At 40.1% G+C, this 144,179-nt stretch overlaps 1 protein-coding gene across 2 annotated transcripts; it reads left to right on the top strand.

The window, feature by feature from the left end:
- Positions 1-62,243: 62,243 nt before the first annotated feature.
- Positions 62,244-138,152, top strand: LOC126456896 (AN1-type zinc finger protein 4-like). 2 transcript variants are annotated; one of them, XM_050092734.1, is made up of 5 exons: positions 62,244-62,859; positions 109,725-109,926; positions 118,310-118,459; positions 126,055-126,175; positions 135,897-138,152. In XM_050092734.1, exons 1-5 carry the CDS (start codon positions 62,697-62,699, stop codon positions 137,445-137,447), a joined length of 2,187 nt encoding a protein of 728 aa, XP_049948691.1. In that variant the 5' UTR covers positions 62,244-62,696; the 3' UTR covers positions 137,448-138,152. The 2 variants fall into 2 exon arrangements, with proteins under 2 accessions (XP_049948691.1, XP_049948690.1); XM_050092733.1 differs by having other exon boundaries at positions 135,894-138,152.
- Positions 138,153-144,179: the final 6,027 nt, after the last annotated feature.

Genomic DNA, 144,179 nt, shown 5'->3' with positions numbered 1-144,179 from the left:
TAAGGCAGTAATTCAGTGAGTGACCTCGAGCTGTAAAAGATATGCCTACCTTCTTGTGTTTTCCCTTCTGTAGAGGAAGATGAAATGGGTCCATTTTTTGGAGGTAGAAGTTCATTTCATGCGGATCTTCTTAGGATGTAATATCAAAGTGAAGTGTCTTCCATAAAATCGATGTGGGCACAAACTCGAAAGCAGTCGACAAGTAAAGAACTTTGGAGACGCCACATTGTATTACGTGTTTCGTTATTTTCGTATTACAACTTGCGTGTTATGGCAGTGTGCTGTTTCAATGCAATTACACATTGAAGATTTATCACAGACACGTCGCTCATAATCTTAAAACCCTTCAGGACATCGTAAGATGAAACATAGTATCCGACATTGTATGTGTTTTTTTGTGTACTGAACAGAGGCATGGAGTTACAAAGAAGAAGGAAGTAAGGCCGCGTCTTGATACATTCTTTTTTTTCACCTTCACTACTGTAAAAGATTCTGGGACTTCCTTACTAATTTAATAAAAGTATGCTCTGCAATACTCTACATTGTATCCACATAAAAGCCCGTTATCTCAGGAGTAAGTCTGTTCGACTTTGTAAGTTCAGTCTGATTAAAAAACGAGAAATTAAAGTGCCGTAAGTGAAACGAGTAGTAATGACATTTGTATTCTTGGCTATCACAAATATTTGGGCGTTTATTTCCTAATATGTCGTGATTTCTGAGGGTGTGATTGAGCAGTAACCTATGAGCACAGCTTAAATTGCTGTGAGTGAACAAGCAGCAATGACAATTATATTCTTGCATGTCACAAATGATATCAAGAGAAGCAGCTATTTTCACCCTAGTTTCGGTACGACACGCGACAACGAAACTCGATGACTGTCGGCAAATGTGAGACGTCATTCTGACTTCACTTCACAGGAAGATGCAGGTGAAACAAACTTCCCTTTTTGGAGAAAGAGTTCGATGCCGCCATTAGAAAGAAGGGTACAAAAATGGTCTACAGTCGCCATTGCAGTAATTTACAGAATTAAGTGGAGCAAACTAATAATATTTAAGACTGATTATGCACTACTGGTCATTAAAATTGCTACACGAAGAAGAAATGTAGATGATAAACGGATATTCATTGGATAAAATATTATACTAGAACTGACATGTGATTACATTTTCACGCAGTTGGGTTGCACAGATCCTGAGAAATCAGTACCCAGAACAACCACCTCTGGCCGTAATAACGGCCTTTATACCCCTGGGCATTGAGTCAAACAGAGTTTGGATGGCGTGTACAGGTACAGCTGCCCATGCAGCTTCAACACGATACCACAGTTCACCAAAAGTAGTGACTGGCATATTGTGACGAGCCAATTGCTCGGCCACCATTGACCAGACGTTTTCAGTTGGGGAGAGATCTGGAGAAACTGCTGGCCAGGGCAACAGTCGAACATTTTCTGTATCCAGAAAGGCCAGTACAGGACCTGCAACATGCGGTCGTGCGTTATCCTGCTGAAATGTAGGGTTTTGCAGGGATCGGATGAAGGGTAGAGCCACGGGTCGTAACACATCTGAACTGTAACGTCCACTGTTCAAAGTGCCGTCAATGTGAACAAGAGGTGACCGAGACGTGTAACCAATGGCACCCCATACCATCACGCCGGGTGATACGCCAGTATGGAGATGACGAATACACGCATCCAATGTGCGTTCGTCGCGATGTCGCCAAACACAGATGCGACCATCATGATGCTGTAAACAGAACCTGGATTCATCCGAAAAAATGATGTTTTGCCATTCGTGCATCCAGGTTGAGTACACCATCGCAGGCGCTCCTGTCTGTGATGCAGCGTCAAGGGGAACCGCAGACATGGTCTCCGAGCTGATAGTCCACGCTGCTGCAAACGTCGTCGAACTGTTCGTGCAGATGGTTGTTGTCTTGCAAACGTCCCCATCTGTTGACTCAGGGATCGAGACGTGGTTGCACGATCCGTTACAGCCATGCGGATAAGATGCCTGTCATCTCGACTGCTAGTGATACGAGGCCGTTGGGATCCAGCACGGCGTTAAGTATTACCCTCCTGAACCCACCGATTCCATATTCTGCTAACAGTCAGTGGATCTCGACCAACGCGAGTAGCAGTGTCGCGATACGATAAACCGCAATCGCGATAGGCTACAGTCCGACTTTTATCAAAGTCGGTAACGTGATGGTATGCATTTCTCCTCCTTACACGAGGCATCACAACAACGTTTCACCAAGCAAAGCCGGTCAACTGCTGTTTGTGTATGAGAAATCGGTTGGAAACTTTCCTCATGTCAGCACGTTGTAGGTGTCGCCACTGGCGCCAACCTTGTGTGAATGTTCTGAGAAGGTAATCATTTGCATATCACAGCATCTTCTTCCTGTCGGTTAAATTTCGCGTCTGTAGCACGTCATCTTCGTGGTGTAGTAATTTTAATGGCCAGTTGTGTATTAACGACAAGATATCGATAACCCACATACTTTTGTTCGAGTCTTGGAAAAAGAATAAATTCAAAAGGTATTTGAAACAATTTAATACTATTTTTTCACACACAGTATTAAGATCATTTAAAGTTGTTTTTCCAGATCTTGTCTCCTCTCCATAATCCTGATAATTAATATCTGTCTCTATATTTCCTTAAACATATTTCTTACTAGTGAGATTTATATTTGTCAAAGCCTTAAAAACATCAACGAACCTCTCTTCAAAGACACAGGTGCCGCCGTAACACCCAGCTCAATATGTTTTGTTTATAGGCATTAGTGTTACTTCGGATGTACTCATGGAGTAAAATGTTTATATCTTTCCACCATAGCGTGTTGTAGCTAAAGCATTTGTAGTTCTTCTCAATTGTTTCAAAGAAAGGAGGTATTTCCTGATTACGCTCTTCGGCGTCTTTAAGGATAATATTTCAACTGTGGTTTGCACAATGGACGAAACAGATACGAGCTGCTAACTTCATGATTTTTTTATTGTAGACCATTATATAGCTACTGATAAAGGAAGCTCTGTCATAATGTAGACGCGAAATTTGATCAGATCTAGTTCATTTCGTTTTGTAGATGCAATTGTTTGACATGGGTAAAATATCTCTGAGTACAGGTAAGAAAACAAAGACGAAAAGGGAACAGGTCATCAAATTCTTCACCTACATTTGAGCTTACAGTATCGAATAAATTTGACGTGTTATCATTAGTAGAAGGAAAACAATCTCATCCAATTATAGGTCACAGTAGTGCTACAGGCCTCTAGTAAAGAAACTCAGCGCAGGTGGGTACCAACAGAGAGTAGAAGGGAAAAAGTCTTGCTGCTACGTAGTAGCCATGGGAGGGATATAGTCCGGATGATACAGGACATATTAAGAACAGGGTACCAGGTTACAAATACTTTGAAGCCAAGTGTTAGTCTTGGCCAAGTGAATGAAGGAATAGGGAATTTATGCAAAGACTATGGCAAAGAGAATCAGGTTTTTGTAGTAGATGGAGAGGGAAACAGCTGTCTAACGACAGGGATTTTGGCATTAGGGATGACGTGGATAAAACAGGAGTAGCGACTACACACACAAATGTGAGTTTCGTGGAAGTCCTACAACGCTATGACCAGCCTGGGTCAACACTGCTGTGTCGCCTGAACACAGTTGAGCAGGCTGCTGCTGAAATGAAATCTCGTATGGGCGCAACAACAGAAAATTTACAGCGGGCCACCATCACTCAAAGCAAGATCTCTGTGGTTACTGGTGTCAGGGAGATTCCTTTTTTAAGCTAGCATTAGCGTTTAGGGAACCAAGTCAAAATAACAGAAGAACCTCACAAAATGCTTAAGAATGCATTGAAAGGTATGGTTAGCTTATTTTATTAAAATATTAGCGGATTGAGTAATAAGGTAGAAGTGCTTGTTGTGTGTTTGGAAAATTTAGAGAGCTCAGAAAAGATAGAATTACTGTGCCTATCGGAGCACAACAGGGTTAGGTAAGTTACATGTAACAGATTACGCTCTAGCAGCTTACTTGTACAGAACTATTGGAAAATGAGGTGTTGTTACATATATTCAGACAGAACACAAGTTCAAGAACATTGAAACAGTTACACTTTCTAGTTGTCAGAAAATAGACGTGTGTGTTTGTGAATTATTACTGAAAAATATCTCACTTTTAATTGTGACTGTATATAGACCCACAGTGCGAAATTTTGAGCTATTTACGAGAAATCTGGATTCCTTCCTATGCTATCTGTCAGACAGCAGCTAGCAGTTAATGGTCTGTGGTAACTTCGATGCAAAATTCTTAAAAGATTCTGATAGCAAAAAATCTGGAAATCGTATATGGATCCTACAGTTTGATCTCGGTAATTAACTTTCCAACATGAGTGAATAAAGACAGTAGGACCTTAAGTGTCAAGGTTTTCTTTGTTGAAGATCAAGCAGGAGAATAACTGTTTACACAGTGACAAATGCTGGCTCTGAACATGATGCACAGTTAGGATAGATAAATTAGTGCCTTACAGTGAGGGTACTGCCCAGTGGAAATCAGTTAGAATAATTAACGACTCCAGAATAAATGTTTTAAAAATAATTTACAAGAGATAATCTGGGATAAAATTTATAATGAAAAAATGCTAACATAAAATTTAATACATTCCATCACAAATTCATATCATTACTTGAAGATAGATTTCCAAATAAGCTAATTAGAAAGGACATTAAACAGCCATGTAAAAAAACCACGAATCACTAGAAGGATTAAAGTATCTTGTGAAAGAAAAACTTACATGTATCTGTTTGCAACAGCAACAGGGATCCTGCAGCAGTTGAACACTGCAAAACTACTCAAAGCTACTAAGAAAAATTATTAAAAGCAAGGGACAAGTACATAATGTTAGAAGTCAGTAATTCAGACAGCAGACTTAAGGCTATATGGACAGTAGTGAAATCAGAGACAGGTCAGCCAGCAACAAAACAGGATGACACCACAATTGAACTGAATGAAAGGGCTATAAATGATGTCACAGGTAGCAAATATATTTAATAATCATTTCTTAAATATTATAGAAAGTATAGGAAAAACAGTTCAAGAGAAAAATCACAGCAGTATGTTGAGAAAGCAACTCTCATTAAATTCAGTCCATGAATATATCAGTAATTTCTCCATCTGAAATTACGAAAATTATACATTCTCTCAAAACTAAAAACCTTCGATTTTTGATGGCGTTTCCAACAGATTACTAAAGATTTGTTCCCATATAATAAGCCTGGTCTTATCTGAAATATGTAATAGATCATTAACACAAAGCAACTTTTCAGAGACACTGAAATGTGCCATTGTCAAACCCCTATTTCAAAAAGGTCATAGGAGATATATAAATAATTACTGACTTGTTTCACTGCTGACATCATTTTCCAAAATTTTTGAGAAGGTGATATATTCTAATATAGTATCAACCTGAGTAATAACAATATCCTCATCAACTCACAGTTGGGATTTCAGAAGAATTGCTCTAACGCCATGTACATGTTCACACACCAAATGTTTGAAGCATGAAATAATAAAATACAGTTGGTTGATATTTTCTGCGACCTGTCTAAGGCATTTGACTGTGTGAATCACTGTATTCTTCTAGATAAATTGAAGTTTTACAGGATTATTGGTATAGCCAACAAATTGATAATGTCCTATACAACCAGAATAATTCAGAAACTTGTGGTTTATAATTGGAACAATGAGCAGGAAGTCCAGGAACATTATTCCGATGCAAGAAATCACAAATGGGGTTCCTCTGGGCTCATCCTTAGTTAAACTGTTTTTCCTCATATCTGTAAATGGTATTCCTTCTAACATACAACAAGCAGAATTAGTTCTTTTTGTAGATGACACTAGTGTTGTGATCAATTCAACCAACATACAGAAGTAGAAGAAATGGTAAACAATCTCATTAAGTATCATTGACTGGCTTTCTCTGAGTGGTCTCGCCTTCAGTTTTAAAAAGACGCAACATATTCAGTTCTGCACATCCAGGGGTATCCATGATAAGTGTTACACATGTTGAGGAAATAATAAAGAGGGTGGAAACTTCAAAATTCTTAGGTGCTCACATTGATGAGAATTTAAACTGCAAAAAGCACATTTTGGAACTCCTAAAGGAACTTAGTTCAGCCATATTCCATTTAGAATCATTGCAAATCTTTACAAGAGACAAATCAGTAAGTTGACATATCTTTTATATTTTCATTCAGTAATGTCATATGGAATAAAGTTCTGGTGAAACCAGTCTTTATCGCTCAAAAACGTGTTGTAAGATAATATGTGATGTTCACCCCCAATAATCTTGTAGGCATGTGTTTAAGGAGTTGGATATACTGACTACTGCTTCAAGTGTATTTATTCCTTCATGAAGTTTGCTGTAAATAAGTCACATCAGTGCAAAAGGAATAATAATGCACCTAATTACAATACCAAAAGGAAAAATGACATTCATTACTCCACATTGAAGTTGTCTTTAGCACAAAAAGGGGTGCACAGTGCTGCAACAACATTTCTAATCACTGAGCCAGCGATATAAATTGTTTTACAGACAGCAGAGTATAATTAGAAAACAAACTGAAAAAGTTTCTCCTAGACAACTCCTTCTGTTCAGCATCTGAATATTAACAAATCACGTAAATGTTCAACATGTAGCCATATTTAAAAATTAATTTGTGATGTGAATGTAAAATGATTCATGGAACACGAAACTAACTAAAGAGATGAATTACAACTTTTCATGATGATCTTATGACAAAAGACTGTCTTCATTAAAAATAAAGTATCTGTAACATAAACGTGCACAAATCGTCACAGATTGGTAATATATTATACTCGTTTGACCTTGAAACGGTTTGTGCAGACCTATGTCACATTTTGGTAGCATTAAATGACTACCACATAAGTATGGAAATGTGATATTGAGAGCAGATGAATAAAGAAACCCAGCTAACAGATTATTCAATGTCCCACATAAATTAGTCAAGTTGTGTATCACAAGAAACTAAAAACTATGTAAGTATAAGCAGAAAACTGCAAGTCTTATCAAGGGTGTAAAGTCACAGGTTCTTAATTTTTTAAGCTATAGATCTGGGGGTACTAATTCCAGGATGAGACAAGACTTAACACGGTAAAGTTAAGATTTCCTTCAGTTTTCGATCTGTCAGCTTGCAGTTTGGTAATGGAAGAGATGAAAAACAGACAGTATCTAGGTTTCCAGTGAAATTGAAAGCTATAGGAAAAGCAGTTATGCTTTATAAACGAGCATGTAAACACTTAGCTAGCAAACTAATCATTGCTGTAGTGACTAATAATGCAAATAATTCACAAGTAAATTCAGCATGATAATTCTGTGCACCTCCAGGACGTAAATCGAGATCATTTAGTTGCCAAAAGTGCTATGTCAGGATCATACACTCTATCACATAGCAACCAATCGTATACTGGCATCAAGCAGGTGAACTGTATAACAGAACCACAGCAGACGACAATGCGGAAGTTTAGTCACCCCCCCCCCTCCCACAGGCGAGGAGCCAGCAGTGTGATCACCACCAGAGGTCGCTGACGCCACGAACCTACTTGCCTCCATGGGGTCACAAATACACCGAACCCTGTCCTGGTGCCTGCATGGTATTTAGGCTGACAGTCGGGCTGTGCCAGATCAGTGCAGGCCTTAGAGTTCTCTGCACCAGGAGCCGATCACAGTAATGGTTCATTAATCAGAATTCTCTCTAAGGAATCATCAGAATCTTAAACACCATACTCGAGCGACCTACCTTCACCATGCGGAGTACCATCACCCAGCATCACAAAGACCTGGTCTCTGCACCAGGGATTTGTGTGGTCTTTGTTATTGGTCATTGTAGTGCTGTGTGTTATTAACTTGTCATTTAAGGGAATTTAGAAAGTAACTCTGACATTTTTTTGCTGCCTTTTGCCCAACAGTCAGTTACTGTGTAACTTAAGTATTGAGTGAGCTTACCTACCCACTGCTCCTTCAGTGTATTTCTTTCTTTATTAATAATCTTGTTTGGCACTGTTTACATGGGCTGTGTTCTCACTGCGACTCAAGTGATGTAGTACATATCAACTGGTGATGAAGTGTTTGTTTGTGTTGAACTTAGATTTCATGTACGTGCTATCTCCCAGCTAGATGGTGTTTCTTTTCTTGGAACTCCTATTTTTTGAGTGAAATGACATTTACTTTCTGTTCCACCATGGCTGAACGACCAGCCACCTAGCTGATGGACGTTGCTTCCCGAATTTTACTGCTTCTCCAGACTAAGCAACAGACTCAAAATCTGCTGCTAGAGAAAATGCCTCCCATCAACATGACACAGTTGGAACTTTCCAACCCCTTGTCACAGATCGCTACACTGGTGAAAGAATTCCAAATGGTCTCACCACCACTCCAGCCATTCAATAAAAAGATTGAGCCATGGATAAACTATGTAGCATGGCTCAAACGGCTTTTCCTGTCATATGGTGTCGCAAGTGACATACAGCAGTGTGCATTGTTTTTGACCTATGTGGGCCTGGAAGTGTACCGTTTTCTCTAGCAGCTCAACCCCAAGGCCAATCTGTATGCCCTCCAGTACGAACATATGAAGTCTTGCTTACTAAACTATTTTGACTCACAGTTGCACACTGTAGCGGCCTGTCATAAGTTTTTCACCTGCCGTAAGCTCAGTGGACGATCGTACAAGGATTTTAACCCACAGTGCAGACAATCATATGCTACGTCTTTAGTTCTGGATATGATCCTATACATTCCCATGATTATTTCCTTAAGCTTAAGGACACTTCAATAGAAATGGGTCTTTGCATTAATAGGGCTTCTGAATTATCTATTAGTTCTGTATAGACCTAGACTGAGCCCCTCATGATTACAAGATAGCGAAGCATGGAGTACGATGGTGAAGGCCAGTTGGCATTATCTGCACTAAAGAAATAGTATTAGCAATACATACATTTAATCGATTCACATTGGAATCACTTTCTCTGTGGCCACTGCAAGGGCAGTGGTAACAGGACATAGTCTAGTAGCTGCTGACCAATACACCTCAGCCGATTCTCGAGGTTCTTGTCTCTATTGCAGCTGCTCACACACCACCTCGGTGTCATACAGGGTAGTGGATGGCAGACGTAGCTCATACAGTGACATCAACCATCAGACCATGGATTGCTTTTTATCAGAACGCTCTCATAGACATCCAAGAATGAACTCCAGCAGTGACACACAGAGTGTAGATGGTAGTGCAGAATTATGGCACGATCTCTCCACCAGAGGTAGGCTGTGGGCTCCAGTATCTCCTCACAGATGCAAGTCAGGGGCAACAGCATTGCTCAAGCTTGGCCTCCGCACCGACTGGTGCAAAAATAGTGCAGGCAGGTGACGTCCCCAACAGCTGCACACCTGCATCAGCGTCAACAGTACAACTATCACCACGCCAAATGCTCGGCCTTTGGGAAAACAGGCCACAAGACAGAAGTGTGCCAACCTCCTCTCAATTTAATGTGGATTACGCTCGCCTGGACCATTCGAATTCAGGATCAGATAAGGCATCTGTTGTTTTTTCTCCTAACGTACTACACATGCAGGCCAGTCTTCCAATATCTGATAGACTTCTCACACTGACAGCAGCTGTCAAGACAGTGTCAGGGATTTTCGACATCGATATAGGCTCTTCAACAAACATTTTCTGCTGGGAAACATATCGCCGACTGGTCTCTCCTCCATGTTCTCCAAACACCTTAAGAGTTACTGAAATGACATTATCAGGATCCATGACCAATATTGCGCACAAGTTCAATACCAGGCAGCCTCATTTGCAGCTCACTGACACATGGTTAATTCGATGGGGCCAACAAGCATTCTGGGGTTAGACCTTGACAACGCCCTGGGGTTGGAAGTCCATGATTCCACTAACGGTGTTCAATCCTTCGTGGCGAGTTCCCAACTTGGGGACCTTTTTTCCAAACATGAATCAGTTTTTTCAAGTCCCTCAACTGGTATCACAGGATCTGAGGCACACATTACACTCCTCTATCGGCTACATCCTGTTTCTTTTAAGTGTGCAAGGCTTCTTTTACACTCAGGGATAAGCTCCAGACTAAGGTCTAACCCCTACAATATGAGAGCATCTTGACCCCAATATCTAACCGTCAGTGGGCCACCTCCATTGTCATAATTGTAAAACCAAATGGTTGGCTAAGTATTTGTGGAGACTTAAAAACCACTATTAACAACCAATCCACTCTGGATACCTGCCTGATATCTAAAGTAAAAGACATCAGGGCAAAAATTGATTTACACAATGCGTATTTCCAACACCTGCTCGATGGGGAGTCCAGAAACATCTTAGTCATCAACACTCCATTTGAACTTTTCTGGTCCAACTGTATCGCCTTTTGTATAGCCAGTGCACTGTCTATCTTTCAGTGCTACTTAGAGCATCTCATGCAAGAGGTCCCAATGACAGCCAGTTACTAGACAACATTATTGTCACTGGTAAAATTGCTCAGGAACTAGCCAACAACTTAGGCTCATTATTTCAACTGCTTCAGCTGTCCAATCGCCAGTACAACAAGTACAAATACTATTTTTTTGTACCACAATGCCGAATATTTGGGAGACATGTTCAGTGCATCAGGTATCCGACACACTCCCTACAACATACAAGCTGTCTAGAAGCTCCTGGTCCCCAGTGACACTTCATTCCTCTTACTGCAGCCTTCACTGAACCACTTCACGAGCTAATGCAGAAAAATGTGTAGTGGAATAGGTATCCTGCCTGAACAAGGTTTTCCGGGATCTCAAACAAGCTCATGTTTGTCCAACCTGTCTCACATTATATGACCTGTCCAAGCCTTTGATTGTGGCAGTAAATGGACCAAACTAAGGCATGAGAGCGGACTTTTGCCGTGAAGTCTATGAGGTAGAACGCCACAATGCATTTGATTGAAAGAAACCAATAGAAGTACAATGCTACTATAGCAAAATACCGACAGAAACCCTGGCTTTATCCTCTCCCTGAAGGAGTTCCAAAATAACGTGTGTGGCAGACAATTTACTTTATTGAAGGACCATAAACGTCTTTAGTCACTGTTCAAGACCAGCTCGAATATTCCCACTGGCATGGCACATCTCCAGTGATGGACATTGTTTCTGTCACGGTACAACTATGATACACAGTAGAGGTCCACAGCACAACACGCTAATTCTGACATCCTCTCATGACTACCTCTTGGTCAAGACGTGGACTTCGACTCAGCACCTGAAGTCTGTTTTCATGCAGATACTGAAGCTGAAGAAGTCGTGGCAAATTTCCCTTTAGAGTCGATATTCATCGCCAGCCAGACTTTAGAAGACCTATTCATTTGACAAGTCATCCATTTAGTGAACTATAATTGGTCAGCAGATCGCAAACAATTGGCTAATCCAGAAGTATAAGTATATTGGTATTATCAAAACGAACTGTCAAGTCTCAACAGTTTTCAATTACGATTGATGTAACTGCATGGCAATTCCATAAGCTGTCAGACGACTTATTCTGCACATCCTCCAGAAAGGTTATTGGGGAACAGTACCAACAAAAAGACTGTCTTACCGAAATGTGTATTGGAGGTGTATAGACAACGATATAACTAAAATGGTTGCTGCACGTAGCACCTGTCAGACAAAAGAGACTGCTCCAGTGTGACGGTATTTTCCCTGGAAAGATGCTTCATCAACGAGATCTCATCACCATTTTGGATTCTCTTAGTTAATTTTCATTGATACAGGCAGGGATTTCCCATTATTATTCCACATGTCCTCTACATTCCCGACAAAAACAATCCAACCACTGGCCCGAATTTTTTCTGTCAAATGGCTCCCAGAAACCATTGTGACATATAATGGGCTCCAGTTCACAGCTGCCACATTTGATGCTTTCTGTTTTAGAAAATGGCATCGCCTGGATGCACACAGCAACTTTCCATCCAGCATCCAATGAACTGGCGGAGAGGTTTGTCTTATGCATCTGTGAGGTCAGGCAGTCGTCGAAGTGTAGCTTCAAAACAGCTCCAGATGTTGCAAGCCCTACAACCGAGCGTCTTCTATAGCTTTTTTTCCAGAGTGGGACAGCCCAGCACTCAGTACCATCAACAATAACCTGCAAGCTCCTCCACATCAGGCTGCATGGTCTTTGAACGCCTGTGACGTCAGCCATCCTCCACCCCACTTGCCCACACCCATGGAAGTCGACAGCAGCCCTCCAGGTTCTCTGGTTCCAAGGGTGTATCATACCACTTTATGAAAAATTATCACGTAAGGAAAAACTAAGTGTCATAGAGAATGTACCTGCCCCATGAGTGAGAAGACAGCTTAAATTTCTCTAGGATTAACCTGATTTTATGACAAATCAGTTGTTGAATAGTGAGATGTTACTCAATCTTTATAACACATACCGTGTTTCTGGTCTAGCAAATGTGAACTAGTGTTTGACAGAATCAAACAGGCACCTCTAACATTGAACTTACTGCACCATCCTGATACATCAACAGATTTCTGTTTACCCACTGAAGCCTCATGCATTGGTTTAGGCGCTTGTCTCTTTCAAATCAAAGAGTTGAGGGCAAACCTATCATATGCAACATCGGTTTCACCAGTTTGACATTATCCAACTACAATAGGCCGTATATCACTGTAGAAGCATTGGCAGTCGTACAAACATTCAAAAAGTTTCAATTTTCCTCTCTGACATATACACAAAAGTCTGCTGTGACTACCAAGCATTAAACATTATACTAATTTCTAAGCTATTACATGCAAGTTTGGCCAGACGGTCTTTATTCCTGCAGGGACATGCCAAACCAAAGACTAATACAGTGCCAGTTGCGCTTTTGTAACTTTTGCAAACTTATCACATGTGGCAGAAATCACAGAATGACCTGCAGATTTTCGGGTCCTCTTTATAAAGACACCACTCCTAGAAAGTACCACTTATACAGGACCCCTCGGGTGTGACGCCACTCGTTCAATCTGTCGCAAGGCTCATTTGAAGATATCGTGTTAACAGTTATGATAGGAAAAACAATAGCTGCACGAGCAGGTGCAGAAGTCAACATTCTATGCGATGTATGTATTACACTTCACCAAATGGGTGTCATCGACATTCAAGAAATGTTCAAAACAAACCATTAATTTGCACCATGAACACCGGATGAAAAATGGCACGCCACTCTGATCTCAACGGTTCGCGCCAGTAAGATCAAAGGTGATCTCCTTGTGAGTTACAAACCATGCAGGATGTTCATCCAGATATCCACTCTTAAAGGATGCATATAGAATCATGTTGGTGTAGAGTTCGTGAGGGATACGTTGGCCAGTGTGCAGTGACCAGTTTTCGTCCAAAATGCTGAGCGAGTTCATTCGTTTGTTCGGATGGGGAAGGCAACAGGAATTGCCCACTTTCGGTTGGTTGCCTACGAGGTGCGACAACAGAATCGAGGCGCATGCTCTGCAATCTTTCGCAGACGATTTTGCGGAAACTGCTTGGTAAAAAATTCATTTTTGCATTACTATATAGATTTACATCTCAGCTTCATGATGATGTGCTTTTCATTTCGTTAATGGTCATAGTTACTGACATTTGCATTTCAGTAAGACACTAAGTGATATTCGAAAAAGTTTGCAATAAAAAATAGGGGTCTTTATGATCTTGTGTTTGGTGCATATTACATAATATGTTGCTGCGTATGAAATTTACATAAAATATTGAATTTTTCTTTAAACTTAGGTGAAAGTTTCTATCTCTCACCAATCTCAGGAAAACTGATATTTATAGAGCACTCATCGTGTGTACCAGCGATAAAGCCCGAATGAAATATCCACAACATTCCTCACATTTCATAAACAGCTTCAGATATCGGAATGAGGTTTTGGCAAATGGTAAGAGGCAAAGATGAGAATAGTTTGTCATTTGGTTATTATGCACAACAGCATATTTTAATGTGGCAACATGTAGGTTTTACTCAAAATTCTCCACTCATGACGCATCTCTGAAAGTCACAAATGGTTAACAAGCCAGGTGAAAATAAATCAGTGCTTTTGTGGTATTTTGAACAGAATTCTTTTTAGATATTAACCAAAGTAGAGGTGACAGTGGATCTTTTCGAATAGTCACCATGCAAGTGTGGGCGTGGAGGGGCTCCATTTAATATTTACAATAAATGTGAACATAGGCTTCTGTTTAGTTGGCACTTTTCCTCTATACTCGCCATTTCCCTTACAGTACGTTGACCAAAACCCCACCACTAATACTCTCCTGACACGTATCCCGCCGACTGTGCATCTACTGGCCAAGTTATTCTGTGTGCATTCTAATGGGCTGATGAGAACTGATGGAATGTGATGGCATACAATCAAATACAAACGTCTACTGTACAGTTTATCCTGAAACTGGATATCTTTCAAGGCATAACTGCAGATAGTGTGAAACTATGCTTTATAGGATGGAAAAAACAAACAAAAAGAGGGTGACTTTACGTTGTGGTTCCAGGTGATATGAACTGCAATGTCACACATTTGCCAGGAGGGATAGTTTGCTCTAAAGGAGTATGATTTTTAAATGCAGACTCAAAATCAATAAAAACCAAGCTTTTTGACCGTCTACTGACGAAAAGCAGTACACATATCATAGTCATAGTTCTCTTACTCCCATTTTCCCATTCTTACGTTCTGTGACGTAAACATTCCCTACTGCCCTTGCTAGATCATGCACACAACGAAGAATTGTTTAGGCCAAAGCGCCTCCAAGTTCTCGCAGCAGAAAATATAACTTCCAGCCAATGTACCATCCAAGTTAACAGTTGGCATAATTGTGTACAAATGTGTTGAGACATAGATATTAGTTGACCTTGACAAGTCCCTCCTGGTAACTTTAATTTAGAGCGTTCCTGTCATATGCGTTTCCTCTTCAAATCCCGATTGGTTGGAGTTGAAAACAAATTCCTTATAGATTGATGAAATACGTTTGTTTATGTCACGTACAAATTTTTGGGGTCGATTCCGCAGTTTGCTGCTGGCCATCAAGCTGACGCTTTGTTTGAAATTCCTTTATCTTACGTTTTTCAATTCTGTATCGCTGTTTGAAGTTATGCAACCATCCACTACTTCCCTTGAAATCACTGTAATTTTTGCCATGTGCAGTTTCATGTACGTACTTTAGTAAGTCACTATCAAACACATCCTGTAAATTATATGCTACTGTATAATTCACATCCCCACGTACGTGCAGTAACAGGCCTGTGACATCAATCCACACAATCTGTAAAGGTTTAGGGAACAGAATTCGATACAGTTCAATGCGACAGCTTCTATTTGGTGTTTTGCATTCTGACAAGTAGTATAAGATTTTAACACTGGTTACATATTTCTTTTATATTGGGGAATTAGCAGTATTGATTAATCTTATGACCACATTTTAAAACTCCGAAGTGGCCCCAGGTGTGGTGGATATATCACATTAAATTCGTTTCATAATTAGTTGACACACAAACAAACAGTGATTTGAAATGGGTTACGCCTGTAGGACAAAACACTTCTGTGAATCTGATACTGCTATGCTAGTTTGGGTGAAGAGCTGGTTGACATTGGTCCATATGAGATCAGTATCCTTCCATGAATCCATGTGTATGCATATATCTAACAAGGAACTGATTGAGTATGAGGTCGCAAAAGGCCAATGATATTCATAGCATTCAATGCCCCACGTATTGTCTGCCATGCAGCCCCAATATTGGCTGCTAATGGCAGCAGGGTGTAGGACTGGGGTATCAAGTGGTGAGCACAACATGAGGCTATGGAGCGCAGTTCCTTGTCGACAAGTAACTCACAACATTGCTACAGGGCTAGTGGTGTTAATAGAAACCAGAGCAATGGCAATCACAAACAGAGCAAACACTGGGCACTATATCTACAACAACAATTGTCAAAGATAGCATTTCGTCAGTAAGGAACCCAAGGAATTTTATAGAGTGAGAAAGAAGTGGCGAATGAAATACTAACATTCCACGAAGGCGAGACAGTGGAATGTGTGATGTCATATACATACAACTGCGTGGACAATGTACATGAGGTGTACAGTGATATTAAAACAGATGTTGAGCCATGTAGTCGCGACCCTTGTCAGACAGGGAATAAATCCCGTCTCCAATGAAACGTACTTAAGGAGTATCATTGTTCAAGGTCCAAGGAGAGGGTATTAAATATAATAGTGTACAAGGAAGATACTCTGCAGCATAGTAAAACAAATCATGAACAGATTTCGAAGAAGTCTGCAGCAATAAGACAGTGAGAGGCATAAGAAAAACTACACATATTCAAGGGAGGACAATGTGCACTTGTTGCAAAAAGTGGTGTTTGCACATTTATACCAAGATTTGGTTAACATAAGTCCATATTGTCTGAAAATGCAACCAATTTCACCAGCAGACACTGGTGAACCTTCTTTGAGAGCCCAAAATATTAAACACATTCTTGTGTCATGGTTCCATCTTGTGGCTAATCCTTTTGCTTCTTACAGATTCAAAGTATTTAACACACACTTGTATTGTGGTTGCTCCCTGAGACTAATCCTGCTGTGAGGGTCTTCAGAGAGTTCAGTAGGGTTATTTGACCTTATTGTCTGCGTAAACAAACAGACTGGATTAAATTACTGACACCATTTGAAGAAATGGTAAATAACAGGCCCCATACTCTGATGATCTACACTTCCAATGAGTTAATGTTGAAGAAATTGAAACAGAATGAGTGGATGGATCTAGTTCATTGGATCCCAAGAGATGATATTACGTGAGGTAATAAAATGAGACAAGCACTTATAACATTAACAGATAGAGGTAACCAGAGAAGGAAAAGGCTCTCTGGTGTACAAAAGTTGGAAGTTGAAGGAAAGGTGCTTCTGTGAAGTCACCCTAAATCAGCTTTCCTTTCAAAGAAAAATAAAAAGTGGTAGTTCATATGCTAAAGACCTTCTGAAATCAACAGAGTTCTGCATTCAGGAACCTATTTGGCGCTGCATTCAAAAACAAAAACTCTATGATTATACCCTCACAAGGTTATAAAAATATATTTTCAATGAAACTGTGTATACATGTTTAGATCATAAGGATTCTTATGTTCTACTATGGTATGTGTTGCATGAACTAAGTATTACTTTTTTCTTCCAGCAAAAGCTGTTATGTAAGGACATGTGCAAAGATTAATTTTAATGAAAATTTTTGACAGTATAACTTCTGTGTATCTGATGCTTTGAAATATGCTGACTAAAGCATCAGGTATAATTGAAGGTCAAAGACGTATTGTAAAATGATTCTGATGGACTGTGATGGTTAACAGTGACTGTGTGATTGTATTTTGCCAAAAGATGTTTCATATGTGTACCTGTTGACAAATATTCATGTCAAGAAACATTTTGCACTGTTCTGAGAGAATGAAATAAATGTATGGATTTCTGTTATGTGTACTTATGTATATATAGTTACATGACATTACTATATGTATTAGCATATTGATTAGATTTTCTCTTCGCATTTCTAGTTGGTCCCCTCCCCCAAACCATCCAACCAATATTTCTAGTGTTTGTGTTCTGAGACCTACTGATAATGGACTGTTTAGTTATGAGCTTTGAAGACACTAGTTTGGGCGAAATCTATCTCGAATGTAGGATGTATTTTCCCATATTAGAGTTCTTATTTGATTTTTTTTCTTCTTCCGTGTTATTAAGCCTTGCTTCTACTTCGAGTGAATGCAAGGAGGGATAACAGTTACGGAGGTAGGCAGTGGTATCACTTCTACCTTATTCTACATGTACTATGTGTGACTTGTGTCCCTGAGCATGTCATGTAAAGTTGTGAACTAGGATTGAACCTTGGAGCAGAGGTACAAGGTACTCCAACAGACATAAGTAATGTATATTGTAGACATGTGCTTTTATTCATTGCACAGTCAATATTAATGTCATTAGAGATCTGAGCCTGGGTGGTAGTCTTAATACTCAATAAGAACAACACTATTGTGCTACAAACAATTTATGTGAAAATAAGGCGTATATGTGAAAGTTTATTCCAGTGAAAAACAATACTTCAGCAAATGTAAATGATACTGAAGAAAACAGTTGCATCTGCTGAGATCTGTGCTTTGCCCCTTACCTTTTGCCAACTGGAACCTCCCTGCCTGTGTGACGTCCTGAACATTACATGAATACACAAAACAAATACTCCATGACCCACGTGCCAACAATGTTCACTTGTCGCTAGGCCGACTGGACACAAGGCCACTCTGGCCAGAGTAACAACAATCCAAACTCTGTGTGGAGAGATTTTAACGCTCGCAGTGCCAAGGGAGAGTGAGTGTTTTGTGCCCATCTTGTGAAAATATCGTAATCTAGTCTGGTAGTTTAAATTTTAAAATTCTGAGAAAATATTTGTTGTTTTTAACGATTTCTTGTATCAGATTCTGCAAGTTTTAAATTTTCCTATAAAACTTCACCCAAAAACTTAAATGTTAGGAGTGGATGTGACTTTTTGCAACAAGTATCATATTCACATTTTCAGGTTCAGGACTTACACAGTGTAAACATAACGGAAAATGCGCTGGTGTTGCTAAGATTGTGCTGGAAGATATTTTCAGGTTCTGAACCCTAGTTCTACATCACTACAAAGTATATGTTAATAAAAGTTTTTTTAGTTGTTTTTCCATTGGTGGGCACAATGCACCCCCCTCTTAGTATTACACATTATGGAAAATGTGTTGGTATTACTAGGGTTAATGCCCTGCTGTGTGGGAGGAACCAACTGCTCATTCAAAACGAATTATGTATGTAATGTATAACTCAACTCTACAACGATGATAAAGGATTGCACATGTGATATATATGGACAGCTAAGAAGGATTACCAATGGTAAAACGATGTCACAAGTTAGTAAATGAAAGACTGTGACCTGCCTATTTGCCTAGATGATATAAGAAATTGATATTTGTGATAAGGACTAAGGGACCAAACTGATGAAGTCATCAGTCCCTAGACTTACACACTAATTAAACTAACTTAAGCTAAGGACAACACACTCGCCCAAGCCCGAGGGAGAACTCGAACCTCTGACAGGGGGTGATATAAGAGAAAGACATATATTCTGCTGAATAGTGTGTAAAGGTCTATGTACCCGGGCCCTACTGAACTTTAATTTCAGTTATATATTTAATCTGTTACAATAGTATCTCTGCTTATGTGTGCTAACAATCTTCATCTTTCATATATCTTTGTGTGTTATTCATCTGTATTTATAAGTATTTCATGTAGGGTACCCTATGATGTGCAGACTGGTAGTTGGTGAAGAGTTGTTACTAGTCCACCTTGAGGATCCTCTTTGCTGACCCTTGTGCACACATTTCTCTGCCTACATATCACTACACACCACTTGCAATCAACCACAACCTATAACAGCTATGCTGTGATCTACGACATATGTACTACAGTCTACAACTTCTGTACTACAATCGTCTATGTTATTCTACTACATGTGTGTCACAGTATCATGCAATTTGCATTAACCACTGTTCCCTTGAGTCAATAACCATGCATTATCTGAAGTCATATTATCTTCACCTCAAGAAATAATAACGACTGTAGCAGGTATAAGGACTATTTAAACCAAGAAGCTAAGGAAAGACAATAACAGTTGTACGTATGTATATATGCAGAGGGATCCAGAGGCACTCTTTGCACTCTTTGGTAGTTAACATCTTTGGAACAAACGACATATCGTTCAATTTTGCGTGGTAGCATAGTCCAGTGTTTCCTCAACAGATCTTGGAGCGCGTTTTGTAGCAGATGACAGTGCAGCAATGAATGAAGTAGATTGTCGTTTGAGCAATGCAAGGCTATATTAAAGTGATACTGGAAGCACGAAAACATGATGGAGGTAAATGACAATGGCATAATGTGTACAGAACTCAGCCACCAATAGGTACAGCAATTTATCGTATGCGGGATAAATTAGAAGCAGACGGTACTGTCTAGGATGTGCGTAAGGAAAGGTCCAGCTGACCAAAAACATCAAGAAATCCAGCTTCCAGCGCAGTTATGTTGCAACATCTTACTAGGTCATGTCAAAAATCTATGATGCAGGGTGTAAGTGAAAGCAGGGTAAGCTAATCAAGTGTACAACGAATTCTGAAGGCTGCAAATTGGAAAGTGTACATTCTAAGGTCGCGGCATGCTGTGAACGAGAACGACCCAAATCTAAGGATGGAGTAGTGTGAGTGATTCGAAGGTACGCTTTGCAAGGATGAACGGCTTGCAGGGATGGTTATTTGATCTGAAGAGACGCAATTCAGCTGAACGGTACTACAAATCGGCGCAACTGCGTATTCTGAGCTGCTGAAAACCCTCACTTTCATGCAGACAAACATGTTAATCCACCAGGTGTTAATATGTGGTGTGGTCTGTCATCGTGTGGTTTGAGTTACCTGTTCTTTGAAGGTATCATAATGGTGATGTGTATGTTCATATGCTGCAAACATCAATTGTTATCTGCCATCGGAGAGGTGTCTGTTAATGAAAGATTTTACCTAGAGCAATATGGTGCTCCACCTCAGATACACATGAGGCGTCAGAGACTACTTGGGCTGGCCGCTTTGGCCGAGCGGTTCTAGGTGCTTCAGTCCAGAACCGCGCTGCTGCTGCAGTCGCAGGCTCGAATGCTGCTTCGGGCATGGATATGTGTGATGCCCATAGGTTAGTTAGATTTCGGCAGTTCTAAGTCTAGGGGACTGATGACCTCAGATGTTAAGTCCATAGTAATTAGAGCCATTTGAACCATTTTTCAATTACTTGGACGAAAATGTACCTGGATGATGGATAAGTCGAAAAAAGCTGTTGAGTACCCACCATGGTCTCCAGACCTTACACCTCTTAACTTCTAACTATGGAGGACCTTGAAAATGAGAAACTACCGAGGCATCCTGTGCAGCTATCATACCAGCAATATGCCAGCCTTAGTTTGGTAAACAGTACAATGGCATCGAAGTTGTTTGGGTGCTAATGGGCGTCACTTTGAGCACATAAAATAACATTCTGCCCGTGCAAGAATTGTAATGGTGTATCATTTTGTCTCATTAATGTTGACTATCAAAGAGTGTCTACTTTTTCTGGATCTCTCTGTGATCAAAAGTATCCGGACACCATCGAAAACATGCGTTTTTTTATATTAGGTGCATTGTACTGCCACCTACTCCCAGATACTCCATATCAGCAACCTCATTAGTCATTAGACATCGTGAGAGAGCACAATGGGGCACTCTGTGGAACTCACAGAATTCGAACATGGTCAGGTGATTGGGTGTCACTTATGTCATACGCCTCTACGCGAGATTTTCACACTCCTAAACATCCCTAGGTCCATTGTTTCCGATGTTACTGAAGTGGAAACGTGAAGGGACATACACAGTACACAGGCGTACAGGCCGACCTCATCTGTTGACTGACAGAGACCACCGACAGTTGAAGAGGGTCGTAATATGTAATAGGAGACATCTACCCAGTCCATCACACAGCAATACCAAACTGCATCAGGATCCACTGCAAGCACTATGACAGTTAAGTGTGAGGCGAGGAAACATGGATTTCATAGTCGAGCAGCTGCTCATAAGCCACACATCACACCAGTAAATGCCAAACGACGCCTCACATGGTGTAAGGAGCATTAACACTGTACGATTGTACAGTGGAAAAACGTTGTGTGGTGTGAGGAATCCCGATACACAATGTGGTTATCTGATGGCAGTGTGTGGGTAGGCCAAATGCCCGGTCAATGTCATCTGCCAGTGGGTGTACAGCCAACAGTAAAATTTGGAGGCGATGGTGTTATAGTGTTGTGTTTTTCATGGAAGGGGCTTGCATCCCTTGTTATGTTGTGAGTCACTATTACAGCACAGGCCTACATTGATGTTTTAAGCACCTTTTTGCTTCCCACTGTTGAAGAGCAATTTGGGATGGTGACTGCATCTTTCAACAGGATCGAGCATTTGTTCATAATGCATGGCCTGTGGCGGAGTGATTACACTACAATAGCATTCCTGTAATCGACTGGCCTGCACAGAGTCCTGACCTGAACCCTATAGAACACCTTTAGGATGTTTTGGAACGCCAACTTCGTGTCAGGCCTCACTGATCGACATTAATACCTCTCCTCGGTACAGCACTCCATGAAGAATGGGCTGACATTCCCCAAGGAACCTTCCAGCACCCGATGGAACGTATGCCTGAGACAGTGGGAGCTAAGGGTGGGCCAACACCATATTGAATTCCAGCATTGCCAATGGAGGGCACCACGAACTTGTAAGTCATTTTCAACCAGGTGTCCATATTCAGGGTGGTTCATTGATCGTGACCGGGCCAAATATCTCACGAAATAAGTGTCAAACAGAAAAACTACAAAGGCGGAACTTGTCTAGCTCGAAGGGGGAAGCCAGATGGCGCTATGGATGGCCGGCTAGATGGCGCTGCCGTAGGTCAAACGGATATCAACTGCGTTTCTTTTTAAAATACTAACCCCCAATTTTATTACATATTCGTGTAGTACGTAAAGAAATATGAACGTTTTAGTTGGACCACTTTTTTTGCTTTGTCACAAACATATGGCTCACAATTTTAGATGAACAGTTGGTAACAGAATGAGATTTTCACTCTGCAGCGGAGTGTGCACTGATATGAAACTTCCTGGCAGATTAAAACCGTGTGCCCGACCGAGACTCGAACTCAGGACCTTTGCTTTTCGCGGGCAAGTGCTCTACCATCTGAGCTACCGAAGCACGACTCACGCCCGGTACTCACAGCATGTAAAGCTGTGTGTACCGGGCGTGAGTCGTGCTGGGGGAAGGTCAGATGGTAGAGCACTTGCCCGCGAAAGGCAATTGCTGTGAGAACCGGTCGTGAGTCGTGCTTCGGTAGCTCAGATGGTAGAGCACTTGCCCGTGAAAGGCAAAGGTCCTGAGTGCGAGTTTCGGTCGGGCACACAGTTTTAATCTGCCACGAAGTTTCATATCAGCGCACACTCCGCTGCAGAGTGAAAATCTCATTCTGGAAACACCCCCCAGGCTGTGGCTAACCCATGTCTCCGCATATCCTTTCTTTCAGGAGTGCAAGTTCTGCATGGTTCGCAGGAGAGCTTCTGTAAAGTTTGGAAGGTAGGAGTCGAGATGCTGGCAGAAGTAAAGCTGTGAGTACCGGGTGTGAGTCGTGCTTCCGTAGCTCAAATGGTAGAGCACTTGCCCGTGAAAGACAAAGGTCCCGAGTTCGAGTCTCGGTCGGGCACACAGTTTTAATCTGCCAGGAAGTTTCAGTTGGTAACAGGTAGATTTTTTAAATTAAAATACAGAACGTAGGTACATTTGAACATTTTATTTCGGTTGTTCCAATGTGATACTTGTGAACTTATCATTTCTGAGAACGCATGCTGTTACAGCGTGATTACCTGTAAACACCACATTAATGCAATAAATGCTCAAAATGATGTCCGTCAACCTCAGTGCATTTGACAATACGTGTAACGACATTCCTCTCAACAGCGAGTAGTTCGCCTTCCGTAATGTTTGCATATGCATTGACAATGCACTGACGCATGTTGTCAGGCGATGTCGGTGGATCACGATAGCAAATATCCTTCAACTTACCCCACAGAAAGAAATCCGGGGGCGTCAGATCCGGTGAACGTGTGGGCCATGGTATGGTGCTTCGACGACCAGTCCACCTGTCATGAAGTATGCTATTCAATACCGCTTCAACCGCACGCGAGCTATGTGCCGGACATCCATCATGTTGGAAGTACATCGCCATTCTGTCATGCAGTGAAACATCTTGTAGTAACATCGATAGAACATTACGTAGGAAATCAGCATACATTGCACCATTTAGATTGCCATCGATAAAATGGGGGCCAATTATCCTTCCTCCCATAATGCCGCACCATACATTAACCAGCCAAGGTCACTGATGTTCTACTTCTCGAGCCATCGTAGATTTTCTGTTGCCCAATAGTGCATATTATTCCGGTTTACGTTACCGCTGTTGGTAACTGACGCTTCGTCGCTAAATAGAACGCGTGCAAAAAATCTGTCGTCGTCCCATAATTTCTCTTGTGCCCAGTGGCAGAACTGTACGTGACGTTTAAAGTCATCGCCATGCAATACCTGGTGCATAGAAATATGGCACGGGTGCAATCAATGTTGATGTAGCATTCTTAACACCGACGTTTTTGAGATTCCCGATTCTCGTGCAGTTTGCCTGCTACTGATGTGCGGATTAGCGACAGCAGCTAAATCACTTACTTGGGCATCATCATTTGTTGCAGGTCGTGGTTGACGTTTCACATGTGGCTGAACATTTCCTGTTTCCTTAAATAACGTAACTATCCGGTGAACGGTCGGGACACTTGGATGATGTCGTACAGGATACCGAGCAGCATACATAGCACACGCCCGTTGGGCATTTTGATCACAATAGCCATACATCAACACGATATCGACCTTTTCCGCAATTGGTAAACGGTCCATTTTAACACAGGTAATGTGTCAGGAAGCAAATACCGTCCGCACTGGCGGAATGTTACGTGATACCACGTGCTTATACATTTGTGACTATTACAGCGGCCTCTATCACAAAGCGAAAAAAGTGGCCCAACTAAAACATTCATATTCCTTTGCGTACTACACAAATATGTAATAAAATGGGGTTTCCTATTTAAAAAACGCATTTTATATCCGTTTGACCTATGGCAGCGCCATCTAACGGGCCAACCGTAGCGGCATCTGGTTTTCCCCTTCAAGCTAGATGAGTTTCGTTCTTTGTAGTTTTTTCGTTTGATGCTTATTTCGTGAGATATTTGGCCCAGTCACTATCAATGGACCACCCTGTATACATATATCACCTTCTTACAGATTGAAGTCATTTTTGCAAACCATTTGAGCATTACAGTCATTCTCTATAAGGTACTACCCTAAAAGCTATAACCAAATCGTAAGTTGAGCTCACAGTACAAATTTAAAGAAAAATAAATCTGCCCTAATTGTGTACTACACAATTGATGACCTCATCCTTGGTTTTTATTCTTGCATTTTTCTATTAGACATTGACCAAATTGTGAGATACAAACTACACTCCTGGAAATTGAAATAAGAACACCGTGAATTTATTGTCCCAGGAAGGGGAAACTTTATTGACACATTCCTAGGGTCAGATACATCACATGATCACACTGACAGAACCACAGGCACATAGACACGGGCAACAGAGCATGCACAATGTCGGCACTAGTACAGTGTATATCCACCTTTCGCAGCAATGCAGACTGCTATTCTCCCATGGAGACGATCGTAGAGATGCTGGATGTAGTCCTGTGGAACGGCTTGCCATGCCATTTCCACCTGGCGCCTCAGTTGGACCAGCGTTCGTGCTGGACGTGCAGACCGCGTGAGACGACGCTTCATCCAGTCCCAAACATGCTCAATGGGGGACAGATCCGGAGATCTTGCTGGCCAGGGTAGTTGACTTACACCTTCTAGAGCACGTTGGGTGGCACGGGATACATACGGACGTGCATTGTCCTGTTGGAACAGCAAGTTCCCTTGCCGGTCTAGGAATGGCAGAACGATGGGTTCAATGACGGTTTGGATGTACCGTGCGCTATTCAGTGTCCCCTCGACGATCACCAGTGGTGTACGGCCAGTGTAGGAGATCGCTCCCCACACCATGATGCCGGGTGTTGGCCCTGTGTGCCTCGGTCGTATGCAGTCCTGATTGTGGCGCTCACCTGCACGGCGCCAAACACGCATTCGACCATCATTGGCACCAAGGCAGAAGCGACTCTCATCGCTGAAGACGACACGTCTCCATTCGTCCCTCCATTCACGCCTGTCGCGACACCACTGGAGGGCTGCACGATGTTGGGGCGTGAGCGGAAGACGGCCTAACGGTGTGCGGGACCGTAGCCCAGCTTCATGGAGACGGTTGCGAATGGTCCTCGCCGATACCCCAGGAGCAACAGTGTCCCTAATTTGCTGGGAAGTGGCGGTGCGGTCCCCTACGGCACTGCGTAGGATCCTATGGTCTTGGCGTGCATCCGCGCGTCGCTGCGGTCCAGTCCCAGGTCGACGGGCACGTGCACCTTCCGCCCACCACTGGCTACAACATCGATGTACTGTGGAGACCTCACGCCCCACGTGTTGACCAATTCGGCGGTACGTCCACCCGGCCTCCCGCATGCCCACTATATGCCCTCGCTCAAAGTCCGTCAACTGCACATACGGTTCACGTCCACGCTGTCGCGGCATGCTACCAGTGTTAAAGACTGCGATGGAGCTCCGTATGCCACGGCAAACTGGCTGACACTGACGGCGGCGGTGCACAAATGCTGCGCAGCTAGCGCCATTCGACGGCCAACACCGCGGTTCCTGGTGTGTCCGCTGTGCCGTGCGTGTGATCATTGCTTGTACAGCCCTCTCGCAGTGTCTGGAGCAAGTATGGTGGGTCTGACACACCGGTGTCAATGTGTTCCTTTTTCCATTTCCAGGAGTGTATAAACAATAATCCATGGCTCAATTTAAATGTTCCAACCTCTGCCAGTTACAGTGCATAATGAACTTTCTTTAAGCATAAAACTGTATGTGGTAATATAAAACAAACTGAATACTGTATCTCACTTACTACAAACTGCCAAGCAAAATTTCTTCTCTACAGTCATATACATACATATCGAAACAATTACTTGAAATTCTATACTTGTGTAATCTAAAATAACTTGTACACTTCATACTGATGGTGAATTGACAAATTTAGTAATCTGAACCTGTATGTTCTACATATGTGAGACTATGTGTTATATAACAGCAGCAATACCTATAAAGAAAAAGAACTGCATGAATCTTAGAATGGTGAAAGCCATAGTTACTTCTAATTTATATTTTCCCCATTCAGAGGCTGTGTAGGAGATTTCCAAAAATTTTCTGATGATGTATGTAAGTATGAAAAATCATCATCTTGCCTATATTTCTCCTACTTTTTATCAGTGACAATATATAACTACACCTATATTGTATAAAATATTTATATTACGACTTCGTAATATAAGTGCCAAATGTGCTACATTCTGCTCCATTTCCTTTTTGTTATTCTGAGTTAATTGGAATTCATGTAAGTCTTTGCCATGCAAATCCTTGCCACTTGTAATTCTAATGAAATGTACTGCACTGGTTGTGTTTCAGTTAATTATCTGTTAGTTGCTATTGTTTGTAGGAATAATTAGTCACATCTCATGATGAAAAGCTACTAGAGGGTGTTTTTCAGAACTGTAACCTTTATTTTCTGATGGCTGAATGATCAAGTGATATTGCAGCTCTGTTATTAAATGTGTTGTTATTCAGGTCGACCCTGCTTTGTTTGGTGATGTTGTCCACGCATTTGGTCAATAACAAAATTCGAAGTACTTGTGTAAATAAATTTTGTCCATACTAAGGGTCTCAGATAGTAAATGCATGCAATATCTATAATGACATGGACGTTGTGGAAAGCTGTAAGTAGAGTATGTATTTAGCCAGTACTTTCGCAAGTACACCTAGTATTAGACCATAATATAACAAAGTGTTCAGTCTCCTCTATGTTCAATGAAGAGCACTGAACTGAAGTACACTGTAGACCTCTGCTTGTAGGAAGTTCTTCGTTGCAAAAACCTGAAATGTGGATCACACTCCACTCCTTATGACCATCATATATCACATAATTCATTGTTTTGAATAGAATAGTTCAATTCAGGAACATTCCAACTGTTCATACTTCAACATTTCCTGTCTTAAATCTCATATTGCAATTTTAACTTGATCTTTGATAACATGTCACTAAAATCATACTAGTACGAAATTTTCAAGTTCTGTGGCACTATTCTCTGCAATTTATATCTAAAAGCATAATTCATCTTACATGCATAGAATGAAATGTTTGACCAATGTCCAATCATTCCATTTTTTCATTTGTCAAGACACGTCCGATGCTTCATTTCTGTCTGTACAAAACATAAAATGATTATTTTTATGAGTATTTACGCAATTACAATCATTTCCTCTACCTTGGCAGTATGTGTTAACATATGGTGGTCATACTCCACAACAGCCATGAAATATAGTTGTGATAGAGAGTAGGCCATTTCTCACGATAATTAAAAAAAGCATTGTCCATGATAGTTCAGAGTGTAATAGGTGAGTCATTCCTAATGATAATATATTAACAAACATTAGTAAGTGGGCCATTCCTCACGATAATTGAAAGAAACATTATGCATGGTAATTCTGAGTATAGTAAGTGAGCCATTCCTCCATACTTAACAAACATATGTAAGTGAGCCATTCCTCCTGATATTTAACAGACATTATACATGGTACTACAGAGTGTAGTAAGTGAGTCATTTCTCATGATAATATATTAACAGAGCATATTTGCATATAAGTAAGTGTTCATAACTTTGAATGCTGGTATATAGCAAAAGAAAAAAAATTTACATACAACAAACTTAGACATTGATAAATATAGAGAGTAGGGAAGTGAGCCATTCCCCACAGTAATTAAAAAAACATTATGCATGGTAATACTGAGTATAGTAAGTGAGCCATCCTTCACGATAAATGACAAACATTATGCATGGTAGTACAGAGAGTAGTAGGTGAGTCATTCCTCATGATAATATATTAGCAGAGCATATTTGTATATAAGTAAGTGTTCACAACTTGGAGTGCTGGTATATAGCAAAGTAAATACATAAATAAATGTTTACCATTTGGGTGACAACATACAACAAAATCAGATATAAATAAATAATATAGTATGACAGAGCATAGTTACATCTAATAACTCGTTAGCTTGATTCCTGGTTCCTCCTATAAAATAGGCTTTAGTCAGTTAATAGCCTGACAAAGTAAATGAGAAGAGTCTCAGCGATAAGGACATATGCATGTGGACAGAGGCAAGAATAGCTTGGTACTCTAATGAGAAGTAAGAACGTAAATAGAAGATTCACAGTGTTGAAGTTGAAGAAGAAAAGATAACAGATCCCTAAGACAGGAAACCCCCCTAACCCTCTACCCAGGACGCCCACTGTTCCAGTACTTCACTGTGGCGCTGGAGGGGGAAAAGTGTTAGGCATTGCCTGCAGAATGGACTTGCCACAGCTTCACCTTCCCAGTCCCCAAAAATTAACCCCAACACTCCCTACTGACTGATAAATGAAGGGTGAACAATTAGCATTCTGGAGGGTGGAGTAAATGACATATATAATGCTGTACATCTACGTCTACATCTACATTGATACTCCACAAGCCACCCAACGGTGTGTGGTGGAGGGCACTTTACGTGCCACTGTCATTACCTCCGTTTCCTGTTCCAGTCGCGTATGGTTCGCGGGAAGAACAACTGTCTGAAAGCCTCCGTGCGCGCTCTAATCTCTCTAATTTTACATTCGTGATCTCCTCGGGAGGTATAAGTAGGGGGAAGCAATATATTCGATACCTCATCCAGAAACGCACCCTCTCGAAACCTGGCGAGCAAGCTACACCGCGATGCAGAGCGCCTCTCTTGCAGAGTCTGCCACTTGAGTTTATTAAACATCTCCGTAACGCTATCACGGTTACCAAATAACCCTGTGACGAAACGCGCCGCTCTTCTTTGGATCTTCTCTATCTCCTCCGTCAGACCGATCTGGTACGGATCCCACACTGATGAGCAATACTCAAGTATAGGTCGAACGAGTGTTTTGTAAGCCACCTCCTTTGTTGATGGACTACATTTTCTAAGCACTCTCCCAATGAATCTCAACCTGGTACCCGCCTTACCAACAATTAATTTTATATGATCATTCCACTTCAAATCGTTCCGCACGCATACTCCCAGATATTTTACAGAAGTAACTGCTACCAGTGTTTGTTCCGCTATCATATAATCATACAATAAAGGATCCTTCTTTCTATGTATTCGCAATACATTACATTTGTCTATGTTAAGGGTCAGTTGCCACTCCCTGCACCAAGTGCCTATCCGCTGCAGATCTTCCTGCATTTCGCTACAATTTTCTAATGCTGCAACTTCTGTGTATACTACAGCATCATCCGCGAAAAGCCGCATGGAACTTCCGACACTATCTACTAAGTCATTTATATATATTGTGAAAAGCAATGGTCCCATAACACTCCCCTGTGGCACGCCAGAGGTTACTTTAACGTCTGTAGACGTCTCTCCATTGATAACAACATGCTGTGTTCTGTTTGCTAAAAACTCTTCAATCCAGCCACACAGCTGGTCTGATATTCCGTAGGCTCTTACTTTGTTTATCAGGCGACAGTGCGGAACTGTATCGAACGCCTTCCGGAAGTCAAGAAAAATAGCATCTACCTGGGAGCCTGTATCTAATATTTTCTGGGTCTCATGAACAAATAAGGCGAGTTGGGTCTCACACGATCGCTGTTTCCGGAATCCATGTTGATTCCTACATAGTAGATTCTGGGTTTCCAGAAATGACATGATACACGAGCAAAAAACATGTTCTAAAATTCGACAAGAGATCGACGTAAGAGATATAGGTCTATAGTTTTGCGCATCTGCTCGACGACCCTTCTTGAAGACTGGGACTATCTGTGCTCTTTTCCAATCATTTGGAACTCTCCGTTCCTCTAGAGACTTGCGGTACACGGCTGTTAGAAGGGGGGCAAGTTCTTTCGCGTACTCTGTGTAGAATCGAATTGGTATCCCATCAGGTCCAGTGGACTTTCCTCTATTGAGTGATTCCAGTTGCTTTTCTATTCCTTGGACACTTATTTCGATGTCAGCCATTTTTTCGTTTGTGCGAGGATTTAGAGAAGGAACTGCAGTGCTTGGCTAACACAAGTAACAAATGCTAGATCCAACCAGCTGATTACAAGCAGTCCCACTACTATCTGGGTTTGATCAAACATAATCAATTCCATATACATGAATTATTGAAACCTGTGATATATCTAAGACATAAACATGAAAATACTAAAGCGAGGTACAGAATTACTGTGTTCCTCTGATATCTGTTGCTGCTCAAACAGAAATTATTACATAAACATGAAAATATAGAAATAAGGTAGCCAAATGCATCGAATTACAGCATATCTCATTTCAATAAATAATCAAAGTCAATTGCCTCATTGGGCAGATCATCCAACTGTTACAATGTTCACATTATGTGAAGTACTTTCTTATGCATTAAAATATTTGTTAAACACCACAGAGTCAAGTGTAATAATGACAAAAGAAATTTTTGTTACACTTTCAAAATTAAGCAGGAGGCAGGCCTGAGATATAAAATTGAAGTTACTGGAATCTCAGCCAAGTGATATACAAGTTCCCTTTCCAATTGACAAGACATGTATAAGTCTTACATTAATTTCAAGGACATATGTCTTGTGTTTATAATGTTACAAAATTTTATATAAGGCAAAGATAAAAGTACTTTAAACATAGCTGCGCTACAGCAACGGTTCCACGTAAATCAGACTAAGAGCAGCCGACCAGTTGCAAAGGTTTCAATAGATATAAATCTATCTTCTTCAGAAGACGGCAGTATTATAACAACATGAAGTGATATGTCCTTATCGTTTATGCAGATGTTTGCCTAAACGATAAGGACGTATCACTTCATGTTGTTATAATACTGCCGTCTTCTGAAGAAGATAGATTTATATCTATTGAAACCTAGGTAAAGATTACTTTATCCTTTGCAACTGGTCGGCTGCTCTTAGTCTGTTTTGCAAAGATAAAAGATATATACATATATATGTTTCTCAAGTGGCAGTACATATAAATAAACAGTCATTAGCAGAGTGATAGAATCAATTATAGTTATGATATTTCTGTTAATAATAGCTGGGGTAGGCTGTATGCCACAAGAAAGCAGTTTACCTCTTGGATGATGATGATGAATGATGATGAATGATGATGAATGATGATGATGAATGATTACAGAGAATTAAGTTCCATGTGACAGCGCATCATGGTATAATATATGTCAGTACATCACAAGTTCTAATTTTGTGCCTGTAAGTTGTAGATCTAATTAAAGTAAATATATTTCTTTTGAAAGGAATAGAGCATTGATAATGAGTGGTTACTGAGAAACATGCTGCATGTAACAGTATATCATTGTATTAAGTATAGGCAGAAAATATTACAAACAGCAGCACGTACAGATAAACTCTCGTAAGCTTGAGAATACATTGACAATGGGTGATTAAAAGAATTATATTGCATGTAACAGTATATCATTATATTAAGTCTAGATAGATCAGATTGAACAAAACGACTATAGCTTGCATCGAATCAAGTGAAAGTAGTTGTCAAGTAACTTACAAGAAATAGTAATGGTTAGTCTTTTAGACACCTAGTTTCATGGATGAATTTTGTTAGTTTTTAACTGTTGAAATGTACTTAGACATAATAACTGTACCACTTGTAGGATCAAATGTCCTTATTTCTTTACAAGTCAAACTCAGACTTTAGAGTAACTGAACCAACATGAACATATTAGGTCAGGAAACCACAAGGATGGTTAGCGGAATTTGCCCACAATAACTGTCAAAGGCACCTTATTCTCATAGCATAGATGTAGTCATTCCAAATTTTCATCCTTTTTCAGTGGTAACTGCAAGTCAACATGGTCACATGTAACTGTAAAGTTCAATTTACATTGGTGAATTGAGTATCAGCAGGTTACTTCCAGAATACGTACCGCTCAACAACTCGTTGACAGATCTCTCATTGATCATCACCACATTTGACATAATGCAAAATCATCAGATCCAACAGATTGGAAAACTGGGCACATGTAAGGTATATTCCAACATAGGTTAAGGCAAAGGGTAAAGTACCAGTAGTTACATATGAATGGGTTAATGGTTCAAATGGCTCTGAGTACTACGTGACTTAACTTCGGTGGTCATCAGTCGCCTAGAACTTAGAACTACTTAAACCTAACTAACCTAAGGACATCACACACATCCATGCCCGAGGCAGGATTCGAACCTGCGACCGTAGCGGTCGCTCGGCTCCAGACTGTAACACCTAGAACCGCACAGCCACTCTGGCTGGCTGAATGGGTTAATACACTCCTGGAAATGGAAAAAAGAACACATTGACACCGGTGTGTCAGACCCACCATACTTGCTCCGGACACTGCGAGAGGGCTGTACAAGCAATGATCACACGCACGGCACAGCGGACACACCAGGAACCGCGGTGTTGGCCGTCGAATGGCGCTAGCTGCGCAGCATTTGTGCACCGCCGCCGTCAGTGTCAGCCAGTTTGCCGTGGCATACGGAGCTCCATCGCAGTCTTTAACACTGGTAGCATGCCGCGACAGCGTGGACGTGAACCGTATGTGCAGTTGACGGACTTTGAGCGAGGGCGTATAGTGGGCATGCGGGAGGCCGGGTGGACGTACCGCCGAATTGCTCAACACGTGGGGCGTGAGGTCTCCACAGTACATCGATGTTGTAGCCAGTGGTCGGCGGAAGGTGCACGTGCCCGTCGACCTGGGACCGGACCGCAGCGACGCACGGATGCACGCCAAGACCGTAGGATCCTACGCAGTGCCGTAGGGGACCGCACCGCCACTTCCCAGCAAATTAGGGACACTGTTACTCCTGGGGTATCGGCGAGGACCATTCGCAACCGTCTCCATGAAGCTGGGCTACGGTCCCGCACACCATTACGCCGTCTTCTGCTCACGCCCCAACATCGTGCAGCCCGCCTCCAGTGGTGTCGCGACAGGCGTGAATGGAGGGACGAATGGAGACGTGTCGTCTTCAGCGATGAGAGTCGCTTCTGCCTTGGTGCCAATGATGGTCGTATGCGTGTTTGGCGCCGTGCAGGTGAGCGCCACAATCAGGACTGCATACAACCGAGGCACACAGGGCCAACACCCGGCATCATGGTGTGGGAAGCGATCTCCTACACTGGCCGTACACCACTGGTGATCGTCGAGGGGACACTGAATAGCGCACGGTACATCCAAACCGTCATCGAACCCATCGTTCTACCATTCCTAGACCGGCAAGGGAACTTGCTGTTTCAACAGGACAATGCACGTCCGCATGTATCCCGTGCCACCCAACGTGCTCTAGAAGGTGTAAGTCAACTACCCTGGCCAGCAAGATCTCCAGATCTGTCCCCCATTGAGCATGTTTGGGACTGGATGAAGCGTCGTCTCACGCGGTCTGCACGTCCAGCACGAACGCTGGTCCAACTGAGGCGCCAGGCGGAAATGGCATGGCAAGCCGTTCCACAGGACTACATCCAGCATCTCTACGATCGTCTCCATGGGAGAATAGCAGCCTGCATTGCTGCGAAAGGTGGATATACACTGTACTAGTGCCGACATTGTGCATGCTCTGTTGCCTGTGTCTATGTGCCTGTGGTTCTGTCAGTGTGATCATGTAATGTATCTGACCCCAGGAATGTGTCAATAAAGTTTCCCCTTCCTGGGACAATGAATTCACGGTGTTCTTATTTCAATTTCCAGGAGTGTATTAGGAGTAAAATGGTTAGTTCAGCCATTCTAAAGGTATGATAAATATATATTTCCTCATCTGTTATGTATTAATGAATCAACTAGACTTCAATTGAAAGTAGATGTTTGCAAGAATCATAACTATACCATGAATACAAATCCTCAATCTTTAGTTTTTCCTTTGCAACTCATTACATATGAACGTCAGTGGTCATCAGAGCATTTTCAAGAAGATATTGGAGAAATTTAACCAGTTTTCATTAAGAATCAGATTGTAAGCTAACATTTGCGTATATTGAAAAGCATTGACTCCCTGTAACATACAGCAGTATTGAACAGTACCTAACTTAAATATTTTGTATCACATGAAGTTGATAGCTGAGCTGTTTTTTTTCAGATTTGTGTCAACATTGTGACAAAGAACGCCTCGTATCTATACTAAGGAGATAGCATGACTTACACAGATACCAGACATGTAGCAAACATCATCCCTATCTTATAATATTAAGATGGCAAAAAATAATTAAATAAGGCTACCAATGATTGATCATAATGGTCACTGAAACGATAGAAATAAGATGAAAATAAAACTGTGTGAATCTCAAATCCTGGGAATCAGAAACACTTCTGTCCCAATTACTATCTTGAACATAAAATTCCATTTTCTTTATGCTCCACAGATGGAACCATTTAAGTAATACAAAGTCAATAAATTTCTTTCTGATAAACGTTTGTTTGCCAATTACAAAGTAAATCTATTACATGTTAAGGACAAGATCATGACGTCGAGTATTTTCATACTTGATAGTAAATCAATGTCTATCCAGTGACTTTTACATAATAGGTATAGTAACAGGACAAACCAAATGAGAACACATATATAAGACTACAAACAGTCTAACCTAATTGTAATCACATCTCTGTTGTAAAGTGATAGAATGTCACTATAACAGCACAGATATCTTAAGTAAACTTCACACCAACTCTAAACATTTTCTCAACTTTTCACAAAATCATCAGCACAATGAGAATATTATCAGCACAATGAGAGTATCATATCCAAAATGTCATGTAACAGAGCTTCATTATAATTGCACAGACATAATAAGTAAATATTACTCCAACTCTTGTCATAATTCATACTCTGGTTGTATTATTAAACTACACATTATTAAACCCACCCAAAGTTTGTGCTAGTATCTAGATAACCAGAAAAAGGCAGCTGGCTTAGTATGAGATATGTGCACTAGTTCCTTTTGGCATCCAGTCTCTAACTATTTGTCCAAATCAGAAAGTGGAAGAGGGTGAGTTTTTACAGAAAAGTAAGAGAGGATGTGACTTTAAAAGGAAAGAGTCGCACCAGCTCTGAGCCTTGGGTTCACCTCCCCCAAATTGCAAAAAGGACCTTGCAACCTCCTGAGGAAAATTTCATTAGAATGATTTGAGGTTGTCATCATTTGAAATGCCATCTGTTCTTATTGTCCTCACACATTTGTTATGCTTGTCACTACATGTTTCATCAGAATTTATAGCTTTGATAGAATCACACAATATTTTTGAACACCATCTGTCAGATATTTAATATCCATACCACACAAACAGTCAGTCACATCATCTGCTTTTTCACTGAAAGTTTCATGTAATAAATCCTGTTCCTTCACATTGAAGGATTATGTACTAAATTACTCTGTTCATATTTTACTGGTACACAGTAGCAAATCACTATATGATGAATCTTAATAAGAAAAAAGGCTATCATGTTTTTAAATACTGGTTTCTAAAAAAATTTAAATTGGTGTTTTTGCACTCTAAGTTAAGTGCCTGGTCAAGATATAGTCTTGTGTCTTACAAATTGCACACTGTATACACTAGGATAGTAGAAGGATCCTAACTGCTCTTACAAACAAGATAGGATAGTAAAAGGGGAGTGATTCCAGAAAATAAATATGGAGTCACTGGCTGGGGCAAGGACGCATATGCCACATGGTGTATCTATGAAAGTACCACAGATCCCCTACCTGTTAAATTTCACCTCAAAGCTACTGAAAAATGTTTCTGAGAGGATGTTCACCCCCAGATTTTGCCTTTACTATACAGTGCACAGAATGTATTCTCAACTATTTCAATTCCTCAAATCACTATTTAATTCATAATTTGTGATGGACATAAGAATTCAAAAAAGATGTACAAATATTCATTAATAGCAAAAATGAAAATAATTTTTTCTTATTGGCTATTTCACTTTCACTGGGTTAAAGTACTCACTGTAGAGTTTGCTAATGTATACCATATGATCTTCACTGTGTAAAATAAGATGCATAACAAACAAAATTTCCAATGGTGTGTCAAATATCAAAGAACAAATATCATGATGCTAAATGGGTGATTAAGGTTGTCTGCACAATTTCAGCTGTGTCACGTTCCTAAGTCCAAATAACAACAAATTCAAATGGTCTTACATAAAAATCGAACAACCCCCAATCTATGCCAGGTAAAAGCGTACACAAATGTCCAGATATGCCTTTTTCAACACCCTCTCTATGAATAGACAAAATATGGGTAAAAATATGCAAATATTCACACATAAAAGAAATATGAATATAAACAACAAAAAAAGAAAATTTACATTAGTAGCTTCAAAAGTGTTAAGTTATCCGATTTCTCACTTCTCAGTGTTTGAATTTGCAAAAAGCAGAGGACATTAATAGAGCTTTTTATGAGTTGTAATTGTCTTTCAATTAGTGTTTTTATTATTATTGGGTCAGAATATTCATAGCGTGGCATGCCAAGGTGTACAATACAGATTTGTATGTGTGGCACAGAGTATACATTCTTCAACACAAGTTTACTATTTGCTGGTTGTGTATTCAGTTTTGTGGTACTTTCATTAACTGGGTAATTGTTTTTGTAAAGCTCCTTCAAATCTGTCTGCAAGCTACTGATTTGAACACACACATTCCCTTCCTCCACTACTTGCACACATTCAATGACTGAATTACTATTAGGTACTTGTCCAAATTTCCAAAACAATTTTCCTTTCCTAAATGCACATTTTGACAAATTTCATTTATAACTTCAAACTTTTGATCCCCATATTGACATTTGCTACTACAGACACTAACTACACTTAGTACTTTATCACTAATTAGATCTTTTTTTCCATATTCACCAACACATGCAGACGCAACATCACTGGCATCAACTGGTAACATTAATCTATCAGGCACTGCTTTACTAGTTTCTAACTCATTACGCGAACTACACCAGAATTTCCAGAATCATTCAGCATCAAATCATCAACTTTAACTTCTACATATACCATCCCATCTAATTAAGTGTAAGATGGCGGCGCGTGTAGACGTACTAATAAACCGATCCGCGGATAATTACGAGTTTTTAAATCCTGTGTGTGTAAAATGCAGTAAGAAGGTGAAATATGGTGTTAAATTATGTTCGTGGTCACAGAAATGGATCCATCGTCAATGTTTAAATGTCTTAGAGGAAAAAAACATGACCTGTGACTGTGGAAATGTGCACTGTAACTATCGCCATATCGTGTGTTTACAAACGGAATGCGAAGAAGAATGCACGACTTCTTCATTAAAATATGATCTTATGTTAGCTAAACTATATGTAGAGAAGCTTGAATCAGTGATAGATAGTGTACAGAAGCTGGAAGAAGTGATAGACCATTCAAAGGGTAGTGAAACGGTTGTAAACGAACAAAACGGTAACTTTATTAGGCCTAAAAAGTTTTGTCATGTTAATCGTAACGGAAACAACTTTCGTCTCCCACAAGCAAATAAGTTTGAATTTTTAACGTGTGATGAATATGAAATATGTGAAAAGAGCCAAAGAAAGGAAGTATTTTCATCAAATGCAGCGACCACAAATCACTTCAGTAGGCCTACGAAGTCCTGTAATAACAAGAAAGGAAATACCATAAAATACATGGAACATACTTATCGTGCAAACAAGATATCTACCAATACAGGTAAGAAGAAAAAAGAAGATATTTTCATACTTTCAGACAGTCATGGAAAGGGCTTAGCCGACATTTTGTGTAACATGCAAACTATATTCAAGGTTAGTGGAATAACGAAACCGGGGGCCCCCTTGCGCGAAGTTTTAAAAGACTGTGAACATTCTTTGAAGCTTGGAAGCAACTGTCTAATAATAGGAGGTGCTAATGATGTTTATAGGAACGAGGGCAAACTCGCCACAAGAGCTCTAAGAAGTACATTACAGAAAATTACAGATGTTAACTTCTTCATTGCCAGTATCCCACAAAGACATGATCTTATAGAAGAATCCTGTGTCAACAAAGAAATCACAGTTACTAATAGGAAATTTGAGAAAATCTGCCGAAGCCTCCCAAATGCCACATATGTGGACGTACCATCCACAGAGAGAAGTCATTTTACAAGGCATGGGCTTCACAGAAATAAACTCGGAAAATCATTCATTAGTCGAGAAATCCTTAATGCAGTGAAGGCAGTTAAGGACAAGAATAGCACGACCATACCACTTCCACCACCAAACACAGCAACTGAAAATTTCCAACAAGAAAATGAAACTGAATCACTGACAACAGGTCCAGCACTAGAATCTCCACTTTCGTCACAAACAGCTGAGATAAATGAGTCAACTAGGACAGAAGTTTCCAAAGCAGCTTCAGCAGAAGCAGCTACATACTACGCAACTGCATCATTAACAAGAAAAAAAACGCCTGATGTGCCAACAGCCAACGACCTTTCATCAGTATTGGCCGCTCCTCTGTCTTCAACAGTGAAAGACTTTTCACCAGCTTCACCATCATCATCAGTAACAGAAGCAAACAGAAGAAGCACAAGAACCAGGAAACTTTCAACTCTGCAGGATTTTTGGTACCCGGCCTCAGTTACAAGACTAACATAAGGCAGATACCCTCAGATACACCAACTTCCAAGTCAAACCGGCAACAGACTCACCTCCACTGTCATCAACAGAAGATTAACCATGCCACCAGCTCATCTGAAGGATTTTTTAGCATCAGGTCTAAAGGGAAAGGTGCCACCAAGATAAGTGAAAACAAATACCTAACAGTGTTTCACCAAAACATTCAAGCCATAAAGAACAAAGCACAACAGCTAGAAGTAGAATTGGAAAAATTTGATAGCCAAATTTTGTGTATCACTGAACACTGGTGCAAAGGGAAGCAAATTGAACACATTGCATTAGCCTCATTTGACCTAGCATGTTACTATAGCAGAATCTCAATGAATGGTGGAGGTTCATGTATCTATGTAAAAAAAGGTATGTCATTTAAAGTAAGATATGATCTTTTAGATCTAGGTGAGGACAAACATTTCGAACTTTCCGCTGTTGAAATAATAGGACCTGGCATAGCAAAAAAATTAGTCATATTTTGTGTGTACCGCTCTCCTAGTGGAGACATTGATATATTTTTCTCAAAACTGAATCAAAGCTTAGACAGGGTTTCTGGACCAAAAGCAAATGTAATTATCTGTGGTGACTTAAACATTAATATGATGAAGCCTGATAAGGCTAGCAACATATATGTGAATATTCTAAGCTGTTACGGAATATCCTCCCTTGTTAATTGTCCAACTAGAATAACGAAAGAATCCTCCTCATCTATAGATCATGTAGCTACAGATATTGATAGTAAAAAATGTCATATTGTTGTCCAAAACCTGGGCCTAGCAGACCACCTCTGCCAGATCTTAAAAACTAACATTCATGTAGAAACTCCTCCTAAACTTTGTACATACAAAAGAATGTTTTCCAAATCAGCCCTGCATCAGTTTAAATCCCAGCTAGAATATGAAGATTGGAGGGAAGTCTATGCAGAAACCAACGCAAATCAGAAATTTATCAAGTTCATGTCAATTTTTAAACTCAGATTTGAAGAGATGTTTCCCAAAACTCTTTATCAAATTAAAACTACAAAGAGAAATCAGTGGGTGACTACAGGTATCAAAAAATCCTCAGAAACTCTTAGATATCTCAACTCCATAAAAAATAATCAGTCTAACCCAGAAGTTCTGCAATCCTACAAAAAGTACAGGAAAATTTACAGAAAGGTGTTGCTAGCCGCAAAAAAACTTTCAAACAACAAAATATTACTTGAAGCTGAAAACAAGAGCAAAGCAGCCTGGAACATCGTCAAACAGGAAACATCTAACTCTGCTAAAAAGGACCTCAATTCACATATTAAAAACAAAGATGTACCAGTAGGTAACCCTAAAAAATTAGCTGATTTTGTAAACTCATATTTCAGTAGTATTGCAAAAAAATTACAGCAGAAATTTCCAGATACGTATGATTTACCTACTCAGAACCAGCCAACAAACTCAATGGTGCTCTTGCCAACTACAGAAAGGGAAGTGGCACTAGTAGTACACCAACTAAAAAATAAAACTTCAGTAGGACTTGATGAAATTCCAGTCTGCGTAATTAAAGATTGTATAGACTCCATAAAGGGCCCATTAACAGACATAATTAATGAATCTTTCGAGTCTGGATACTTTCCAGAGTACCTAAAACAAGCAAAAGTTATACCTATCCTTAAAAACGGAGATGTGGAAAATGTAGAGAACTACAGGCCGATCTCTATACTGTCTATCATTTCTAAAATAATAGAAACACTAGTCAAAAAGAGACTGCTAAATTACCTGAATAAATATAATCTTCTTTCCAATGACCAATTTGGTTTTAGGCCCGGAAAAGGCACACAATATGCTATAGCACAGTTCACTAAAGCAATTTTAGAAGCACTGGACAAAGGTGAAAATGTAAGTGGTATCTTTTTAGACTTGTCCAAGGCCTTTGATACAGTTGACCACAAAATCTTACTTCATAAATTAGGGCAAATAGGAATAAGAGGTGTGACAAAGAAGTGGTTCAAATCATACTTGGAAAACAGAGTTCAACGAGTTGAGATATCACAAGTTTCAAACAATTCCCTTATAAAACACCTGTCTGACCCAGAAAATGTGAATATAGGCGTCCCACAGGGAAGTGTATTAGGCCCAATATTGTTTCTTATATACATTAACAACTTCCCACAAAGTATCAGACATGGCGAAAAAATACTTTTTGCTGATGATAGCAACATAGTAATAACAGGTGAAAATCCAACACAACTGTCAGAAAGAGCAAACGAGGCTCTCAATGATGTCCACAACTGGTCATTAAAAAATAAAGTAACCCTAAATGTAAAGAAAACTAACTATATTAACTTCCAATTGAACAAAAAACACAATGCCACTAGAATAAAAGTTAATAATAATGAATTAGAATGTGTAACAAGTACCAAATTCTTAGGGATGAATGTAGACAGCCAACTGAAATGGACAAACCATGTCAACATTTTGGCAAAGAAATTATCCACAGCATGCTATGCTCTTAGAATCCTTGCACCGGTATGCAATAATACCTGTCTTAAAATAACATATTACGGATATCTACACTCAGTCCTCAGCTATGGGATCATGTTTTGGGGAACAAGTGCCAGTAACATACAAACTGTGTTCAAAGTACAAAAAAGAGCCATAAGGATAATAACAAATAGCAACAACAGGGCCCACTGTCTAGAATTATTTAGAAAGCTAGGAATTCTAACTGTTTCTTGTGAGTATATCTTTCAGAACATAATGTTCATTAAGAAAAATCTTAACATGTACAACACAAACAGCCTAATACATGACCATGAAACAAGAGCTTGTCACCACATCCATCTAGATAGAAAGATCAAGGCAAAGACACAAAAAAGTATATTTTACAATGGGATAAAACTGTACAACAAAGTACCACAAGAAATTAAAGAAATAAATGAGCCCCTCACTTTCAGACAAAAGCTTAAAACCTTTTTAGTAAGTAAAAGTTTTTATGCTGTAAAAGAATATTTAACATAGATGTAGATTATTAGCAACATATGACATTATCACCAAAATATTATGTAAATCATAAATATGTGTATGACTAGCTATAAAAACTACACAAAATATGAGAAACCTGTTTAATTGTAAATGTAAATGTGTGCTCATGTTTTGTAATCTGACGACATCCATACAATATTTATTGTTCCACGGATGAATAAATAAATAAATAAATAAATAACTCTGTAAGTAACATATCAGTATGAACATCATTATCATCATCATCTAAAACATTCTCATCAGAAACATTATCATCACACTTAATACTATTTTCAACACCAAACTCATTTCTCTCTTCACACACTTCTTCAACAACCTCAACACTGTGTACTCTGTTCTACCCCATCTTCATTTTCCTGTCTATTATCTACTGCAATTTCATCTGGAATTATTCTGTCATTTTCATTTCCATTCCCAATCACATAAATACCAGCTTCCACACATACAGCACCATATCAGCTTTTTCACTCATTTCACAGTCACTCAACTTTCCCACTAAACCATACTCATCAGATCTGTTCTCATTACTATCAACAACTACTACTGCATTACTACTGTTAAAGAAATTTGTCAAAATGTTTTCTTCTGCTTTTAATTCAGATTTTCTTTTCTTTCTTTGTTCATCTTTGTTTTCAGATAGAAAATTCTCCCAAAATTCCCTTTCAAAATTTATTCTGTTCACTTCAGGTTATCTTTTGGATGCATAGTTTTGGTATGTCCTGTTTGTTCTACCCCTTCCCTTTCTGAAATTGCAGGCTCTGTTTCTACTTCTACTGCCATCTTGCCTGTCATTATAGATTTCATTTCTTTCCCAGGATAAGTCTAAAAGGTCTACAAATCTTAAAAATTCCTCAATAGTGCTGTCAGGACCATAGGCCAAACTCCACTGTACCCTATGTGGCAATCTACATTTTAAAGTATCTTTTTGGATCCTTTCATCAAATGGTTTATGAAGATATAGTAAAGTTCTTAACTGTTGTTCACAAAAGGTTTTCATGTGACCATTACATTGCTTGAAATTTGACCCATTAAAAAATTCTGACTTAATTCTGGTTTGTCTAGTTTCTGACCAGAATTTGTTCATGAAAGCTTGTTCTACCGCATTAAACGATATTTCGGGTTTGATTGATTGGTTCACTCATGAGAAAGCCTACCCATCTAAAAACTTTTAAAAACTTAATTTTCAAATTATCGCTCATTTTATAATTGAAATTCTCTTTTATCTGCTACATGAAATCAACTGGATGTATATTTCCCTACCTAGTAAATGTTTTAATGTTAACATTATTCGACAATGTACTGTTACCCGGTAACTACAGAAATATTTCACAGTGACAGAAACTTCGATTTCTTGGAATTTAGTTTTGAAGTTCGAAATTTCGCCTAAACAAGTGCCTACATCTTCTTTTAATTCTGCGAAATTGTCATTTGCAATTTTAGTGAAATTTTGTATACTTCGGTCTGTTTCTGTGAATTTCTTTATGAAATCTTTGTTAAGCTTTTTCAATTGTAACACTTCAACAGTAGCAACTATTTCGAAATTTTCCATGGAATCTAGCCTCTCTTCGAAATTTTGGTGTTCCTGTTTCAAGGTAACAATTTCCCCTTCTATAGTCGACACATTTCTGATATTTTCATTCACTTTTTCCTGGCATTTCTCTAAATTCTCTTTTGTCTCAAAAAATTTGGATTCCTTGTTTGTCTAATTTTTATCGATCGAATCAAGCTTTTGATCAAGGGTGATTCTATGCTCATCAGTTGACCGTTTTTATTCTTCCATAACCTGAACAAACCTATCCAAGGCTGATACATTAGGTTCAAATCCACGAAAGGGTGAACATACACTATTGTGATCACTATCCTCTCCGATTTCATTGTCCCAATTAACTACCAGTGCATTATTATCAGTAATATCTACGCCATTTTGAATGTTTCCATTAACCTCCCCATTATAGTCAACTTCCCTATTGTTGTTAACCTCACTGTCATCCTCTATAATGACAATGCAGATGAAAAAACAATTTCCAAAAGTAAAAATTCAAATACGTTTTGTACTTACAGTTAGTTCTCCAAGATGCGTTTTCACACAAGTATCATTAAGTCCTTTGTAGTGTTACTCACTTTCTTCATTGTCCAGTTTTCGAAAAAATGGAATAATATTTCAACAAGCGTATTAACTCTGAAACAAAATACAATTAGTTTACAGAATTACACTGCATCCCAACTCCATACACCACATAAAACGTTACTATGCGTTAATTTAATCATCATAGCAGGCAATCTGTTGCAGCAGAAGTCCTGGAAAACAGCAACTGTAGGTTTTTATTACAAAGTTCTGGAAACTATATGTTTTCTGTCCAAATACACACTAAGTACTGACCCCTTTGCCAACATGGCTGTAACTATTTATACATTCTTAACAATCCCGAACAATCCTCGTAATTGTTTAGAATCATTTTTGTTTAATTAACAATTAAAATTGACATAGAAAAGCTGAAAATACATATATAAATGTGTGTTTACTCCAGAACAGCTAGTACACTACGATATTAGTACATGCCTGTTATTTTATTCGAGAATAACTTCTCGAATATGTATTTACAATAATACATTTACATTTGTTATTAATCACTAGAGACTCCCTTCAGGGGAATTGTTCCCTTCATTTACAGAGCTTCTACACTTTGAAGTGAATGAGATTAAACAGTTATTTTTTCAGTTATAATTTTTTCATGACGTGTTCCATAGTTTGTTTACATGTGCGATCCTGAATTAGACTGGAAAATGTTCGTTTTAAGTGGATCTTAATGGGCTGTTACGTTTCAACAAACTCTTTGTATTCTGAACATAAGATTTTGTAGCGTTGCTTGCAGATATTGTATTCCAACATGTCTGTAAATCATTCTATAGATCTTCAATATTATACACATATCAAAAGAAGTTTTGCATCACACCGGTTCCCAGAACTCTTGAGGATAGACGTTGACTGTGGATATTGTGTCACAGACACAGTCCCTTTGACTGTTCAGAGATGTCACTAAATCCGCCCAAAGATCAAAGATATAAACAAACATGCATGGGCGGCGCCTATTAGACGGAGGGAGTCCAACAGCCCATCAGTTCCAGTCATTCCACTAGGAAGGAGGTACGCAGCTCGTGTTGTCTGTAGTTCAAACGTGCCTAGATGGTCAATACCGCTGTTCGATCGAGTCCATATTGTTACTTTGTGCCAGGAAGGGTTCTCAACAAGGGAAGTGTCCAGGTGTCTCGGAGTGAACCAAAGCAATATTGTTCACACATGGAGGAGATACAAAGAGACAGGAACTGTCGATGACATGCCTCGCTCAGGGCGCCCAAGGGCTACTACTGCAGTGGATGACCACTACCTACTTATTATGGCTAGGAGGAACCCTGACAGCAACACCACCATGATGAATAATGCTTTTCGTGCAGGCACAGAACGTCATGCTACGACTCAAACTGTGTGCAATAGGCTGGATGATGCGCAACTTCACTCGGGACGTAGATGGCGAGGTCCATCTTTGCAACCATGACACCATGCAATGAGGTACAGATGGGTCCAACAACATGGACTGCTCAGGATTGGCATCACATTCTCTTCACCGATGAGTGTCGCATATGCTTTCAACCAGACAATCGTTGGAGATGTGTTTGGAGGCAACCTGATCAGTCTGAACACCTAAGACACACTTTCCAACAAGTGCAGCAAGGTGGAGGTTCCCTGCTGTTTTCGGGGTGGCATTGTGTGGGACCGACGTACGCCGCTGGTGGTCATGGAAGGCGTCGTAATGGCTGTATGATACGTGAATGCCATCTTCTGACCGATAGTGCAACCATATCGGCAGCATATCGGCGAGGCACTCGTCTACATGGACGACAATTCGCGCTCCCATCGTGCACATCTTGTGAATGACTTCCTTTAGGATAACAACATCGCTCGACTAGAGTGGCTACCCAGTTCTCCAGACATGAACACTATCAAACATGCCTGGGATAGATTGAAAAGGGCTGTTGATGGACGACGTGACTCACCAACCACTCTGAGGGATCTACGCCGAATCGCCATTGAGGAGTGAGACAATTTGGACCAACAGTGCCTTGATGAACTTGTGGATAGTATGCAATGAAGAATACAGGCATGTATCAATGCAAGAGGACGTGCTACTGGGTACTAGAGGTACTGGTGTGTTCAGCAGTCTGGACCACCACCTTTGAATGTCTCGCTGTATGGTGGTACAACATGCAATGTGTGGTTTTCATGAGCAATAGAGAGGGCGAAAATGATGTTTATGTTGATTTCTATTCCAAGTTTCTGTACAGGTTCTGAAACTCTCGGAACCGAGGTGATGCAAACTTTTTTTGATGTTTTTATTACCACAGTTTTCTGTACTCTCTGTCAAGTTCTTCCCAAAAGAGTCCAATGGGATATAAGTCAGATGACTGACTTGACCAGAATGTGTTCATCAGTTCTCCACATTTATCTTCTATTGACATACTCCCTGCACAATTTAGAAGGATGTTTCGGATCAGTGTCCTGCTGCAGAATAAACATGTGACCCATAAGTCTCTTGCCAGACAAAACTGCAATCGTCCTGTGATATTCTTCCTTCTTTAATGTTCCATTAATTACCACTAGACCACTGATTTTATCACCCACAAAACATCCCCATACCATGACTGACGCTCAACCATGCTTCACCATTTGTGTCATGCACTGTCTTCATATTTTCTCCACAAAGTCGACGAGCAAACATTCAACGATTGCTTCCAAAAACTTCAATCTTAGATTCTGCTATGAATAACACTTTGGACCATTGTCGTCCACTCTAGTTTTTATGTTGCTGTGCCCATTATAATCTGTTCACCTTATTTTGTTTGTATAATAAAAGTTTTTTGGTCGCTGTGCACCCGTTTGAACTTTGTTCACATAGATGGCATTGCACTGATGAGATAGAGATTGGAGCAGCTTGTATACTCATTACTTCCCTACGAATTTCAGGTGCAGTACGACTCCTCTGAAGTTTACTCTGTACATATATTAACTCATTTTGCCTGTATGATGTTACTCAGGGTCTTCAATATCACGAAAACTTGCTTTGGTATCAGTTTGCTTGAACTGATGCAGCTTATACACCACTATATATTGGGCTATGGGAACTTCTGTTGCTAGTGTCCTTCTAGAATAGCCTTCCTGATATAGAGCTACAATTACAGCACTGTATTAAATTCTGGTATCCCCCTTTTGTCCCATTATGGTTCAATGTGGTATCAACATGATCAGGTATACAAACACACTGCTAGAAGCACATAACATATTGGAACCTAATGCGAACTACTTGCTACACTCTGTGTAGGAATAAGGCCCATTTTAATAGAAAATCTTAGGTAAAGGCATGTTAGTATTGTTATGGATACTGATCAGTGTCCCTCTATGCGAACAACCAGTCAAATACACAACAGATGTGCTTAGTCTTTACATGTTTACATATGTTTTGTTATCAGAACAGGAGTATGATAGAGTATTCAAAATGGAGTCCCTGCTTTAACTACAAATCCATAGTTGTGATAGGTAATCGAAATCTTTTGGCTGTTAGTGTATATGTAAGGTATTGTAATATACTTCTACATTCATTTCATAATGCTGAATCTTGAAACACTTTAACTAGGCTTTCACGGATAGTTGGAATCTATCTCCATGTGGCTGCTAGTTCCTATTTTTCAGATATCATCTCTACAACACTCTCCCATGAATCATACAAATTTGTAATCATACGTTCTGCCCTTCTGTATAAGTTTAGTATCACCTCATGGTTCTATTTGGTAGGGGTCCCACACGTTTGAGTAACATTCCAAGATGAGTTTCAAGGGTGTATTGTAAGCCCCTCATTTGTAGACCAACAGCATTTTCACAGTACCCTACGAATGAATCAAATTCTACTCCCTGTTTTACCTATGACTGAGCCTATATCGGTTTCCCATTTAATATTCCTACAAATTGTTATACAATCGAACCTGTATAGGAGAGGCCTTAATGAGCGAGAGAAAAACTCTTATAAGACAGTCTAATCGTCAGGATGCATCATTTTCACTCCATAAAACCTCTGCAGAGGGGAAGGTAGAAACCTTCCTATAAGTCAGAGTCATTTTTCATGCTTGGAACTCTGTAAGTGGGACCACCTGACCTTCCACTTCTATAAGCGATTGTAACTTGAGGGAAATACAGAGAAACAATTTACCTAAGTAGTTATTTTACCCAGAATTTTAAATACATACACAGTAAACATGTGCCTATTGTTAAAAATGACTGAATCTACATGCATTATAACATACTGGAATCTAATGTGAACTAAGTGTGTGGATATGAGACTAAGACGAATTAGTTGCCAAAGGTACCCATCATGTTCTCAGGATATTGAAGCAAAAAATTAAACTCCTTGTTAAGAGGCAGACATAAATGTCGAGTGTGTTTTAAAATAGGAAGTAATGAAGTGAGATTCCACAACAGTTTGGGTTACCTTAACACGCCTTTTACAAGATCATTATAAGAAAAGCATGCCACATCAGCTCTGTATTCTGAGGGACATGAAAATATTAAGGGAAATAGAACCATTGAATTTCCTAATTTTGATCAGAATGTTGTGGAATGAATCAAACAAACCCTTGCTAAAAATATTCTCATAGGTGGACCACTGTTGCAAGTAAAAGCTCATGACTTTGATAAAACAGAATTTTTCAACTATCAGTGGTTGATTAGACAGTTTTAAAAAGTAACAATGAAAACAGTCCTTTGGATCAAGGTGTATGTAAGCCAAGAAGGGAGATGGCCTTGCGTAGACTGAGAATAGGCACTGACTGGTGCCAAGGGGCAAGACAGTCTGCCTTCTTTTTGAAGCCGAAACAAGGGTTCCTCCCTTAAGACCCTGTGTGAAACTAGCCGTCTCTACTTAAAGCCGGAGGAATACTCATAATCAGACAATTGAGAGCCTAATTTGTTGATACTTATTCGTCGAGCATTGATTACATCTTGGCGAAACAAACGATCATTTTAATTTAAATCGAACTTTTAGCTGTTACAATTAAAAGTACAAACAGCACAAGATCCCTCCAATAATTTCACTTCCAAAAAGTACAATTCTGAGGACATAACCACCGAAATGGCGCTTCTTAGTCAGAAGTAATGTATAATAGTGTATGAAAATTGTTGATTGAACTTATGTGCAACTAAGCATCATCACTCAAATCAAAAGCTTACACTTGATTTCAGCTAAAGTTTAGCTTTGTCTCTCTCACAAATTTTACCTCTTCTATGAATGTTTAGGTTATTCTATACACCATCAATTTAGTTTGAAATTTTGCTCAGTCAGGAATATATGTTTCAGCCTTGATTTTAATTAGCCATTATAGTCACTGGTGCTCTTACGCTCAGTTATGATGTCTGTAAAAAGGAATTTTAACAACGAATGGGTTAGATATTTAAATGACTTTTTTATATGCTACAAAACAATACTCCAGCGCTTTATGAAACTAAATTTGTATTTCACTTGCAGAAACAAAACAAATTTGAATCTTATTAACCAGCACACATTGTCGTTCAAAGATAATTAGATTATGGTATTCGCATTCACTTTTGTTTCTGTGAGAAAAAGATTTTCAGCACTCTCACTCCATGAGCCACACTAGACTGTAATACCAAGTGATTATCTGGTGGTGACCACTGATGTCTCATGAGAGCAATGAAGTTCAGTAATAAAGTCTTGTTTAAATACTTATCCATAACTTCACTCCTAATTAAATCAATAAATTCCATGGAGATACATACTACATTACTTCTGAAACTAGGCGCCACTTATTGTTCTAAGATGTGGAAAGTAAGATGTAACCCTGGCATATTTCATATACTCTTACAGAATAAAAGTTAAGAACTGATGTAAAAGACCTCAGATCTGAGCCACATTTTGTAAGAACAACAGAACATGTTGTCTTGGCAAACTGAAGTGGAAACTCTTCATTTAATTGGGAATTCTGAAAAGTCCCCCACCTGTTAATGAAAATATAATTTATGGTTTGAAACAAGTTTTATGTTTGAGCATAAGCTCCTCTCATATCAATACTTCTCATTCAGAGGTGTTCCAGTGCCATTATTCCCCCCCCCCCCCTCCTCTGTAGTGTTCCTCTAGAAATTCTGCAAAGAAACCACATACAGCAGCAATGGTGTCTTGATTGCAAGAAAAGTGCTGACCAGTGAGGAATGTCTTCAATTTTGAGAGAAGACGGAAATCCTAGGAAGCTAACTCTGGGGACTTGGGTGGATGTTTAGTGATTCATAGTGGAAATTCCTCAATTTACCCACTGTTAAGACACTTTTGTGGGTAGGCGCAGTGTCCTGATAGAGGATGACTCTTTTTCTTCTTTAAGGTGAGTCTGTTTTCAAGCATTCTTGCGACTACTTTCATTGAAGGTTGAGATTACTACTCTCTAGTTATGGTTTTACCTTTTTCAAGACAGTAAATGAACAAAATTCCTTTCGCATCCCAAAAGGCCGACGCCATGGCCTTCTCTGCCATTGGCGCTTTCCTTGCCTTTTATGGGGCTGAAGAACTGGCTTCTGTCCACTACATATATTGCTGCCTGGTCTGGGGGGAGGGGGGGAGGTGCGGTGATGAATCCATATTTCATCCACTATCATGTATCGGTGCAAAAAGTCGCTTCTGTTTTTCTTAAAACGCACTAAGCACGTTTCGGAAAGTGTCATGCAAATATGTTTGTGATCTGCAGTGAGCACACCTGCCACCCAACTTGTGGAGAGCTTTCTCATGTTCAATTACTGTTGCAAGATGTGACAAACATGTTCCTTTGATATCCCTAGAGCATTAACAATTTCACGCACCTTTATATACCTATCTTCTAAAATCATATCACGCACTTTGTCAGTGAATTCCGGTGTGCTTGCATCTTTTGGATGGAAGATCTTGGAGCCTTTCATGGCCATGTTTAAACTAGGGCGCCCATTCCTTCACAATGTAAACTGAGGGTGAAGAATTGCGATTGGTATTAAACCTTCTTTTACAAAGAATTAAATCATTGCACAGTACTCGATTTTTTCCATTTTCAAAACCACACACACCACAACTACTTCAAATGACTGTCTACGGTCAGTTGCTGCCTGGAATACTTGCAATTTTACTTGGTACCTACTAACACATGTACCAATGAAAGGGGGAAAAAACTACATGAGTAGTGCTGCAGCTCCTGACTAAGACCGAGAACTCTGAAGACAGACCTTGTACACTGAGTACAATGTTAAGCACTGAAATACTCTGCATCTATGTAGTTTTGCAAGGTCTTTATCACGGTTTTCTATCTGTTTGCGTGTTTACTTTACATTCAGTGTACAACTTTCTCTTGATATGGTCATCTGTGTCAAGAGGTGGTGCATCCGGGCTGAGGGGAAAGTCGTTTGGAAACATCAAAAAACAAACAGATGTATAAAATTAGCATTTCTGCTATAAAATTAGCATTTCTGACACAGAAGTTTCCAAAATAAAGAAAACTCTCCCAACATAGCAATTACCACAGAGCAGGATAATTATATCTGTGCAAGAAAAGAATTAACATTTTGAAAATTTTTAATGAATAATTTTTTGCCTAGTCACACCATTAATTCATTGGATTATCTCAGACACAAAACATTTAAATAAAATATGCTGTGTGTGGACAGCTACTGTGACACCAGCTGCCAACAGTAAAGGTAAACTATTTTAACATCAAATTCTGTCAAATAAACATGTGTCATACGCTGAAACATTACAATCATTTACGAAAAATCTAGGGTAAACGAAAAAATGCAAGACTCTAATGCAAACACATGATGCTGAAGTTCGACCAAATTGAATTTAGGAGAAACGATATGAACATATTGTGCTAATATGACTAGTTTTCAGTGCTTTAATCCACAAGCTTTTCCTTGCGCTCTTCTTTATGGAACCTACATATTGTAAACAAAAAAGTGAGTGAGACATCGAAATGAACTGACCATACCTAAACCAGCAGTAATATCTTAATTAAAGCATTTACTTGTAGAAAGTAACAGCAGAGTTTCTGCTTCTATTTGTGCATCCATAGGTAACATGACTAACCATTTCACTCAATATTTACCTTTGTTTTTAGATGTGTATCACTAGAAAACACACACACTGCTCACAATGAATTTGTCTCAGACATATGGCAGAGTGTACAGTCGCTGGCCCCACATTTACAGTGTTAAGATATCTCCATAGATACAGATTTCTTTGATGTAAGCAGTGTATTGAAGACCTAACAATACTTTTAGTTGGGTATCATCCAGACATCACTTACAGTGGGAAGGAGAGTTGTTTTTTTCTTTTTTTTACGGCTTTCAGGACAAAATCTATACGTTTAGGGGAGAAAAGTGCCAGTGAGATAAACAAAGTAATGAGCATCTCCCTATTACTACTTTATTACTAAAATCTGCATCATTATGAGTCATGACTGGATAGACTGTGTCAAGATTACATAATATATGAGTTATTTACGATTTTTCATATGCATGAAGATAAATGAAACAGTATTATTTTGTCCATTCACTTTGGTCACTATTGAAGAATTCTCCTATAGCGTATAATGGGCACTCTTCCAGGTCCTGTGCTATTTTCCTTTTGATTGGTCCTGATGGTAGGGTTTGCACTTTTCGGAGTAATGAGTTAAACATTTATAAGGCAATCACTGAAAAACTGTCTCATGTTCCAGACAGTCGACGGCTTGGTATATCAATATTCATTCCTCTTGTTACAGGTGTCATGATTATGTATGTCTTGCCTCACCATGAAAACCACTTCGTTTTCTTTTACACTGATGAGGATGAAAACAGCTCTGCAGCGGAGTGTGTGCTGATATGAAACTTCCTGGTAGATTAAAACTGTGTGCCAGACTGAGACTCGAAGGCAAAGGTCCCAAGTTCGAGTCACGGTCTGGCACACAGTTTTAATCTTCCAGGAAGGTACTGGCTGAAGATCGTCATTATTCCTAACCAGGTGAACACAGGCTCACAGTGCTCCAGTATTTTTGTTCATGCAACGATTCTGACTGTTTTATTTTGTAGCATTAGTGCATCCATGCAGTCTGCAGAATGTCCCCATAACAGTAAACCATAATTTATATGGTATGAAATGGTGCGTAATACAGTCTAATAAGGAAAAGGTCAGTTAATACACCTTTTAGTCTCCTCAGAAGGTATATTACACAGGAGAGTTTGGAGCACACATAAACTGTGTGCTCATTCATTAATAGTGTGCTATCAGTCTCGAATCCCAGCAGTTTGACAGCCTCCATATTATTGTGGTACACAACGTTGCATATCAGATGTTGTGTTTTTCTACATTCATTTTCATTTTGTTATCCATGAACCGTTCTTTGATGTTTTCAAAGGGCACATTTGTTGTTTTCAGAGCTTGTGCAGCAGCTTTTCCTTTTGCAAAAAGAATGGTGTCATGAGTAGACTGTAACATGTGGTTCTCCTCCATATAAACGTAAATGAAGTGTACACATTGCTTCTTTTCGTCATCTGGAAACCAAAACAGCCCAGATGTTTTACAGGTAAATTTGCTATACCATATTGCACAATCATTGCATATACTGTACCAGATGTTTACCTTTAAGTACGAGATTAGGAGCACAGCGATGCCACCCATGCAACAGTTTACTGCATTATTGCACTACAGCACAGTAATACGAAAGTGAAGAAAACGTATCTTATTGCAGAAAACGAAAAAACTCTCTGCATCTTTGCATGATCAGCGTCTTTTGCAAAGCAGATCTGGCCAAGCTTATGGAGGGCAACAGTGATTTCTGATACTATTGGTCTCGTAATGAATGGGAAACCTTTTCCTCTGCCCAAGTAATTCTAATTTTCTAGTGGGATTAATCTTCAGGTACTTTGAACGACAGGGAGCGAAAATACTAATTGAATTTATAGTATAGTAATTTCAATAATATGCTTTTGTCTTTGCCATATTTTATTATTATACTCCTTATTATACAATTCGCTTTAACAACATCATCAGTTAGATCTTCAGTACAAGGGACTAACATTAGAATGAATGAAACATATTTTTATAAAATAACTATTATTAGAGTAATTACGGTGACACGTTAGTTGAATTACATACCTTATGGATGCATGGTGTCCAGTCAAAGTTAATATCTTACACAACATCAGAAGGCAAACTGCCTCACACCATGCAGCACATTACAAGGGAAACATGTTTGGCCATGAGACGGCTGAAGTAAAAGAAGTATATTGAATATGATTATATTTTAATGTGAAAAAATTATACCCATCATTAATATTATAATTACTGCCTATATCTTTTACATGTTATTACTTTACAGTAAACGTTTATGTGAATCAATAGTATTTAGCTTGAACAACATGATACTCCATTTATAAGGAGCAATCAAATGAAAAAAGATCGCCCACCAGAATGGGACAATGGAATGGGTCCACACACTACATGCGTTGAAACTTTTATCCCACTGGGAGACAAGACACTTAGTTCCATTTTCGTAGAATGTAGTTGGCCACTGATGGATCCACAACTGCACCCACTCTTGCACTTCCTCATCTGACGTTCACGCATGTGTTTCTTCAGATCTACAAGGACCTGAAAATCACACTGTCAAACATCCAGGATGCACAGAGGATGTTCCCGCGCTCCCCCAAACAAGTTGCTGAAGTGTAGCCGTCGTCTGATTAGCTGTGTGGGGCGGGCATTGTCGTGCAGCATGATGATTCCATTCAATAGCATTCCAACAGCCCATGGGCAAAAGGCGAAGCAAACAGTGGAAACATCTCACATCACCCCCACCAAAGAATACCAAAGCTGTTAACAGACCTTCCGGTAAATTCATGGTGACCTTCTTGTTTCGACTGCATCGCTATGAAGACACTTTGCTGAAACTGCAACGTGCTATGTAGCCAAAACGCCCAGGAATGCTGTTGGATGTAATTAACATGATTCATTATAATGCACGACCCCATGTTGCCAATTGGACGAAGACTATGCTTTTGCCCTTTTGTTAGAAAACACTGCAACGTCCTCCAAACAGCCCGTATCGGACATTGGTTTCAGTTAGGTGAGCAAGTGCAAGAATGGGTGCAATTGTGGAGCTACTAGTAGCCGACCTTGTTCTATGAAACATGAATTGAGGATCTCGTTTCCCAATGGAATAAATATCTTAATACGTGTGGTGACTACTTTTGAATGGAATCATTCAATAGTACTGTTGCGGCAGGTGTTCGGTTTTCGTTTGACTGCCCCTCATTCACTACATTTTTAAAAATAAGCAAAATTACAGTTAATACATGTACAGTAGAAAACATATTACCACAATATTAATAACATAAATCACGACTGTGATATTTATATTTAGAGGAGGTGGGAACCTTATTTTGAGGTCAGAAGAAAAAAGAAATCCCTTGTATGACATCCTAAATAGAGGATCATATAAAAAAACCTGTAATGGCAGTAATGACTGTAACAACACAAGTGATACTGAACAGTACAGACAATAATAATACACAGTGTGACATGGCTGTCAGAACTGTTGTAAGTCTAACAATCTTGTGAAACTTATTTGCAATAGACCCATTACTAATATTTGTCATAAAAATGTGTCTAATACATGTAACTTTGTCTGGATTTTGAACAAAAACAAAAACAAAGCATCAACCTATGTGCAATGCAGCAAGTGATATGCATGATTACAAGACAATCTTGCATGACAGGGATGTCCATTATTACATATACAAGCAAACGAAATGCATTATGAAGAAAGCACTGCTCTATGAGAAAATAATGGCAGCAAGATCACCAATAGCTTCGTTAATTGTCACTTTATGTCTGGCTCATAGTCAAAATTACGCAAGTGTAATACTGCAAGGAAGGAGTCAAAATATGTTAGAAAGCATATCTGAAATAGCATCGCATATGTCAAAGTTTCGAAAACACCATTTAATCTGTCAGCCAAAAAAGTCATTTGAAAACCATGATGTCCACTGTTACTCTCCAGGAAAAGATTCACAGTGAGACAGAGGCTTACTCAAACCATATGGGTGCCATAACAGTTGTCAAAGTCGTCAAGGAATCCACCTCCCACGGATCCACAAAATATTATTGAAGCAAACATGGTCGCAGACACAATGCAAGAGCTATGTCCAAAGTAATTTAACTGTTCACAGGTGTAAGGGCTCTGCTGCTTGACTATGACAGTAATATGAAGGCTTGGATGACAAAGGAAACATTTATGGGGTGGTTGAAAGAAGTTGATAAGAAAATGAAGAGCAAAGGAAAAAAATCATTCTTTTTATTCACACCTGCTTTGTTCACACGGATTTTCCAATACTCATGGTCATAGTAGGTTCTAACAGTTGGATCATGGTATCTTACATACTTTTGGGCTGTGGAGTGTAGACAGCCTCCAAGATGGTGCCTCTATGGAAACGGTTTGCACAAGCAGACAGCTAAAAGTCTACACAAATGGCGACCACGCTAGATGTTGCTTCTCTCACAGTCGAAAACTACAGAGGTGGCCATAGAAACCAAACAATAGTACCCCTAAGAAGCCCCACATTAAAGACATGGGTTCTCAGGTTCGCGTTTGCAAGTTAACATAGAAGGCTCAGATAGAGACAAATGCGAGTAGCTTAGTAGATTAGCGATGGATTTTAATATAGACATTGTAGCCATGCATGAAACACACTTAAAAAATAACTAACAAACTGATGTTTGAGGAGACATTTTTGGACATAGGAGTGTAGCTGGTTTAACATCTGATGTCTATGGTTCGATGATGTACCCAAGAGATGTACCTTTTGATGCGAAAGAACTGGAAACCTTTCAGTCTGCAAGATGGCAAACTGATACAAAACCAAATCTTTGCACAGTAGCAACAAATAATTCAGGAACTTCTTTGCAGCACACAAGCTGAGTTCTGCCGAGCTTCGCAAAGAGCCACCAGAGCAAGTAATACTTAACATAAGATTAGAGCTGCCTTCAGCAACCAAAATGTAATTTCAGGAAAGCAAACTGGGATGGAAGCACCAAAGAGATGAACCCTCACATCCAATGGATTACCCCCACAGCAAAAAATTACTCTCTGTTCACTGCAGCATTGATCACAGCAGCAAAGTTCAACATACCTTGGAGGCTGAGGAAGAAATGCGTTCCTTGCGGGAACCACGCCACAGAATAACTGTACATGGAATACTAAGACGAATGACCAAAAACTATGAGAAGACATACAGCTATCAATGAACAAAAAACGTAAAGCGAGATGGGAAGAACTAACAGAAAAATCTAGACTTCATCTACTGTAGCCAGAAAGTGTGGTTTGTAATAGGTAAATTGGGAGCTGCAAACAATTTACAAACAGGAAACTTAGATGTCTTCATCTCAGATTGCCTTACATATAAAATAATGAGCACAAGAAGTTCCCCTGTACTGTGAGTTCAAAGATGAAACAAAGCGACATATAAATGAACTATATACTTAAGTTGAAGAGGATGCCAGTGTGTCTGTTTCATTCACAGAGCCCGAATTAGAAAAGGCTATAAAAAAGCTATTGCCTGTGCATCGCTAAATGTCTGCTATAAGCTATTAGAAAAGCTCATCTATAACAGAATATTGATGAGGGTGCCCCTTCCTACCAGGCAGGATTTCATACAGGGCATAGCTGCTGTAAGCACATTCTGGCCTTAAACTTACATAGACTAAATTTCTTTCGTTTTTCTCTATAATCACAAAATTTCCTGGTCCTTAGACTTCTGGATTCAGTGGTCGGTATTAAGAAATCGATTTACGAAATCCCGTTTTGGGAGCCCCATGTAAATGGCATGATTGTTGCGGATTGTGTTAGCACGCCCTAGAGTAGAAATAACAATGATTATGAAGACGATTGTACAAACAAAACAAGAATTTTTAATTGCGATAGAGACAGTCTACAGATTTCAGGAACTTATCAATTTATACCGATCAGTCAATGTTCAAAGTAAGAAAATGAAAAAAAAAAAAAAGAAACTAAGAGACTGTCAGTTTCTTTAATTAAACATATCATTGTACATAGTTTTTTTCTAGGTAATCATGTTACAAGTCGTTACTACATTCCTTGAATATGAGTGTATTTCTTATCCTGTTTCTAATCTTCTCTTAAACTATCATGAAAGCCTTCCTAACGCAACGATCTGTCTGCGCAGATATCTGCGCAAATGTTTGTACATGAAATAGATTGCTGCAAATATGGTGGGTTCACATGACACAAGTTCCTATCCACTGCTCACCCGCCATCTGTCGGTGTAGAAAAGAAATTTCAGTGGCAAGCGACTGCGCTCTCGTAACTTCAAAATTTACTTCATGTATTCAGAAATAGAAGAAATTCTACCATGGTCTGTGTTTGCAATTTGTGTTGCAAAACAGTTGCAAACAAAATGAAAGGCACAGGAAGACTGATCGAAGTGCCCTGCTTATGAGATCGTAGTTCTCGCACATAAATTCACTTCATGAGTTGCAGGCCGAACCCAACGACCGCTGTAATTATTTGCTGGTGGATTTGGAAATGAATGGTTGTCTTTTGACATTCATAACTCCTCATATAATATGAAAAAATACTTGTAGGCGGACAGCAGTTTCTGCACATGAGAGCCTCTTAGTGACTTTAAGATTCCTAGAATCAGGAAGTAGCCACAAATACCTAGAATTTTCTACTGCAGTTTCGAAACAGAGACTGAAAGACATCATATCCTACATATGCGAAGCTATTTACCCATCCTGCAGGATGACTTCATGAAGGCAAGTACAGTATTGAACCTCAGTTCTGAGTTACAGATAATATTTTTACAGTTTTAGACGTGTTTGAAGCACAATATATTCTTACAAATTGTATACGTTGTCAGTGAGCTACAGTTTACTTTGTTTCCGAGTTGGGATTTTCTGTTCCCTGCCTAAAGTGTACCAGGAATCTGTAGGATTTTTGCACCAGAATATATAACTTCGTTCTGAACTGTAGACAGGGATTCCCAGTTTATCCGGAAATTTTTACTTCTAGTATTGTGGTAGTGAATTCTACAGTTCACCTCTCAAGCACTTTTGACACAAACCACATATTATATCAGGAAGTAAAACAAGCGTAATTATCCGTATGTCCCTAAAGCCACTGTTTCAACGCATTGCATTTTCAGTTTAACACAATATTCCGACAGAGCTCATCCTTAGAGCAAATAGGGCCTACTCTTCTTTTTCCGGCGCCAGATCGAATAGATTACGTTCCTGTGTTTAAGCCCGGTCCACACGCAACGATCTGTCTGCGCAGACATCGGCGCAGATGTCTGTACATGCAAAAGATCGCTGCAAATGTGGTGTGTTCACACGACACAAACCCCAATCTACTACTCGCCCGCCATCTGTCGTTGTAGAAAAGAAACATCAGCGACTACGCTCCCCGTAAACGTCAAAAATTTAATTCAGTTATTTTGAAATATAGAAACGGACGAAGTTCTGTTGTGGTCTGTGTTCGCAAATTGTGTTGCAAAAAAGCATTCAGACCAACCGTAGGAAACAGAGAAAGCGGTCAAATTGGTGTAGACAGTGGCTGCTAAAGCGAAAGTAGTTCTCTCACGTAAATTTACTGCGAGAGTTGCAGAGCGAACCTAACGACTGGCGAAATTATTTGCGGATGGATGTCGAAACTTATAATTATCTCTTAAAGCTTGTAACCCCTCATATGAGAAAAAATACTTGTATGAGAAGTGCAATTTCTCCTCATGAACGGCTGGCGGTAACATTAAGATTCCTAGCAACAGGAAGGAGCTACAAGTATTTGGAATTTTCAACTGCAATATCGAAAAAAGCGTTGAGTGAAATAATACCCAACACATGTGAAGCTATTTACACTGTCTTGAAGGATGAGTTCTTTTTATAACAGTAGTTAATTTTCTATTATGTTTTCACACAAATATATTCTTTTGAATAGACTTTTGATAAACGTATGTGAAATATATTGTTTTACATTACCTCGCGTTCCGTTTCCTCGCACATTGACACTCCAATTTCGTCTTCAATTGTACTCCTGCTTGGTCTAGTCGTTTCTTGATCAGTAAGAAAGCCAAGCAGATCAAAATACCATAACGTTGGCTGCTATACTTGATCTAATCCTTCACCAGATCTTCTAGATTTCTGAACTTTGGATAACTCTTTTCGGTAAACAGTTCGCAACCAATTTTTTTTATTACAGTTTCTCTGTTTGCGAGGCGTCAACTGCCCGCAATTTTTCAAGTATAGCATTGTATGCTGCTGTCTTTTTGCCTCGGTCACTATATTCTTTACTTTTAATCTTCGACAAACATGGGTGGTTTCTGTATATTTCAATGAATTCACTTACAAACTCTCGAGAACACTGACGAGTATCAACCATTTTAAAGCCCTGTGCGCACAAATACAAACACTAGACTGAGCAAACAGCTGTTTCGCGCCAGATTTGCGGCGATCTCCTGTCCACACGCTCCAACTTGTCTGCGCAGATGTGGTTTGAACCCACAGATTTGAAAGGTTTCGCTCAAACCTCCAACTCCAACTTCCAGGTTTGCACACACCTCAGGTTGGTGCAAATCTTCTGTCCACACGCAACGATCTGTCTGCGCAGATGTGATGTGCGCAGACATTTGTGCAGACAGATCTTCGCGGTAAACAGTCTGCAATGAATTTATTTATCATTTTCATTGCCGTTCCTCTGCTCAACCGCATACTAAAGAATTGTAAGAAGTTACTTTCTTATGTCTTTTGCTGTATTCTCTCCTGTTAATTTTTCACATACGTATATGACTCGTGTACATTTCTACACACTCGGCAATGACCTCTCTATACCACTTACGTGTACCTGAAGTTTTAAAATTCGCTATGCACACACGGACGAGAAAGTTTGGGCTGAACAAACGTCTAACTCAAACACGTTCGCGCGCCAGAATTCTGACGATCTCCTGTGTACACACTTGGACTTGTCTGTGCAGGTGTGATTTGAACCCACAGATTTAAGCAATTTCGCTGAGACCTCCAACTCCAGGTGTCTCATATCCATGCAAATCTCCTATTCATACGGAACGATCTGTCTGCGCAGCAGGCATAATGTGCGCAAACATTTGCACGGACAGATCGTTGCGTGTGGACGGTTCTTACTAAATAGACATTATAATTGGCTCTGTTAAAAATATTCTGTTATGAGCACGTCCGTAATCAGAACTGCACCTTGGAGATTTCTCCAAAAAATTGTAAATAATCGTCAGCGATACTTCGTGCAGAAAAAACTATAATTTACGAGTTGTCTTGAAAGTTGTTCAGAAAATTGAGGTCATAGTATTTGAATATTTTATTTGGTACTTTGCACTATTCTTCGTCACAATAATCTTCAGCTCGTTTGCTAATTCAAGCCGGTTTCTTATCCATAACAGTATTGTGTATTTAATTTCCTACAACATTTGAAATACTGAAAACGCTTTGTAAATAAAAAGTTTTATAGGCTAGAAGCTGTGTACTGAAATGTGACCTTCATTACCATTGGCAACCCTGCAAGATTCTTTGGAGTTACTAAAGAAACTAAAAGATGGTTTAGAAAGATTTGTTTGTGAATTGAAACTGTGAAACAAAAAAATATATATTGTTGATTCTGTTGATTTAATCTACACACGAGTTGATCGTTCGTAAATTACAGGTTATAAACTCACTACTCTCTGACAGCACCGAACTTGATTTGCTCTTTACACATTTAACTTCAAAACTGCTGAAAGCAATTGTGGATATAATAAAGTCATATGTGAAGTACTTGTCCGAATAAATCTGCTTCATTGGAAAATAAAATATCAAGCTCATCGGGACATGTGTACAGTGATATAACGTCAAAAAAATGCAATGTTCCGTAAATTATGCGGATACGCCATACACAGTTCCGCTGTGTTCCTCAGAGAATATAGATGATGATGATTAATATTGCGCATTTAAGCGATTAGATTGGGAAAAGTGCAAATGTATGATGTCGCAGCATGGATCACGGCCGAAGTATCGGTCATCATTACAACAAGAAGGAACGATGGATCTTTTCATTGAAACACTTACGGGAACAGCATTCGAAATGACAGTGTCACCCTTCGATACAATAATGTCCATCAAATCTAAAATCCAACGAGTTGAAGGTAAGAAACTAATGAACTACTTATGTTGTAGTTATACTTGTTATCACATGGCAGTGAGTAACCTATAACTGAGTTAACATATTGTGGGTTAAAATTATATGTGACATCAGAGGCAACCTTGATTTTAGAAACCAGCTTACAAACACCAGATCGAAATTGCCCTAGCCGTACATTTAATTGTAACATTTCACTATTTCCTGAATGAATGAGAGTAGAGTACTTGTTTTGCTTTCCTTGGCCCCTTATTTATGAGATTCTTCCCTTTTCTGGTACATTAGTGAGAAATTGTTTAATTTTAACTTTTATGTTTGTTGAATTTTTGTCGTAATTACATGACCTATTATTAGGTTCATTTGCGAACCTGCATAACTGTACCTTAAAATTTAAGTGTGATTTCCTTTTGTACATAGGTCTCAGCTGTCAGACTCTATCTGCCCTTGCCCCTATACAAAATGGTAACCCATACACAAATTGATGGAGCTCTAAGCATAATTATCTGTTTACCGTTGCTTAGTGAGGCGAGCAATATATTTGTACTTGCAGTACTGTATAACTTCAGGTGTTCCTAAATAATATAATCATTTGCATATTTGATACTTACCATCATTGTTCATAGGACACCTTCTGTTGAGAAACACAGTATTTTATCAAAGCTTGTGTATGTATTCATGATCACTATAGAATTTTCATTGTAAATGAACTAGCATACGCTTAAGTTAATTCTTAGAGTGTTTTGTCGCCCACACAACAAAATGAACTATGGAGAGAATGTGTGTGGTAAACTTAACAGGGCAACACAAAACGTATCACATAATTGGTATTCCATATAGGCCTAACTAGAGCACGTATCTGCAGCTTTGGCTTTGGGAAGGAAGAGTACACATACTCCGCTACCTTCTGACCTTATTATTTCTCTCATTGTGTTTTATTATTGTCATTCCAGCCGATGTGCACTAAGTTTCTAGTCTTCTCATTTTTACTATTGTTAATCTCCTGGCTAGAAGGCATTCTCTACTGTTATTTTTGCACTTAAACTGGTTGGTGCAGGGGGGGGGGGGATGACATAGGAAACAGGTGGTGTTTCTCTCACCACAGATGAGCTCTGAGAGATCCTTTGTCTGGACTGAAACAGGTGGTGTTTCTCTCACCACAGATGAGCTCTGGGAGATCCTTTGTCTGGACTAACCTACGTACAAACACAACCTGTATATTTTTACTTCTCCTTTAATTATTGCTTAGTTCTAGCATCGTATTGCTTTCAATGCCTTGATTTTTACCATTCCTTTCATAATCCGATTAAATTTCTGGTGGACGTCACTAAAAGCAAAATTTTACTGTACAAAGTTGGTTAGTCAGTGAAGTAGACTATTTTAAATTCTTAGGACCAAGGCTAGACAGACAGCCTTTTTGAAAGTATCAAGCTCAAGATCATGTGCAGAAAGTGAATGCTGTCATCTTCACTATTAGAGTAATCTCCTGTGTGTCTAACACTAAAACACAAAGCCTTTATTGTGCTTACTTTCACTTTATTATTTCATTTGGTGTTATATTTTGGGGCAACTCTGTGTACTCACCAAGAGAATATTCTTAGTCCAGAAATGGACAGTCAGGTTGATCCACGGTGTCAGTTTGCGAACTCCATGGATGTCTTTGTTCAGGTGTCGTGCGCAGTTCCAACTGTGCCATAAGTGTACATATATTCCATCATGGGTTTTGTTGTGGACAGTAATGACTCATAAGAAGAAAATATAACATTCCTTCACTGAACAATAGGTGGAAAAATGGGCTCAACTGAAGAATGGGATACAGCTTGTTGGCTTTGACCAGTGACATCATATTTGTCATAGATGAGCCATAGATGATAAATCAGTTATCTTCTGCATCAGAGTGTCATAATCATAAATTAAAATAAATGAATGTGTTATTAAGAGATAGATATTGTGTAAACTTTTTGCCATTTGTGGCAGTTTTAAATAATTTGTGTATCGTTTTGAATTATACCTTTGTGTGACAGTAAATTGTTCCAGTGGCTGTTTCCTCTGCAACTTTTTCGTATCCTATTCAACTGAAGACTAGGATATTAGTACTAGTGAAAGCAAAATAAGCGACGACATCTTGTACCTCAGTTGAAGTATGAAGGTTGTGTCCTACTGTTCAGTTGACCTGTATACGTCAGCTGAAGTACAGGTTACAAATTTAATGTTTGTCACTTTTTTCACCTTCACTAGTACTAGCATCCTATTCTTCAGTCAACCTGTGTAGGATACAAGTACAGGATACAAATTTTACATTTGTCACTTTTTTCGCTATCACAAGTAGGCCTACTAGTATCCTATTCTAGATCAGCTGAAGAATGTGATACTAGGACTTTATACTGCAATAAAAGCAATATATGTAACATTACATTCAAAGTATATAGACATGTGGTATTTATCCATGATCTGTTTTCTCTGTACTGCATTCCTCTGTTTGTCAACATTCATCTAGCTGTCTTTGCAATGTATCATCTGTGATAGCGCATGACGTCATTTTTCAAAGTTGACAGATTGTATGCCCCTTTTCAGTATTCCCAATAAATGATATGTGCTATTCAGTGGATTTCATTTTCAGTAGACTTTCAGCAGGATTCTTTCCTATAGTTGTTCTGAACATGTGTTGGGCACATGTGGCGCAAGGTTAGGTTCACTGGTAGATTGGAGACAAATCATATTCTTGAGTAAAGAGGGCAAGTAATTTATCATCGATACATGCATTTCACACATGTGGAGTAGATTCCAAGACAAAGGAAACATTTAATAGCAGTATGAGCAAGGTTGACAGTGTACAACCAGACATCACCAGGATTATTTTCTTATGTTATGCATGTAAAAATGTCCACCTGTCATAACACATGCCCTGGTTAAAGACTTCATAGATCACACATGTCCAATGATACTGTATATTCGCAGCAGATTTCTGTAGTCATTGCAGTCACAGCCTGGATATATCATTTTGAAAAGATAAAGTCACTTTAGCTGTAAGTTTGTAACAGCTTCTTCTTTTCTTCTGTAGTGGTCAATCCAAGGATTGGTTTGCAACAGCTACAATGGCAGCTTGTCTCCATTCTGTGTGTCTTTCAGCTTTTCTCTTCATTTCTTTATAGGTGTTAGATCCCACATCTTTCACGATTTGATCCATGTACCTCTTGGTCTTTTTCCCTCGACATATCCCTCTGATTGTGTACAGGAGTCCCTTGTGTCTTAATAGATGGCCTGTAAATTGCACTCTTCTTTTACCAATGAAACTCCAGAAGCTTCTCTTCTCATCTGCTCTTTCCAGAACCACTTCTTAACAACTAAAGTGGACGTATCTTGTGAAAATGAAATGCTGGATATTGTCACCTCGAAGAGGTCATCCTGTATGCTTTATTACAGCCAGATGTGTTCCCGTCACACAGAGGCACCTTCTGGGTCATTAAGTGAATGTTTTTTCTTGTGCACCATGGATGGACTTACGAGCAGTTAGGTGATAACCTGTTTGCAGATGATTTGTGGTTTAGCCTGGAAAATGATTGTTGCAGTAAGTTAATCTGATACACCCCTTTGACATGCTGTAACCTTGCCAATATTGTAGAAAAGGACTGATATGACAGAGCATGTATTCTCATCAAAAGTGGCTTTGCGTTAGGAGCACACATGCCATTGTATGTCTTTTATAGGGATACTAAGGAGACTTTGGTCTATTGGAGTGGCAGCCTATGGTAATGCAAGTGCCTCTCATCTGATGGATGATAAACTTGAATACTTGGTCTGGCCTTGTGTATGAGTACGTATAGCATCAGAATAATCTCCAGCGTATCTAACGCTGAAACATGAAGGCTTGTTTACTGTGTTTACTTTCACTTTATTATTTCACATGGCGGTATATTTTGGGACAACTCTGTGCACCCACTAAGAATATTCTTAGTCCAGAAAAGGACAGTCAGATTGATCCGCGGTGTCAGTTTGCAAACTCCATGGAGGCCTTTGTTCAGGTGTCATGCGCAGTTTCAGTTGTGCCATCCATTTACATACATTCCATCACAGGATTTGTTGTGGACAGTATTGACTCATTAAGAGGAAAATACAATCTACCTTCAGTGAACACTAGGTGGAAAAATGATATGCATTATTTAGCGGGTTTCATTTTCAGTAGACTTCTGCCAGAACTGAAATAATTGAGTGGTAAACCGAAGTGTTAACATCTAAGTTGAAGAACTTCGTTTGCTATCTGTACACGAGTTCCTCAGACTTTTTTCTTGGCTGTGTTATTTATTAGTATACTCTCTGTTTTTTGTTTTTTGTTTTTAATTAATTCTTTGTTTATAAATTTTGTAATCAGCATTCTGTAAACTATGTTCAGAATGTTTCCATGAACAAGTAGCCTTCTGTAAGCATCTAGCCTTCTGTTGTAGCACCAAGTTTTTAGGCATTTCCACAAGTGCACAAATCTTATTTCCATATGATCTTAACAATAATATGAGGGGATATATTGCTACGCACCATGCAGAGGTGGCACTTAGTCACAGACAGGCACAATGCAAAAGACTGCGAAACATTTAAGCTTTCAGACAAAAAAAGTTTTTCTGAAACAAAAAACATACACACTCTTCACAAGCACAACTGGCACACACATGGCAGCTATCTCTGGGTTGTGGTGCCCAACTGGTGACTGTAATCTGTGTCTGATGTGAGTAGCAATCTACTGGGGTGAGTAGTGGGGTTAAAGAGGCGGCATGGGGTGAGGAGGAGGGGAGGAATGGGTGGGGAAAGATACTGTGCTGCCTGTTTTATGTCTACATCTACATCCATACTCCGCAAGCCACCTGACAGTGTGTGGTGGAGGATACTTTGAGTACCTCTATCGATTCTCCCTTCTATTCCAGTCTTGTATTGTTCGTGGAAAGAAAGATTTTCGGTATGCCTCTGTGTGGGCTCTAATCTCTCTGATTTTATCCTCATGGTCTCTTCGCGAGATATACGTAGGAGGGAGCAGTATACTGCTTGACTCCTTGGTGAAGGTATGTTCTCGAAACTTCAACAAAAGCCCATACCAAGCTACTGAGCGTCTCTCCTGCAGAGTCTTCCACTGGAGTTTATCTATCATCTCCATAACACTTTCGCAATTACTAAATGATCCTGTAACAAAGCGCCCTGCTCTCCGTTGAATCTTCTCTGTCTCTTCTATCAATCCTATCTGGTATGGATCCCACACTGGTGAGCAATATTCAAGCAGTGGGTGAACAAGTTTACTGTAACCTACTTCCTCTGTTTTCGGATTGCATTTCCTTAGGATTCTTCCAATGAATCTGTCTGGCATCTGCTTTACCGACGATCAACTTTATATGATTATTCCATTTTAAATCACTCCTAATGCCTACTCCCAGATAATTTATGGAATTAACTGCTTCCAGTTGCTGACCTGCTATATTGTAGCTAAATAATAAAGGATCTTTCTTTCTGTGTATTCGCAGCACATTACATGTGTCTACATTGAGATTCAATTGCCATTCCCTGCACCATGCGTCAATTCGTTGCAGATCCTCCTGCATTTCAATACAATTTTCCATTGTTACTACCTCTCGATATACTACAGCATCATCCGCAAAAAGCCTCAGTGAACTTCCGATGTTATCCACAAGGTCATTTATGTATGTTGTGAACAGCAACGGTCCCACGACACTCCCCTGCGGCACACCTGAAATCACACTTACTTCAGAAGACTTCTCTCCATTGAGAATGACGTGCTGCGTTCTGTTATCTAGGAACTCTTCAATCCAGTCACACAATTGGTCTGATTGTCCATATGATCTTACTTCGTTCATTAAATGACTGTGGGGAACTGTATCAAACGCCTTGCGGAAGTCAAGAAACATGGCATCTACCTGGGAACCTGTGTCTAAGGCCCTCTGAGACTCGTGGATGAATAGCACAAGCTGGGTTTCGCGCGATCGTCTTTTTCGAAACCCGTGCTGATTCCTACAGAGTAGATTTCTAGTCTCCAGAAAAGTCATTATACTCGAACATAATAAGTGTTCCAAAATTCTAAAACTGTTTGACATTAGAGATATAGGTCTATAGTTCTGTACATCTGCTTGAAGTCCCTTCTTGAAAACGGGGATGACCTGTGCCGTTTCCCAATCCTTTGGAACGCTACTCTCTTCTAGGGACCTATGATACACCGCTGCAAGAGAGGGGGGGGGGGGGGGGGCGGCGGGCGGCAAGTTCCATCATGTACTCTGTGTAATATCAAGGTGGTATTCCATCAGGTCCAGCGGCCTTTCCTCTTTTGAGCGATTTTAATTGTTTTTCTATCCTTCTGTCATCTATTTCGATTACTACCATTTTGTCATCTGTGCGACAATCTGGAGAAGGAACTACAGTGCAGTCTTCCTCTGTGAAACAGCTTTGGAAAAAGACATTTAGTATTTTGGCCTTTAGTCTGTCATCCTCTGTTTCAGTACCATTTTGGTCACAGTGTATCTGGACATTTTGTTTTGATCCACCTACCACTTTGACATAAGACCAAAATTTCTTCTGCTAAGTCAGTACATAGAACTTTACTTTCGAATTCATTGAATGCCTCTCGCATAGCCCTCCTCACACTACATTTTGCTTCACGTAATTTTTGTTTGTCTGCAAGGCTTTGGCTATGTTTATGTTTGCTGTGAAGTTCCCTTTGATTCCGTAGCAGTTTTTCTAACTCGGTTGCTGAACCACGGTGGCTCTTTTCCATCTCTTACAATCTTGCTTGGCACCTACTCATCTAATGCATATTGTACGATGGTTTTGAACTTTGTCCACTGGTCCTCAACACTATCTGTACTTGAGACAAAACTTTGGTGTTGAGCCATCAGGTACTCTGAAATCTGCTTTTTGTCACTTTTGCTAAACAGAAAAATCTTCCCACCCTTTTTAATATTTCTATTTACGGCTGAAATCATTGATGCAGTAACCGCTTTGTGATCGCTGATTCCCTGTTTTGCGTTAACTGTTTCAAATAGTTCGGGTCTGTTTGTCACCAGAAGGTCATATATGTTATCGCCACGAGTCTGTTCTCTGTTTAACTGCTCAAGGTAGTTTTCAGATAATGCACTTAAAAAAATTCACTGGATTCTTTGTCCCTGCCACCCGTTATAAATGTTTTGAGTCTCCCAGTCTATATACGGCAAATTAAAATCTCCATCCAGAACTATAACATGGTCGGGAAATCTACTCGACGTATTTTCCAAATTTTCCTTCAGGTGCTCTGCCACAACAGCTGCTGAGCCAGGGGGCCTATAGAGACATCCAATTACTATGTTTGAGCCTGCTTTAATCGTGACCTTCACCCAAATTATTTCACATTTCGGCTATCAGTCAATTTCCTTCGATACTATTGCACTTTTTATTGCCATAAACACGCCTCCCCGTTCACTATCCAGCCTGTCTCTATGGTAACCGGAGTTCATTACTGTTTACATGTGGTTTCAGCCAACTTTCTGTCCCTAGTACTATGTGGGTATTGTGACCGTTTATTAATGAGAGCAGTTCTGGGACCTTTCTATAGACGCTCCTGCAGTTTACTATTACCACATTATTATTGTTATTCCCTGTTGCATTTTGCCTACTGCTACCTTTCCGCGTCTCAGGAGGGGTCTTGTCGGGCCTAGGGAGGGAATTGTCTAACCTAAAAAAAAAAACCACATGTGCACTCCACACATACTCCGCTACCCTTGTAGCCGCTTTCTGCGTGTAGTGCACGCCTGACCTATTCAGGGGGGACCCTACATTTCTCCACCCGATAGCGAAGGTCAAGAAATTTGCACCCCAGATCTCCGCAGAATCGTCTGAGCCCCTGGTTTAAGCCTTCCACTCAGCTCCAAACCAGAGGACCGCAATCAGTTCTGGGAACGATACTACAAATAGTTAGCTCAGATTCCACCCCGCGAGCGAGGCTTTCCGCCTTCACCAACTCTGCCATCCACCTGTATGAACTGAGGATGACCTGTAAATCCAGATGGCAGGAGTCACTGGTGCCGACATGAGCAACAATTTGCAGTTGGGTGCACCCAGTGCTCTCTATTGCCGCCGGCAGGGCCTCCTCCACATCTCGGATGAGACCCCCCGGCAAGCAGACAGAGTGAACACTGGCCTTCTTCCTCGACCTTTCCACTACTTCCCTAAGGGGCCCCATCACCCACCTAACGTTGGAGCTCCCAATCACTAATAAACCCCTCCCACCGTGTGCCTCCTTGGACCTTGCCGAAGGAGCGGCCACATGTCCACTCACAGGCAGAGTGGGCGATGCCATACGGCCAGCCTCCACATTGACCCTCCGCCTCGTGCGCCACGAACGCCGCTGAACCTGCCACTCCCCTTGGGGAGAGGGTGGCCCAACCGCGCCTGGTACCTGCGAAGATGTCTCGACAGCAGGGACCATGGGTGAAGCATGTAACACCTGGGGTATACCATGCGATGCATCAGACTCCCCACTGCTGCTACATTCTGAGGCAGCAGCCTGAAGAAGGCTGACCGTGACCATCAACGCGTTCAGCTGTTCGCGAACAGTGGACAGATCCTCCTGTGTCCGTACACAGCAGTCACACATCCTATCCATCCTAAGAAATCAACAATTTACTGTAGAGAGTTAATGAACCTTTAACTAGACTGCTAATTCACTAAAGGCGGCTGATAGCTGACTAAACTGTGGTTGCTAGACACTTCTTGTTGAAAACAGTGAAAATACGCACTACTGGTACTACAGCTGACTAAAGGGACTCTGACTGTATTCAAAACAAACACGAAATCTATGGTACAACATTACTAGTACTCAAAAATTAAAGCTTCCTAAAAGCAAAAACACATGGAAGAAGAAGTGACAAGTAAGAAAAATACAGTTAATACTTAAATTAACGTAGCTCGCAGCACAGCAGATGTGAAGCAGACGGCAGTTACGCCGACACTGTTGGAGTGTGCAGCGACATGGTGGGGCCAGAACAGGCTGTTAAGTGCAGAGTCAGGAGGCTGTGCTGGAGAGGGGCCATGGAAGAAGGGAGAGAAGAAAAGTAGAGAAGGGGAAAAAGACTAGTAGGAGTAGTGGTGGAATAGAAGGTGTCTGAGCTTGAGTGAGAGCAGTGTAGGAGATAGGAAGGTAGAGGACAGGGATTAGTGAAGGTTGAGGTTGGGGTGGAAGAGTGGTTACTGGAATGAAGAATGTATTGTTGGGAGAGTTTCCATCTGTGCAATTCAGAAAAGCTGGTGTTTGTAGGAAGAAACTAGATAGCACAGGCTGTAATGCAGCCAGAGGAGTGAAGCATATTGTGTTGTGCATGTTTAGCAGCTGGTTGGTCCAGCTGTCTCTTGGCCAGATTTTGGTGTTGGCCCTTCATGCGGACAGACAGCTTATTAATGGTGACACGGTAGTGTGTAGATTGCAAGACTGGTTTCACAGGTAGCCCTGCCTTTGATGGGATAGAAGATGCCTGTGACAAGACAAGAGTAGGTGATTGTGGAAGGATTTAAGGGACAAGTTTCACATCTAGATCGATCTCAGAGATTTGAGTCATAATGCAAGGGATTGGGAGCACGAGTGGAGTAGTGATGGACAAAGATATTGTATAGGTCCAGTGGGTGGTGGAATACCACTGTGGGAGGGGGTGTTGGGAGGATACTCTTCATTTCAGGACACAAGGAGAGGTATTTGAAATGCTGGCAAAGAATGTAGTTCAGTTTCTCCAGTCCTGGGTGATTCTGAGAATCATGAGAGGAGTGTCTCCAGTCCTGGGTGGTTCTGAGTCATGAGAGGAGTGCTCCTCCGTAGCCATACAGTGGATCTCTGAGAGGTGGTAGGTGACTGGAGAGAGGAGTCATTAGAGCTCTGTTTCTGTATGAGGTTTGGAGGTAATTTCAGTCTCGGAGAGTCTCAGTGCGACCCTTGGCATATTTGGTGAGAAACTGCACATCACAACAGATGTGATGACCTCCAGTGGCTAGGCTGTGTGGAAGGGACTTCCTAGTACGGAATGGTTGGCAGTTGGCGAAGTTGAGATATCGTTGATGGTAGGCAGGTTTGTGCAAACGACCAACTACCGTGAAGTGTATAACAGAGGATATGTCTCGTTGTAGCCATTATTTGGGTTTCTTCCCATTCCATTCATTTATGAAGCATGAAAACAATGGTTTTTTGAATGCTTCTGTGTTTGCAGTAATTATTCTGATCTTATCCTTGCAGTCCCCAAGTGAGTAATAGATAGGGGGTTGTAATATATTCCTAGAGTCACACTTCAAGCCAGTTCTTGAAACTTTGTTAACAGACTTTCTCAGGACAGTTTGTCTGTCTTAAGGGGACATGCTCGTGAAAATGACAAAAAATTTGAAAAAAAAAAAATTAGTGGTCTATAAAAAAGAGCATTTGACGCTGATTTCAAAAATGTATAGTCTATGGGCATTATTATTTTCCGTTCATTCTTAAGTTGAGGTTTGTAATGTTGCACAAGGGCCACACCGATCTGTCAGTTTGAAGTGTCAGAATGCATGATGCATTATTTTGTTGTTCCTTTTTTCTGTTGTTACTTACAGATTGTTAACACAAGTGTATTGTAGAAGGCGCTGACTCCCGGAACCAAAGTACAGACATGTCTAGGAGTCTGTTTCAAATGTAAACAAAGATCTGAGAATATATGATTTTGAAATTTCATACACGTGTGGTTTTGTAGTTATTGTGTGCTGTTTTGTTTCTCTCTGTCTGTCTGTCACTGTGTGTGTGTGTGTGTGTGTGTGTGTGTGTGTGTGTGTGTGTGTGTGTGTGTGTGTTTCCTGTGGTACAAATACCGAGAGTAAAGAAATTTAGCCCCAAACGAAAGTTTCGCAGCAACCAGTTCCAAACACAACCGAATAATACACTTCAGTTTCTTCAAAAGTTGCCCGCGGAAACTGTGTTCCAGGCAGTGCTTCTAGACGCTAACATCGCTTTCTGAATGTAATAAGAACACGCCTGGTAGTATTGTGAACAGCAATAACGACAGAAATGTTATTGTGAACCTAAATATGCTGTCAAGACTTGAAGAGTGCTGTGAAATGTAAGTACTGCAATTGTGAAGATAGTATTGATGTTTCTGAGGACATTTCAGTAAGGTAGGGTCTTTAAATTTGGTTAATGATTGCCTGTAACTCGTGTAAGACGCGCAGTGATACTGTAACATTGCCAGTAACTGATAGTCGATGTTACAGTGTAAATATTCAGCTTGCTTATGCAATACAATGTATTGGAAGGAGAAGAAGAGCTGCCCAGGCTTTTTGTGCAGTGATGGATTTGCCTCCATCTCCACTGAGGTTTGACAGATACAATAAATTAATAGATAATGCTTTATTTGGTGTAAGTGAACATTCAATGAAAAGAGCAGCAGAAGAAGCAGTAGCCTTCTCTGAGACCACAGACCTTGTAGCAGCATTTTTATGGATCTTGGCATAAGTGAGGTCATACTTCTCTGAATGGGGTTGTAACTGCCACATTTATTGAAGCTGGTAGGATACTAGATTATGATTGTCTGACAAAGCACTGCCAGGGTTGTTCAAGTAAATTTATTGGCACCCATGTTTGTGTAAATAACTTTGATGGCCCAAGTGGAAACATGGAAATGAAAGGCGTTGTAAACATTTTTAGAAAATTAGAGGTTAGTCATGGTGTGAGGTATGTAGGCTACATTGGGGATGGAGACTGTAAATGACACACTACTATTGTTAATGACAGACCATATGGGGACACTCAGATAGAAAAGCCTGAATGTGTTGGTCATGTACAAAAAAGAATGGGAGCTCAGTTGAGAAAATTATGTAAAGACTTCAGTGGAAAAAAACTGTCAGATGGAAAACACACAGTGGTCCAGGTTATCTTACAAAAAGTGAAGTTGATTCTTTGACCCAATATTATGCACTAGCAATAAAGAGAAATGTAGGAGATTGGGAAAACATGAGACGAGCAGTTTGGGCAACATGGTTTCACAGAGTGTCAACAGATGAAACCCTACAGCATGGTTTGTGTCCAAAAGGGGAAGATTTGTGGTGCAAGTACTGGTTGAGCAATGCTACAGGCATTCCTTACCACCTGCTGACATAAGGATCTGGCAAATAAATGTGTGCATGGTCCCTCTCAGAATGCAAATGAAAGCTTCAACAGCTGTATATGGAAGAGAATAATACCCAAAACTGTATTTGTTGGGCTGACAGTGCTGAAGATTGGTGTAATGGATTCAATAATTACTTTCAATGATGGTGCAATTTCAAGGATCAATGTTATGAAGAAATTGAACATCCAGATGGGAAGGAAAATGACTTCAGCTCTAACTGCTATTGATAAGTGGCAGGTAACCGAAGCAGAGACAGCTGCAGAAGCTGCTATCAAGGAGTCAAGGATAAAGAAATGAATGAAGAGAGAGAGTATGGAGGATAAGGAAACAGGAGGACAACTGGAGTATGCAGCTGGAATGTTCTAAATGAGCATAGTGGTAAGTTAATAAATCTGTAAATCTTCTTTTGCAATTTACCAAAAACTTGAATTTTCATCATTCAGGTACACTTTTCTCCTATACGACTGAAGTTAAACTCACAAAAATCGGTACAGATATTTAGAATGACCTCCTCTACCTCCCTTGCCTACTATTTCCTGAAAAATTTATAACATTATGATAATGATGATGATGATGATGATGATGATGATGATGTCGGTTATATTTGAGGTACATTTTTAAATATTTTTGTTGTAAAATAAATTACTAGTATTTTTCAAATATCAGCATCAGGGAAGGAAATTGGAGGCATAAAACACTTATGTGAATGTTGTCTGTACTCTGACTCTCTTTCCAAGCTGTGCAGTCAGTAGTTCCAAAGAAAATGGTACCGCAGTGAAATAGTATTCCGTTTTTTATAATATTATAAATATTGTTGTCAGTACCAAAATATAATAAATATCTCGAATGTTTTTTTGGGAGATGCTTTGACTAGTGACCCTAATTGTGTATAAGAATTTTGAGTTATCTTTTACTTATAGATCAGTTGCACTATGAGGGTGAAGATAATGCTAAAAATGCAGCCCGTTCAGGGGCATGTCCCCTTAAGGAATCTTCCAGTTCAGTTCCTTCAGTATCTCTGTGACACTTTCCCCACAGATCAAACAAACCCATGACTATTTGTGCTGCGCTCCTCTGTATGTGCTCAATATCCCCTGTTAGTCCTGTTTGGTACAGGTGCCACACACTTGAGCAGTATTCTAGAACTGGTCACATGTATGGTTTGTAAGCAATCTCCTATGTAGACTGATTCTACCAGTAAAACCAAGGTCTACCACCTGCTTTACCCACAATTGATCATATGTGATCATTTCACTCCATATCCCTACAAAGCATTAAAAGGTATTTGTACGAGTTGGCAGATTCCAACTGTGACGCTTTGATATTAGTCACAGGATACAATTTTTTAAGTGCACAATTTTACATTTCTGAACATTTAAAGCGAGTTGTCAATCTTTGCACCACTTTGAAACTTTATCAAGATCTGATTGAATATTTATGTAGCTTCTGTCTGACAGTACTTCATTATAGATAACAGCATCATCTGCAAATGCCTGAAGTTACTATTATTGTCTGCAGGTCATTAATATACAAATGAACAGCTAGGGTCCCTGCACACTTCCCTGGTGTACACCTGAAGTTACTTCTACAGCTGACAGTAACTTTCTATTCAACATAACATGCTGTGTCCTCCCTACCAAAAAGCCCTCAGTGCAGTCACAAATTTCGCTTGATACCCCATATGATTATGCTTTCAATAGTAAGCATAGCTGTGGTACAGGGTCACACACTCTTCGGAAATAAAGATATAACGCATCTACCTGACTGCTTTGATTCAAAGCTTTCCGTATCTTGTTTGAGAAAAAATGAGAGTTGGGTTTCACATGATTTTTTAAAATCTGTGCTGGTTGGCATTGAGGAGGTTATTCTGTTCATTATGTATGAGCTCAGGACATGTTCTAAGATTCTACAACAATCCAATGTCAAGGATATTGGACAGTAGTTTTGTGGATCACTTATACTATCCTTCTTGTAGAGGGGTGTGAATTATGCTTTTTGTTCCCAAGAATTGGGCATGGTTATTTGTTCAAGGGAGCTACAATAGATTATAGTTAGAAAAGCTGCTAATAATCTCAAATTCAATGTAGAATCTCACAGGGATTCCATCAAGCCCTATAGCTTTTCTCTGTTGTAACGATTTCAGATGTTTTTGAACACCACTGACACTTACAGTGATTTCACTCATCTTTTCAGTGGTATGAGGAATTAATTGGGGCAGTTCTCCTGGGTTTTCCTGTGTAAAGGCCCCCCTCTGGGTTCGGGGGTTAGAATAGGCCCGTGGTATTCCAGCCTGTCGTAAGAGATGACTAAAAGGAGTCTCAAATGTTTCGGCCTATATGTGATGGTCCCCTCTTGGGTTTGACCTCCATATTTCCAAATTCTTCCGAAGAGAGAGGCATTTGGGGAAGGATGCCCTTCATGGTGCATTGTGTCCATCGTGCATTGAGACCTGTAGCCAGCTTTCTCGTTGTCGCATTGCCGTCCTGCTCATTCTCCATCTCTTGGGCGAGGATACATTCATGGGTGCAATTTCCACCATGCATTGTGCAGTGTTGCTTTTTGCGGAGATGATGACCATGAACTTCCTTGCACCTAATATCCAGCACGGTACCCAGTCCATTGTGGTGGGGCCGCCATGTACCCTGTTGGTTGTAGCCCCCTGTCGACACAGGGATCGCTCTGCTGATTCCTGTGCCGTTAACTCCCTACATATGCCAAGGAGTGGATACCTATCTCCCTGGGGCATCAGGACTCCTGGCAATGGCCATCGTGCCAGGTGGTCCTTGCTGAGGCTGGGTGGCGACCGTGGGGAGGGCCCTTGGTCGGAGTGGGTGGCATCATGGCGAATGCCACGCAATGAAGTGTGGTACACCATCTCTTGCTGGTGGCCATCCACCAGCAGTCTCTAAGCATTCTCGGGCTCAATTCAATGCTCAGAAATATGATCCCAAATCGTTCCCCTCCCTGGCCACACTGTGGGAGGAGCGTAAGGCTCAGGCTGGCCCCGGTTCCTAGTTTGTACGAGAGCTGATGGGGAGTCTTTCATGTCAACAAAGCCTCAATTCTTCGTAGAACATTTAGAGGACAAGTTTGGGGAGGTGGAGGGCTTGTCCAAAATGCGCTCTGTGTCAGTATTGATAAAAGCGGCACTTTCTTGTGACAAGTTGGGGGATGTTTCAGTTACCATCACACCCCTTAAGAGTTTAAATATGGTCCAGGGTTATTTTCCATACGGACCTTCTTTTGCAGTCTGATGACGAGCTGTGCGCCAATTTAGACCGTCGAGGTGGTCATTTCATCCGGCGCATTCATCGGGGTCCGAAGGATAATCAGATTGCTACCGGTGCCTTCATCTTGGCCTTCGAGGATGATACATTACCAGAGAAGGTCAAGGTGATGGTCTACCGCTGCGATGTGAAGCCCTATATCCCTCCCCGATGCAGTGCTTTAAGTGCTGGAAGTTTGGCCATATGTCTTCCCGCTGTACTTCCATGCTCACATGTCAAGATTGTGGACTCCCATCACATTCCAATACTCCATGTGCCCTGCCTCCCATCTGTGTCAACTGCGGAGAGCATCATTCACCTTGCTCACCAGACTGCAGGATCTTATAGAAAGAGTGGAAAATCATGGAATAAAGACCCTGGACTCACTAACCTATACTGAGGCTAAGAGGAAATATGAACGACTCCATCCTGTGCGAATGTCTTCCTCATATGCCGCCGCTACGACAACCATGATAGCCCCATCAGTTCAACGAATTCCAGTTGGCTCACTGAGCCTTACAACGCCACATGCCCCCTTGCCCATCGGGGTGGTACTACCCACCCTGTTGCTCCTGCACCACCTACCTGGGGTGCAACACCCCCCAACCCATCGGGGGCATCCGTCCCCTCTTCTAAGCCGGAGAAGCATCCAACTTCTTCGGCTCCTCTCACTCGCAAGGGGTCCCTTGGGTCCCTCCCTTCCCAGGTTTTCACAATTGGGAAGGATGACGCCCGGAAGTGGCATAAGTGCCCACAAGCAGCTGGTTGTAGGGCTTCGCGATCCTCCTCCGTCCCGGAGACTGAATCAGTGAAGCCCTCCCAGCCAGTGAAACCCAAGTAACAGCGAGAAAAGTCCAAGAAGAAGACCTCCAAGATGAAGGAACTTGTGGTGGCACCCAACCCACCACAACCTAAAAGCTCTGCATCTGAGGGCAAGGTAGAGATTCTGGCGTCCGCTGAGGACCTAAATCTCGCCGGACTCTCAGACACAATGGATGTCACTCGAACAGGTACTCAGTTGGTGGCAGCAGTGACCCAGTGGCGTAATCTGCCTCCTCGGTCCCTTCACACCTTTCTCAGCCATGGACAATATCTTCCTCCAGTGGAACTGCACCATCTTGCTGAGCTCCAGCAACTTCTCAGCCTTCACACTTTCTTCTGCATTGCTCTTCAGGAAACTTAGTTTCTGATGATGCGAACCCCTGCCCTCCGTGGCTATTGGGGTTGTTATAGGAATCTGGCAACTTATGAGAGGGTATCTGGTGGTGTCTGCATCTACGTCCTTCACTCCCTTTACAGCGAATCTGTCCCTCTACAAACACCTTTAGAGGCTGTCGCTGTTCGGGTGTGGATGCCTCACACTGTTACTGTCTGCAGTCTCCATCTTCTACCGGATGGTGATGTCCCACAGCATGTCCTGGCAGTGCTGGTAGCCCAATTGCCGCCCACCACCTATTTTGTTACTGGGCGACTTCAACGCCCATAACCCTCTGTGGGGTGGCTTGGTGGCAACAGGCCGAGGCAGCATCGTTGAGCAAGTATTGGGACCGCTCGACCTTTCTCTTTTAAATAATGGTGCCTTCACACATTTCAGTGTGGCGCATGGCTCTTACTCAGACATCGACCTTTTGATCTGAAGCCCTAGCCTATTACCATCTGTCCAATGGAATGTACATGACAACTTGTGTGGTAGTGACCACTTTCCGATCTTCTGTCACTGCCACAGCGTCACTCTTCTGGGCGCCCCTGCAGATGGGCTATGAATAATGCTGACTGGGACTTGTTCACCTCTATTTCCACTATTGAGCCTCTTTCCAATGACGCCATTGATGCGGTGGTTGACTCGGTCACCACCAGCATCGTTACTGCTGCAGAATCTGCCATTCCATTTTCTTCTGGGTCCCCTCAGTGGAGGACTGTGTCTTGGTGGTCGCCCGAGATCGCTGAGGCGATTAAAGATCGCAGGTGGGCACTCCAGCGTCACAAGCGGCATCCCTCATTGGAACACCTCATCGCCTTTAAATGGGTCTGCGTGCGAGCCCGCCGCCTCATTCGCCAATGTGAGCAGGAGTGCTGGGAAAGATATGTCTTCACCATTGGCCTCCGTACCTGTCCATCGCAGGTTTGGGCCAAGATTAGGCGACTCTATGGCTACCAGACCCCAGTCAGCGTACCTATGCTTTCACTGAATGGAGCAATCTGTACTGACTCCAACACAATTTGCAAACTGCGTAGCGGAGTGTTTTGCTTAGAGTTCCGCTTCTGTGAATTACCCACTGGCCTTCTGCTCCCTGGAAGAGCAGTTGGAATGTCGAAGCCTTACATTTCACATGCTTCACCTTGAATCATACAATGCTCCATTCAGTGAGTGGGAATTCCAAACTGCCGTAGCTGCTTGCCCTGATACGGCTCCCGGGCCAGATCGCATCCACTGTCAGATGCTCAAATACCTCTCGGTGGACTGTCAGCGACGCCTCCTAGACCTTCTCAATTGTATCTGGGTTGAGGGTGAGTTCCCGTCGCATGTTGAAACCTGTCAAGAATGCACTGGAGGTGGACAGCTACCATCCCATTAGCCTCACCAACATTCTTTGCAAGTTGCTCGAACGCATGGTGAGCCGGAGGTTGAGTTGGCTACTTGAGTTTCGGGGCCTTCTGGCTTCGTCCCAAGGTGGGTTCCGTAAGGGCCGCTCTGCCACCAATAATCTGGTGTGCCTGGAATCTGACATCCGTCCAGCCTTTGCCCGCCATGAGCATCTGGTCGCCGTCATTTTTGACATGCGGAAGGCATATGATATGACATGGAGACATCACATCATCTCTACGCTTCATGGTTGGGGTCTTCAAGGTCCGCTCCTGATTTTCATACAACATTTTCTGTCGCTTCATTCCTTCCATGTGCAAGTTGCGGCCTCCCATAGTCCCTCCCGAGTCCAGGAAAATGGGGTACCGCAAGGATCTGTCTTAAGTGTCTGCCTCTTTTTTATTGCAATTAATGGGCTCGCTGCGGCGGTGGGAATGTCTGCCTCATTTTCCTTGTATGCTGACGACTTCTGCCTATACTATAGCTCCACTGGCATTGGAGCTGCTGAACGGCAGCTGCAGGGCGCTATCCAGAAGGCGCAGTCTTGGGCTGTAGTGCATGGCAAGCGCATGGCTTCCAGTTTTCGGCTGCCAAGACCTGCATTATGCATTTCTGCTGGTGACGCACTGTTCACCCTGAGCCACAGCTTTATCTCGATGGCAAACCTCTTGCTGTGGTAGAGACGCATTGGTTTTTGGGATTGGTTTTCGATACCTGGTTGACTTTGGCAGCATCCCCTTCTGCATTGCGGTTGCTGGACCCCATCCTTCATAGCGGGATCTGACTCTCCACTGGAGCTTTCCGGACAAGCCCTGTCAACAGCATACTTGTGGAGGCAGGTGTCCCTCCATTGCAGTTCTGGCGCCAACGATTGCGGCTGCTTATTCTACACACGTTTGTAGCTTGCCCAGGCATCCCAATTGTCTTCTCCTGTACCCTCAGTCGGTAGTCCATCTTCAGGAATGGCGGCCCTGGTCAGGGCGTACGATCGCGGTTCACGTCCGAGCTCTTCTCTCTGGGCTTGAGGTTTTCCGTCTTCCACCTCTTTTCCAGGCCCCTGTGCATAAACCCCCTTGGTGTGTGTCCCGCCCGTGCCTTCGGCTCGATTTGGCACAGGGCCCGAAGGATTCAGTCCCTCCTGAGGCCCTCCGCCGCCGCTTTCTTTCAATCCTTGCTGCGTTTTAAGGCTCTGACATTGTCTACACTGATGGTTCGATGGTTGCTGGACGTGTCGGTTATGCTCTCACTCTACGGGATCTTTATGAACAACACTAATTGCCGGCTGACTGCAGTGCTTTCACTGCCGAGCTGGTCGCCATCTTTCGCGCCCTAGAGTATAACCACTCCTGCTCAGGTGAGTTCTTCGTTATCTGTAGTGACTCCCTGAGTGGTTTACTAGCTATCGACCAGTGTTTCCCTCGGTCTTGTCTGGTGACGGCTACCCAGGAGTCCCTTGCCCGTTGCAGCCGCTCTGTGGTCTTCGTGTGGACCCCGGGTCATTTAGGCATCCCGGGAAATGAACGTGTTGACACACTGGCCAAACAGGCTGTCGGTACACCAGCCTTGGAGATTGGCCTTTCGGAGAGTGACCTCAGGTCAGTTTTGCAGCAGAAGGTACTTCGCACCTGGGGTGAGTCATCAAGGAGGCTACCAGTGCATGGCGCTCCTCCGTGCGTGTCTCTCACAAGGACTCTGTTGTCCTCTGCCACCTGCGCATTGGCCATACCCAGATAACGCACAGCTATTTATTGCGCCACAAGGACCCATCTTTGTCACTGCGGGTCAGCTTTGACTGTGGTCCACATCCTGTTGGACTGCCCGCTTTTAACTCCGCTCAGGCAGACATTTGCACTGCCTGACATGCTTCCTGCACTTTTATCAGATGACGTTGCGATGGCGGATTTAGTTTTAAGTTTTATTCGTGCAGGGGGTTTTTATTGCTTGATCTAAGTGTTTGTTCTTTTTTTATGTTGAGTCTGGCCTTTGGCCTATGATTTTAGACTGGGGTATTTAGTGCATTTCTTGGTGGTTGGCTTTTCCTTTTTTGTTTCTATGGTCGGCCAACCACTGTCACACTCAGTGTGATTTTAATTCCTTTTGTCTGGTCTCTGCCTGTGTCTTTCTTGACCTGTGTCATCTCCATTGTTTGTTTTTATTCCTTGTGGGGGTTTTAAGTTCATGGAAAAAGGGACCGATGGTCCTAGTAGTCTGGTCCCTTCAATCCAACCAACCAACCTACCTACCTACCTACCTACCTACCTACCTTTGTAAAGGAAATTTGAAAACAGAGCTAAGCATTTCATTTTTCACTTTGCTACCCTCAATTTCCATTCCTGTTTCATTCGCTAGCGTCTGGACACTAACTTTGGTGCCACTAACAGCCTTTACATATGACCAGTATTTTTTAGATTTTGTGAACTATCATTTGATAATATTCTGCTACTGTACACATTGAAGGCATCACACATTGCTCTCTTGACATCCAAACACATTTCGTTCAACATCTACCTATAGCCATACGCTTTGTTTTACACCTATTACGCAGTAATCTCCATTTCTGTAGAAGTTTCTTTACAGTGGTTGTATACAACTATTCTACATATCTATCCAGTGCATGGTCAGCTATTCTTTTAAACTTGAGCCATAGTTCCTGTACATGCTTCTGTCCTGTGCTGAAAGTGTCGAGTTCCTCATTGAGGTACGAGACTACTGACTTTTTATCTACTTTACTCAACATATTTATCTTTCTGCTTGGTGTAGTTGTCCTTTTTACTTTGGTAATCATTGTTGCCACAACAACACCATAGTCGCTGATACCAGTTTAAATGGGAACATCCTAAAAGAGGTCAGGTGTATTGCTATTAGATCCAATATATTTCTATCGTGAGTTAAGTTGCTGACTATCTATTCTAAGTAGTTTTCAGAGAAGGCATTTAGTAATGTTTCCTAGAATGCCATATCAGCCCACCACAAACAAAACTGTAATTTTCCAAATTAATTGTTGGATGATTAAAGCCTCCACTGATGATTGCAGTATGATTTGGAAATTTACACAAGAGTGAATTGAGGCTGTCTCTGATGTTTACAGTTACATCAGGAGGTGAGTATGGTGGGCAATAGAAGGATCCAATTACAATTTTATGTGCACCTCTGATACTGAGTCTCGCCCAGACAATCTGACATGCAGCTACAGTTTTCATCTCAGTGGATTTGAGTTTCTTGTCTACTGTGATAAATACAGTGCCTCCATTTCCCTATCCGTCCGAGACACGCGTAAATAATCCCCAAAACTCTCTGATATCAATTTCAGGTTTCAACCAGCCTTCTGTACATAGTATTATCTTGTTTTACGGACTATAAGATACTAGAGACTATAAGACACACCCTAAGGCGAGTTATAATGGAAAAACAATTTTTTTCACATTTTCGTATTTTTTATCTCATTATAAAATTTGATATTTTCTGAATAACTGTTGCCTCATCAGGAAAGAGGGAAGGAGAGGGAAAGACGAAAGGATGCGGATGGATATGTGTGTGTGTGCGCCCGAGTGTATACCTCTTTTTTCCCCCTAAGGTAAGTCTTTCCGCTCCCGGGATTGGAATGACCCCTTACCCTCTCCCTTAAAACCCACATCCTTTCGTCTTTCCCTCTCCTTCCCTCTTTCCTGACGAAGCAACCGTTGGTTGCGAAAGCTAGAATTTTGTGTGTATGTTTGTGTTTGTTTGTGTGTCTATCGACCTGCCAGGGCTTTTGTTTGGTAAGTCTCATCGTCTTTGTTTAAATGTTAAAAAATTTAGGTACATTACTTCAAGATCTAATAAAATCAGTAATTTTTTTTGTGTAAAAGGCTGTGTATTGCTGTGTTATAAAGGTTAAATTACGTGTTTGTGTTGGTAGCACTGTCAAAAACCGTATTATATTGTTTCGTAGTATAAACACGTGTTGTATGTCGAAGTGTTAACGTTTTTCTGAGGAAAAGTGATGAATACATTGGTAAATCTCTCAAAAAGTAAAGTATGATGCCGAAACAGTGTTTTTAAGACATACGGGTTTCATGGTAAGATTTTCGAATAAAAGGAAACATTGTGTTCAATATATGGCATGTGAAGTTACAGACAATGAAAAACAGGTAAACTCATCAGTATCTAGAGAAACACCCATTAGTGCTTCAAAGATTAAAATAAAATGTTGTGATACACAGTTTTCTCAAAACAAAAGTGATGTAAATGGTAGGTTAGGTTATATTCTGATAGTTTTACACATCCTAACAAGGGTATTAGGTGAATGTGTGTGTTGTAAAATATGTGGAGGGCTAGTTAGTTTACATGAAGACATTGCAGTATCAAATGGACAACCCTGGAAACTTATCATTAATTGTGCCATTTGTAAATATAATCATTCGTTTTGGAATTCTGCTAAGTGTGAAGTTAATTATTTTAAGTAAATGTTAGGCGGTTTTATGGATTGAGAGCTATTAGCAAAGGACACACTGTAGCAGAAACAATGTGTGCCGTGATGAATATGCCACGCCCACCTTGTAAAATCGACAAGTATGCAGGATTTATTGGAGGTGCTGTGGAATCTGTTGCATGAGAGTCAATGAAGGGAGCTGCAAATGAAGCTGTTCAAATAAATGATGATATGACTGACATACCAGTAACTTTTGATGGTACTTGGCAGAAGCATGGCTACAGTTCTAAGAATTCTGTTGCTACGGTGACCATTGTGGATAATGGAAAGGTAATATATTTCCAAATTTTAACCAAACATTGTTGTAAGTGTACATCAGGGAATGAAGAAGGGCATATCTGTGACAGAAATTATGAAGGAACAAGTGGTGGTATGGAGGCCTCTGCAGCTGTTTTATTTGATCTGTGAACGAAAGGGGAGTGTGTTACACTAAGTCCGTAGGTGATGGAGACTCAAAAGCATATAACAGTGTAGTAGCCACTCAGCCGTATGGTGAGAAGATTATCACAAAACTGGAATGTCTTGGTCATGTGCAGAAGAGGATGGGCACCAGGTTGAGGAATTTGAAACAAAGTTTGAGAGACAAGAAACTTTCTGATGGTAAAACCTTAAGAGGCAGGCTGACAGACAAAATGATGGATGGCCATTAGAAATAATACTGAGGATTTGTTGAAAACTGAAGCAGGCAGTATGGGCTACCTTCTTCTGTGGACTGTCAACTGATGAAACACCAGTTCACCACATTTGCCCTCCTGGACCTGATTCATGGTGCAATTACTGCAATGCCCAGTACTCACAGTTCATACAGCCATAAACATTCCATCCCAGCAGCAGTCGTGGATATCATAAAACGTATTTACGGAGACCTGGAAAACCCTGAATTACCGAAGAAATGTCTGCATGGTCAGATTCAAAATCCCAGTGAGTCGTCCAATAATATTTTATGGACTCACTTACCAAAATATGTTTTTGTTGGAATGAAGACACTAAAGTGAGGGGTCAGTGATGCTGTTATTGCTTTTAATGATGGCAGCATTGGTGGGGTGAAAGTGCTACAGCATATGGGAATTAATCCTGGAGCAAACTGCATCAGAGAACTTGAACAGATGGACAAGGTTTGCATATGCAGTACAGTGGCCACTAAGGAGTCCAGAAAGAAGAAAAGAAGAAAAAAATTGGAAAAAGACCAAGAGGATAATATACAGTATGGTGCAGGGTGCTTCTGAGTGACTAAAAATAAAAATGAAAAAATTAAGCACATATTAAGCGAGTTACAGTCTTTCGAAACTTTAGAAAGCCATTCCTGTAAATTTACATTTTCTGTTGCATTTTCCCCTAAATCTCAGAAACCACTTTGAGTAGAGTATTCAAATTTTCAGGGAGTAATAACATACATACCCTGAGTCCACTGAATTAAAAGAAGAACATAATGTTATGTATAATTAAAATGATTTCGGATAATGTACAAAAAGTACACAACATTTTAACTGAGTAATTAAAAAATTGTATTTCTGAAAGCAGTGGCTGGAATGCAATTATTGTAGTTCAGTAGACTCAAAACATACAGTTTAATGTCCTGTAAAAGTTTCATGTCAGTGGCTGCAGTGGTTCCTGAAATACAGGGAAGCCAAGTCACTAAATTTGACATTGCCAGGATAGGGCGTTCCAACTCCCCTTAGCTCTTAAGCATTTTTATTGTTAGATTGAGAAGCCATACTAAAAAAATTCTGAGTTCGTAAAACTGAATTGATCTTAAAAATCCCTGAAAATTATCATTTAAAATTTCTTCTTCTTCTTCTTCTTCTTCTTCTTGTTCTTGTTCTTCTTAACCATTGTCCTCTTCATATGTAACATGGCCTTCACTGTTGTCAAAAGCGTTACTTATACCGCATTTCTTGAAAGATTTAACAATAATTGCTTCTCTCACTCTAGACCATGACTGTTTTATCCACTGACACACTAGTTTGATTGTAGGTCGTTTTCAAATCTTCCTTCACTGTGAATTCATGTTGGGTTTCATCCATCAGCCATTTGTTCCATTCCTCTCTTATACTAGTATACACTTTAAATGGTTTATTTATAGAGACATCAAGAGGTTGCAATTGTGAAGCAAGTCCTTCTGTAATAGCAGCAAGCTTTGGATTTCTGTGTCTCAGTTTCTCTTTCGCAGAATTTTTCAAATGACTACTAAGCTGATGTAACACAAGAAGAGAACTCTTCTTCAATAAAGCATCTTTCCTTCTCCTATGCATTCTGTTAATCCATAATTTCATACCAGCCTTGCCCATCCAACCCTTGTCATGTACATGAACAATCCACCTGACGGTATTTCAGAAGGTTTTGGTATTGTTTTGTGCATGAAAATAATCACTGGATTAAGCTTAGTACCAACAGCACGACATGAAAGGACAACAGTGTAGTACATTTTTTTCACGTCCATTTTTGCGGTTACGGTTTCAGCATCTTTCGTTCCAACACTTGTTTACTCTGCACATAAAGTGTCAGAGGTGTTTTGTCCATATTCACTATTTGGCTTAGTTCCACATTGATTTTCTTTCGGTGTTCAATAATAAAGTAATGGAAAGATAATATTTTCTCTTCATACTCTTGTATCATTTTCTGAGATATTTTGATTTTATTTCACATGCTAAGTCCATGAGGCTTCACAGACTGGTAGCATGAACCAAATCCACCCTTAAAGTATGGTAAGTTCCACTGTAGTGTAGGCATACACACTGCATTCACCTGGTGTCCTTTGTTACCATTTCCCTAAGGGATACCATCATTCGCTATTCATTTGAACTGCTGATGATTAATAGACCCCTACCATTTTGCATTTACCTCTTCTTAACACCAGACAGAACCAGTGTCCCCAAAACAGGTGAAGTGGGTCCCACTGGCTCAATTTCAGTTTCACCGAAAGACAGCAACTCAGACTTAGGGGGATCGGTACAACACCATGAGTCCTCCCTGGTCCCTGTCAACCCTGTACAGGAGACCTAGATCTACCATTGATACGCCACTCGCAGTCAAGTGGCTGAGTAATGACAAACCCTGTATTTTCTACAGAGGAGATGGAACCCGCAGGAGAGGAGAGTACTTGGGGTATCTCTGATACCTGTATCACAGCTACACGACTCTCAAGAACTCTTCCAACACACTGATTCACAGTAGCTGCCAACCATTTGACAGTAGTTAAAGCAGTTTCCAGCTGTTTGAGAACAGTATTCACATTGGGGCTGCATTTTGACGAGTGCAATGTATTACAGGGCAGTGAAAAAAACTTTAAAGTAAGCTCCTTAATTATCTTTTATTCTGTTGAGTTAAAAGATTGCTAATTCCCTGTAAGAACTGAAACAAGTACACAAAATGAGGTTTCTATTAAAGCAACACAAAAACCTGTGGCAAAAATTACTAGTTTCCTAAAACGTTTTGAGGTTAGTTATAGTTGGTAACAAACTTGGAAACAAAGTTATTATATGACAAATGTAGGAAATATATAGGGCTACTCCTTGTTAAGGAGCATCTATCCTTTACATGTTGTTGTTATTCCAACCTGGACTTAACAGTGTTTCATTTTTTCCCTTAAGAGATTAAGCAGGTACAAACAGCTGTTAACAATTCTATTATTCCCCTCCTCCAGGAAGAGAGAAAGTAAGTTTTGCTCTGCTGAGTATAAGGTCATATGGAAGCTGACAGTTGAAGCAGCCATGACCAAGTGAAAATAAAGGAACTAAGTTGGGAGATGAAAAGGACAGAGGTTTGTCACACAGAATGTAGCACAACAGACTATCCCTTTGAAGGCCATTACATCAATGTTTAGGCAGAAATACACATCAGAAGGGAATTAATAGTTGGAAGGAAGGAAGCAACAGTAAGCTGTGGTAAGTAAATGTAACTATTTTCCTATGGAACACATTACTTCTCCAGCTATATAGGCTGGAATTATGGTCATACATCAACAAATGGGACAGTATCCTGTCAAATAATGGCTTTTCAAAGAGTTATGGCATTCCCAAACCTGTGCAGATAGAATATCATTTACTGTATACTACATTTACCATCATCTTTCTTGCTTGCTGACGGAATGGCATCCTTTGGAATGTATGATCAGTTTTGAGTATAAAAGTGTGCAGTGTATTTGAAATTACTGTACTCTCAGAATGGTCACTTGAGCTGACAGAAGTAATTTTTGTAACATCATAACATAATGACTAATGTCTAAACTGTTCCCCCTCCTGCATCCACAAAATCACTTTGCAATTGATTACCTTCAGGAGGCGAAAGCTCAATACTGTTGATAGACGCATTTAAAAGTAAGAAACTATTCCTAGCTTGGAGGAGAGAGGTATATGTTGAGGATGATTGGAAAGGAGGGGCAGGTCACTCAGATACATGGATGACATGATCTTATCTGTTGTGAATACGAAGAGAAACAGAAATGAAACATATCTCCACCTCCCACCCCCTCTTGCAGGGTTCTGTAACTCTGTCACAATGAGCTAGTGCTGCATTTCCTCTTCATTTCCCATATTGCTTCATTTTCATTCTTCAGCTATCTGTTGTGTGTCTCGGTTCACCCCAGCGCTAAAGGTTTTGCACTGACCTGGCTATTTCTTATCTTCTGACTCAGATTGCTCGCTTTACTTTCTTATATCATCTTTTTAGGAAATTAAAGTGTGGTACTCATTATCAGGTTTGACTCCTGCTTTTCTTCTTTCAAAACTTTTGCAGTTGTGTGGGTCATAGGGGAAGAACACCTTGTAGGACACACTACCACCCTATCCATAATCTATGATGACAACCTACACATTGTCAGTATTTGGACAACCACTCCAGCAAAAAAGTGAGTGTGCTAACCAATGCAGTGTGCTGAAGTTTGTTGTGCACCCTCTCAACAGTTAGCCCTCTGTCAATGCAGATCTCATGCGGGTGATGCCCGGTCTGTTACTTAGTCACATACGCCAAGGAGTAGAGCCTATCCTTTAGGGGCAACAGGATTCTGAGCAATTAATTAATTAATTAATTAATTAATTCACTGTGTTCTGTATATCTCATCAAGAAGGAGAACCTTCTGGCATATGGAATGAATCGAGGTAGACATTAAGCAGACATCTTTGAAACTTAATGCGTATACTGTAATAGCAATAAATTATGTTTTTCACACTTGTTTCATCCTCAGTTTTATTTTATAGCTGTTATTTGTCTGCTGTTAATAATTTAATATTTACTCGGTTGTGACTAACATGCCAGGTGGACATTGCTGTCGCCCATGGAGAGAGCCCCCAACCAGAGTGGAAGCATTATGGTGGACAACTCTCAAATGAAACAAATTAAATTTGCCCCATGTAATGGCCATGTGGAACTGACTCTCAGTGAGTGGGAAAAGAAAATTTAATGTGGAACTGCCATAACCACAACTTGGGACAAGACACTGTCCAGGAAACAAGACATAAAAGAATTTACACTATATTTAGTTTTCTCTAGGACAGTTGGTGATACTTTTAAAACAACAAAACCTATGCTTTTTTTGTGGTGGTCATTGAAGGAAGTTCACTGAAGTACGAGTATGTGGAAAAGAAATGTGGAAAGTATCCTTATTAATTAAAGCAGCAACTGAAACACAATCTCAAACACTCCAAGCCTGTACTGAGCTAGGAGATATCCCTGTTACTATTACCTCATACAAAATTCTGATTGTGACCAAAGGCAATGTCTTTCACAGAGATCTAACCCTCAAGTCTAATGTTTATTTTCTACAATGCATATGGAGAGGGCCAAAGGAAAACAGAGTGGACAGAGGTGCTTCATATTTGCATTTGAATGACATGGCATACTGGAAAAAGTAAAATTTATGGTGACCCTGTGGTGTCAAATGCTAAAATCGACCCACAGTAACTCCTCCCTGCCTTGAGAGGTGATTAACAGGAGTCCTGTACCTACTCAAGGCTTCACATTGTTGACTCAGCTATTACTAGGACAGCTGTCATTATTATCTCACATCATGATTTCTCTCTCAACCATTTTGGCTTAGTTCCTTATGGTCCCCTTTTAGGATTTGGTGTCCACTTTTCTAAATTCACAGAAAATCCGGGTGTTTGGAACAAGACATCTTACATGCATCGTTATCTGTTGGTGGGGTTGTGCTGTGATCCCATGCACCTACTATTAGAGTGGATTTGTGTTTGTACTTTTTGTACTTTTCCATCTCCATAGCCGTGTGGTCAGCGTAGAGGGCTGCCATGTGGAGGATCCATTTTGAATTCCTGGTACTACCAAGGATTTTTCTTTCATGGGAGGACTGACACAGGGCCAAAAGAGGAGATTCGTAATTGAGAAGTAGCAGCTCTAAGATCTGGAAAGTTTGCAAAAAGTCCAGCAGTGTTGTGCTGACCACATACCCCCCCGTAATGCATCCGTATTGCAAAGGATGACACAGCAGCTGGCCAATATCCCTTGGGCCTTCAAGGATTGGGTGAGGAGCACATTCCCACCTGAAAACCAGTGCTGTCATGTATTCTCGCACGTGGAGACTACTGTCAATACTAGGATGGCACTGCTGATGCTTGAGCTGCAAATACCCCTCTAACTTAACTCAGACTTTAAAATCATAACACTGACTGTGAAACAGTGAATGCAACTGGTGTTGCATAAAATACTAGGAAAACACCAATGGTGCAGTACCTGGCTACAGTGTAATATCAGCTGCCTGTGACCTATGGGATATCATCTGTACACTGTTGGACAATAAAGACTCCGGCACAATATTATTTTTAGGTTTGAAAAAGCGTATGACTGCATAAACCATGAATATCTGATTAAGGTACTGGCAAAGATGGGTTTCGGCCAATGTTTCATCAAACTATTACAACACTTCATTTCCAAAGCCACATCAAATATCTTGATTAATGGCCACCTGTCCGACAAAGTTGTAATTTGGAGATCTACCAAGCAAGGCTGCCCCCTATCAGTGGCATTATACTCCATTGCTGTAGAATCCTTACTTGTAAGCATAACCCAGCAACCACTTGAAATCAACAGTGGCTTGCATTGCTTATTCCAACGATGTCTGGTTCGCAGTAAGATCTGTAGTGTCTGATGGAAGTGGAGAACTTCATCACTGGCTTCAACACAATCACTGGTGCATAACTAAACAAGGTCAAGGTGACAATGTTGCATGTAGGAGGAGGCATTGATGATGGTATCCATCTCAATTGGTGTGCAATGAGGGCACAACACAAATCTCTCAGTCTGCTGGGGTACAGTACCAGACGTAATGGCAACAAAAAACCAGACAAACATGCTGCACAAGGTCAGAGCCGCAACATGCATTTATTGTGACAGGGAATTAGATCTCCTGCAAAGAGTACACGCACTCAGAATATCTATAGCGAGCAAAATGTACTTTGGGGCCAAATCCTACCAGTCTTAAATCACCTAGCAGACAGCATGCAGAAGGCATTCTGTTGGTATGTCTACAGAGGCCGCATTTTCAAACTAAGGTTTGAAATGTTGTTTTGTAGGGCGGGCAACCACAGCCAAACCTCAACATTTTTTCAAAGAAAATTCCGCACTGGCTGTATGAATGATTTTTGTTAAATCTGCAACTGGTTTCGCACCACTTATCGGTGCATCCTCGGTCAATATAAGCTATTTATAACATAGTAACGTTGAACATTGCCCTTTAGTCACTCCCCACCATTCACGTCCGATATACCGTCGTCTGGTGAAAGTGGTAGTTAAAATTTAAATTTTTTTTAAAAAAAGAGACTCCTCTCAACTTGTGTGGTCATTGCCGCTCTCATCATTTAAAAAAATTTTAAAAAAGATTTTTAAATTTTAACTACCGCTTTCAACAGATGACGGTATATTGGATGTGAATGGTGGGGAGTGGCTGCAGGGCAATGTTCAACATTACTATGTTATAAGTAGCGTATATTGCCTGAGGATGCACCGATAAGCAGTTCAAAACTAGTCGCAGATTTAATAAAAATCATTCATACAGCCAGTGCAGAATTTTCTTTGAAAAAGGCTTTGAAATGTTGACCTTATCAATCTCACGAGGCGAGATTCATCTCGTCAGTGCCAGACATAACTGTCAGATATTACTAATAAACCGTATGCATAAAACTATCACCAATGGCACACACAGCTTAAGAACTTAACACTAAATTGGAAGCCACGCAGTATAATGCCACCAATTATTGAAGCTATGATACCCAATCTTTTACCACATTAGACTCTACTACTGTAAGTTTCATTACATACAACAAGCTGACAACATTCATCCACCTTATATCAATGCAAAAATCTATAGTTTTCTCACAACAGATGGTAGAGAAAACTGAGTCATTCAAAAATACCTGCAAGCTAAGTGGAATACCATCTGGCAAAACATCCATAGCTCTGTATTGCTATCACGTGTCCGGACTACATGGTGTCTAATCATCGACGACAGAGTTCCAACCAATGAGAACATCCACCTGAGCCCCACACCCCGTGTATGATATGCGGTCACATATACACCTTAATTCACAGGTTCACCTGTTGTCACAGTACACATGCCAAATAAAGACAATACTTGACCACACGGTCCCACCCAACATCGACATCATGAAATTAACTAGACCAGAAAAATTAAGATAACAATGCAGGAATCAAAATGCCACCATTTGGATTTTAGATCACACAACTGCTTATATTATCAGTCATCGTTGCACAACACTTGAAGAATACTGTGCATGTATGGAACACAAACATGCAAAGATAAGAGGACAAGGAGATTACGTTGACACGTATGGTAACATGTTGGAAATTATGGTGCTGATATGAATCAATTTATTTTAGTCACTATTTAGTACAAAACAATATATCACAAGAACATGGAAAACCAGCAAAGCTGACAGCACTATACTATGTAAATGTTCTTATTATTTCCAATTTTTTTACTTCACCCGGCAAGGAGTCAGTATTAGTTTCTACAAGAAGCCATTTTAAATCATCAGAAGATAACTTTCATCTACTTGAAGACAGGTATCATTTGCCATACTGACATGGCACTATTCTTTTTAGTTACGGAAAAGGTTAAGAAAAATACAGGAAGACAAAAAAGAAAATTTCTGTTTCACAGCTACCCAGAAGATTATTTTGTGAGCGATTGCAGGGTATTGCTTGAAATTTGTTTCTGCTTCTGCTGGCTTTTTCAAGCTCCTGTTTCTGCCATTACAAATATCAACACCCTATATTTATGTGCAAGACAAAATATTTTTCAACAAGAATATTTTGAAGATTTGATAACTAGCCAGCCCATTGTGGATTAATGCACTGGTGTGAGGAATATTAAAGATTCTAAAAGACTATTTCGTAAGATCCACGTGTTGCCACCTGTATACAAGGGATTAATTTATCTTTGTGGTTCAATGATGGATGTGGAACAGTTTACTACAGGGAAAGGAATTCTTTACTTTAAAATACTGTTTGAATATAAAACTATTGGAAACAATGCAAAAATAATTTTGGTGAATCCTGTTCTTAATCCTTACAAACTGTAAATTGTATGTGCATTTAGCACATATTTGTGTGTTCACATACGAAGAAAATTTTCCTATAAAGTAAACTTAAGGTACAGTTTGCACATTTAACTATTGGATACAGTACAGAAATATTTCCTTTGTGAATCTAGAACACGTTCTTTTAAAATGTTAATTGTGTTTGCATTCAGTGCTTATTTATGTATGTTTACATTAAAATGCTCGTAGGTAACAAAAAAATATATACTGAGTAGTAGGTGCCTGTCCGATCTACTGGCCATTATACCATGTATCCTTTGCCATGGTGACATGGCAAACCCAGGGAGATCCTCCAATCAGAATGAGTGGCATCAGGACAGGCGCTCCACAATGAAACAAATGAAACTTACTCATACCGATGGCAATGCCAACACGGCCATCTCAGGAGACAGAAAACCAGGTTTCAATGTGGAAACTTAGATATCTGTGGTGTTTCCATCTCTGACCACACCATGGTGTCATGGTGATTCCATGGTGACTCATGTTCTTTTGTAAATCATCATTACAAATTGTGTTATTCAGGCAAAGATCTTGAAGTGCTATTTAAGCAGGAAAGAGCATTAAAATTAAAGAACAAGAATGTAATTTATGTTGTTACCCATGTTACAAATTTGGGACACCCTATTCCTAATGTGCATTTGAGGTCAAAAGTGTCCTCAAACTATTAGGAGTGTGGATCTGGTTTTTATCACAGAAAATGCATATTAGGTTGGTATTCAAATCAAAGAGTTACAGATTTCTAAAAATATTTATACAATGTGAAATATTGTAATATATTGAAAAAGGCGCGTGACTCGATGTTACATGACTCGTGTTACTTGCTGCTTCTTGTTGGAAAAACTTTTTTCCTACAAGCAGAGAAATGAAAATGTGACAATATGTGCCGAATAAGATAAACTTAAAATTTCACTTTTCAAACACTATGAAAAATTATAAGAGCATGGCATTTGGGAAAATGAACTGTAAATTCAATTAAAAGCCAGAGAACTGAAAATATTCTCTTGCATTGACAACATCAAGTGCATTAATTTTCTTTATAATTTCACCACATTTTACAGGCCATTTCCAATAGTGCCCAGAACACTCCATTGCACTGATTAAGTAAGAAAGTCCAAAAACTGTACCTACTTCTCCAGCATTGAGTTTACTGTCATATTCTACTTAGTACCAGTCTCCAATTTTCACACTTTCTATAGCTTCTTCACTATGATGATCCGCAGCAGCAGAATTCTTTGGAGACAACAGATATGTTCGTAGTACTCCTTTCTTGTAGTGGAAGCAGTGAATGCTTTTTATGTTTGGTACTGATGGTGCTGAAGAAAATACTTGAGCCAGATTAAGTTTCACATTGATTCCTTGAATTTCACCCATACACATGGAAAAACCTGCGTAGTTGTGGTACTTGCAGCTACCTGAGCGAAAGTTGGTGCATCACTTACTATGAATTTTCAGGTAGATGCAGCATTCCCCACTAGCTGTTCTGGAACTGCACCAATTCCATCTATGGCTCCTTTACAATTGAATTTAGCAAATAAGTTCTAATAGATTTCCACATTATGAAATGATTGAAATTGGGACACGGCAGCAGTAATCTATTTGTTTTTAAATTGTGAGGCAGATCGATCTGAACAGATTGAAATTGCCTTCACATTTTCATGTATAGTTGACAGTACCATGCTCATGTAAGCAATTGCAGCACTTGAGCCATGGCTTTATCCAGAGCACTGTGTGACTTAATACGGTGACAAAATTGATTTACTAGGTTGCTGATCTTGCATCCTATGTTGCCTATGTTTTCTAACTCTCTCCCTATTTTTAGTTCTTCTTTCTTCAACTAAAAGTCCTTGCTTATGTTGACTCAACTGTGGAAACATTTGTTTCTGCTTCTGCTGGCTTTTTCGAGCTTCTTCCAGATGCTTCTTAAATTCTTCATATTTTCCTTCACTTTTTAACATTTCCCTCCTCCTACTTTGTCTTTCTGCTGCTGCTAAGGGCATCCTCTTCTTCTAATCTTAAAATAATACAACTGTGACTCAGATTATGTGACTCACATTACAAATTTAATTTTCTGTTTTTACAATATTGGTTGAAATTGGGAAATTTTTAGAAGTGATATTAGGTACACATTTACACTAAGAAGTAAATCACTGAACAAGGTAAAGTTATCTCTAATATCTGTCATGGTATAAAAACTTAATTACATGAAAGTAAGTGTTGTTACATGAAAGTTCATACTGTTGTATTATATTGTTTACCTCAACCTATAATTTACCTACTTCAGTTTTACACTCTTTGTGCAATGTGTTATGGTATATAACAGTAATATAAATAATGATATGCTAATTCTGATATGTCAGTTAGTTGAAATGAAGATCCAAAATCTCCAATAATTCACTCTCTTATCACATGAAAAACATACGGCGTTATAAAAATGGCTACAAGTTATGGAGGGAAAGCAATAATGGGCCACAAACCATTGTTGCCATACAGTAAAAGGTCCAGCCTTTTCAAAAAATATATAAAAAGTACCAAATTTTAAACTTTTAAATATCGTAAGTGTATTCTACTTTAAATGGAATATCCCAACAAGAGAATCAGGCAAGAAGAAATGGAGATAAACAGTTCGCCCAGTACTTGAAATGCTCCAGTACCGATGAAGGATCTTTTGCAACAGTGAAGCCACTGTTTTTCATTGAAAATGTTGAGGGTAAGCTTGGGGAAGTTGCTGCAGCAAAGAAAATGACTTCCATTGGGACAACAGATGAATAACTGCACACTAACCTAGAGCAGTGTGTGGTAAATTTTGTTAGTCACATTCAGAGAGGATGATACGGAAGACACTTGACTTTGTGTCTGAGCATTCAGTGGAAATTTTTTACCCGAGTAGTTAAGGTAATTGTGTATAGGTGTGATCTCAAGCCCTACTTCCATACATCTACCGATGCATGAAATGTCTGTTGTCTGGACACATGTCCTCCTGCCATACAAATCAACCTACTTATGGTATGTTTGGAAGGACAGTGCATGAGCATAGGCATTGCAAAGAACCCCCAACGTGTATATACAGCCCAGGATACCACCCTTTCATTCACTAACAAGTTTAGTTCTCAAGGAATAAGAAGAGAATATAAAACACTTGACTGCAATATGAAGATGCTGAAAAAAGTTTTAATGACTCCTTCTAATCAACATGACATCAAACTTCACCAAAATTATGAAAAAAACCACCCCTAGCCTGATGACAGTGAGGCATCAAACACCAGCTCCTCACCCTAGCTGCATATTAAAGTCTGTTACACAGTTGAGGGAGAGAACATCAACTCTCTCAGTCCATCTGACCCACAGAACAAATGGTAACCGTCCCACCAGTGTTGCCAGATACACACCATTCTCCTCTGGCATTACCAAGAAATAGGACATCTACCAAGCTGCCCCCCTCCAAGGATGAAACAGACAAGCAGTCTAATGCCAGCCAGTACCTGAAAGAGCCACCGGCTGCAGGTCATAGAAAAGGGCAGTCATCTTCCGTCCCAGAAGCCAAGACAGGAAATACTCAAAGAAACAGAAACCTTACAGGGAGAAAAGGGAAAAATCAAGAGAGAAACCAGATTCAGCTCTTCAGTTGATCTGGCTCACATTCCTCCTCAAGATTGAGCCTCGTTAGTACCAAGGTAGACCTGAGCAGTCAAGTGGAGCACAAATCAACATCAAAATAATTCATACTGTAGTTTCCTTTTTCTGTTTCCCCACATTACAGTGTGATTCAGTTCATTGTAATTGTAATAGCTACCTTCGTCAACTGACTAAACACTTTGACTTATGGCTTCTTACTCGACAGTTGGTGTGGTAACTCAGGAGACACTGGTGTCAGAAACTCAACTTCCTAATATTAAAAATATTCAAATCTTGTTATTAATGAGGAGGCATCCGGAGTAGTCTTCATGCCTATACGTTGGTCAGTTTCAATGAGTAGGTGCCTATAAATACTGTATTAGAAGCTGTGGCAGTGTTTATCTACTTTTTAGTTGGGATAATAGTGGGTAATATCTCTCTAACCTGAGAGAGAGAGAGAGAGAGAGAGAGAGAGAGAGAGAGAGAGAGAGTGTATCATGAGCTAGTGAATCTAATGGAACAGATTCTCAAACTGTACTCCTGTTGGGAGGCTTCAATGCCCATAACCCTCTGTGGGAGCAGCAAAAACACACTAGCAGGGACCTGTTAATAGAGCAATTACTATCACAACTACAAGCATGCCTACTCGACACTGGAGCTACTACACATTTCAATATGGTCCATGGAATATACTCAGTCATAGATATTACAACCTGCAGCCTAAGCAGCTCACCCTTGATCCAGCGAAATGTCCATGGCAACCTCTGTGACAGAGACCACTGTCCTATTACCCTTTCTTTCTCAAACCACTGATCAATGTGACATGCACCATGTTGGTCTCTTTGTAAAGGCAGCTTGCAAGCTTTTACCTCTAATGCAACTTTTGAGGCCAGTCGAGAGAAGGAAATCAAAGTATTGGTACAAGATACTATTGATAGAATAATAAGTGCTGTAAAAGCAATGAAACCCTATTCTTCAGTTCCTCCCCTCCAGATACCTGGGCCATGGTAGTCCGAAAAAATAGCTGCAGTTATTGAAGGTCATAGAAGGTTATTTTAATAACACAAATGCCCTCCTTCTACAGAACATTTAGTAGCATTCAGAAGAATTCAAGTGAAGGCATAGTTTTTAATTAGAGAGAGAGAGAGAGAGAGAAAGAGAGAGAGAGAGAGAGAGAGAGAGAGAGAGCACAAGCAGGAGTGTTTGGAACACTACATATTGTCTATGAGGGCTCATACCTCATTGTCTCAAGTGTGGACTAAACTCCATTGCATCTGCAGCCACCAACCATCCACAGTAGTTTCTGGCACCTCCCTCAGTGGCAACATCTGTAATGATCACTGCTCATTGCTGAATGAATGTTCTAAGGCACACTTTTCCAAAGTAACCAGCTGCAATGACTATCATCCTAATTTCCTAACTGGGAAATACATGGTGGATCAAAACTACTTATCCTTCCACGTACAAGGCTTGTAAACTTACAGTGTTCCATTTAGTGCATGGAAGCCCCACAGAGCTTCAGCAGAGTGTTGAGACAGCCCCTGGCCTGATAAAATCCATTGTCAAATACTTAAACACCTTATAAATGACAGTGTAAAACACATCATCAGGGTTTTCAGTCATATTTGTCAAGGAGAGTTTCCCTCCCAATGTTGGGAGAGTGTTAGGTTTCCTTTCATAAAACCACCGAAAGGCCTACCAATTTTGCCTTAATTATTGACCTATCTCTTTAACGAATGGGCCCTGTTGGCGTGTGGAAGTAACGGAAACGGAAAATTAATTGCAGTTTCAAAGCAGCCTTTGGGCACTCTGCTCCATCACAGGCCAGTTGATACACCTGGATTCTGCATTGCAAAAAGATTTTGGACATTGCCAACAACTGATTCCCCTGGTCTTTGATTTGCAGAAGGTGTGTGATACTACTTGACGGCATCACATCCTCTCAACATGGCTGAGAGCAGTTTTCAATGTTGCTTACCCACTTTTATACAGAATTTGCAATCTCTCTGACCAGATAGGTTCAGCTCATGTATAGAGAATTTCCTATCTCTATGGCTGTTTTGGTTCCAGATAGTTTCAGCTCTCAGCAACCAACATGTGCTGGAAAGGAGTCCCTCAAGGATCAGTTTTGAGTGGAACCCCCTTCACCTTTGCAAGCAATGGCATCGTCACTGCCATGGACAGTGGTCTCACTTTCACTGTATGTGGATAACCTTTGCCTGTATTACAGCCCCACAGCATTATGCATCGTAGAGTGCCAACTTCAGAGAACCACACAAAAAGTATGAAACCGGGATCTGAATCATTGGTATCCATTTTCTCCCATACCCACGTCATGCACTGTTGTCGACTCAGGACTGTGTTAGAACTTTACCTGGGTAACCAGTTACTTGAAGTTGTTGCAGATTTCAAATTTTAGGCCTTTTATTTCACAATAATTTAAAATTGTTATCACATGTATGCCAGCTAAAGGCAAATTGCATGAGGAAACTAGATACCCTCTGATTTCTAGAATGAAATTTCACTCTACAGCAGTGTGTGCGCTGATATGAAACTTCCTGGCATATTAAAACTATGTGCCGGACCGAGACTCGATCTCGGGACCTTTGCCTTTCGCGGGCAAGTGCTCTACCGACTGCACTACCCAAGCACAACTCACACCCCATCCTCACAGCTTTAATTCTGCCAGTACCCTTTGATTTCTCAGCAACCGTTCCTGGGGAGCTGACCACTCAGTTCTTCTCCAAGTGTACAAAGCTTTTATCTTAGGCCACTATGGATGTGTTGTTTACGGATTGACCATGCCATAAGTACTGGGCTTGAAATATCCTGTACAGTACAGTGGCGTGCGATTGGCAACTGGAGTCTTCTTCTATTCAAATCTCATGGACAGCCTCCTGTTTCAAGAGGGTAAGTTGCCAACAACTCTCGGGAAGCTATTTGGTCACAGTCTGTCAACTTCATCGTGTTACTTGATTCTCTTTAGCGACAAACAGATCAGACTGTTTATGAGTTGCCCAAAAATACGTAAACCAGTTTGGGCTACATTGGAGGGTTTGTGTTGGACCTCCAACTTCCCTTTTTTTATCTCTATATACAGAGTTCCCCTTCAGCATACCCCCACCCAATGACGTGTACCCAATTCTGTGGTTTGGATGGATTTCGTCTGTTGCTCAAATGAAAATACAGACTCCACCAATCTCTGACACTTATTTCATTTGATTCTTCATGACTGCCACAATCTGAAATGCATCTACACAGGTGGACCGAAAGTCGGTTATAAAGGTGGCTATGCTTTTGCCTATGCAAGGGAGCACAAAAAAACATTCTGTGCCGAGTGCATGCAGTGTGTACACTGTAGAGTTGGTAGACATATCTCACACTTAGGAACACATCAAAACTCTTGCAGAAAAGAGCTTCCTGGTTTGTAGGAGCTCCATTAACTGCTTGCAAGGAATATATCAGTGCTTCCCCAGAAACATTTTTTTCACTAACACCCAAGATTTGCTAGTTGACCTCCATCTTCAGAACCAGTATAAAATTCATCTGGACACAGAACCACATGGGCATACTGGGAAATGAACTCGCTGAAAAATTAGCTCAGGAAGCAATCACAAGACACAAACTTGTACTCAGAGTACAGATACTGAAATATGTTTGCAACTGAGACATCAAATTTTGAAAACATTGGATATGAAATGGCAAGCTACCGCAAGCCTCGACAAGCCGAAGGCAATCAGTGGGACCATCAAGGCATGACATACTTCTCTCCAAGGCTATTGGAAAGATACAATTATTCTGTGCTGACTGTGTGTCGGCTGTAACAGATTTACCCACAAGTTCCTTTTGCATCAAGATGATTCACCTCATTTCACTTGGGGTCGACCTCTCATGGTAGCCAATATTCTCACAGTGTGTACCCTACTGACTAATCTGAGACAAGCCATGAATCAGTCTTACCTCCCTGACCATGATACTTGGCAGACAATGGCATAGCTGTTAAAAAAGTCATACTTTTCCTGAGAGAAACTGGGTATTAACAACAAAATTTAATGCACCTCAATGTTAGGTGTCAGAGATGGATGTGGAGGGAGCACCTCTCACCCTGATATGCGCAGAATGGTTTCCAGCTGTGTCCTTCCCCAACACTGGCATGCATTTTTAAATTTCTGTGTAGCTATTTGTTTATCCAAGTGTTTAAGCTACTAAACACTCTAATCAAGTCTTCATTTTCTCACCCTATTTTCGTCATACTGAATCTGATGACTCTTCCTGGTGTACCCTTCAGTTACATTGGTGTGGAATGTGCATGGAGTGCGTGCTTCCTGCCACAGGTAGCTGTCATAGGTAGCCACCAGCTATGGTCACTTCCACAGCAGCAACCATTACCTGTGACTGGCTACAGGTTTAAGCTGTCTAGGTTTTATCTCACTTTCAACCCTCTGAATTAAATGTTTACTAGTACAGAGCTTGCAACCTGCCTACTATCAAAAACCATCACTTTCTTATGGGCAGATAAAGTTATATTAGTGCTTCAGGGGGCATTGATCAGAACTTATATTGGAAAATACTTATTGTAGATCTTCTCAAACAGTTGAGTTTACCATTTGCCCTATTATGCCTAATTGATATGAGTGTGATCACCATGTATCTAATAAAAGGAGCAGGAACCATTGGCATCCACAGAATTTATTGGTTATGGTGTGTCTGGTGTCTGGTTGGAAAGCTTTGAAGAGAGATGGTATGAGCTGTAGTTTTTTTTCCCCCCCTTCTTCTTCTTCTTCTTCTTTTTTGCAAAATTTGTGTTCATATCTACTGGATGAAACTGGACAATAGGAGCCCTTGATACTTCTCCACTGTTAACATTTCAGTTTTCAGCTAGACACAGAGATGATATTAAAACACTTCGGCTGTAAATTTGCAAATGAATTTTTGTCGGATAATTGTGGCCACACACTGTGTTATTCTTGTAGAGGGTTGTGCTTGAAAGTAATGCCTCTGAATTCTTTATTCTGTTCTCAATGTCAGTTGAAGCGTTACACATCATGCATATTATTCGGTTGACTTTACCACATTTACTGCCCTCGGGGGCTCAGCGTACATTTGCCGAATATGTGCTTTCCGACTGTGGGGTTCGTGAGTTGGGGACTGGTAAGCACTGTCAGTCATCTGTCATTGTAAGCTCTGGGCATGCTTCAGCAACCACTGAGCAGTGCGGCGGTGGAACATTGTGTGTCTTAGGGAACAGGGATCTTGGCTTGACCACCCAGATCCCAAGGTTGGAATAAACCTGTATTAACAAACCTCATCTCAAGGTGTGTTGCCAGCTGTTGAGATACATGGCTGTTGAGATGGAACAGTCATTAGCAGGCAACCTCTGGGGAACCTGCTGCCCCTTAGTTGTATAAGGCTTATTCAAGCACATCGGACTCTGTCTGAGTGGACCCTTATTTCCCTAGCTGCTCGTGGGACCAAGGTGGAACCCTTGAAATCATCATCTCCTCCTCCTCCTACCAGTGGAAAGGGTATACCATATAGGGTAACCACACCCAATCCTCCATAAGAATGAGGGAGGCTAGCCCTGCTGATAATTGGAATCAAAAGGGCTCAAGGAGTCATAAATCAGAATGTAAATTTTGGTGATGAAGAGGAAGGAAGTGATGTTTGAAAAAGTTTCCCCCTTCTATATCCACAAAGGCGTGGAAGGACTTGCTGGAAGCCTGAAGTCTATAAAGCAGCTGAGGTATGGTACCCTACTGGTAGAGACTAAGAGGGCAAAGCATGTGGAACTACTTAGGAAGTCTGAAAAATTGAGTGAATATGACATAATTGTTGAATTGCATAACTCTCTTAACTCCAGCAAGGGTGTTGTCACATGCTGTGACATTACGGACATCGACATAGCCGAACTTAAATGGGAACAGGCGTTACAGGGAATAGTGGACGTAGAGCAAAGGATGTGTAGGAATAATGAAGAAATTGAGAAGATTGCTACGTTCAGTTCTCCAATGCTGCCTGACCACATAATAACAGGGTTCCTCTGACTTAGAGCTAGGCTTTATGTACCTAACCCCATGTGCTGCTACAAATGCCAGCATTTTGGTCACACAACTCTTGCAGGTTGCAGGTGTGAAGCAACCTGTAAGAAATGTGGAAAGGCAACCCATGAAACTGGGATTGACTGTCCACCTACAGCAGTCTGCATTAACTGCTCTGGGAGCCATCCATTCTGGGGCCAAGACTGCCTTATTTTTGCAGAGGAACAAAAAATACAGGAACTAAAAGTTATCATGTGGATCCCTTATGCAGAAGCCAAAAAGGCAAATAAGGTGATGACACCTCCCATCTTTACCACTTCGTATGCTTCTATGGCTTAAAACCTGTTACTTGCATGCGTACATGCCAAGAAAAAATGAATAAGGATAAAGCAATCCAAGAAGCTGCCACATAAAAGACCAGCAACAATTCTGCACTGAGTGTCAAAAAGACGCACGACAAGCAGAGTGCCTCTCAAGCCCCCTTTACCCCTCATCCTCGAAGGGACAGGGTGCAGGCAAAGGTTCGTGACATTTGGTCAAAAGCTGTCCTGAGCGCCATCAGACATCATTCATTCATGTCTGGCTGATGAGAAGGACACCATGGAGCTAGATGTCTCAGATCCAAGCAGCTCCTCCCTATTGCTCTATAAGTGCTTCATCTCTGCAGTGCAAAGATAGGGTAAATTAAAACCCACATTGATGAAATGGCTGCCATACTACAGTGAAACTTGCAGGGGTTCAGGACGCATGTGGAGGTACTCAGTCTCTTTTCTTAGGGTTGACCACTGTGTCTGCATCTCCAGGTGACTAATTTCCATCAGATGTACACTCCTGAGCTACAAGGCTATGTACTCCACAAAATGGATGACCTGAGTGGAGAGAGAGCTAGAGGAGGTGTAGGCATATTTGTCAGTACCGACTACCACTCCTCGCCTCTCCCCCATACAATGAATTTACAAGCAGTTGCTTTGACAGTGCACGTGCATCATCCATTCACAATATGTTGCCTTTACCTGCCCCCCACATTATGTACTCGATGAAGAGGCCCTAACCAACCTTATTATCCAGCTCCCATGCCCACTTCATCCTCTGTGGTGATTTTAATGCACACAATGTGCTTTGGGGCTCTGCAGCTGCCTGCCCCAGGGGAAGAGCAGTTGAGAGGCTTCTCATGTCATCTTTCACATACTTTCTAAATACGGGACAGAGCACACATTTCTGCACAGCAACTGGGTCGTTCTCTGCCATTGATCTCTCACTTTGCTCTACAGCTTGTACTCACACTGCTCAAATGGAAGTGGTTGATGACTTGCACAGAAGTGATCACTTCCCAATCTGGATTCACCTGCCAGGTGGAGAGGAACCCAAAAGGAAGCTGCCGTAATGGGTGCTCAGTAGAGCAGACTGGACACTTTATAACCAGTTGGCCCAGTTTGAACATTGTGGCAATGTTGAGGCATGGGTGGATCATATTACCAAAATGATCCTCTGTGCCACTGCAGCATCCATTTCACAGTCCATGGGACAATTTAAGAGGCAACCTGTCCCTTTATGGAGTGACGAATGCAACCCTGCAATAAGGACCAGGCGTGTGGCTCTACATAGATTCAGTTGTCGGCCAACTGTAGAGAATCTTGCAGCCTTTCTGGTGGCTAAGGCAAAGTGTTGCCTGATTATTCAAGAGAGCGAGAAGAAGTTGTGGCAACAGTTCCTGAACACCATTGATCGTTCCACGAAGAGTTCCGTTATATAGGAGACCATCAGGAAAATTTCTGGGAGAGGAGGGAGTGTTCTATGGCTGCTGTAATGGGGAACAGCACTCTCCAAACCAATTCGCGAGACATTGCCCAGACTATGGTGGCCCATTTTGCCACAAGTACTACAACCACTAGGCAGGATCCAGGTTTCCAGTGCCAGAGTGGTTGCTGAGAGTAGTTGTTTGGACTTACAGTCCCCCTCTGATGAAGATTACAACTGTCCATTTTCCCTGTGGGAACTGGATTCTGTATTGTCTGCTGCTCGTGACACATCCACTGGTCATGATAGAATCTATTGCAGTATGCCTCACAAGGTGAAACAGACATCCTCCTGGCACTTTTTAATGTCATTTGGGCATCGTGTCACTTTCCCGACTCATGGTGTGAGGCTGTTTTAATTCCTCTTTTAAAATGTGGAAAAGACCGTACATGCTCAAGTACTTATCGTAGTGTTTTCCTCACTAGCTGCATGGGAAAGACCTTGGAGTAGATGGTTAACTGCCACCTCGTCCGGATCTTAGAATCCAGGTAACTCCTTAGTTGCTTTTAGTACGGATTCAGGAGGTATCGCTCCACCTTTGATAATGTGGTCCTCCTGTAGGCAGCTATACAACAGGCTGCCCTATGCAGGCATCACCTTCTGGATATATATTTTGACATAGAGGAGGCCTACGGTACTACATAGAGGCATCTTATCCTCAAGCAGCTTCACGAATGAGGCTTTCATGGAAGTCTTCCCATTTTTATCTGGTCCTTTCTCTTGCCGTGGTATTTTTGATATCGAGTCGGTAACATCCTTTCTTATTGCGTTGAAGAAGAAAACGGTGTCCCTAAAGGTAATGTTTTTACCTGTAACTGTCTTTGCCATAGTTATTAATAGTATTACGTCAGTAGTGAAAATCCTGTCAAGTGTTCTTTGTTTGTGGATGACTTCTCTGTGTTTGGCTCTTCTTCAAGCCATGCTGTGACAAAACGTCAGTTGCAACTAACTCTTCGACGTTCAGATGAATGAGCGCAGAAGAGTGGTTTTAAGTTCTCAACCGAGAAATCTGTGGTTGTGTTTTTTTTAACCATTGTTGTTCCATTTTAAACTTTCCTGAGTTGGGGATGAGGGACATTGTTCTTACTTCTAAAGATGCAGTGAGGTTTATAGGCCTCATATTTGACTGTAAACTTCAATGATTGCCACATCTTATGAACCTGGAAAAATGGTGCCTTAAGGCTCTAAGTATTTTCAAATTTCTTGGGCACAGTACATGGGGAGCAGACAGGACTTGTCTGCTGCGGTTTTACAGGAAGTTGTGTGATCTCGGCTTCATTATGGGTACTTGGTGTGTGGGTCTGCGAGACCTTTTTATTTAAAGATGTTAGACATGGTGCACCATGAAGGGATTCGGTTGTCCCCTGGTGAATTCAGAACAAGCCCCATACCAAGCCTCTGTGCAGAGGCTGGTGAATCACTATTTCACATCAGACGACAACTGCTTACGATGCGCCAGGCATATAAAACATTGTCCACACCATACACACCCACGTACCATACCATTGCTTGGCATCCAATGGAAAGGCTTTCTCGTAACCGGAAATGGGCAACAGGGCCCTAAGGGATTCATGCACAGGAGTACCTTTTGGTATGGATGTGGCCAGTCTTCATGTTTTACATTGCAGTTGGAGCAGTTTTCCACCTTGGCTCCCCCGGAGGCCCAGAGTTATTATAGACTTGACCAATTTTAAGAAATATCATATGTCAGATTTTACATTTCGATCTGTTTTTTAACATTTTAGATATACAGCACAGTTTCACAGTAATGTACACTGATGGCTGCAAACAAGGCAATTCCCTTGGCTGCTCTGTCATGTTCCTGACCATGTCGCAGGGATTCGCCTTTGTAATGGGAATACAGTTTTCTCAGCGGAGCTCCACAAGATCTAGAAAGCACTGGAGCAGGTGTGTCATATTCAGGGCAGACAGTTTCTCATCTCCTCCGATTCCCCCAGAACCTTACAGTTGTTACAGAATCTGTGCCCAGCTGAAAAATTATCCCAGCTGATGTATGACCAACTATACATTCTCCAGCGACAGATAAAGCAGGTGTCATTCTGCTGGGTGCCAGGTCATGTAGGGATACAGGAAAATGAACAGGCCGAATGGGCTGCCAAGGAGGCCTGCAGAGGACAAGATGTGGCAAATTGTCCTGTTTCCTTGTAGGTTGTCGTTTCTGCATTATATAGGAAGTCCATGCAGGTGTGGGGGTGATGCATGGCTGCAGTGATGGACAATAAGCTGCGGTTGGTGAAGTTAACTATGCGGCCATGGCGTTCCTCCTGCCAGTTACTCAGGCGGGATGAAGTGACCTGTACACATCTTCGCATCGGGCACTGCCCTCTTACATGTGGCTTCTTACTATGGTGAGAGGATCCCCTGTTTTGTGATGCTTGTGGTGTGCAAATCACCATATACCATATTTTAACAGATTTGCATTTTATACTGTGATGCAAGGGAATGGGCAAATATCGTTGGTGTCTGCCCTTTATTGTACCTGATGATGAGATGAATGTGACTAAAGTTTTGTGATGTGTCTGGACCGTTGCCTAAGCTTTTAGGCTGGAGGTTTTAGTGTGTTGCAGAGTGGCTGGCCTCTCCTTTTTTATTCTTGCGGTCAGCCAGACACATCCATCTGATGTATTGTTTTAACTTCAAAAGGAGGGAGCACCAATGGAGTTCTGCCATAAAGGATCACCAACAACCAAAAAGTTAAAGACCATGCCACCAACAGGCAACATCATGCTCACAGTGTTCTGAGATATTCAGGGTGTGGTCCATTTGGAATTCATACCTAAGGATACCACCATAAACTCTGTGAGGTACTGTGAAAACCTCAGAAAACTGAAAGCACGAATTCAAAGAGTTCGTCCACGCCTGGAGAACCCTCTCCTTCAGCATGACAGTGCCAGACTACACAAGAGCTCTGTGATGTCTGCAACATTCATACCCCTTGGGTTCATTGTTCATCCTCCATGCCGACCCAACTTGGCCCCATCTGATTTTTATCCAAAAGTTAAAGAACACATTGGAGGAATTCACGTTTGTAGTGACGAAACAGTACAAGCAGAGGTGAGCTGTGGCTCTGTCAACAAAGTCAAACATTCTGCAGTGATGGTATCAACAAACCGATCTCTCGTTGGGAGAAACATTTTCATCATCAGCGTGATTATGTTTAAAGATAAATGTGTAGCCATGAAGAATGAAGATGCGGAATGTTGATAAAGTTAGTTTTGTTTAAAAATCTTTGAGTGTTCACATAAAAAATTCATGGGCATTACTTTTCAGCACATCCTCATAGATTTTTTAGTATTATACATTGTTTAATGTAATAGAAAGATTTCTTACTCAGAGCTTTTAATCTTAGATTCTTCATTAACTGAGTTTCATATTTCTTTCAGGAATCCCTGTTTCTCAGCAACATCTTCTGTACAACCTACAGGAACTTGATGACTCTTCATGCTTGGTAGATTATTCAATTAAAGATGGAGCAACACTTAAGCTTGTGCTCTCGATGCGTGGAGGACCAATCAGCACAAGACGGCTTCCACCGACTGATGATACCACCTGGAAAGAATTAAGAGATTTTGTTGAAAGTAACAGGTAAAGTATACACGTATATTGGAAGTTACTAGATTTTGTACAGTTTTTTGTATCTTGACATAGCTTTGTGAACATTGTTCTGTAATTTATTTCTTGCATCTGTACTGAATTTTTCACAACACTCTCTCTCTCTCTCTCTCTCTCTCTCTCTCTCTCTCTCTGTGTGTGTGTGTGTGTGTGTGTGTGTGTGTGTGTGTGTGTGTGTGTGTGTGTGGCCTGAAACTGGAACTTATAACTTTGCTTTCCATGGGAAGTACTTTGACTGACTGAGTTATCGGACACAATTCATGACTTGTCTTCACACCTTGAATTCTGCCAGTAATTGTCCATACTTTCCAAACAATACAATAGCTCTCTTGCATGATCTGTGCGATGAACACTTCTGGAAAAGGCCATTATGGAGAAATGGATTAGCCACAGACTAGAGCAGGCCTGTTTATTGATCTACTGGTATGATGGGAGGAGTAGTAGTGAGGGTAAGAGAGGGGAGTGGCATTGGAACAAGACAGCTTCACAAAACTCTATGGCTGATTGTAATGTTACATGGAGATGTATCACTTCAGTCACTTATTAATGTGTGTCATGGAAAATGTATTTACTAAGACAGTTGTATTAATGAGAAGTGACAATGAACTGAAATGTACAGCTACTTTAATATTTTAATGAAGCGAAGAACATGGGGCAGCTAATTATGAAACGTGATATTTCTTAGGATTAATACAGCTCTGTGATGAATGATGTTTTAGAATGAAATTTGAATTGAAAGAAATTTGTATTTTGAAACCATTTTATTTAAACATTAAAAATAAAAATGTAGGATGTCAATGAATATTAGGTATTTTGCTTTTCACTAAAGCATCAATATCTGGTGCCAGTTTCTGAACAGTGCTAATTCAAAGAAAAGCTTTTAAACAGAAGTCTGTCAGTGAGCTTCTGTGTGTAGATTTCATTCCCTTCATAGCAGAAAAAAGTTTTTGATGTAATTATATTGATCTGAACATCGACATAATCAAGCTACAGCCTTATAAGGTCATGGAAATTTCTCTTGAGGATAATTCATATAAAAGTCATGGAGAAGATCACTGAGTATATTTTGATACTTTTCAAAATACTGCTTTGTTCCCATCGCTAAAGATGACAATATGGAAAAATGAACTGTGTTCCCACTTCCTAGCTGTCTATTCCACAGAGAGGGTTTCATCTTAAAGCTCTGAATGTGGTCGTACATCTCAGTTATTAACTTGTTTTTATCTTGCAATGCCAAATTCAAAACATTCATATGATGCATAATATCACACAGGAAGGCCAAATCTGCTATCCACCATTCGTTTTTCAATTCAGCAACAGCGTTACTATTCATTTCCGTAAATGTACCTATCTACTCTGAATTTAAAAGAAAATCTCTGACTCTTTACCATGACTCAGCCAGCATATTTCACTATGATATGTTACATCACCAGTGTGCTTTCCAAGTCTTTCAGAAAGGTTTTGAACTAGTGATATTTGAGAGCATGTTGGTGGATAAAATTTGTTGCATACTGACAACATTTATCACTTCCGTCATGTTCACACTTATAGCACATAAATTCTCTTGATGGAGAATGCAATGTGTTGCAAAAATCTCATGTGGAATGTACAACAGTTTTAGTACCCCTCATAAAGAGCCTCAAAACCAATATTTCGGCCATGTGTAGCCACTGCACAGAGGTGAGATTCTTCCATTGCAGACCCATATTTTCAGAACTCTTGCATACAAGTGAGAATATCTGCCCCATTTGAATTGTTTTTCATTGATACTTACTGTAAAGAAGACGTGTCAAGTTGCAGAGTAAATCTTCTATGGGGATGAGACTACTATCAACTAAGCAAATGTAAATCACCAACTGAGCTGTCAGAAATGTCGTGCACTCATCCAGTGCCAAAGTAAAGGCAATAAAATTTTTTGCAAGAACCACTACCTTATCTGAAATGTTGTTTGCAATTTCTTGAATTCTGCATCCTTAAATTCTGCATTGAATGGTTGACAGAGAGAGTAACCACTTAGAACTCTTGAAGTCTCTCACGAGCTGCAGACACCAACATGCCTTTATAAACTCTCCTTCAGTGAAACTACACAGTTCTTTGGTGATCTGAAAAGCAGTATGGTAACATGCTCAAAATGCAGATGCATTTGTTGAATGTTCCTCCTGAAAACAAAAATATATTTTCATAGTGAAAATTTTGGAGAAGATTATTCAGACATATGACTTAACAGAGCTTGCACTTCTGCTTCTTTCTCCTCGCCTTCCAAGTGTCCTTAATCTTGTGTGTGGAAGGTATGATAATGCCTTTGTAAATTGTTTGGTATATTTAGAGAGGGACTGCTCGTCACTGCAGATGCGACGACCACGGGTGGCTAGGCTGTATGGAAGTGACTTCTTGGTATGAAATGGGTGGCAGCTGTCGAAGTGGAGGTATTGCTGGTGGTTAGTAGGTTGGATATGGACGGAGGTACTGATGTAGCCATTTCTGAGGTGGAGGTCAACATCTAGGAAGGTGGCTTTTTGGGTTGAGTAGGACCAGGTGAAGCAAATGGGGGAGAAGTTGTTGAGGTTCTGGAGGAATGTGAATAAGGTGTCCTCACCTTCAGTCCAGATAGCAGAGATGTCATCTATGAATCTAAACCAGGTGAGGGGTTTAGGATTTCCAACAAGCCACCTTCCTAGATGTTGACCACCACCTCAGAGATGGCTACATCAGTACCTCCTTCCATATCAAACCTACTAACCACCAGCAGTACCTCCACTTCAACAGCAGCCATCCATTTCATACCAAGAAGTCCCTTCTGTACAGCCTAGCCACCCGTGGTCGTCGCATCTGCAGTGACAAGCAGTCCCTCTCTAAATATACCGAGGGTCTGACTGAAGCCTTCACTGACCGTAATTATCCTCCCACCCTTGTACAAAAACAAATCTCCCGTGCCTTATCTTTCCAGTCTCCCACCACCTTCCAAAGTCCCACAGTCCAGCCACAGAGGAGCATTCCCCTCTTAATTCAGTACCATCCGGGAACGGAGCAACTGAATCACATTCTCGGCCAGGGTTTCGATTACCTCTCGTCGTGCCCTGAAATGAGAAATGTCCTGCCTGCTATCCTTTCCATCCCTCCTACCGTGGTGTTCTGACATCCACTGAACCTACACACTATACTCATCCATCCTTACACAACACCTGCTCCCAATCCCTTACCTCATGGCTCATACCCCTGCAATAGACCTAGATGCAAGACCTGTCCCATATATTCTCTCACCACCACCTTCTCCAGTCTGGTCACAAACATCACCTATCCCATCAAGGGCAGGGCTACATGTGAAACCAGTCATGTGATTTACAAGCTAAGCTTCAACCACTGTGCTGCATTCTATGTAGGCATGACAACCAACAAGCTGTTTGTCCGCATGAACGGCCACCGACAGACTGTGGCCAAAAAACAAGTGGACCACCTTGTAGCTGTACACACTGCCAAACATGATACCCCTCATCTTAATGACTGCTTCACAACCTGTGCCATATGGAACCTTCCCACCAACACCAGCTTTTCTGAATTGCGCAGGTGGGAACTTTCCCTGCAATACATCCTATGTTCCTGTAGCCCTCCTGGCCTCAACCTTCGTTAGTCACTGCCCTCACGCATCCACAGTGTTTCGGCAATCGACCACGTTGCCATCATCAGGTGCACTGATGTACTAACTGGTGGTGGGCCGGTGGCATGTATATATAGGACAATCCCCCTCCCGCTCCTCCCTCAGGCGCTTCCTATGAGTCGGTGCGGTCCGCGCCCCGCGCGCGGTCCAGGTACAGGAGAACGGACGTTGTACCTGGACTGCGCGCGGGGCATGGACCGCACCAACTCATAGGAAGCGCCTGAGGGAGGAGTGGGAGGGGGATTAGCGCCGGCCCACCGCCGGTCAGTACATCAGCGCACCTGATGATGGCAACGTGGTCGATTCCCGAAATATTGTGTCCTATGTACACTCATACCAGGCTGTTCACCCGAGATTTATTTTGTGACAATAGTGTCGTTTAAAGGCTGTGCGACAAGCAGAGAGAGGTCATGTCTTTACGTGTAGAATGTGGAAGGCTGAGAGTGAGACAGCATTTGATTATGATGGGCAAGTGCAGCAGCAAGTAACAGGCGCACACACGTGAGAGCAGCTGACTTATTGCACATACAAGTAACATCAAATTTGCAGTGCACCGAACTACAAATTGTTTATTTTCTTCTTTTGTCAGTTTACCGCTATTTAATAATTTTAGAAACTCCACATTTTAGTTTAGTACCATCACTCGTCATAACAAAACTACTGACATGTATCAACTGCTTGTGGTCTTGTGTTCCAGCCAACAAGTCACTGCCAATATTCATGCTTGATACAGAGTCCCCACTGCATTATGTGCAGTTGTATTTCATAATGGCAGTTTACAAGGGGGAGGAATCTCTCCATAATGCCACGGTTCTTTTACACTAACAAGTATTTACACATCCACCAGTACACCAACTTGACACGAGTTACGCATCGACAGACTGGAGCAGAGCTTGGCAAAATGTTAATCAAAAACTCTACTGTCAGATGTCAGTTCCACTTGGTTTACTGTAATCTGTGTGAAGTTTCCTACTGTAGTGAAGCTGAACATCATCAGTCTAACATCAGATCATGTACAGAAAATGTAGATTCGTTTGTTCAGATCAAAATGCAATTTGGTCACGGACAAGAAAGAAACGGGCATTAATTACCAGAATGTGCCTCTATCACCATCGGTTTGAATGCGGTTTCCGAACCGGACTGGCGCATGTTTCTTGGGACAAAACACCACTCACAGGCTTGGTATGTGATTCATTTCACTCACTACTAAATTCCCGCAGTTACTCCGGACCTACTGGACTACCAGTCTTACGTTCAACAGCGACATTGGATCATTAGAGAAAGGTGCAGCAGAAAATAAGTTTAACCATTCCAAAAGTTTTTAATCATCTTTGTGGTTTCCACTCACAAATTATACAACTTGGAATTCAGTAAGGACTGACGACACTTTTGGAATGCTAATGGTCTTTAATGAACCGGAATGAATATCAGAAACTCAAAGAAAGGACTTTTTTTATTTTTTCCATTTTAAACATGAAGAGATTTAATTTCCAATATTAACTAACTAAAAAGAGGAGAGGAAAAAAAAAGCACATTGACTAGTGATGTGAGAGTCACCGAAGTTACATCAAATAAATTCGCTGCATATTGTATGTGTTGTAATAAAGTGAATATGCCCATGTCCCACTGCACGAACTGCGTGGATGTGCTATGCTTACCCAGACAAGCAGATATGTTAACATAGCTGACTTTATTGCCTCTACAACAGCTTACTTACCGACGATCCATGATCTTTACAAAACTATTGATAAGTGAGCACAGCCATGGGTAACAGCTAGTAACTGAAAAAAATAAGAAATGAACATGTGTGCTATATTTCATTATCACAATTATCTCTCAACACAGCTGTGATCACTGTCAAACCTAGATAGAATTAATAATACTGACAATTGTTTGGATGGAACATTTAAAATAAATTTCTGAAAACATTAATTTGACAGTACAGTGCAACATCCGTGTTATTATTGCTCTTTTTTAACATCTAATGGCTGAATATACAAGGGGAGGAAATGAAAAGGAGATGAAAAGAAGAAAGAGGAGGAGAAAATTGGGGTTTAACGTTCATTCAACAATGAGATCTTTAAAGACAGAGCAAAAGCTCTGTTTGACATAGGATGAGGAGGAAAATCAACTGCACCTCTCAAAGGAACCATATTGGCATTCACCTTGAGCGATTTAGGTAAATCGTGGAAACCTAAATTTGACAAGCATTTGAATCAATGTCATCCCAAATAGAATTCCAGAGTGTCTACATTGCGCCACCTTGTTCAGTCAGTGTACTGAGGAGACAGATAAATGAAGTTGCCATAAAATATAAAATGATAACATCGAATGAAACAACAAGTTTACTGTTACCAGTCACTGTTTATTTATCTCCACAATGCATTTCAAAGGTTTGAATCTCCATCAGGTGTATATACATTTGTTAGTATGACATGTGTTGTGTTACAGTTTTTGGAGCAACCTGTGGCAATGTCTCCAGCAGTTTGTTTATAAAGTATGACAGTGTACAAGTGATGTGTTAAGACAGTGAAAGGAACCTGTGACCACTGGAGACAGTCGCACAAGTTCCTCCAAAAATCGTAATACAACACACGCGTATCTCATACCGACCTGATGATGGAGGTTTAAACCTTTGTAATGCATAGTGGAGATAAAAACAGTGATTGGTAACAGTGAACTTGTTGTTTCATTTGAAATCAATAACAATCACGGTAAAGCCTAACCTGCATTTAAAAATAAAATATTGACTGAAAAGCCAATACATTCTTACTACTCTGTGTGCTTCTTGGGAATGCACATTCAAGCATTGGAACATAGTAATGAATTTAGATGAATGTGTAGCACTATGTAGTATTTTGTGAGTCCTGTCATTAACAATTAAGAACAAACTGCTGCTGATCATTAGGACAGCATTCTAGCTAGTAAAATATCTGGTGGCAGAGAAATTAGTGTTTATCAAGTACTTATCGTATTTACTTGAATCTAAGCCGCACTTTTTTTCCGGTTTTTGTAATCCAAAAAACCGCCCGCGGCTTAGAATCGAGTGCAAAGTAAGTGGAAGTTCTGAAAAATGTTGGTAGGTGCCACCACAACGAACTTCTGCGGCGAATATATGTAACGCTACACCGGCATGCTTTGCAGGCACAAAGATAAATACTGGCGCCAAAACCTCTGAGTCAGTAAATAAATTTTAAAAAAAGGTGGAAGACGAGCTTTTTTTCTCCGCCCCGAGTTTCGACCACTGCATTTTCATACATTATCCAACGAAGTAAATACAAGTTCCGTATTGTTCATCTTCGAATGTAGCAGCATTTCAATGTACTATGAAAATCCAGCTGGCAGGACTGTTTGGGATGTTTGTCAATATGGCCAACTCCACGTTCTGAATTTTTTCCTACCTTTGAGAAGAGATGGTTGCTAATAGGAACTTTTATGAATTGTGAATCACATGCAGTATTCTCTTCACCTTAAGAATAATACGAATATAAACATTTTGCAATGTATTCTTTCGTGTTTGCTGCTATCTCATTTAAATCCTGTCTTCATAATAAACTACGAAACTAGTGAGAGACAACAGCAAACGTGGAAGAATATACATATCATGTCATGATTATATTCGTATTATTCTTATGCCTAATAGCGATACAGTCAGAAATGAAGCACGACAGTTGACTAGATTTTTAAATCTAAGATGACTAATTTCTGTGCAGAATGTAATGTACAAAAGAGGCGTCAGCAAAGATTTTCAAACGGCGAAAAATTTTGGCTAAACTCTCGTTCAGAACATCCTCTATCGTACGCAGTCTATTATTTGGTTCTTGTTGATCATTATCAAAGAAAGCAGTAGTGTAAGTAACAACAAATAGCAGTCTCTTGCCATTGTTTCGCTCATGAGACAATTCCTCTTTTTTTTTAATCGTAAGCGGCGGTAGCGCGCACAAAAGCAAGCCATGCCACGATCGGCGACAGGTCGTAAACACACATTATCAGAATGCGACAAACAATGCATGGCACAGTACAATAACGCATTTTCAGCTTAGAGGGACGTAAACACCTATAACAAAGAGAACAACAATTATCAGATCAAAGAAAAATAAGCAATCGATTCAAACCAGACGAAGCACGTGAAAAAGGAATGGGTACCCGTATAAATATGGATGGAGCGCCTGACGCATAGCAATGGCTACCTGGTGAAGCTTAACTGCTAAGCTTATGACTCGAACCACACTACTGTAGCTGTATCGTCATTCATTTGATCTAAATTGTGTCTCATATTATAATGGACCAACTTTGTTTCGATTTGGAGGTGCGGCCTAAAACTTTTCTCTCCCTTGAATTTCGAGTCTCAAATTTCAGGTGCGGCTTAAATTCGGGAATTTTTTTTCCTTGATTTCGAGTCTCATTTTTCAGTTGCGGCTTAGATTCGAGTAAATACGGTACATTATTTTGACCAATCTTTGCTGTAATTACAAAAATAGTAATGCAAAGCAGTTGAAAATCATTTTAATTTTTTGGCATATTTTTAATATTTGTTATAATAAATTTACTGTAACTAAATGCAAACTGCATAATAACTTTATTATTCTATGCTTGAGAAGAACCCACATTTCTGTTGGTATTGTGTGTTATATGCAGGTCATCAATGAATCTCAGAAATGAGGTAATACTCTGTTTATAAATTTGGCATCTTTGTTTCAGGGAGGATGTTTTTGAACATTTACCACCAGGATGTCGTGTTACAGTTCTTGTATTTAAGGATGGAGATCATGTTAATTTGTTTAGGGTGATTGAAAATGGCGATGGAACTTATTCTCCGCTTTCTGAATCTTGGAGCGGCTCATCCATTCGGTATGACTTCTGTTACTTTGTAAAGAAATGCTTTTATTAAAGTTTTGTTTCAAATTCAATTAACAATTCTTTGGAAATTGTTCATAAAAATATATTTTGTGAGAGACAATAAAATCATTGAGATTTACTGTACTAGTGCTACGGATAGAACTTGAAAGGGAATGTATTCTTTTACTGCTTCTTACCACATACCAGAAGGAACATCGGTGTAGGGAGGGTGATGACATATCTATTATGCTATAAAGCTTATGGACAGTAGGTATGAGACACATCTGGAATATTTGTGTGGCTCATGTCTTAATCACGTAGCTGTAAGAAGTGTGTACCAATAGGTTTCCAACTTGTGATTGACAGGTGCAAATGGAATGTTCACATCAGTATAGATCTCATTTACAAGGATATCTTATGGATTTGTCCTCTTCGATTTTCTTCGTACTTACAGGATGTGAAGATATTTGCCCGGACATCAGTGTCTTAAAGCAGTACATCACAGTAGTCAAAAGAGGTCCAAGAAATCTGCTATATTGGAAGATTTATGAGAATCTGTTCACTGCAAAAAGAAAAAAAAAATGGAGTTTATATGCAAACTTGTTGCAGCCCATAGAATAATGGATTGCAATTATAAAGTTGCTGACTCAGATCTCACTTGTAGCATACTTGTATGAATTCCACATCTATTAACAAATGAAAATGTGAATTAATAAATAAGAATCATAATATTCTAATAAAAATAATATCTTTTTATATTTAATTATAGATCATATGAAGATAAATTAAAATTTGTTGCATGAAAAATTGTGTGCATCAATAAATAATAATAATAATAATAATAATACAGTTCAATGTTAGGAAATAAAAGTGTTTGATTTTGTCTTTCATGTTTACCATGATTGTACCAAATTTTAATTTATTGTGAATATTCACATTTCTGGTGAATAAGCATTTAAGAAAAATGTTTTCATTAAAAATTTGATTCCATATATGGTAAATAACATAACATAACCATGTTTTAATAAATATATAATTTTGAAAAGTTAAAAAAAATTATAAACTAGCAAGATTCAAACCAACGACTTTACGATTACAATCCCATTTTGCTACACTCTGAGTTATCGACGAATGTCTTATGCTTAACAGTGCTACGACTAACTCAGTGCTCACTCTTCAACAATGAAAATGCTAAATAAACAATGCAGCTGATTCTTATCTATTTGCATCTCTCAAACCCAAAAACAAAGTCATAAGTGTCCATCACCTACCAGTTTTTTTGCAATATTAAAAAACAACTATTTTCTCATTTATTAGTGTAGGGTTCTAAACACAGTCATTAAATATATATTATTGTTTGTGACATCAGGAATGACAAAAATGTTCAATAGTGACCTTTTCCTCACAATAATGGCTTTCCCGCCCAGATCATGATTTGCTGCAACAACAGATAAGGGAGGAGGTCTGTTACAGATGAGTGTCCTGCTCAGTTGCCAGAGGAGTAGAAGCTTTATTTAGTGATAGAAGCTAATTATATGTGTTCCTCATGTGTGAATTGATAAGTGTAGTGTCAGCTAATAGTGTGTTTTCTTAACCCCTAAACATACAACCCCAAGTTATCTCATTTTTATTATTTTGACAGAAATCCTGAGTATACACATGCAACTTAAGAACAGACTTCCAAAAAATGAATAAAACCCGACTTATAATATCTGTGTCTGCACTGATAGTTAAGTGTTCAGCCACTAGAGAGCATCTGGTCGTACATTTATAGCCTGGCTGTCGTGTTTTGGTTGAGTTCGTTGCCACTAGATACCATCTTTACTATGTTCAGCTTTGGATATGTGACAACATAATGTATGCTTAGAGCCGCTGTCCTGTATTGTTGTTTCGGCAGTGCTTCCAGGAAAAGGGTGGCTATAGTTATCATGAGTTTGACATTGAATTTAACAACTCAGAAAGTGAAGAAGAATATAATGTTACATAATTAGAAACTGAAAGTGATGACAGTTTGTCATTCAAGTTTCAGTGGAACGAGGTAAATACATCCACTGTGCTCCTACCAGCTTCTCCAGGATTTGTGTTCACAAGAAGCTGTTGTGAAATACATCATTAGACTCCATATTTACAAAGAAATTAAAAAATAATTTCAGGTTTCAGGATATTTTAGTCAAAAGGCAGTGCATGTGTATTCTCAAGATTTTATTATTGGTGATCTTCAAAATTTTGTAACTTATTATTATGAGCTGCAAAAGCTATCTTCATATGTCTGTATGTAACATCATTCATTATGTGATATTTGTCAGTAATAAAACGATTATTTTTTGGAACATAATTGAGGGGGGGGGGGGGGGGGGGGATCAGTGTATGAAGTGGTTAAACATTGTGTTTCAGAGAAGGAACATGTCTCCCAGATATGTAAATAATAAAAATAGTTTTTGTTACATTTGTGGCTAATTGCAGAGGCAAAACTGGACTTTTCTAATAGAGAGCTTGTGACTGTTATGTTGACAATGAAATAGACCAAAATAAGTTTTGAGCTCCAGAAATCTGTTGTGCCAAAAGTGTAACGTTATTTACTGGCTAATTAAAAAAAAAAAAAATCCGTCATATGCCCTTTGCCATTCCTTTGATAAGGCGGGAACATGAGGATCATGTAAGAGACTACTGCTTCTAACAATGAAAAGTATTATGGCTCAAGAAAGCAGTCATGTGTGCATGAGGTTGATTGCTTGTGTGAATGTGTGTGTGTGCTTCTTTTCTGAAGAAAGCTTTGGTTGAAAGCGTCATGTGTAACAGTATTTTCGTTGGGCGTGTCTGCAACTTACATGTCATCTTTACGATGAGTAGCAATCTGTCCTTTTCATAGTATTGTAGACTGCTACTTCTGCTTGACAAATATATCTGGAATTAGTCCAAAGTCCAAACATACTGTTAAATATCCATCTTTACAGTGTCTCATGGGCCAGGCCTTCCCATACCATCTCCACCAGACGACAAAAATGTGGCAGATTATTTTGAAAATGTTGATGACATTAGTGAATTACAACAACAGAGTTCCCCATTGTTTATGAAAGGAACTATTACAAATGATCCTCACTTTCTAATAGAGGGGGGTCTAAATTGACTTGGTTTGTTTTCTCAGGTTACCTAAAAGTAAAGCAAAGTTGTTGCTTCAAGAAAGGCAACACATGCTTAATGGCACCAAAGTGAGTTCTTTCCATCAGTGCCAAAAAGGGATTTGAACATCTATTTTCTAAACAGGATGACCCAGTTTTCTGTTGATCCTTTGGTGGAGTTACTGGATGATGAGTATGTACCTAAAGATTGGAGTTGGTTCATTGGCTCCTTGAAAACCAGCTTGAAAGGTTTTGCTGCATAATGAAAATAAGTTTCCATCCATTCCTATAGTTCACGCAGTTGGTATGAAGGAAAGTTACATGAACATGCATTTCTTGCAATACATTTTCTGATATGATGTCTGTGGAAGATACGTGCAAGTTTCAAAGTGATAGCTATTCTGCATGGAGTACAATTTGGCTATAAAAATTTTTGTTGGTTCTTGTGAATGGGGTTTAGCAGAGATAGAATTAATCATTAGATTAAGAAAAGCTGACCAGGGAGAGAATCTTTTGATCCAGGACAGGCAAATGATATTCATCAAACACTAATAAATGCTGACATAATCTTATTGCCTCCATTACATATCAAACTAGGTATGACTAAAAATTTCGTGAAGTGAATGAATGGATCATGATGGAACTGCATTTCTCTTTCTAAAAACCTAGTTCCTAAAGGTCAGTGAAGCAAAATAAAGAGGGAATATTTGTTGGTACTCAGATTAAGAAACTTATGAAAGGCTCACAGTTTGAAAATCAAGAATTGGCTGCAGGCTTCTTTCAAAAATGTTGTCATAACTTAGGAAATTGCAGATCTAAACATTACAGAGAACTAAACAGTGAGTTGATTGTGAACTATGGTAATGGAATGTAATATGTCATTGACAACACACATTGGATTCCTATCTTGATTTCTTCCCTGAAAACTGCGGCACGGCCAGTGAAGAACATGGCAAGCATTTGCACAAGGACATTACTGAAATTGAAAAATGCTACTTGGAAAAATGGATTCCAAATATGCTGGCAGACTGCTGTTGGAACTCAAAGTGTAGTAAAAAAATTGCTTCATATACAGTGTACGTAGGGAAAATCTGTTCTACCCAACGTTTTACACTTACTAAAATGTATAATTGCCAGAAATGTTATTTATGTGGTTACTAACAAACTGTTGGTGATGGAAGAGATTTGAAATCAGCAGAAAAACTCAGTAGAATCACTCCATTATACTTCCTTTAACATTAAAAAATTTAAATTTTGCTGCATTTTACTGCTGTTGGAAATTGATGCTTGGGCACTGAGTGTCAAAGCTACCTAATAAGTGTGAAGAAAATTGGAGGGGGGACATACTGTAAGGTCCCCTCGGTAGGAGAGGGGGGGGGGGGGGAGAGGGGGAGAGAGAGGGAGAGAGAGAGAGAGAGAGAGTGGGGGGGGGGGGGGGTGAAACAACTTGCTGCAGACTGTGCCAGCATGGGGAAGGCTGGGAAAAAGCAAACAGAAATGTAGTATTTCTATAAATTCTTCCATAACTAAGTGAAACGAAAAAGAAACAGCTCTGTGCTTCCCACTTCCACTCCCCCCTCCTTTGTGCCCCTTCACATTTGATGCTTCTCTTGGTCCCTTAATATTACTGTACTCAAAATGTAGTTTGATCTAGCTATGTATTACAACATTTGTGACAGATTCCCTTGTACTCCAGATATTAACTCTTTGGAGAGCAAGCTCAGGCCATAACTGTGTGCTAAAAAATCACACTCAGATATAGGTCGGACTGTGATTTTCTCGATGTGCGAGCCACCTATCACCGAAAACTGGACTCATTTTGCCTGAGAACAGTGTAAGGACATTGTGCTACCTGTCTCCTGACTGGTGGTGCCTTCAGTTGTCAATTTCTAAAATTATTTCGAAAGAAACATTAGCGGGCGTAACAGCTGTTGTCTTAAGTGGCTGAGGCAATATAATCACACTGATCTAATTCTGCTGCAAATATGTAAAGTTTGTTGAGTGAGAAAGAAATTTTGGATGCCCAGTAGGAAGAAATTGCTCAATCATTCATCTTTCACTTTTTTCTTGGGAGGATAGTTGTAGTTTCTGTCATTATTTTCAGATTTGTAACCTATCAAAGAACTGAAGTAAAAATGAAAAATAGCCCCTTTTTAGTATGTATTAACTCTCAAAAAAACATTAGTTACGCATGTGCCTGTAATGGCATAAATGGCCATTTTCCTAGGCCCAATGTTCCTCTAAGTTGTCAGCCTCCAAAGCATTAACATTGGTTTTAGATCTATTTGTGTAGTAAATGAAGGCTGAAATTCATTTTAAATATGAACTGAGCTTTTGAAGGAACACAAACAAAAGTGTTTGCCATTCCTTAGATTATGAATTAACTCTTAGAACAGAATATGAGGTAGAGGTGTTATGGAAATTTGGCAGTAATGGACATAGACATAACAATTATACTACAAATGGAGAAAACAGCATGATGAAATTTAGCATTGGTTTGTAGAGAATGGAGTCAGTACAGTAGGGAATCTATAAAACAGTTGTACTGCATTCTTATCATCACAATAGCAGGTGGTATGGGATGGGTTGTGTGACAAGTGCAGTTCTGAATGCAGCAGGTATATTGCTATTTGAGATTACTGTAGAAGAAGAGTGTGTTAGTGGTACAAAAATATTGCATAATGGTCAGGCATAAATGAGTATCTTTAAAGTACCTATAGGAAATGTCATTTGGGTTGTGTAAATAGACAAAAATTATTAAGTAGAGCTGTGGAAGGCCACAGTAAGAACTGCGAAAGTATATAAATTATGACATAACACTGTGGAGTGTATTGTTGTCAGTAAGGGTGATTTCTGTTAAATTAGAAATTTTTCAGTATGCAAATAGTTGTTGGTGATGGTGATTTTACTACTTCAAGAAACAGTGATAATTGCCCACTGTGATAATGCACAGACTGCTTCATCAGGTTTTTGCACACAAGGAACTCACAAAAGACATTCACTGTTCTACAACAGTGATTTTTGGCGCTACAGAACTGTATGATTACATAAATTTTAATATAAATCATTGTCTTCTGATATGGGCAAATTTGCAGCTAAGAGCACAAAAGGCAAAGAAAATGTGCACAGTGTTTCAGTATATGTCAACATCACAGTTTGGTACTTTAGCAATGCTTAGGAATGTTGGTGAACCTTTGTTGTTGAGTAGTACGCAGGGGAAAGGGGAAAGAAATCCGTAGTCATCATTTGATAGAGGCAATGCCATCAGACAAGCAGCTGTTTTGCTTCCATTTAACATGGCATATTTTGCAAGAAATCGCTTAATTTGGCACACACCATTTAAGAAAAGTTCTCCATTTTCTGTTTTTCCTTCAGAATCATAACTTTTTTTCTGTAAATTATTTGTGTAATCTAACATTTGGTGTAAAGAAAAATGAGTATTCCAATTTTAAATTGTGAAAACTTTCAAACATTTTTAATTTCTTGTTTTCCAACATTCTAGTCTGTAACTTCCTAGACAACAGCAATAACATGTTCATAAGCATCTATACAAGTTTTTACCGGTTTCATTTCACTTATAAAATTTCTCAGCATGCTTTTTCAATACTTAAATGGCTTCAGAGAAGTCTTCTTTCAAACTGCCTTGAATTTGACACTCACAGTTGACCTTTTGATCTTCTCAGTTAAGTTGGATGTTGACCTTACAATTGAATTTTCAGTTTTGGCAAGAGGAAATAGTCTGTAACTGACAAATCTGATTAGTAACAGGTGTGGGACAACATTGTGACTTTCTTTTCAGTGAGAAATTCGCAAGTCATTATTGCTTGGAATTGTACAGCAAGAGAGAGTCACAAAAGGTGGAGAGATTTGAGCAGACTTGGATGCAAACTAGAAATTGTTTAAACACTGCCAGATAGGATTCCTTATTTACTCTTCTAGGTGTAGTGACATTCTTTAATGTGGAAGCAAAGTGGTATTCCCAGCAGACTTTTATGTATAACTCTGTGAGTGTTACATTGAGGAAATAAAATGGGAAGATTGGGATTTCAAAAAACAGATATTATTTACCAACAATGGGGAATAGATTATTGCCACTGCAATTGCTTATCCTGCAAATGACAACCAGCATACTGAACAAAATATTATGCACTCATTAGAAGCAGGAGACTAATGAAATAAAGTAACTTCTTTGAATTCAGGAAATTAACATATTACAATTTCCCCTGGTCATTACGAAGCCACATTAAGTTTATAAACAAATTGGGAGACATAGATTTCTCAATAGAAGATCATTAAAAATGTGTTACTTAATAATTTTTTCATTGGATGAAAAGCTAGTATAGGTGAAATTGTGTCATATAGCTAATCTAAGAAATATTTTCATGTGCTTGTAATTATGTATTTCTCTATGTATCATTATTTAACAAAAGTAGCGTGCACTACAAGATGTTGTCTCCTGCTGTCATTTTGATATATCATTCTATGCAGAAATTTGTTTGCTGAGGATGATCCAGAAGAAAATGCAAAAAAGTTCCATGAGAATTCTGTTACAATGGGAAAAATGCGTGACCTGCGCAGTAAGATGGAAGCATTGTCACTTCAGAGAAAGGTACATTGTAAAGTTAATTTGAATACTCTGGAAACTATAGCTTCTGGAATTTTTAAAGATTAGCTTGCAAGGATAAAGGGACATAGCTTAAACTGTGTCAGATGAAGGTGAGGTTTAAAAATTTTTCAGGGTCAGGAAAGATCTCTCCAAACTTAGGGACAAAAGAGAAGCTTGGTGAACCGAAGGATTAGTGAATAACAATACTGTATCAGTTGAGTTTCGCACATTTAAAAATTCCAAAAGCTAGACATATTCATGTGACTTCCAGTTTACATGTCTGTTGGTTCTGTTCCTGTTTCCGTTGCTGGTGAGTATACACTTCACTTCTCTCGCAAATATAGCAGACAATTTTTTGAAAGGCGTATAATTTAGCTAAGTTTCTTTGATGACTCTATTCTTATAATGTCAGTCATTTAGAATAACTGTTTACACTACAGATCTTAACAGTATGCTGCTGCATGAAGGTTTATTTTCAATTAAAAAAGCACTCAACATCGTCATAATTTGTTTGTTGCCAGGAGGACTGGTGTGTTATGTTGTACAATGTTGTAAATTGATAGAAAATTGGTTTGCACTCTATATCAAATTGCTTATTGTTTACTTGTGCATAGAAATTCTGATAGCTTGAGCTGAAGTTCCTTGATTCTTTATAAAACAGTACAGGAACACAGACATGTAAGAAATCTGCTCCTTGAAATTAAAATGTAATAAAGAGAATGAGAGATAAAAGTATTTATTTGAGAACTTTTGAAAAGAGTAAGTGCTATGTTATTCATTTTTCTATATGTTTTCTGTAAATTGCATTTTTGAAATTGCCACTAAGCCGTGCATAATGCAACAGCTGAAATGGCACAGATGTAATTCATACGTGAACAAGGAAATAAATTACAGTAAGTGTGTAAGTTCCATTGAACAACACAGTTATACAGGTATAGTAAAAGCTGTAATTTATATAATCACCACTAATCATTTCATTGAGTATGTATTCACATATATGCATTGTACAGCAGGCATGGGCAACCTCTGTGACCCATAGGCTTGATTCACATACTTACTTATGCATATGGGGTAGGCCGCCTCATCACTTGATGCAACAGCAGAGCTCCTAGTGCATGAAATCAGAACTGTAGTGTCTGTGACGTTAATTTTTATTGACTAGTGCACCAAATGAATGACACTGGATTCATGACAATCCATGTGTTTTTGAAAGTACATTCATTTTATGTCACACGATCTTCAGATGTTAACATTATTTACATTTCATGAGGTTTTTGCAATACATAATATTCACCTTAGAAACCTCCATTGCAAAACTCTGAATGCCATTAGTAAAGAAACAATTTTCACGGCATGTAAATAAATGTAAACATCTGAAGATGTGAATCCAGTCCTCTTGAAATTGCACCATGGAAAAATAAACACTTGCGGTTGCAGATAATTCATTATAAATTATCTTCAGTTTCAACAACTGCTGTGTTCTAATACGTCCTGAGCAGAGTACAGTGTGAGAATCTCACTTTCAGTACCATGAAATTCATCTGTGGGCTGGATTGAAACCAATTGCTAACTGGATCCTGCCTATAGGTCATTGGTTGCCCACCCACATTCTACAACTTTTAGTTGTATAAAATTATTTATGTATGAAAGTATGTCTTCCAAAAATCTTGTAAAAGTACAAATTACTATATTCTTGTTTGAAGATAGTCATGTGCAAATAAGATAAGGAAAAGTGTCCTGATTTTTCCAACAACAAATGTAGTTTAATAAGATGAAATTTAAACTGATGATTGTAATATGCTTACAACACATTTAACTCTACTTGCACCTGTGAACACCTACCTCTCTTTCCCCCTCCCCCCAAGTGCGCGCGCGCGCGCACACACACACACGCACACACACACACACACACACACACACACACACACACACACACACACAAACAGCATGAGAATCAAAAACTCTGTTGCAGAAATAGTAACAATTCACTTTCATTGGTATTTCTGGTGTAAAAGATGTTATAAGTGATAAACAAAATCTATAAAAAAATTATACAAATGTCATATATTTGTATTAAATGAAAAAGTTATCAGAACAATATTAGTCTTGTGACTGTTCCTTCAAACTTGAAGAAAGTAAAATGTTCATTTTTTTAGTATTATTTTTAATGTTCTTGTATACCATAGACTTTCAGATATTTGCAGCTTTGTTGTTCCTGGTGTTTCCTACCATTAATTTTCTCATGTTTCACTTACATGAGAGCAGAAAAGTAATTAAGTGGTTAGAATGCCAAACCTGTGTTCAGCAGAAGGGGTTCCAATCCTTGCGCAGCAAACTTAGTCTGAAAAATAAGAGAGAGCTAGTGACAGAAATGATGCATGAAGGATAGTGTGACTTGCCAGAATAGCTCAGTCAAAAGAGGATTCCCACGTAGAAAGCAGTGTTCTGGGTTTGAGTCCTAGTGCAGTGCACAGTTTTAATCTGCCCAGAAGTTACAAAATGGCATGTACTTCACTGTGAAGTGAATGTTTAATTCTAGAACTACTACATTAAGTTATTAATCTGTCAGGTTTTCTCGACTTGATTGATTAATGCTGTGCTTCTGGATGTTCTGCTGAGCTGTTATTTCCATTTTATGCATAATATTTTGACAAATGACCCAGCCATGTTCCTCAGGAGTTGCAAATTATGCTGTTTATGTACCCTGTGCCTGGACTTCAACCAGACTGTTAATTTTCTTTGTCTCACACAGCTGTTTATAGCAGAGTTTGATTCCTGACACCTACTATACCCTTTAATGCTCATTAGTTTTTCAGAGCTCGCACTGACATTTGTGAAACACAAATCCTCTCGGCATTTTCCAACTCTGGTGGATGTGATGACCGATGAGTTTTAATAGACTGAGAGCAGGACCCCAAGCGTCATTTAAATTGAAACCTCTGCCCCTTCTAATTCTGGTTTTCTGACATTATTATTTCAATAGACTCTTCAGTCCTTTCATTGCTACAGATGAGCTCTTTGCATTCTGTGCTGAGGCTGCTTTTGTTATGACCGCACTGCTTGCCAAATGCTGGTACCTGTGCTGAGTGACGGTGTTCCAGCTGATATGAAATACTAATCGTCCGATTTTTCAAAACCTATTAGGTGAAAAAAATTTGAGTTTTGCCAGTCTTACTGACTGATATCTGCTCTAGATAAAGAATGGAATTTCTTTTCATTATCCATCATCCTTGCTGCACTGCATCAAATTAAATAACACATTGCACGAAATTTTAGTGTGTATGCAGAAGTAAAAACACATTGCATGAAAGTTGTGTGTACTTTATCTTAGCTTATAGATGGCAGTGAATGAAATGTAGGTAAGAAATAATAATTTTATTTAAAATTGAGAGCAGAATGAGATTTCATTTCATTCTCAAGTTATTGGGGTTTATGTCCAAAGGACAATAGTGCTCAACGTGCCCATTCATGTCCTTGCACATTGCATATCATATTGTCATAACAATCGTCATATCTCATAAACAACTCAAGATATCAAAATGAGGTTTTCTGCAAAATAGCATGCAATGAGGCACGTAAGTTGTATAATAAATACTCAAAACTTTTTTATTCATCAAGATACGAAAGTAAATCGTGTGCACCAGTGAGAGGTCGGCGGCTCGGGACGCGTTCATAGAGAGTAGAAAAATCCAAGCAGCATGCATATACACATCCATAACACCTGGGGAATGGCGTAGCAGGCTTGTACATGCCCGCACCAGCAAAAGGGTTAATTATGCTGCTCCAGAAACTTAGCACTTGAACTAAAATACTGGTCTCATCATGTTTCATTTCATGATTATATTCAACATAGCACTCAGCGTCAGCTGATTTGCTTGGTTACTGGTTGGGTGTGTCACTGAAGTTCCATGTATCTCTTCTTGACTGTACTGATAGTCTGCCCCATGTAAGACATGCCACATTCACATGGAATGTGATGCACACCCAGCTTTCGGAGATCTAGATTGTCTTTAATATTATGAAGCATAAATTTTACCTTAGTTGAATGGAGAGTAGTACACTGGATGCCATGTTTCTGTAGGAGTCTACCAATCCTTCCGGATATAGGGCCAGCATAAAGTAGATAAGCAGTTTGTAGCTTCACTTTCTGAGTCTCTCTCTTCTTCTTTCTCAGGCATTCTTGATTTTGACTGCATCACCCATTCAGTTTGGTGATCTGAATATCCATTCTTTTGAATCACTATTCATAGGTGTTGTAATTCTTCAGGGAGGCTTTCCTTGTCTGAAAGTGTCTGAGCTCTGTGAGCCAGAGTCTTTAGCACAAAACTGGCTCAGTACAGAGGTTAGTGTGTGTAGGTTCTGTATACATACTGTATTCCAGGGATCTGTCCATTCTTCTTGTAAGTAACACATCAAAGAACTTGGTCCTCTTTTAAAAATGTACTATCATTATTTTTGTATTACGATGTATAAAGTTTCATTGTTCTAGAAACTCTTGAACCTTCTTCGTTCCCTGTGGCCATACAAAGAATTTTTCATCCATTTACTGATTGAAACAGGCTGCTTTCAACTTGGCAGATTGTAGTACTTTTGCTTCAAACTCTTCCTTGTGTAGCTTCACCATGATGGACTACCCATCACCACATCTTCATTTTGATCATACAGTATTATTTTCCGTCGAACGGTTAATACTGTAAGTTGATATCAGAACATGTCAAAAAGTTCTTTACTGCAGTTAGTTTCAGTAAATCATAAACTGACGATAATATCCTTAGCCTGTAGCCCCAGTTGACTGAGACAATGTACAAAGTCAGCGGAGTTGTGAATGTTGTCTTCACACTTCCCCCACATATTCTCCGAGAATGCGTTTCTGGTATTTTACTGGCTGGTATGTGGGTTAGCCAATATTGCTAACTATGGGTCTCAGAGTAATTCCTTCCTTTTGTTCCTCAGGAAGGCCATATAGGCATGGTAGCACTGCTGCTCATGTTTCAAGATCCTTAGTGATGATACTTGGCAAACTGACTCAGTGGGAAGAGTCATTATCATCCTCTCGATTTTATTTATAGGATAAACATCCATCTGTCTATATAGTACATCATTCAAAAGATCAAAAATCGTCTTATTATAGTGCAGACATGACATTAGGACTGTAGAGTTGTCCTTATTGGCTGGAAAAACTACAGTTTCCTTGACATCTTGCAGATATTGCAATGGTATTCATCTCCCTTGGAGATCGGTGCTCTACAGCTTTGTTGTGAACTCTCTTGAATATGATGATGAAATGAAATATGATGAGACTGATAGCATAGTACAAACACTAAGTTCCTGGGCCATCATAATTAACGAATCTGTTGAAATAAAGAGGTCAGGAAACCTAATAAGAAGGGACAGAGGTTCCAATTTAAATGATGTGTGGAGTCCAGCACTCAATTTATTAAAATCTCACAGGCCGCCACATCCAAAAGAGTTGGAAAATGTTGAAAAAAATTGCATTTCTTGGAATGTCAGTGCGAGCTCTGAAAAACAAGAGCATTGTGGGCATCAGGATCATACTCAGCTATAATTAGCACCACAAGACAAACAATAGTTCACAGTGTGGTTAAAATCCAAGCAGCAAGTACACATAACAGCAATACTCGCAGCACCTGAAGAAGATTTCTGGGTCAGTCATCAAAATATTGTGTATAAAAATGAAATAACAGCTTGGCAGGACACCTAGAAGTACACCATTAATCTTAAGTTATTTTTTCTTTGGTTTTTTTGGCCATTGTTCTGGAATTTGAACAATCAACTGTGGTAAGTCGCAATTATCTTATACATTTTCAGTCAACTTCCATACTAATAACAGCCAAACCAGAGTAATCCTTGCAGGAGTCATCTGCTTAATTAGGCTTCACATTTAAAAAAATCACTAAGGTTTTCTCCACCTGCATGAGCACATCTCTGTTATAAAAATGGAGATATTTTTTTCAGTTGTGATCGGGCTAGATTATAATCGGTTTAATACTGTTGAAAAATTAATAATTCACAAGCTGTTTGTTGTTCTTGATACTATGATGAATGTACTTAACTGTAGCTGCCAACAATCAGTTTGTTGCACAACAGAGAAAAGAGGTGATTGATTCAGAGGATGATTCTCTTAACTACCAAATTAGATAGTTTTATCATGTAGTAAATTTAAAGACAAATGAATTTGAGTATTTTCAAGTGTTTACAGCTGTAAACTTATTCTAGCTATTGACAGTCATTATAATGTAGCACTTCGACCATACAGTATCATGTAGGTTGGCACCATCATTTATCATCAGAACATATGGCATTAGCCCATTCATTTTAATTATATAGACACAATCTGGGTTTTACCTCTAGTAAAACCAGCCAAATCCTTTCGGGAGGTTTACTGATTTCAATAATTTACTGTAATTCGACTTGCTCTTGGCCATTAAAAATTTATTTCCACATGTAGCTCCTATATTTGTTAGATCATTTTTATGTTAATATTTTGCATAGTAAACAATTACCTTCAGTTTTTGATTATATAAAATGAAGGTTTTTCTGTGTCACTTGGATTGCCTGCATTCACGCTTGATATAAGCCTGGCATGTCTAACTTCAGTTTTTAATAGCAGTTTTTGAGTAGTCATCCCACCATGCTGTTTCTTTTAGAATACTTATTTAACTCCATCACTCACATAATTTCTTTACAATTGCTGCCATCACCTCTTGTAGAGTATCCCCACTCTTCATTTGATAATCTGTTTCCCTTTCAGGGACACAAAGTGAGATGGTGCAGTGGTAAGACACTGGACTCATATTAAGGAGGCCACTAGTTCAAATCCTCATCCAGCCATCCACATTTAGGCTTTCCATAATTTCCCTAAATAATAATGCAAGGACAATTTCTTTACCCATCCTTCCCCAATCCGAGATTGTGCTTCACCTCTGATTACCTTGTTGTCAACTAGACATTAAACCCTGTTCTTCTTTCCTTTCTTCCTTTCTTTCAGTAACAACCTACCACTTTTCCCTTTTGTTTCTTCTTCTCCACCAAGTTTTTATTTTTGGTGATCTCTGGTTACAAAGTTGACGGAGCTTTTTCAATATTATATATACAAATCTCACTCCGTGATCTCCATTTGTATGTTCACTTGATATTGCACTACCTGACAAAAAAAAAGCACTCAGAAGACATGGGCTAATGTGTATGTAAAATCATATACACGTATACACCATCAGCAGGTCTGTAAATGATTATAGAGTTGCAGTTCTGTGTAGTGATAGTAGAACATCCACCAGAGTACATTAGTGTTATCTTTAGTATTGTCACCACGCCTCATAGATTATATAAAGGATACAAACGGCAAACAATGTTGGAAAGATGTGGTGGTGTTTACTCATGTGAGACAATGTTATCAGCACCTGACAGTGTTTGAAAAGAGCATCATTGTGGATCTCCATTTGGCCGGCTGATCAAATCTTGCAATATCCAGATTTGTGAGCCATTCAGGCTTGACAGTGGCCCATTGTTGTATTGCATGGGAACATGAGAACAGGCATACTAGTCATCAAGGTTCTGGTTGAACATGTCTGACCCCACAATGGAGTGTTACAGTACTGGGTACCAAGAACATCATAACCTCTTCACATTTTTGCCTGCCTTTCGAGAACAAGTAATGGACTCCCCATAACATTCTATGTCTCGCCACACCCTTGGTTGGAGACTAGCATCAACTAAACTGCAGAATTACCATCCCATACATAGGCTGCCATTAACACCACAATACAAATGGCTCCATTGAAGTGTTGCCATGACCAGGAAGATGGACTGCTGATTAATGGTGAATCACGCTCCTGCACTACCACAGATCTTCGTCAGTGAATGTGACAGCAACCTGGAGAGAGTCCCATTGTTCCAGTGCAATGTTTCAGAGAGGCACTGTGGTGTTCCTTTTGGCAACGTGATTTGGGTAGCCTGGGTATGATGTCAGGTCATAGCTGGTAGTGACAGGAGCAGCTCTGGCAGTACAACAATACATAATGGGCGTCTTGCAGTTTTGTATCAGTTTTAAGGTGCCATTTTTCAACAGGACAATGCTCATCTACACATGGCATGTGTGTCTATGAATTGTCTGCATGTTGTTGACGTACTCTTGTGGCCAGTGGGATCCCCAGATCTGTCCCCGATAGAAAGTGTGGGGAACCTTTTTATGTCCACTCCTTGCCAGTGTTAGTAGCCAGGATATCAAGGACCAGTTACAACAGTTGTGGATAATCTTACCTCTGGAGAGGATACAACAGCTTTATGACATCCTTCCCGATGTGCATCAAAGCTAGAGGGGGTGCAACATCATACTGATAAGTGGACTCACACAGCTAAGTTCTGTGTAAGTTGGACTTGATTTTGTCTCAACCAGTAAAGTTTCACTTCATTTCCACCTCATTTTATGGATGCTTCACTTTTTTTGTCAGGCAGCGTACTTTAATACCACTGATAATCTTCCAGACTTTGGGATATGTTAAAATTTATCTGTGATACTTCTACTTTTAGCACCTTAACTGTAGTGATTGTTGGTTTTAATTCATATAACTGACAGTTTAATTGTTTATTGAATAGGAAACTAAATGTCACTGTAAATGTGTGGGGTCTTTTAAGTTATTTGAACATTCCTCTATTATCATCATTATCGTCATTATTATTTTATTCATAGGCCAATGATCTCTTTATCCAAGAGGGATATTACTCATTGCAGTTTTATTCTACTTGGTCTCATTAATTCCCAAACTAAGAAAATTTAATTCTTTCCTCTTCGGTTATTCAAAGCCCAAATTTTGCAGAGGTCTATCTCCAGGTAGTCAGCTACTATCATTTGCACTTGATGTAAGGAGATTCTTATTACAAGATGCACTATAGCATAAATTATGAGTCAATCCATCTCTGACCTCCAATACTAAATATAATTACTTGAGTTCCACCAATTGCCACTTTTAAGGTTCCTTGAAGGTTCTCATATTCCTAGCAACATGCACATGCCTGCACAGGCAGTTACCTACTTCGTACTGTAGACAGTCTCCCTCACCTTTCATGAAGGATTAGACCTTTAAAGAAATAGTTTCTATGATAATAATGTGGGGGGAAAAGAGATTGCTATATTCCACAGAGATGACACATTAAGCTGCAGACGGGCACAACAAAGAGACACTTGCACATTAGCTTTCAGCCACAGCCTTCATCAGAAAAAGGCGCACACACATACATTCATTCACACAAGCAAGCACACCTTATGCACACATGACCACCATCTCCAGCAGCCTCGGGCCAGAATGCCAGTACTCTGGTCCGAGCTGTTGGAGATGGCAGTCCTGTGCTGCGTAAGGGGTGTGTGTGTGTGTGTGTGTGTGTGTGTGTGTGTGTGTGTGTGTGTTTCTCTTTTTTTAAAAAAAGGTGTCTTTTTAATTGTCTGTCTTCAACTTAATATGTCATCTTAATGGTAAGTAGGAATCTATCGTTTCCTTACCTTGTTGATATTCGAACCTGGAGTTTTCATTGTTTGTTTAGTTTTTGTGATAACGTATTCTTTTTTTTTTTTTTTTTTTTTTTTTTTTTTTTTTTTTTTTTTTTTTTTTTTTTTTTTTTTTACATTCATTTTCCATTTAGGTGTTTGAGTTGACATTTAACAAAACACATGTATGTAATGGAAATCTGTTAAATTCTGTTTCAGCAGCCCAAGAAGTCTGCACCAAGAGTACTCTCGGCAAAGAAGTCATTACTTCATGTTCGTAAAGGGACACCAAGACCGTGTAACAAACCATCCTCACAAGAACATAGAGAGGACATGAAAGGAAGAGCATCACAGAATTTTCTTCAACTTCCACCACTGGTGTCACCACCACCACCACCACCACCACCACCACCACCAGCTTCATCATTATCATCATCAGCAGCAGCAGCAACACCAGCAACGTCAGCAGCAAATCCATCCATGCGATTTCGACTAGCTCCTTTAAATACCAGCCTTAGTTCTATGACTGCTGTGGATGCAAATCAGCCAGATTGTTGTGAAGAAAAATCTCTTGATAATAAACAGAACTTTCAACTCCTAAATAACAGTAATCAGATTCACCATACTTTAAAGAAAGAACCAAAAGAATTAGAAAAATTACACAGTCTTTCACCTTTGGCATCTAGCACAGTTAAACACATAATAAACAAAAGATCAAGTTACTCAGGAGTTCACAGTGGTAGTAGTTCTAGTCGTGATAATGTCCAGAAAAATAGTGAATGGAATAGAAGAAGTCTCCCATCATTGGAGAAGCACAAGTCTGAAATGAAAAGGTCAGGTAAACAGTCTGTTAATCATGTTATGGTTAACAGAGGTAAGAATACAAATGTCTTGGGCACTTCAAATATAGCGATTGTTGAAGAGGAAGGTGATTCCAGTGCTGTAAATGTAGACCCAGATTTTTCACCACCGTCAAATGCCATACCAGTTCCTTCAAAAGAAGCAACCACATTTACTTTGTCTCAGGTTCCACGAGAGAGAATAACATCTGTTGGTAGTGGTAGGTATCGTGTGTCTCGTCTTGTTTTGGATGAAGAATGCCGTCCAAAAACGTCCCCTGACAAACTATCACAGCATGAAAAATCAACTCTTGAAATGTGGGGAATTTTGACAGACACAAAGTGGCATAGGCATCGTAGACGGTCATCTCATTGTAATTCAAGTGTTGATTTACTTGGATTCCCTGCCAATAAAAACAAGGACAATGAGAACCCTGTAGCTCATAACAGAGTAAGTGATGAGAAGCCACTGTCATTCAGGTCATCACTGTCTGATCTACCAGCACGTTCACCAAAGTTTGGCCGAAGAAGTTTGAATAGCAGTGTGGATGCCACCAAAGAACAGAAAAGATCAGAATGGTACCAACCAATGGCAGCAGAAAGATCTGTGCGTAAGCCACTGCTTCATCTTAGCCCAAAAATGAATTCAGAGGGAAATACTCTACAGATTCTACCAGTCCTTGAAACAAAGTTACCTCATTTGTCTGTTCCTGAGGCACCACTTCCCAAGAAACCTATGCGCATTCGCTGTGCTGAATGCAAGAAAAGGCTTAACATTACTAACACATACACGTGCCGTTGTGAGAAAACCTTCTGCTCTGCACATCGCTACTCGGAATTGCACAGCTGCACTTACGATTACAAGTCTGAGGGCCGAAAGCTGTTGGAACAGTCTAATCCACTGGTAACTGCACCAAAACTTCCCAAGATTTAGTTCACATGGAAAAATGGGCGTTCATTTAAAAAAAATCTTCCAGAAATTGTATGTATATAATGTAAAGCTTGTTGTCTAGTGTACTCAAAGGTAATGTAAACTGTAATATTAACTTTTTTTTTTTTTTTTTTTTTTTTTGACAAATCAGTTGCTGCCTTTTGTATTGTCCTGATGGCTTTGCTATTAATGAAGTACTGTTGTTCAACTTCTGTTAATTTGATTAAATTTTTTATCATTCAGATATATTTTCTTTTCTGGTGGTGCATCTAAATACCACACACACACACACACACACACACACACACACACACACACACATTTTTAACAAATTTTCTCAGCAAAATATTCTTAGAATATTGGAAATACAAAGAATTTTTATAGGTATATTGAGTCTGAAAAAGTTTAGAACTTTGGGATAATATAAAACTTCTGCTCTCCAAGCTGTATGATTTTCAATGTTGACATTGATGTAGTGTTCGAGATTCAGATCAAATTTTCTCCAACTTCTGTGCTTCTCAAGGTGTTCTCCTGTAATTGGCTTTGAAATATAAACACAGTATTAATTATTACTGAGCTGCCAAAAAGTATTTATAAAGAACTGTCCATTACAACAGTACTTAAAGTGTTATGAGATACACATGTTAGCTAATAAATTCTGTGATCTATGTAAGCATAATAAACTATTTGCATTGTTGTTTTTCATAATTTCCAGTATTTTTTTCTTTTTTTCTCCTTTGTTTCTCCCTCCCATCCTTACCCCTCCACAGAGTTATTTCGTTGCAAGTTTCAGTGAAGAACAAAATTTTAAATTTCTCTATATATGGTCACCGATAATGTGATTGAATGGAATTTCACCCACCATTGCCTTCCTCTCATTTAAGTTGTAGGAACTGGTAATTAGAGAGAATTTCCTTTTATAATTTCTTATGATATTTCATTTTGGTAGTATATGTGTGTCGCATGCTTGGGTACAGTTTCTATCAGCAGATGCCAATTTGGAATGTCGTTATACTTAAAATTTGGCTGAGATTATTATTATTTCATATTTTTCTGAAATAAAGATATTGACATTGAGGCTTAAGATACGTAAATAGACACATCAACACTGAAAAAGGGATTTGATGACAGATAGTCCATGAAAAAAGGAGATGGTCAATAAACTCAATGTAACGGTGGTCCTTTTTTTGGCTCTGCAGAAATATTATTACCTAAATGTACCATCTCTGTCTGCCTGGAAAAAGATGAAAAGCTGAAATTAGTCACTGGCCTAATATACCTGCACACTATATGACATATGTGGTTCAGCCAAAACACTTTCTCATTTGTACAATGATAAGAATGCCCACTCATAATATTGGAATGAATCTATACTAGATCACTGCACGGAAAACTAAGTCATACATCAGCACACTATTTTGCAAGAGAGTGATTCCATGGAGGGCGTTTTAAGAGTTCTGGATAACATGAGAAAGAACTCGAAACATTATTCTATGATACCACTTTACAAGTTTTAATAAAACTAGGGTACACTGGATTACAGATGGGGGATGGAGAGATGAACAGAGGGACGGGAGGTGAAGGGAGATAGATAGGGGGAGGAGCAGATGAACAAAGAAAGGGAAACAGATGGGAGGATGAGAGTGTAACATATACCCAATGCCCATACATATTTAGCAGTTGTGAAGCATTGCCAGATTCTTTAGTAAAATGTAAAAACAACGAAATGTTAGACAGTGTTGACGCATGTGAGTAGTATTAGACATCCGGCAGATAAGATAAATACTCCTAGTACACATTTTTACGAGTTTGGTTCAGGGTAGTGCTGCCTGTGAATCAAAACAATCAAACTAGTCAGTCAAGTGTGGGACGCCAGTATTGTACACTCAATCTCGAAAATCTGAAGATGATCTTAATGATCGTTTTTATGCTGAAGATCCTGCGTATGATTTATCTGATTCAAGTAAGAAGGTTTCTCTAACTTCTTATGTTGTATACATATTTTGTTAGCATAATGTATCTGATGAAATAACATAATACAGTAAAAACTCGATTAACCGTCACTCTTCAAACCGTCAGTTTCTGTTAACCGTCACTGCTGTAACATAATAATAATACTGTAATAACAGAATGCTCTAAGGTGCAGTGACGCGTTCGCTTTGTTTATTTACTCTATTTTAGTGGGAAGTGAATGTACCCGCCCGCCATAGAATGGTACATAAAATATGACCTTCAGTTGACGTGCTAACACATCTCCCCCTTTTCTTGTCTTTGTCTCACGTGTGAGTCAACAATCACCACTGGATCGGTTTCCAGTTGTGGCAAGAAGACTGTAATTGTCGCAGTGTATCTAACGGGCTGTGCCGTGTTACGTGTTTTCCACTTGAATAAGCTTTATTGACTAATATTTTACACTACCGTATTTAGTGCAGGTGTGTGTGATACAGTGACTTGATAAAATGTCTGTAAAACATAACTTGTTGTTTTAGGACTTAAATTATAAACACTTAAGAAAGGGCGACACTGCGACAAGTGTAGTGCTGATTTATGGTATTGGAAGAACAACCGTTAACGATATAAAATGTGATGCTGATAAAATAGAACAACATGTGTCAACAACGCAGAGCATGGATGGAGATGTATGAACAAGAAAGACAATGAAACCTGCAAAATATGATGAATTGGACACTGCAATGTACCAATGGTTTATACAAGCAAGAAGTCAGGGGATTCCACTTTCAAGGCCTATAATAATGGCCAAGGCTGTTGAAATGAACAACAAACTTGATGGTGACTCTTCTTTTAAAGCAAGTATCGGATGGCTCGACAAGTTTAAATTTCGTCATGGCATTCACCAACTTGATATCAGTGGAGAAAAACTCAGCGCAGATAGCTGTGTAATTGCTGAGTTCCGGGAACAATTTAAAGAAAAAGTGGCTGAATTGAATCTTGTTAGGGAGCAAGTTTACAATTGTGATGAAACTGGGCTTCATTGGAAGGCTTTACCACAAAAGACATTAGCATCACTCTCTGAAAAAGCTGCTCCAGGTTTCAAAGTACAAAAAGATCGCATCACTGCTATGGTTTGCGCAAATGCGACCGGCAATCATAGGCTACCCCTACTTCTGATTGGGAAATCAAGAAAACCTCGTGCATTCAAGAATTTGAATTTGAATGCTCTCCCTGCACAATACTACACCCAGAAGAGTGCTTGGATGGATCAATCAATTTTTTTCTGACTGGTTTCACAAACAATTTGTACCTCAAGTTAGAGCACATTTGGCTGAAAAAAAGTTGCCACAGAAAGCACTATTGCTATTAGACAATGCCCCAACACACCCTACTTGTGAAATGGAAAGTCATGACGGCAACATAACATGTCTCTTCCTTCCAGCAAACACAACTTCACTTATACAGCCCATGGATCAGGGAATCATCGAAAACATGAAACGTCGTTATAGAAAAATATTTATCAATAGTTTGCTCTCATCTGATGAATCAACATCTGTAAAACAGTTTTGGAGGTCTTACAGTATTAAAGATGCCATTTTCAATGTTGCCAGTGCATGGAGTGATTTGTCAGTGTCAAATCTCAAGAACGGCTAGAATAAACTTTGGCCTCAACCTAGAGGTGAAGAATCGGAGGAACCTGAGTGTGTGACAGCTGACGAGATGGTTAATTTGTGCAATAATTTACAAATCAGCACAAATTTTACGTCAGAAGAAGTATCACAGTGGTTAGAGTGTGACTAAGTGGACGGGGGTTTTCAAATTTTGAGTGATGACAAAATTGTTGCCAGCGTAAGTGCCACCAAAGAAGAAGAAGAAGAAGAAGAAGGGGCTGATGAAGACGAGTGTTTAAACTATGAAGAAAAACAAACTATTAGCCATTCAGAGGCCGAAGCAATGCTGTCCAAGTGTATAGAATGGTTTGAAAGTCAAGAAGAGGCTAATGCAATGCAGGCACTACTGCTCCGAAAAATACGAAATATTGCCGCAGTGAAAGCTCGAACATCAAAAAGGCAGAAGAAATTGACTGACTATTTCCAAGCTAGATAAACTATTTCACCTGTAAGTTTATAGTACAGTGCAGTACTGTACATTACGTATTTTGCAACTTTTGTAGCTACTGTACGGATGTTTTTATCATGTAATAAATAGTTTTATTTGCTATTAGAATTGTGTTTAATTTGTTTTCGCTCCGAAATATTATTATATTACTGTGAGAGTGATATGTGTCTATACATAAAATAATTGATTGAGGTTATGTTTTGGAGGAATACAGTGTTTCTGTTATCCGTCTATTCGCTCAGCCATCATGACCACGGTCCTGAAGATGACGGTTAATCGAGTTTCCACTGTACAATATTATTTTTCGTTTCAATATTTCTCTGCTATTATGTTGGACATGGTGTTGTGTGTAACCAAATTTCCACACAAGAAGGAACTATTAGAAATATTAAATCATTCTCATAATGTATCCTTCCTTTTCACTGTATTAGAGACTTAAACTCTTGCCCCCCCCCCCCCCCCTCCATTTACTCATAAACTGTAAAGAACATGCTAGAATTCTTTCTTTCTGCTCACCCCCGTGAATAAGGCAATTTTTTTCACGCCCTGCAATGACGAGAGGCATAAAAGAGGGACATTTATTTAAAAATTAATTAATAAACTTCATTCTAAAGTAAGAAAAAACCGTTTTACTTTGTTTCTTGAGATACAAGAGTGGACAATTATTCTGAAAATGCCTGGCAGTGAATAGAGGAGACAGAGATAACAGGCTGGCACTGGGGTAAGTAGATTTACATAAGTGACTGGCACTCAGAGTGTTAATAATAAAGGAAGGGGTGAGGTTTTTGCAATGACATATTGGTATGATGTGTTCTGGCAGTCATCTGGAATAATTTGGGAAACCCAAAATCAGAGTTGCTATCATGTAAACCAGTCTCTATCCTCTAAATTCACAGTGTTTATTCTTCACAGTGCATTTTAGTGATTACAGTTAATTGTATTGAGACACAAAAGCAAGGCTAAAGTTCTCAAATCATCAGCTATTTGTTATCTACTGTCAGATAAAAGCCGCCTCTAGATACTACTATCCATTACATTTTTCAGCTATGCACATGTAAGATACCGCTACGTGTGTCCTATTACTCCCATTAGGTAACCATCTCAGCCCTTCCTTATTTCTTGAAATCTCGAAAGAACTTGCTTAGTCCATCAATTTGCCTTTCTTCATTGATTTTCTACATACATAAAAAAAAGTGTCATCACCCCAGTTCCCAGAACTGAAGATAGATGTGGACTGTGGATATTGTATCACAGACACAGTCCCTTTGACTGTTCAGAGATGTCACTAAACCTGCCCAAAGATGTAAACAACCATGCATGATCAGTGCCTATTAGACGGATGGGGTCCAACAGCCGATCAGTTCCAGTCATTCCACCAGGAAGAAGGTACACGGCTCATGTCTGTAGTTCAACCATGCCTAGATGGCCAATACCGCTATGAGATTTTCACTCTGCAGCGGAGTGTGCGCTGATAGGAAACTTCCTGGCAGATTAAAACTGTGCCCGACCGAGACTCGAACTCGGGACCTTTGCCTTTGCCTTTCTACCAGAGCACTTGCCCACGAAATGCAAAGGTCCCGAGTTCGAGTCTCGGTCGGGCACACAGTTTTAATCTGCCAGGAAGGGCCAATACCGCTGTTCGATCATGTCCGCATCGTTGTGCCAGGAAGGGCTCTCAACAAGGAAAGTGTCCAGGCATCTTGGAGTGAACCTAAGCGATGTTGTTTGGACATGGAGGAGATACAGAGAGACAGGAACTGTCGATGACATGCTTCGCTCAGGCTACCGAAGGGCTACTACTGCAGTGGATGACCGCTACCTTCTTATTATGGCTCAGAGGAACCCTGACAGCTATGCCACCATGTTGAATAATGCTTTTCGTGCAGCCACAGGACATCTTGTTACGACTCAAACTGTGTGCCATATGCTGCATGATGTGCAACTTCACTCCTGACGTCCATGGGGAGGTCCATTCTTTGCAACCACGACACCATGCAGGACTGTACAGATGGGCCCAACAACATGCCGAATGGACCGCTCAGGATTGGCATCGCATTCTCTTCACCGATGAGGTTCGCACATGCCTCAACCAGACAATCGACAGAGATGTGTTTGGAGGCAACCCAGTCAGGCTGAATGGCTATGATCCAGTGTCCAGCGAGTGCAGCAATGTGGAGGTTCCCTGCTGTTTTGGGGTGGCATTATGTGGGGCTGATGTACGCCGCTGGTGGTCATGGAAGATGCCATAACGGCTGTACAGTATGTGAATGCCATCCTCCGACTGATAGTGCAATCATATCGGCAGCGTATTGGTGAGGCATTCGTCTTCAGGACAATGATATTGCTCAACTAGTGTGGCCATCATGTTCTCCAGACATGAACTCAATCGAACATGCCTGGGGTAGACTGAATAGGGCTGTTTATGGACGATGTGACTCACCAACCACTCGGAGGGATCTACGCTGAATCGCTGTTGAAGAATGGGACAATCTGGACCAACAGTGCCTTGATGAACTTGTGGATAATATTCCACAACAAGTACAGGCGTTCATCAGTGCAAGAGGACATACCACTGGGTATTAGAGGTACCAGTGGGTACAGCAATCTGAACCACCACCTCTGAAGCTCTCACTGTCTGGTGGTACAACATGCAATGTGTGGTTT

Source organism: Schistocerca serialis, chromosome 2, assembly GCF_023864345.2.
Source record: "Schistocerca serialis cubense isolate TAMUIC-IGC-003099 chromosome 2, iqSchSeri2.2, whole genome shotgun sequence".
Taxonomy (NCBI): Eukaryota; Metazoa; Arthropoda; class Insecta; order Orthoptera; family Acrididae; genus Schistocerca; species Schistocerca serialis.
The sequence above is the reverse complement of the archived record's forward strand: the minus strand, read 5'-3'. Positions and strand labels throughout refer to the sequence as shown.

Excerpts from the sequence above, each read along its gene's own strand:
- LOC126456896 (XM_050092733.1), top strand. The coding sequence starts at position 62,697 with ATGATGTCGCAGCATGGATCACGGCCGAAGTATCGGTCATCATTACAA. Across the intron at positions 62,860-109,724 it reads TAAAATCCAACGAGTTGAAG|GAATCCCTGTTTCTCAGCAA; the intron begins GTAAGAAACTAA and ends TATTTCTTTCAG. Across the intron at positions 118,460-126,054 it reads TGGAGCGGCTCATCCATTCG|AAATTTGTTTGCTGAGGATG; the intron begins GTATGACTTCTG and ends CATTCTATGCAG.